This window comes from Cydia strobilella, chromosome 7, assembly GCF_947568885.1.
Source record: "Cydia strobilella chromosome 7, ilCydStro3.1, whole genome shotgun sequence".
NCBI lineage: Eukaryota > Metazoa > Arthropoda > Insecta > Lepidoptera > Tortricidae > Cydia > Cydia strobilella.
The window spans coordinates 8,766,640-8,910,818 of record NC_086047.1 but is presented as its reverse complement, the minus strand read 5'-3'; the positions used below and the strand labels follow the sequence as shown (position 1 = coordinate 8,910,818).

Below are 144,179 nucleotides of genomic sequence, written 5' to 3'. Positions count from 1 at the left end.
TATACCTATCTTATTTTTATTCGGTAACTACCGAATCACTAATCCTAATAAAAGATCATACAGTAGGCTTAACCCGTGCTCACCTGGCCTCGCGCCTCGCCCCGCACTCTCCCACAGATAAAAACTCTTATAAAGAGATAAATTATTGCATTATGGCTTTTTGAAAGAGTCCACTGCTGCTGAGAAATGACAATATTATTAAAAAGTACGCGTCTTTGTCACACTATCTTTTTGTGTTCGATATATTGTCACCATAATAAATGCTGCCCCTTTATGGGTCGAGCATTGTGCTCCATACCTTTGTGGACATTATTAAATATATTTTAAAGAGTTTTATTAATGGTGGGCGTCCTAAGAATAATGTTTGATTTATTTTTTCGACGCGTGTGCCATAGTCCGTGTGATATCCTTCAATCAAATATATTAAAGCATTTGTGAAATTAACCATGTAGGCACATATAGGTAAGGAACAACGCAGTCTGCGTTTGCTGATACCAACATTAACGGTATAAATACGCTATTTGATACAGAATATCACCATTGGAATAGGTATTAGGTAGTATGTTTCAAACGTTTAAATGCAGTTTTGTTTTTAATGTTTACAAAATTTGTTTATTTTTATTCGAGAACACCTTTTAAAGTCCCATAGCCGTCAATGACATAAAACGTGCGAAAAAATTGTGATATCGAATTCGTTGTTTTGAAATCGGAAACGTTTACCTCCTTCGATACCTTCACACCTTCTCGAGCTTTTATAAAATCAGTTTTATTATGATCATATTCACAATTTATCTTTTTCTAAAGACGCGATCTTATTTCTTCAAACAGGTTTTTGATGTAGCCACAATCCAGGGCGTTTTTTGCTCTACTCTAACAAATAGACATTTTATCTAACACCTGTGGTTTTCGGACTAGCATTCATGCTTTAAAGCTATTTCATATGCAAATCGATGTGAACTATAATGTCATACTCCTATTCATGAATAGGTAACCTACGTAGTACCTACTTACACTTTATACATATTATGAGGCGATAGCTTAGATAGCTAACTCGCGACTACGTCTGTGGCTATGCTGTGGGGAATGATGATGATGATGGATACAAAAACTACCCTATGTCCTTCCCCAGGCCTCAAACTAACCAAACCAAAAGTCATCTTAATCGGTTTAGCGGCTTATCTAAGCGCGAAGAGGCTACAGACAGACACACAGTTAATTACCATCCCATTTATAATATTATTAGTAGGAATTAAAAGTATTATGTCGTTATTACCTACGTGTTTGCCTTCTGTAGCATTCATAAAAAAAATTATTGCCATTTCGGGTTTTAATATTTGTGCCTATATATAATTAATTAGTTACAAACTGTTAGCCAATCAATTAATTTATTTATAGGTAGTGCATCCGTTAAGCCAGCGTCTTTGACAAGATCCGGTAGATTAATCCGGTAGCCGACAGTATGAAACCTTACCTGATAAAAAAAATAGAATACCTACTCTGTAGGGGTAGCTGACTTTTAGTAGCTTCAACTGCTCTTGGTCGAACTCTCAACCAAATTTATAAAAAAATAATATATTTTTCGATGAGGTAAATTGTAGCTGTCACGTGGTACCTACCACACATTCGATCGAACTCAGGAACCTGCCAACACAGCATTTGGCCGACCACTTTTTTTTACTGTCCTCAAAGACAGCTATCTTAATACAAGTTTCATTCTATTTTTCGATGAGGTTTTTTTTATGCTTTTGCGCAAAATTTGCCAAGTTAAGCCGCGGCCTACCAAAAGCAGTTGAAGCTACTAAAAGTCAGCTACCACTACAGAGTAGGTATTTTCTATTTCTTTATCAATTAGGGTTTCATGCAGTCGGCCACCGGACTATATTTACAAAGCTATCGAGTCTGTCTAACTAAGCTAACTTTGCACCGACTTGAATAGAACCAAAATAAGGGACTGTCATTATATACGACATAGGTATATAGTATTTGACATTAATGATGACCTTGCCACACTGTCCTTGCAAACTCCATGCCATGCAGAGTAAGCTTGGTCCGACTCTAACTTAGACATACTCTATCTACTTATAGAAACGCTGCACAAACTACCATCGGAAACCTCCAGAATTCCAGTCGGATTCGTGGTACTAAAAGAGTTCCCCGCGTTGGCACGTGTACGATACGAAATCCTAAATAATTACAATTAAGTATTAGAAAACTATTGATTTAGTTTCCATTCAAGTTTTACATTTAGAGCATGTGGTTAAAAAGAAGTTCCGGTACCTAATGATTGATTATAATTTTGACTAAATATTGGCGCCTGGTACCGGCGGTGCCCTACTCCTAATTTAACTAAAACCTACTTACTGTTAAAATGTATAATTGCGAATTAATTATTGGACAAAATCTCACACTATCTACCGTTTTAACAGAGGATATCCTTTTCATTTTAATTACATCCAGCTCGCACCTATAGAAAATACCTCGAATTTTTCTTGCAAGTCCCTGTTCTGTGCTTATTATCAGGCATAACTGCTAAGACCATTAGGCATTGGCTTATTGCAGATATTCTCCTCTGAGCTCGATGGAACATTTAGAGTTAAATATCGCTGTAGATATCTGCTATAAAGGGTTCGGAAACATTATAATGGCGGTTTTGTAGAAGAACGGGTTCGTTTACAATTTCGAAATTAAGGTTACATTCGGATTTAGAGTGCTGCAGCGTTGCTGTAGTAGCAATACTGCCTCAGTGTTAACAGTGTTGACACTGGCGGTATCAATCGCCTTGATAAAATTTGTGACAGATTGAGCTTAATCATGACAGCAATGCGGCAACGTTATTTATAACAAAAATTGAGGCACTTTGAGTAGTTGCTAACTTCTCCGCGAAACAGGTATATACCTATAATAGATAATCTACTTATATACCGGCTTACCGGACACCCTTTTGTGCATGCCACTTTCTAATTATTCTCAATAAATTTTTTCTTATTCTTTATTCTTATTTACCCCAAATTTTGAGATATTACAGAGGAGACAACTGGGTAGAAGCAAATGAGTGCATGAACTTCTAAGACTTAAATTTATATTTTTAAAGTAAAATGATACTGATAAATGTTAATAAAAATCATTATGAAATATAATATTAATAAGTGACAAGAATGTGGTAGGTATAGGTGATCGATTGCCACAATTCTTCTATTTATTGAGTGTTGTGCCCGTTCTCGGAAGCTGTAGAGGTTCGGTATAAATGACAAAATAATACTCCGTGGCGCTTACAAATCGCTGCTCCGTGCTTTGCCACCGGCGCGCCGGACTCGGGCCAAAGAGCAAATATTTACGGTAGACACGTAATACTACGAAATAGTGTATTACTAAATTATTTAAAAACGACATGGCTCAAAGAAAATGATTAGAAAGTTCAAAATGTAATAGACTAAAAATAGAAAATCGAATAATTGAAGTTTTACTTATAAAAAATATGTGCCATTTTCAACTAAAAGGGTACTTATAGTCGCTTGTAAGGCGCTATTTCCATATAGCTTCAATTAGAAATCAACCTTATCGACAAGCGACAATGTGGTACCTTTTGATTGAAAACGTCACATATATTGCCTGCGCTAACATAAAATAGTGTAATACTATTTTAATTGTTTAACTTTAATTTTAAGTGTTTTGTTTTTAGTTAAGTATTCCTTTTGGCATTGTAACTTTTAAATTGTATGTTGATATGGGTGTACAACTGTACGTGTTGCCTGAAATAAAACTTTATTTATTTTATTTTTATAAATACTTAACATAATTTTGAACATGCATTATATTTCTTAACATTTCACATTCATGATTTTACGCAGCAAACATAAAGAAAGTATGAAAATTGCAAGTTGATGCTTTTTAGGGTATCTCATGAACCGTTGAAATTTTTACAGATGATGTAGGTATTTCTGTTGCCGCTATAACAACAAATACTTACTAAAAAGTACAAAACCCTCGGTGGGCGAGTCCGACTCTCACTTGTCCGCTATTTTATTACCTCTATTCAACAAATAACCTCATTCAACAAATTACTTATCTTACATTTTATTGGAATGAAATAGACATTCGGACTTGTAGTAAGGCTAGGACTAGCTTCATAACCTAGACTTATTTGATTTTCTTGAGAATTCTTATCAGATTTTTGATAACTTAGACTTAGCTTGCAATTAACCAGCTAGGTATCAATTAACAAGATGTTTAACGCATACAAGCAGACACTATTGTCTGAGCACTATTACTTAGGTACATATGTATATTGTTTTACATGGGGGCAAAGTTATTGTGCTAATGATACCCGAGCAAGCGAGATTCTAAAATTGAACCACGAGCATAGTAAGTAGTTCGAAAATAGGAATTTTGAGCGTTTCGAGGGTTTCAAGGCGCAATGACTTTACATTTACAAATTTTGCTACCGAGTGAAACACAATTTTTTTATTAAAAGTAAATAGAACTGAAAATTTGCATAAAAGTACTTTGACACTCTTGTGGATAAAATGCAACTTTCTCATCAGTTTCTGAAGAATAAAAAGAACGTTCACGAGCTGGTGAGTGAAATAGTTATTTATGCAACAAGAGAGGAAAGTTGGTTTTTCTTGCGAGTGTTGATTTTGAGTCCCGAGAAAACGAAAGATTCTATAATTGAACCACGAGCGAAGCGATCGTAGCGAGGGACTCAAAAACACGAGATGTAAAATAACTTTGCTCTCGTGTTGCACACATAATTTTTCACCTCAGTAATGAGAACATATTAAAGGGTAACATGTATTTCGAATTTGTAATAGACCCCGAAGTATGAAGTGGCAGTTCATGGCCTTCACTAAATTAAAAAGCTATTTTGTTTCACTTCCTGGAGTGAGAAAAGTCTCACTTTCGTCACTCCAGGGAGTGAGCTGCTGAGGTGAATAATACATTACTAGACAATCACAGAAGCCGGATGAATGTAACTGTTATTAAATATATGGAAAAAACGGAACCCTTATAGTATAGGATCACTTTATTGTCCGTCCGTCCATCCGTCTGTCTGTCTGTCTGTCAAGACCCTTTATCTCGGAAACGCGTGGAGGTGTCGAGATGAAATTAAAACCATATACCCTGAGTATACAGTCCCTTGACACTGTGAAAAAAATCAAACCTAAGTTAACTTAAAAAAAGATACGGCAGTTTATGCCGCAAAAAAAACATATTTCGACACTTATAGTGTACTTACTCCCCGTTGACTTAGAACTATGAAATTTGGCAAGTAATATGACGATATTACTTGCCAAATTTCATAGTTCTAAGTCACATTACAAGTACAGAAAAAAATCTAAAAAACTATAAATTTGTAAAAAAAATAAGTTAAATTTGTACGGAACGAGTCCGACTCGCTCTTGTCAGTTTTTTTATTCCAGGATTTTGGCAATAGCCATTCAAAAGTGATCTCACATTAGCTAAATATCTATAATACGATTAATATATATGCCCCTCTCTTTTAACGTGAGACTACTCTCCGGCCCCCCGCAAGCGCCCAGCTGGCTCGTCCGGCCCGCTCAATGCGCTCATCAATATCTCCTACGTGTCTTATGTTCTAGTAGCCGTGATAAAACTACTTTGGATCATATAAAAATCATACTGTTTTTAAAGTAGCGAAAAAAAACTAAAATAGGTTTTCGTAAATTGGGCAGAAGGGTAACTTTTAGAAATTATAAGTAACAGAAAAAGAAAATCCACTGTTTTCTTTTTTTTGTAATATGTGCACATATTCGGATAACTATAGTAACTACTCAACTTTTTATCTGGTTAACACCTCACTTAATTAACAATATGAATCATCCGAAAATAAGTATTTACCCTTCCAATTTTTTATTTCTAATAAGCAGATAGGAATTGTGTTCATCTTATAAGATAATATCAAGAGCCAATGATCCTATTGGTTATTTTATTCATCTTAACTCACGTCACAAACTACTTTAAAAATAAGCAACCCTTGAGCAACATCGTATCGTTAAAAAATACGCTCGTCGAAACAATCCCCAGCTCAGCAATAAGATTTTAGAGACTATTTAGGTTATCTTTAGTGTTACTGTGAGCCGGCGGCAACGTTTAACAACGAAAGATGCAACGACGCCTGTCTATACCATGTCTTTTAAGGGTAACTGGCGACTCTATTGCTCATGAATCTCATGATAAATCTAAATGGTTGAAAACACTACTTTGAACTCAGCGAAAGCGGAATCAAAATTAGATTTCAAAATTATAGTTAGGTTAATTATAGTCCCGCCACCGAGCGTCCGGGGTTAAGAGAAAGAATATTCATATAAAATTTGGGCAGCATAGGATTTTTTCTCTTTCACTGTTATAAATTTCGGTATTTCGCCATCGCCTCCTACCTATGATGCCACCAGGTCGGTGATAAGGACAAAGCATGGCACTATTTTCTCTTTCCTCTTATAGGAATCGCAATAAGACTATAGACTATCTTTCCCTGTTAAAGAGTGTCAGGCCCTTGACATAAACAAAGCTCTGGTTTACTAAGAAAGCGGTGCCGTCATATAGCGGCCGTAATACAGCGGTGAATGACGTCACTAGAATGTTGTCTATGCACAGGGCATCAAAACGACAAACCTTAATAATAATCCATAGTAAAATGACAGTGTCGTTTCGAGTTGTTTTTAAGGTTCCGTACCCAGAGGGTAAAACTCTATTACCAAGACTCCGCTGTCCGTCCGTCCGTCTGTCTGTCCGTCTGTCACCAGGCTGTATCTCATGAACCGTGATATTAACTAGAAATTTTTACAGATGACGTATTTCTGTTGCCGCTATAACAACAAATACTATAAAGTACGGAACCCTCGGTGCGCGAGTCCGACTCGCACTTTGCCAGTTTTTTATTATAAATCCATCCATACTAATATCCATACTAATATTATAAATGCGAAAGTCTGTCTGTCTGTCTGTCTGTCTGTATGTCTGTCTGTGTGTTCCCTCTTCACGCTTAAACCGCTGAATCGATTTAGATGAAATTTGGCATAGAGATAGGTTGAGTCCCTGAGAAGGACATAGGATAGATTTTATCCCAAAAATCATCCCTTAAGAAAGTAAAAGGCGGGGTGGAATTGAGATAATTAATGAAGTGTCTGCTAATTTGTGTGCATAATATGCTCAAATTGAATAATTGCTATAAGATTTTCTCCAGGCGCTATTCTTACTCTATCTGGGGTTACTAAGTCCACGCAGACGAAGTCGCGGGCAAAAGCTGGTAAATAAATAAATAAACAAATATTATAGGGACATTCTTACACAAATTGACTAAGTCCCACGGTAAGCTCAAGAAGGCTTATGTTGTGGGTTCTCATAGACAACGATATATATATATATAATACTTATACAAATACTTAAATACATAGAAAACACCATTAAACAAAACCATTACGCAAAAAAACGGCTAAAAATCGCGTTTGTTGTAAAAACGGGACTCTATTACCAACTATTACTAAGATTACTGTTCGTCCGTCTTTCTATCTGTCCGTCTGTCACCAGGCTGTATATCATGAACCGTGATAGCTAGACAGTTGAAATGTTCACAGATGATGTAAGTAAGTATTTCTGTTGCCGCTATAACAACAAATACTAAAAAACCGGCCAAGTGCGAGTCGGACTCGCGCACCAAGGGTTCCGTACTTTTTAGTATTTGTTGTTATAGCGGCAACAGAAATACATCATCTGTGAAAATTACAACTGTCTAACTATCACGGTTCATGATATACAGCCTGTACTGGTGACAGACAGACAGACGGAAAGCGGAGTCTTAGTAATAGGGTCCAGTTTTTACCCTTTGGGTACGGAATCCTAAAAACAGAATAAAATAAATATTTAAGTGAGGCTCACATACAACAAACGCTTTTTTTTGCCGTTTTTTTGCGTAATGATTTTCTCGTACCGTGGGACTTAGTCAATTTGTGTAAGAATCTCCCTATAATATTTGTTTATTTATTTATTTATTTATAATAAAAAACTGGCAAAGTGCGAGTCGGACTCGCGCACCAAGGGTTCCGTACTTTTCAGTATTTGTTGTTATAGCTGCAACAGTAATACATCATCTGTAAAAATTTCAACTGTCTAGCTAATATCACGGTTCATGAGATACAGCCTGGTGACAGACAGACAGATGGACAGACGGACAGCGGAGTCTTATTAGTAATAGGGTCCCGTTTTTACCCTTTGGGTACGGAACCCTAAAAAATAAAAATAAAATAATATTGGCCCTTCGTGCGCGAGTCCGACTCGCACTTGGCCGGTTTTTAGTCTACTTCATTAACCAATTTCATTTTACTATTTTTATTATCTAATAAGATATTATTTTTATTCTTATCCTATTCTTGCTCATTAATACAACAAAATAGGAACAATAAAAGTCTCGGTGGTCCACCCACCGCGACTACACGTGCCGTAGTTAAATCACTTCACGCACCCTTCGACAATGTATCCGGGCCGGAGCCGCCGGAGCACCCACTAGACAGGAGCACAGTGAGTAAACAATGTGGTAGTAACAATTAATAGATTAGATGATAAGCGGTTGCCGTAGGACCATCCCAGGTTTAATATTTTTGACTTCGACTCTGTGCTTTCATAGAAAAGATACCAAATTCCCAGTCTTTCAGTGCCTGGGTGAAGTGTGATACGTATTGTATATGTGAACTAATAGTTTTGAATGAAATTGAGAAAAGTTACGCTGGTAGAAAATCATACGGACCGTAGCAACGGGTCTACGAGTTTGAAAGCGGCCACCATTCCGCATTCATTACGAGGTTAGTAAGTCATAAATATAAGACGTTTTTATCTGTATCTTTCTGATACTACTAACTACTTTCAACATCCATTGTTGCATTCGTCACTGCTTCTCAACTAAAAACAACTGAAAACTGAAGAGCTGCCGTGTACGACCAGTTGCGATTCCTAACTTAACCTAACTCCAAAAATTGAAAGTATCAAAATCACGGTGGGCAGACCACCGGGCGCAGCGCGTGCCTCCATTTACCCACTCCAGCGCACTCCAGGATCAGTTCCGAAGAGCACTTCCGGACATCGCAACGGAGCAGCTGCGCATAGCACGCTTCAAGTACTCGCATTGTTTTATTGCGCACATTGTGGTGGTCTGGCCCTGTATTCTGTAAAATTGAGCGTTGACGAGTCTTAGATTAGCAAACCAGTAAAGTGAGATCTGGAGTTCAATAACAATTATGCATCGGAGATACTGGTCTCTCTAGTTTCATGGTCAATATTCAATGGGAATTGAAGCCTAGGGTTGACATCTCGATCGCCTCTTATTACCTACCTAATTGTAAACATTACGCGGTAATGTTGGGGGCTTGTTAGGGTTTTGTTTTTATTATTTGGTTTTGTTTTATAACGTTGTGAAGCCAGCGTACCCATGTGAAGAGATCTCATTGAAGCAATACCTAATGATTAATGGCGTTATTCATAAAAGCGCTACAAGCCCCAATTAGCGTATTAGTGGTTTGTCTTAATCTGTCATTTTGACTTATAGGCCAGGAAATAAATGCTCAAAAAAAGCTATAGAGGGAAATGCTTTGAACACAATTTTTGACTTCGTAGCTTTGTTTGGACTAGTTAGGAGGTGAACATATCAAAAGTCCCCGCCGGTAACCCTGGTGCCGGGGGGAGAGGAGGGTTTGAAGGTTCCATTTTTCGGTTTTTCGATTATATCTCGTAAACTATGCGTCCGAGCGACATGGCCACTTATACAAAATGAAAAGTGATTTAATTTGGGTGTTATTTAATCGATCTGCAAAATGTTCCTATTTTGATGAACAAAAATATATATTTGGTCAGCCAAAATGTGTATTTGATCAGCAACTTAAGGTTAGCAAGAATTTCAAAATCAGTTCGCAATTAATGTCATAATGAGCTGCTCTAAATTGATTTGGGTGGCGCAAATTAATTATTTGATCGGCAGTAAGCGATCCACCATTAATCAAATTTTGTTAATTTACTGAATTAAGCAGTCAGTGGGTAAGCGGATTATTTCATTTTGGATAACAATTTAACTGATCATCAAAAATTAGTTCTAACCTAACCTAACCCACTTTTCTAGTAGCAGTTGGTTTCTGTAAAGGTCGCAGTTCTAACCTAACCTAATCCACTTTTCTAGTAGCAGTTTGTTTCTGTGAATGTCGCAGTTCTAACCTAACCTAACCCACTTTTCTAGTAGCAGTTGTTTTCTGTTAAGGTCGCAGTTCTAACCTAACCTAACCCACTTTTATAGTAGCTAATATCTTCCATTTTACACTTGTAATACTCTCAAAGTACCAAAACGGATAAATATCACCAACAAATACGTTAGAACACCTCAATGTGACTGATAATAATCATCGAATGAAATGCACGCGCACAATTCCGCTCCGCCCTGCAACCCTGCCGATTTTTCAAATCAAACGCAACCCATCTTATTATATCAGATTACCATTTGTTTAATATGCATACGTCTCAATTAAACTGGCAACCAATTTTTAAATCTTGCTCACCAAATAATAATTTTGCAGCTCAACTATTTATTAAGCAGATGGATATTGGTTATACCTAATGTAGACCGTTTGTGAATTATTTGCTGAACAAGAGTTGCAGCTCGATTTTTATTTTTTGCCGGCAACATATTTGTATGCTGCCCAAATGATTTAATGGCTATTTTTTTTTGCAGATCGGTTTAAAAAATGGCTGATCATTTAATTACTTTCCATTTAATTTTGTTACAAGTTTTATTCAGTCAAATTTTTCGATATCTTGTATAGTTTTTGAGATATCCGCTCTTGAGGGTTTATTTAGGGCTCTCATTTTTATCTTGATTATCTACATCAGTGAAGCTGCTAGGTTGGGTTTGGTATCGTTTTCGTATAAATCTGGGGTGCTGAATTTATTTATGGTATCAACATTGACACCATTCCTAAGTAAAAATAAAATTTAAAAAAATGCTTTTTCTTTTAACTCCTCTTCACGCTTAAACCGCTTAACGGATTTCGTTGAAATTTGGTATAGAGATAGTTTGAGTCCAGGGACAGTACATAGGATAGTTTTTATAACCAAAATCAGCTTTTGAGGGTGTGAAAAGTGGGGTGGAAGTTTGTATGGGGAATCAATAACCGTTGAACCGATTTAAATAATATTTGGGACGGTCTACATGTTTTATTTAGTTAAAAGTAAACATGACTTCAAACCTAAACTTAAAGAGTATTAACCTCAGGAATTCAACTTTGGCGCAGAAGCTGAATTCCCTTCACACCAAATTTCAGATCTTCAAAGTATGATTTTTGAGATAAAAACTATCTTATGTCCTGTCTCGGGACTTAAAACATCTCTATACCAAATTTCAATTAAATCGGTTCAGCGGTTTAAGTGTGAAGAGGAGTTGAAAAAAAAGGTATTTGTTTAAAGTTTATATGTTTTTACTTCGGAATGGTGTCAATGTGATACCATAAATGAATTTGGCACTCCCGATTTATACGAAAACGATACCAAACATGGCCTAGTAGCTTCATTGATGTAGATATCAAGATAAAATTTAGAGCCCCAAATAAACTTTTAATAGAGAATATCTCGAAAACTATTCAGCATATCGAAAAAATTGACTGAATTAAACTTGTAGAAAATTTAATCAGCTTTCGTTTTGTTTATGTTGTCATGTCGCTAAGACGCAGTTTCCAAGATATAAGTGAAAAACCGAAAAATTTTACCTTCAAACCCCCCTCTCCCCCCCCCCCCCCCCGGCACCAGGGTTACGGCCGGGGACTTTTGATATGTTCATCTCCTAACTAGTCCAAACAAAGTTACGTAGTCAAAAATTGTGTTCCTAGCATTTCCCTCTATACTTTCTTATTATGTATTTGTAGGAAAGGGATAAAGCATAAATTAACTAATTGAGGCTTGTAAAGCTTTATGAATAGTGGGGTGCCTAAATCAACTCTGCGCATTTTATGACCTTTTAAGCCTTAGTTAAAATCATTCTGGCTTAGCTCAAGTCAACATTTGTAGACGTAACCACACTCACATACCTATGATGGCTATGATACTTAGATAGGTACTTCCAGGCAAAATCCTTATCTACTCGCACTTTCCTATTTTTCCAGAAGTACCTAACGAAAACACGCATAGACCATCAACTCCCCAAAGAGAGAATTTATGCCGGTTAGAGTTAGAACGTAGTTTCCTAATTATCTTGATGTTACTGGCGCAATCCAGAAGTTTGCAACACAAACAGTGGCAGTAAATTAGCAAGTACTTCAAAAAGCGCAATAAATATCCTGTGAGCGTACCGCCACGCCACGCCAAGACAATAGTAGGCGATGACAAAAGATGCGAGTGGCGCAAGAAGGGAGAGGAGGCAACTGCTGAAACGTAACCCGATAGAAAGACATACATTAGAATTTAAAACAAAAATGGTCCCTCCTGTGGACCATATTTTTTTAACAGCTTGTGTAGAAGATAATAGAAAAGGAGTATCCCTTTATAGGGATGCTGGATCAATCAGAAAATTAGGCTTAACATCCTTCAAGTTGTGGTACTTATGTTATTCATAGTTGGAAGTGCTGTGTATGACCCTTGACTCTTGAATGACAATTTCATAAAATCTATGTTAATGATTTGATTTGACATGTAATGATTTGTTTGCCCTTTCTAGAGTAAAATTCAAGAAAATAAAAAAAATACAAGCTGGCTAGGCAGATGACTTAAGTAAAAGACCCTCAGTTAGTTGGTGTATATACTCGTAAGATTGAGGTCCATACCTCTATTATACTATTAACGCATACTAATTAGGATTTCGTGGTAAATGGTTAGATATAATACCTAAATCCATTCGAAGCACATCCTTCTTACGCCCCCTTGCGGTAACGGCTGTCCGAATTTACTGCGTCTCTCGCCACCAGACTTGTGGTCTACCTACTGGAATCTGCTAGGTATCAAACGGTTTTAAATCACATTTCAAGGAGCTAGTTTTATTTTCAGACTCGTTTATAGGAACTAGGTACGTCCGTACGACCATAAGGTATGAAAAGTGGTGGCAGGGTACTTCTTTATTATATTTAATATATACGTACATCTGCTTGGTTTTGAATAGTTAGGTATCTGATAAATTTTAAGCATATAATAACAGTATAATAAACATTTCATATTAATATCTGGTATTTCTGTGGAAACCTGCTGCCTTTTAAATATTTTTTTTAAAGCGATACCTATACAAATTGTACTTATATTTTATTATTATTACTATGTCATAATAATGACAAGTATTAAAATGTTTTCTGAACCACTGAAAACTATACAACATTTCTCAGTTTCCTCTTTGAAATTTTCACCGTAGCAAATACAACTACATACTTACCTAAAGGTTTGTAGCGAAAGTCCTCCGTAGAGAAGGCGTTACATAATTTATGCTATTTATCACTGTACTATACAAATTTTTCAGTATATGTCTATATGTATGTGTACATGTCTGTGTCTCACGGAAGTTTTGTTATTAAAATTTTTCAGTAATAATCCGTTTATTTCGGTACCTACAAAGGATTTTTCTGTAGAAGTTTAGTATCTACTGAACGGGATAGCAAAGGTTTAGTTAGAGGCAAACTTTGCTTTAAAATTCGATACCAATATTCTGCACAAAACCCTGAAACCACTTTGTCCATTAAGAACAAACGCGATCCGGCGAGCATAACCTTCCATTACTTACAAGCTTCTTTGTAAAACGAAATAAGTAAAAACCGTCTCCGTAAACAGAGGGAGGGGGGGTCGTTTGAAGTCCGCAGCCCCGGGTGGGTCACAGGGGGTAGATCCAGATGCTATCTCGTGTCCAACTGCCTCAGACAGATAGCGTGTGTGAGGGATGAATTTTAATATAGAATTAGTTGAGGTTTACGGTCAGTGGACGCGGTAAATTGAAAGGTTAAAGTTATGCGCACGTTCCCTGGTTATGACCATGGCGGTTAATTGCGGGCTTATTGCGTAGTTTAATTTGGTGAATTTATTCAATTATTTTCTTCCTGGAGGTATTTAATGTTATCACAAATAGGTAGGTTTCGTCAACTCAGTTCCTATTTATATTAAACAGGCATGATGGTTTCCTTTAAGTAAAATGAGCTAATTTAAGTTTTAAGGTACTTTCCCTCCAGGGCCTATTAATTTTTTCCACACTGTATATTACCTTGGATTAGCGATCATAAATACATTACAAAAATAATCATAACTCATTTTATACAAAAACTCTCACATGGTTACAATTTAAGATGAATTATTTAGATAATAGTGAAAATACCGGGGCGCCAGTTTTACTTTTTCATTTTTTCTGTTTACGACAGACAACATGGCAATGATAGTTGCATTCAGCCAAATAATTTGAAAAGTTTTTAGTAAAACATCGTATAGCATTTTATTTATATAATAACAAATAAATATTTACTCTATATCGTGTAATAATATTTTTTGTACTTAATAAATGTTTAAGATAAATATTTTTGAACTTCCACTCTTTGGTGAGGACGGAGGTGGATTACGGTCAATAAGGTTGTCTATGCTGCGGTGTCATTTTTATCACCTGTCACTATGCCTGTCACTTTCGCACTTACATACTTGCTAGAACGTGACAGGCATGGTGACAGGCGATAAAAATGCTATCGTACTAACGCTCTCAAAGAAATATGTCATGGAGTAACTACTTGTAATATACTATGTCTATGTCATGGAGTGATAAGTGTGATGACGTCACAGTTTGGCTCGCTTCTGATTGGTGTTTCAGTCAAAATGACCGATTAGAGAATTTTGCACTTTTATTTGATTGAAAATATTAATAATCCTAATGTTTATACTGATATTGGGCCATTTTATAGAATCATAAGACATTTGGCTCTTTGGAACCATTATTTCTTGGTTGCATACTTACTTAACAATGCTATCTATAGGATTTAGACGCAAGTTTATAGCACCTAGGTAACTTAGGTGCTTCCTGCAGGAAAGGTGGTCTGAAAACTTATCAACTTGCCAAATACTTAGCTTTTACCAAAATAATTTGGTAGATACATATGGAACGTGGAAATTGTTTAGAGGAGAAGGAAGTATGGCTTCAAAAATAATATGGTATCGACAAATCAACAGTGCTGAAAGTTAACGTTGTGTAAAGGAAAATATCATATTTTCCAGCTCACAAACAAACGTTCCACACCCCTTGAATATACCTCCAAACCGACGATCCAACCTTAACTTCAGGCTTTCCCGAACAAAGCCTGCTGTCGTCAACAAAAATTAAGCGGGAATTATCAAGTTTACCCTGAAAAATGTGCAGGCAGGCTGGGTCGATACTGTCCCCTCCGCGCCCCGCAGGTGCGACGAGATAATCCAAGATGGCCGCCGAGATAGGACGTGACGTCACAGCGCAGCGCCCCCGCCCCGCGCCCCCGGCGCATCCTCGAGGCCTCTCGCCACCCTCCTTAGATCCTTTCAGAAATCCGCCGAGTACCGTCAGCAGGCACAAATCTTGCGAGCAAAGTTTTGCAATGAAAAGTGGCACTATGTGGTAGCGTAATAGAAATTTTGCTCTTCTAATCTTATAATATAAGGAAGGCTTCGAAACAAATTACGAAACCATCAGCATCACTTCGAGTCGCTGTAATACCAGTTTTACTAATTGACAGCTAGTGTCAGTACGCAGTGCCAATGTACCTTTAGTCTGTCAAGCCATTTCCGTCAGAAGAAAAAAGCGAGAAATTTAAAAAATATAGGCGCGAAGGGTAATCGTCCCATAGAAAATTTGAATTACGCGCCCTTTGCTACTGACAAACTTGTTTGACCGGCTATACTAGCAATAGCAGTGTCTAACAATTTTAATGATTCTCTCCTTGTTTGAAGTGATCTCCACATTTGGGTACGTTTTTACCCCCTTTATTCGTAAAACTTAACAACCGTGCTTACAAATTACAAATCTCTCTTAAATTTTGTCTCTTTCAAGCGCTACTTGCACCATCCAGGGTTAGCCCGCTAACCTTGGGTTAACCGGTTAAACCTGGAGTTACCATGGTTACCAGTACTATTTGACACTGGATTAACGGTTATCCCCGGGTTAGTGGCTAATCCTGGATAGTGCAAGTGGCGCTAAGAAACAGGAATGTCAAAATAACGAATAGGGACAAACAATTATCAACGATTTGATAGATTTGTCAAACGTTTATGAATACAACTGCAAAGAAAAAAAAACTTTTTTGTGCCAAGAACGAATTATGTCTCAACTGATACCTATATCTTGATCCAAAATATATTTACCTCAAACTAAGATATTCTAACTAGAATCTTAAATTCTCAAAATTGACAAGAAATTTATTACTAGCTATAGTGTATAAAATGTCCTTATATCCTTAATTGTGTTGTTCAAGGCAGCACAGGCCGCGGGAGATGGTTGGCGTCGACGTGGAACCCTCCCGGGCCACCCTTGTACTTGGTGACGTACATCTGGCCATCGTCGCCGATGTACTGGTACTGCCCCTCGATCTCCACCACCCAGCCGCCGTTGTCGGTCGGCACCAGCCGTCCGCGCTCTGATACTACCGTGTCTGGACATAGGAGTAATGTTAAAACTAAACGAATAAATACTAAATAAACTATATTAAATTTTACGAGTAATCAAACAAACCCGCCCCTTTGTAAACGGTAGCCATTATACTTTCCGCGTTACCGTTACCACGTTGGATGGCGATGGCTAAACTTTGACCTACGAACCCGCTCGAGCAACGGAGGTCCTCTCCCTAATTCTGTGCTCCACCTACCTTATAAACGAAATGGCTTCAGACCCCCAGCACCATGTTGTATTGAATAAAAAATACCCATCAAACTCAAAAATTCCAATTTCATGTAAGTCACCAATAATACGAGTAATTACACTAATGGTCCCACTGGAACTACTAATCGCAGTTAATTAATTAACGAAACCTATCTATGTTTCAACCTTTTTCTTAATATTTAAGGCAATTTTTTTATAATCGTTTCGCCTATAGACCGGTGGTCACCATCTGCTACCACCACAATATGTATACTCACTGTCAGCAGTGATATACCGAAGGGCATATTGTCCGTACTCGTCGTGCACCTCCTCATGGCGAAGTGCGGGCAACTCGCGGACCGAGCTGGGTTCCGTGGGCGCGCACCAGGCCGCTGCCAATACGCAGCTCATGAACACCACCTTGAGAAAAAACAACGAGATTAAATATTTTGTCTCCATATAAATAACGAAATGTCTTAAAAACAAGATTAATTTAGAGCCTTCTCTTTTAATACAATTATGCAAATCACAAAGCAGTTGTAGTCGATGTAGTACTGCGATGGGACCGCCGTTTACCTATAAACCAATTTGAAAAGCAATAACATAGGTGACTATTTCAGTAGAACCAATTAACCACAGATTCGTATTTCCCACGAATTGCTTATTGCAAAAAAACTATAATTTACTTACAATTTTCATTTACTCACTATGGTGCGGCTGCGCACTGTCAAACAATCCAAAATCTAATGATGATACGTCTTATTGCATTTTGCTTAAATATCAGTCCGTTGAGGAATCTACAAGCATTCGGTACAACTGTTAAATGCAAATTAGACATGTACATACCTCATAGAAACCAGAATTAAGTTGCAATTATTACTTACGGTGCTTGTTCTAGTAACAAAGCTATAAACCGCATGTTATCGTCATTTCAGTTAGCTATTACCTAAATGAATACCAAACTAATGATAACATTTATAAATTAATACTTATTACCAGACAAATTATCACCTGACATTATTTTTTACCGTATCTAAATTAAATTCATTATAATTAGATAAGTATTATTAATAGCAAAACGCACTAGGTCTTGAGTAAACGATTTATTTTAACTCGATACACAACAATGCTTGACCGACGCTTCCGTAGATCCGGCGCCAAGCCCTCTTGACAGCTCGCGCTCATGACAACCGGCCTGTCAGTTCGGGGCGCGTTCCGAACTCCGCTAACAGTCGGCCATCTGACCAAATAACCTTCGCCCTCGAAGGTGTCTTCCACCCGTGCCGCGCTGAACTTCACCACCACACTTCACAGCTCAGCTCAGCAGCGGTCGTTAGCTCACTAGCTCTGTGAACCAATCAAACAATCAGAATGCGTAGCCCGTACAAACCGTTTTTGTTTCAAAAGCCTTTCCACTAACTTTCTACATCAACTATTAAAGTCTCTAATAAGTAATAACCTATAATATTATCTCTTTTATCACGATAAAACCAGACTTCTATAATTTACTTTTACAGTTTACATACTTTTAGAAACTTCCCTTAGTCAACTTCAAGACTTTGAATAATAAATGTCAGGTATTAGGTTCAGGTACTAAATCAAATTTATCATATCATTATTAAATTTAGATCCTTCTAAAATGATGCACGACTTGCGTGATCAACTGATCGCAAAACAGAATAGGTATGCACCACACTGCTTTATTAACGAGAAAAAGGAACGGGCTCACATCTGACGTCAGTGTTGTAGATGCGTGCTCCACGCAGGACCAGCACAAGACGGTGCTCGCTCGGCTCGCTAGGCCTCGGCCGAACAACAAGCGCACAGCTCAACGTCCATGGCCGCCTCCAATACAGCACATGATAAAAACCTGGCATCACAGCCTCTCCAACTCTGTAATACATATTAATGCTTAAAACGTTCCGTTATACAACAAGGAACACTATGCCTTCAAAACAAACTGTGTCTTTCGTAGTCCAACCTACAAGGTAAAACATTAGGTATTACAATTTCGACATTTGCACCTTCTAAACAGGCTGCATAACATTTAAACATTTCATATATCATAAAAAGACCACAGTGATCTGATTTCTAATAATATCAATGTTGTATTCATCAAAACTCAAATTAAGTCATTAAGCCTTGCTAATTATTACTCAAACATGATTATGGGTCATCTAACCTTGCTTGTACTTTATATTATATTTTGCCTTACCAGCATCAACTTTGTTACCATTCCTCGATGTTCATCTCAAGCCTAGCCATAGGCGTGAGGGAGTTCGCAGACATCATCACCGCACCATGGCAGCATGGTCACTTCGTCAACCAGTGCGGAAAGCACCGTTGTCCACGTCTCTCAAGTCTTGCACGCAGAGTAGACACTGAACATTTCCGCCCGAAAGCGCAGTAGCGTCGTGAGAACAGGCATCACCGCATAAAGCGTCGTGAAAACAGGCATCACCGCATAAAGCGTCGTGAAAACAGGCATCACCGCATAAAGCGTCGTGAAAACAGGCATCACCGCATGTAGCGTCGTGAAAACAAACATCACCGCCACAGGCGTCGTGAAAACAAGCATTATCGCACACAGGCGTCACCGCAAGAGGCGTCGTGACTACAGGCATCACCGCACACAGGCGTCGTGAAAACAAACATCACCGCACACAGGCGTCGTGAAAACAAGCATTATCGCACACAGGCGTCACCGCAAGAGGCGTCGTGACTACAGGCATCACCGCACACAGGCGTCGTGAAAACAAGCATCATCGCACACAGGCGTCATTGAACCAGGCGTCACCGCAAGATGCGTCGTGACTACAGGCATCACCGCACACAGGCGTCGTGAAAACAAACATCACCGCACACAGGCGTCGTGAAAACAAGCATTATCGCACACAGGCGTCACCGCAAGAGGCGTCGTGACTACAGGCATCACCGCACACAGGCGTCGTGAAAACAAGCATTATCGCACACAGGCGTCACCGCAAGAGGCGTCGTGACTACAGGCATCACCGCACACAGGCGTCGTGAAAACAAACATCACCGCACACAGGCGTCGTGAAAACAGACATCATTGCACATGGGTATCGTGAAAACGAACATTACCGCACATAGGCGTCATTGAACCAGGCGTCACCGCAAGAAGCGTCGTGACTACAGGCATCACCGCACACAGGCGTCGTGATAACAAGCATCATCGCACATAGACATGTGAAAACATACGTCACCGCAAGAAGCGTCGTGACAACAGGCGTCACCGCCCAACGTCGTGTGAAAACATACGTCACCGCATGGAGCGTCGTGACAACAGGCGTCACCGCCCAGCGTCGTGTGAAAACATACGTCACCGCATGGAGCGTCGTGACCACAGGCATCACCGCCCAACGGCGTGTGAAAACATACGTCACCGCAAGGAGCGTCGTGACAACAGGCATCACCGCCCAGAGGCGTGTGAAAACAGGCTTACCCTCTTGCGAGTCTGAAGCTGACGGCTTACTGTTCAACTCATCTCATTGCCAACCGCAATCATGTCTTCGAGCTCAGGCCACCGAGTAGCCTCATTTCACATTATGCCGCATCAGCCGTGTCAGCATTTCTCGCTAGCAGCAATACGCCGAACACATGACACTCTTGCATATGTCCCTCTGAAAACATATTAAGGGCAGTAAATTGGTTCATGCAACCACGTAACACCGATGGCTTTATGCAGCTTTATGTTGTTGCATACCACTCAATCATGTTCCATTATATAATTATTACTCATCTTTCCAAATAAACATATTTTAAGAAACTCCCAAAGTACAAAAACATTTATTCATACTTCAATTTAATTATTTTACTGCACTAACATGTCAATCCTAAACTCAGTTACTCTAGCCACATAATCTCAGGGCTAGAACACTTAGTAAACACACTCTTATTTTTATATTTTCTGAAGAAATTTACGAATCGCAGATATTTTTTTTTTTTTTTTGTTGGTGGTGTATACTACCCATGATGTAAAACATTGCAGTTTTATTACCATCATTCATTACTCCCAAACATTATTAACATTAACCTCCCTTACTCATAATTCAGGTAAAGGTTGTACTTCAGTGAGAGTAATAGACATCACCATGATTTGTAAATTGTTTGTCAAAATCAGACTAACGAACACTCACCTGATTCAATTGCTCAGGACTTAAAACCCTTAGGTATACATCTCACCATTATTATCTATTAGTCAAACATATTTGACATGTTACAAACTTCTAACAAGTAGTGGTCAACTTTGCCCTTAGTTTATCTTGTGTGAACTTTAAACAATAACCCACCAGCCAACACCATGCTTGTGTTGCATAAGCCAATACTATAATAAAACCCTTATGCATATCATCATTTCTCGCTGCTAGTAAAAGTCATTTGAGATGTGTTTACAACACCCGACCCGGTAGTGGTCAATTTTGTCCTTTTACTTCCTCTCGTGTAAACCAACCAACTATAGGATATATTAGCATCACACTTGTATTAGTTGTGCAGGTCAATATTCCATCACATTTACTATCTGTGAACATAATGTTCAGTTCATCTCCACAATTTTACATACCCCGTTGCAATTATTGTACATGAATAAAATCTTATGTGGTATCTCATTATTCTTTTCAGCTTGTAAATTTCATTTGAAACCTAATCTGTCTTTACTTTTTCTTTGTGAACCAACCAGCTATTACCATCATATTTGTATTAGTTGCACAAGCCAATGTTACATCATAATAAGTATCTGTGAACATAATGTAAACACACACAGACACACAACTCAAAAACCATATAAAGAGTAAGTATATTTAAGACCACTTAACACACTTTACCATCAGGTGGGTACACTAATCCCGTCATACCAGTCATTTAAATAAATGACAATTTAATAAAATGACTAATTTAGTCACTAAGAAATACCGATCAAGAGATCAATTGAAACTCAGATGAGATCATGACAATATTACAGTTAACCATTCAATCTAGGGTAAAGACACCAGCAAAATCACTGTGCTACAGAAGCTACCAGACTCTGCTTAAAAAGTACTTAATAATAATTCATCTCTCATTTCTTACCATAAAGAGAATGTACTAAATATCATTTGAAATTAATTTAAATATTATTCCAATACTTTTTCCCATTGAAGCTGAATGATCTTATATGACCCCAGTGAACATTAGCAATATTACACCTTATATTACCTAAATGGTAACTAAAAATTCACTCAATACAAATGATTGCTTGTCTCAATCATGATTAATATTGAATTCAGCATTTTTTCAAGACACCAAGTACATTTATTGTACACTATATTTAAGAATTTTAAGATTGAAGATGCCAAGACTAGTTTCATGACTTGAAATAAAAGTCATGTGTCATGTCCCATGGGTCCAAGCATATCATGTCCTATTTTGATTGCTTATATACTTTCTCAATGGCACAAACTAGACTATGTGCATAATCCAATACCACACTTTGAAGGTTCAGGTAACTATTCACTACAACATATTCAAATATACTTACACCTTTCAATTTAAGTATCTCACAGTATTTATTACCTGCTTAGCTATCATAAGCAAACCACTTTGTTGTATTGTAACTTTGTTTCATATGGGCCATGTTCGGCCGTACAATATACAATCTATAAATTTGTCTAGCCCGACGGTAACTTCAGATTAGTTGTACCATCAAATGCAATTCTCGGAGTTGAAGTGATCATTTCTGCCCTGGAAATTAAACACAAGCACACCACAGCCACACTAAGCCTAGTGTGGTATTACAATAACAATGCATGTTGTGGATACAGTTATCCAATAATAAAGTATAAGTTCCATACAAATAACACACCAAAGCAGTCAATACCATACCAAATGATATATAATGCACATTCATGTTATGTATTTGTTTATAGGACATAATGTCCATACATTAAAGATCAAATTCCAATATCATTTTACGTGTAGGTTATAAGTGGTATTACGCACTTTTACTCACACAAAACGTTCAGTCGGTTTAGCAATTCGACATACCTGCATTCAGGATTGGCAGAAACCATTTCCAAATAGTTTTTAAATACTAATAATGTTTCATTTACCACTGGCAATCGTGATCGAGTTGTTGACTCGCCTCGAGCGCATAACTTACCGGCAGGCGGTAATATTACTTACGTACTTTTTCGAAATCGTATGATTTCTAACATTTTACTTCTTTGTTAAATAGGCATTTGTACAATACATATTTCAAACACTTTGCGACCCAAAACTTAGTGCATTTTACCAAAATACGTACGCGTCCATTTAGTGCGTACTTTGATGTTACTTCCAATATTACGATTTCGTACGCGAATCAATTTATTTGATGGAAATATTTTGTGAGCATGCATGTTTCATATCCCACTTCTGAATTATTAATAGCAAAACGCACTAGGTCTTGAGTAAACGATTTATTTTAACTCGATACACAACAATGCTTGACCGACGCTTCCGTAGATCCGGCGCCAAGCCCTCTTGACAGCTCGCGCTCATGACAACCGGCCTGTCAGTTCGGGGCGCGTTCCGAACTCCGCTAACAGTATATAGTTCGTTTTTTTTAAAACACAAACCCCGTTCGTTAAAAGTTAGTCTGCTGTCGGTACGGTACGTTTGGCAAGCGAGGGTGTAGGCGCTATGTGCTCTGAGCTATGTAAGAGGTTATCTCCTCCCGCTCTATCTGAATCTGTATTATCGCAACACGACGAATAATTATTATTAGCTAACACCTTCTATCTACCCGAAGTAACTCGGGCCAAGTAACAGCGATGTTGACACAGATATAATGTGGATGTTGATGTATTGACTGTCTTTGGCTCGATTTACTTTAATTATAAGAACGTGAAGTTTTAGCTTATCTATTTTCATCTATGTAAGTATTTATCTTATATCTCTTCCATAGAAAGTTTCTGCCAGTTAACTGTGCCTATACTTATACCTCTGAAGCCTTTAAGATCATATATATCCTCAGTACTTTTACGAGTGAACAGCGAGCATCACTCAATTAGCACTCAGGCACTAAAATCACACATAAAAGCTTAATCCGTGGTTAACAAAGGGCTTCTCGAGGCTGGCTCAATGGATGGACTGCCTTATCTGCCATCAGAGACTGCTAAAGGATACTTCGGCCCGCATTATATTTTCAAGTAATCGACAGTTCCGTTTTGAAAAAAAGACTATTAAGGGCAAGCAGAGAAGCATCCTTTGGGCAGTGCAAACCTTCCTACTTTGCAATTTTGGTGCTCGACATGGTTTTGTCGAGTTTCTAGCCACCGCGACTACTTGAAATCCTTTAATTCCTATTATGTTGGACCTCTCTGATTGTATATGTCGCAGCCATCTGGTTTAGTTAGCCAGCGAATTAGTCGCCTAGGCCGATAGAAAATAACTCAACGTTTAACAAATTGGCGTATTGAAAGTCAGCTCTTTGAAAACGACTGGTTCACTCAGCCGAGGGATTTAAATGTAACCTAAAAAAGTTAAAGAAATTAAATTAAATTAAATTTCATAAAATAAATAAATAATAAATAAATTACCAATAAAATACTAACCTAACCGAACATCAAATTCATCAATATCCAAATTAACTAAATGACTACACGACGTTCAGCCATCTGGTTAAACGTTGCGATCAATGACTTGGCTGGTGGTTCGGCCAACTAATTAGCTGGCTAATTTAACCAGTTGGCTGCTACATTTATTCACTGTTCGGGGAAAATATTGTGTGGAAATTGGGCTTACCCAATTAGGTGTAGTTTTAATGTTTGTATCGGGCCTATTTGCCAATAGTCCGAGACTGAAATGGTGCCTTTCTACTAAACACTACTTTCCACGAAATAAACAGTGTGACAACTTGCAAAAACACAAATTAAAATATTTTCATAGGAAAGTAATTTAATTTGTTCTTAGACTCTACTTTTCATTTCAAATATGAGGAAAGTATTAAAATACATGTGCATATAAAAAACACGACTAAGTATAAACTTCAATAGTATTTCTTGAGGGTACTTTCAATTAATAATTTATGCAAAAGTATCTTTATTTATGGAATGGGGAGTTAATTTTCAGAATGGAAATTGTACAACAAATCCATGAAAAACCAAATTTTAATTGCTTATCGTAAAAAATAAGAAAAAAGCGTACTTGGAAAGTAAAATGCTCTAGTGCATAAACGTATAATTTTCTGCACACTTCTTAGAACAACAACGACCCACTTTCAGAGCATGAGAAATGAAGACAATATTGTTCGTCATACTGATTTTGATACCATAGAGCTTAATCAGATCGTTTATTATTAAGGTGCATGATTTGCTTGTATTAAATAGAGTAGGTACCTACAGAAACAAAGTCATTGTTGGTATTAGGTATTATTGTTCTAACTAAAGCAACCCTCAAACTTGTGTCTAGCGGCCTTAAATAGTAAATTAAATTAAAACACGTGCTGAGCTGTCAATTAAATACACTCGTACCCATATTGTCAATAAACCAAACTATCGAGTAGGTAAAGGCATCAGCACACGAGTCGTCTCGCGGCGGAAATGGCGTCTAACCGGATATTGTATCGCGCCTTCATCTCCGGCGGGCTTCCGGTTCCGGCACCCCCTCCCACCGGCCGTGCGTCGCCTAATTACTTTCTCATGTGTATAACAACATGTACGACTGAAATTCAGGATTATATTTAAACGAGCTATAACTTGGAATTTAAAACTAAAACATTTTAAATTAAATCCGAAAAATATAACGTCCTTGAAGAAATTCAAATGTATTTATTTTTATTCTCTTGTCGGTATAGTATGACTGTATGACGGTTCATAAAAATATGATGTCTATCGGTGAGATTTTGTTAAAACCCTTTTCCATTCATGCCAATCCGCTCGATTTTTTTTTATTCTGGTACAGTCAGCATCAAGTAGATAGTGAAGCCAAAGTGGCCAAATATATCGCAACACACCTTTGTTACCATGGATGATTTCCGATATATTTGGCCATGTTGGCCGTCACTATCTATTTTATGATTTTTATGCGAACTGTGGTAACTGTGCTACGCCGTAGCGCTAAGCGTGCTTTTAATGTAAAATCTGTCGTAGCACCAAAGGGGGCGTTCAAATATTATGTAACGCAATTTTCGAAGATTTCAGTGTAACACGCCGTAACGTTTTCGTGTATCAAATTTTTGTTCTAACTGACTGGCCGATATCGTCCGGCGGACTGATAGTCAGTGGGCTCCTTAACTCTAAGTATAGTTTATGAATTTAGTGACCATGAATAATATGATATTTATGTCTGTTACACAATAAATATTCTAAGTGATACTTTAGTTTGAGTCTATGTAGGATTCTATGGGGTAGGATTTGGAATACAAATAATAAGTACCATAAATATTACATGGCATTATTATAAGTCAGTTCAGTATTATAGGGCAGTTTCTCTGTAAGTATTCACAAAACAGACAATAGTAAACAAACAAAAATGTCAATAAAACATCCATATTGCGGCAACACCAATTGCGGGTGCGAACAAGCCGCGACATGGTCCCCAACTGTCTTGCGCAATAAACAACCCCATTCAACTAACCCCCCAAATCCGAATAATAGACACCGGGTGTATTCTTAAACACGTCATACATATGCTAGTACAATTAAATGCCTGGGGCCTGGGGAGTATAGACGTGAAACACATTTAACAAAGTTTGGCCAACAATCAAATCCATTACTAAACTTTTTCAGCTTTTTGTCAGTCTTGCCAGTGAAACAAATATACAAGTAGGTAATAGCAAAGATAGATATAACTCCGTAATAGATGGATACAGTCTAAGGAAAAAACGTGTCTCGAAAATCAAGAAAATTTGATTCTCGTTCAGAGGGCGCTACTAGCTTTGGCCTACTGTCGTATAGATGGCATTTTAACGCATATCAGTGAAAGAACATGGGTCAAAATCATAAAAATAATTAATGCAAATAAAAAAAATCATTTATCCATATTCAAATACATTTTATCGTATTTTTATAAATCTTCATTTTTAACCGACTTCAAGATTTCAAAAGGAGGAGGACAATTCGGTTGTATGGTTTTTTTTTTGTTTTTTTTTTAATGTTTGTTACTCCATAACTCCGTCATTACTGGACCGATATAAAAAAATCTTTTTTTGATTGTAAGTGAAGTGACTTCTGATGATGGGATCTATGAGGAATCGAGGTAACTCCTCAAATGTCAAAGGCATACATATAGTGATTTTTATCTTTTCATCAACAAATCCAGCATTTCCATTTAAAAATGTGACATTTGATGAAGTGGAACTGCTGATGATGATCAGAACGAAACTCTTCAATGACGCATAGTTCACGTTTGGCGATTTGTCCTCTTCGTTATGTTTGTTAAGCAACTTAAGTTTTCAAGACACATTTTTGTCAAGCTCGAGTTCTGATGATGGGATCCATGAGGAATCGAGGGAACTCCTCAAATGTGAAAGGCATACATATAGTGATTTTTGTATTTTCATCAACAAATCCAGCATTTCCATTTAGAAAAGTGACATTTGATGAAGTGGAACTGCTGATGACGATCAGAACAAAACTCTTCAATGACGCATAGTTCACGTTTGGCGACTTGTCCTCTTCGTTATGTTTGTTAAGCAACTTAAGTTTTCAAGACACATTTTTGTCAAGCTCGAGTTCTGATGATGGGATCCATGAGGAACTGAGGGAACCCCTCAAATGTGAAAGGCATACATATAGTGATTTTTGTATTTTCATCAACAAATCCAGCATTAACATTTAAAAAAGTGATATTTGATGAAGTGGAAACTGCTGATGATGATCAGAATGGAACTCTTCAGTGACACATAGTTCACGTTTGGCGATTTGTTCTCTTCGTTATCAACCCAGACCCGACCCAGACTCGGACCCGGACTTGAAACCGGACCCCGACTCGGACACGGACACAGACCGAACTTGGGCCCAAACTTGGACCCGGACAGCCGGACATGGACATTCAACCGCGATTCTCACAAAACAAAACTATCAGAAAAGTAGGTTAGGTTAGGTTAGAACTGTGACCCTTACAGAAACGAAATGCTATCAGAAAAGTGGGTTAGGTTAGGTTAGAACTGCGACCCTAGAACCGAAATGCTACTAGAAAAGTGGGTGGTTATACCTCCTTTTCTACATAATTAGGCAAAAGATGCTGTCTTTTTCATTTCATCGTCTGGAATCTAAGAGTGCACCATCAATAATAAGTAATCTTTCAACGGCATCCCCCATTGAAGTCGGTTTTTTTTTCTTAAAAATTATTAGTTTTAAAGTGTGTCGACAGATGGCAGTGAATTTACTGGGGTTACAAAATTTACTATGACAGTACCGCTCTAGTATAAGTTACTCTATGGTAATAGGTACGACTAACTTTGACATGGGGAATACACCACCACAAATAATAATAGGGTATTTGACTACTAGTCAAATCAGTTTATTTTTTCGAACTGTTAAAACGATTTGCTACTATGGAATTTGTATGAAACCCTAGCATGTGACGTCACGATCAAATTACCTACACACTATAGTTTTATACGGGTTTTAAAATAGAAATTGTGTCTAAAAATAACTGCTGTCTACGTTTCTCTATTAATCTTCTGGTGCTTTATTTCTTGCGTGGTGTAAAATAATTTATTTTAAATACAGTCAAATACCCTATTAAAGCTATGGTACGATTCGATTTTATATGGACTAGGTACTATACTAATCATGTGAGTTTCCCAATTATACAATTAGGGCCACTCGCACCATTCGCTAACCCGGGGTTAACAATTTGACACTGGGTTAACGGTTTAACCGGTTAACGCCGGGTTAGTGGGATGGTGCAAGTGGCGCTTAGAGTTTTACAGGTTAATACAAAAACCGTCGCAATGACGCGGCTTTTTAGATAAATAAACAAATTATACATCAATTACAATTGCGTAAATATGTAAGTAATTTTATAACATTGTTGCTTTGCACAAAAGATAGTATAACCCCTCGTGCCGCAAGATGCCTCGAAATGGATAACAATTTTGCGGTGATGGGATGCGTCACCTTTAAATGAGCACGTAGCCACCATTAAAATTCAAATGCTCTCTAAAAACATTTTGTGATCCAATCTGAAAACTCTCAGACATATTGCGTGCGCTATCTACGCATGCAAGTCATGCAACACTCGATACTTACAGTATACTCGTGTACATAGCCTTTATACTTTGGTGGTAGGAAGTTGGAATTAGTCTGGATTGACGCGCAGGCGCCCGGCGCGTGCTCTATTGTCTATGTCAAGTTTTACGCGGGAACGAGCACTTCCCCTAAAATGTCGAAAGTGACATATGAAATGAGATGGTTAATATTATCTTTTGGTGTACCTACCTATCGTGGTGGAAATTAATAATATAATAAAGGTTAGCAAAATAATTAAATCAATATTAATTAAAACGGAGTGACTAAAATTTATGCTTACCCGAGATACTTACGTAATTTATTCAATTATTTACATGACATTTTTTTTTATTAGTACCTATACAAAAACTTTCAGGGTTGGTTAATAGGTAAAATTTATGTTGTGAATCATACATGACGGGTAGCAATGTAATCTTCTTGAGTCGGATTCTAAAGGCAGTGGATTAGTTATATTTAGGAATCGGAAGCTTTTATCATACTACAATAAAAACGTGGGACGTTAAATCAAGTAAGCATTGCTTCGGCAGTATCAGGATTTGAGGATCAAAGGTTGAAAATATTATAAAATGTCATTGTCATGGGTAGAGATGGGTAGTGAGTAAATACTCAAGAGTAAATACCGAGTAAGTACTCAGTATTTACTCAATTTACCCGTATTTACTCGTTTATACCCAATTTGGTGGGTATAAACTATTTAGAGTGCTGACACTGCTGACAGGGTATAGAAATCTGAAATAAAGGTGTATTTTGTACTGGATTTAGTAGTCCAATTAGTAAAAAATATATTTTAAGAGGGGCTTTCCATACATGTAACTAAGTGTCACAATAAAAAAATCTGAAACCACCAACGTGTGGCACATCATTAAATTGGTCTTTAAAAATAACTTCAATGTTATTATGCACTTTTTTCGATAAATTTAATGCTTTTGGGAAAAAACCGTTTCCAAAGGCCAAAATAATGTTCATCCCTCTATAACTTTTGGAACAAAGTTTTATAAAATATGAAAAAATATCGGGAAAATAGACCCTAGAAAACACTTTGAGAAAAAAATACTTTAAACACGATCGGTCGGGTCATTTTTGAGTTTTCATTAAAAAACTCTTCATAAAAGGACGTAAGTGCCGCGTAAACACGTAATTTGGCGTGTACGGGGATTCAGGATTCCAAAAGGCGGACCTGTGGATTCTATTCCAGTCCTCAGTCACTTATTTTAATGGGAGAGTTGAACCCAGCGTGAAACGACGCTTTCTAAGCAGTAGTTGACCGCAATTAGATGGGTAGTTAGTAAAAACCCACCAAATATTTACCTAAAATACCTGTATTTGCCGTATACCGTAACTATGTATTTAGTGTGGTTAAAATATGATTTTATTATAGTCGTTAGTTTCCAGTCTGGCCCTTTGGTTAACTCTTTGTCTATTGTAAGTTAAACCGCACGTGCTACTACCTGCAAAAAAAAGAATCGCTAACTTTGACCGCGTATACTATACGGCTATACTATGTATAGTCGTTAATTTTCAAGCTGGCCCTTGCAGCTAACTCATTGTCTATTGTAAGTAAAACCGCACGTGCTACCTACTCAATAAAAAACGGTTCGGTCAATTTAACCGGTTATAGAATTACAATTTCTATGGAACTTGCAATAAGATTTAAAATGAACTACGGAAAAATTGCGAGGCTGTGTGGGGTCCCTCTACGGGTACTGAGTTTCGGCGAGTCGAACGCTACAGAACCAGTCTAAAATATGTCAACGAGATGCATAACAAAGGCGCGTTATCCGATATCATCATCATCATCATTAACTTAAGAGTTATTCTCTTGTCGGTGGAGTATCTTCCAGCTTTCCCTATCCCGCGCCAGCTCTTTGACTTTTTGATAAGACACGACCCCTACTTTTTCTTTTTACTTTTTTTTTTCTTTTTTTTTATAATATCGGTATATATATCGGAGAGCGCACTTACACTGGTTTTTGAGCGTTGGCCTAGCTAGGGGGTAATCCATAAATTACATCACACGAATTTAGTGATTTCACATTTGGCAATCCCGTTCCCCCTCGTGTGACTTCACATATTTGACAATTTTGTTTTCAACGAAATTAACAAATTGAATGAATTATAGTTATGTTAATAAAAATATTTTAAATAATAAGAATATTAGAAATTTTATGGCACGAAACCGATACGATATATCGTTTCAAAAACTAGCTTATTTAGTTGTATCGCGAATCAAACAATCAAAACAATTTTCGACTACAAGTGAAGTTAAAGTGACGTCACAAAGTTTGTAACCCTCCCCCCGTTTGTAACTCCCCGTGTCACAACACGTCACATTTTCTAGACCCCCTCCCTCCCCCTAAACGTGGGATGTAATTAATAGTTTTCCATTGTAATTGGCACGTATTTAACCGGTCATCTAATTAATCGAATTTGGGTAGTTTAAAAAAATAGAAATGGGTATTTTTTTTATTAGCCTACATTGGTGTCCCACTGCTGGGTAAAGGTCTCCCCTCGTTTTTTCCATTCGACCCTGTCATTGGCATTTTCCTACCATTTGGGGTAGAATGCGTCCAAGTCGTCCCGCCATCTCCTTTCGGTCTGCCTGAACCCCGGCCTGCACCGTCTATGGTGTTCCGTGGGTCCCACCCAGTAACCATTTTGGCTATGGGTACTTAATAAATTGGCAACAAAAACGGAGCCTTAAATTAATCAATATGAGTTGTATTTTTATGAATTTTGGCCACATTGCCAGGAATGACAGTGATAACCTGGAAAAGCTGGTAATCACTGGTAAAATCGAAGGCGATAAGCCGAGACGAAGGAGCCCAATGCGGTGGACAGACCAAATTCGCTCAGCCCTTGATGTAACGCTCCACGGTGCCCTACACTCGGCGACAGACAGAAAGAAGTGGCGGCAAATTGTCCAAGAGAAGCTAGAAGTTACCTAGAAGTGACCACGACCCTCAGTGATGAGGAAACCGATGCAAGGAGGAGGAGGAGACCACATTTTAAAAAGAAAACGGCTATACATTTGAGGCTCATATAAATAATTGGCGCTAAAATATTAATACACAGCCAAATTATATTATTATATGCCCAATGAAAGTTCGTATTTAATATTTTAGATTCCCGAATATTGATAAGCCAAGCGTATTTGACTGTATTTAAAATTAATTATTTTACACCATGCATGAAATAAAGCACCAGAAGATCAATAGAGAAACGTAAACAGCAGTTATTTTTAGACACAATTTCTATTTTAAAGCCCGTATAAAACTATAAAGAGTAGGTAATTTGATTGTGACGTCACATGTTAGTGTTTCATATAAATTCCATAGTAGCAAAATCGTTTTGACAGTTCGAAAAAAGAAACTGATTTGACTAGTAGTCAAATACCCTATTAGAATTATATGCCAATGACCGAACCTTTATGCAGGTAGTAGCACGTGCGGTTTTACTTACAATAGACAAAGAGTTAGCCGTAAGAACTACTATACATACTATGTAACAATCGCCGCGCTATCTGGTAAGAGCTATAATATTGTAAAGTATTTTCTTCGCAGTTTTATTTTAATAAACAACTGGTTAAAAACTGTATAATATGTGAATCAGCTTGCAACATGCACTTATCTAGAACGCAAGTAATTAAGTAACTTTGAAAGTAATTACCAATTAAGAACCTTCTTATTTAAAACAAAATAGTTAACTATACTTTATCACGTCTATATCTGCTAAATCCCAAATGACCTCTCACTGATAATCACCTTTTTGCCAAAAACTAAGCGTAATAAGCTTCTTATAACATAAATATCATTAATACACGTTAACACAATTAAATAAAAACCAATTTAGTACTTAACTCTCACCAAAATATTGAAATTTTGTTAATAATCGTTTTTACTCACCAAAATGAGTAAATACGAGTATTTACTGTATGCTTTGAGTAAATACCGAGTAAATACTCAGTATTTACTCACCCCTACCCATCTCTAGTCATGGGCACTTAAAACGTATGCCAAATTTTATCGAAATCTATCAGTAGGAAAGTAAAATATGCAAACTTTTTCCTTTAATTTAAAAAATATACAAACAAATATACGCAGTGAAGCTAAATAAAACCTTTTAAAAATGACAATATTGACCAACCTTCTCACAAACTTTCTCTCAAACTTTGTTGATTAAAATATCAGTAGGTAGGTATCATGGGCTTTTGAAGAGCATAATTAGTAAAATACCTATCTAATGAAAATATTTATCATTTAGACTATTTTAAAATATATTTCGATTATGGTTGCACCTCCATTAAAATAATGAATTGTATGAATATGAAACCGTACCGCCTCGTACTCCTAATTAATCATGCTGCTTAATGAATTGTATTATTAATAGCAAAATAGTTTATTTCCATATGTTATACCTTACCCACCTCAAAGGGTGTCCTTAAATAATTACATACCTGCAATTAATTATTTCTAAATTAAGGCCAAGATTGTGCTTTATTATTTTACGACACAATTCAATAAAAAGAAAGTACCTTTATATTTTATTATGATTTATGATTTTCAAAGCAGCTATTTACCTGCTTACTATAAAGGTACAATTTACCGAAATGGCCTAAGTTGGTACCTAGGGTACGTGTACGTAGTACGTACATACATCTAAGTTTTAGCATATTTAGGCACGATAAAAGTATACCGTAAAGGTACCGTACCGTAGACACTACTACAGACATTACAAAACTAATAAAGTAAACGTCCCAGTGCATTACTTGCATGCTAATGTCCAATCGTTGACACCAGTGTGGCTGCCACCAGTTTGGCACTGACATAAACGCTATCGAGAACGTAACTCATTTTCTATGCATCTCACTCGTACTCGCGTATTAGTGCGAGCGAGATGAGAAAGTAAATTACGTAGACGTTAGTGTATATCTCAGTTTTGACACTGTCAGTGCCTAATGGTACCGGTACTTGTTGTCACCTCTATTGCTAATGACATTAGTTTAAAGATAGGTACTTAATGACGAGCAGCGGCGGTATCATGGTCGCATCTTTATCACTTGTCATGTCATGCGTCACTTTCGCACTTACATACTTGTTAGAACGTGACAGGCATGATGACAGATGATAAAAAACCGACCATCTTAGCCCTACAGATGTCCTTATGTCCTTACTTGGATTAAATAACATAAACATTATTTCTTAATGTCGTAGTATATACCGAGGGTTTTTTCTGTTCAATGATCTACCACAGACTGTAATAAATAACGGAAGTATTCGCGTGAATAACCCCACAACTAAACGCTACCGACCCCCCGGAGTGTAACTCGACGCTGATATGACACTGATACTTTAATTATAACTCAACCCCACTTTAATCGTTTCAGACTTAGAAATTGTGTCGATTATTTTGATAGCGTAAGAAAACTATTTTCGTCAGATTTCTGAATGAAAAAATATGTAATGTAACATAAACTAACGAGACGCGATATTTTATTGTGATTATTGTAATTTTCATGACTCTACGTATGGATTTGTACGGGTACGAAGACCTAGGGATGAATAAGAACTCAAATAGTTATCATCATCATTCGCTTGCCCGTTTTCCATCACTTGGGGTAGGCGCAGGGCCGGATCTAGGGTAGAGCGAGTGGAGCGACCGCTCTAGGCGCCGGATAGCAAGGAGGGCGCCAAAATGGCAAATAAGAAAAAAAATAGTTTTAAAAGACGCGACTGTGACGCGGGCCCAAAATACGGTTCGTTTTGCTTTTGGGTAAAAAGCTTCAACGAAGGGCGCCAAAACCCGATTTCGCTCTACCCTGGTCAAGGACTCTGGCCAGCACTGGATAGGCGCGGCATGTCTTTCTCCTCCATGCCTCTCTGTCATTCGTCGTCTCATCACTCATCTGCTTTCTTTTCATATCATCTCTCACACAGTCCATCCACCTTTTCCTTGGTTTTCCTTTCCTCTAGATGTCCAGTTACATATTTGGAAAGAAACCTGAATCGCACAAAATTTTTTCTACTCGTCGTCTGTAATGGGTGAAATAAGATTTCGTATACCACACTTTAATTTGGTACTTTTTATGTATGGACTCCCAACTCAACTATAATATTCATTTCGAAACGGTTTAGTCAACTATCATGAATTTCAATCTCGTACCTTCATTCAAACATGGTACTCGACTGAAAAGCTTACTATTATATCACGATTGTATAAAATACTATTTCATTCTACAGCCCAGTTACCGTATTGCCAAATTAAACTAGCAAATCCTAAATACATATATCGATATGAAAAAAAAGGAAAATAATCGTAAGTATTTTTATTGTTAGTCAGATAATCGTGTCACTGAAATTTCCTTACTGTTTCATTATTAATATGTTCCTTTAGATACGAATTAATAGTTACAGGCAATTCGATATAAATATACCCAGCTATTAAAAGAGCAGTTTGTTAATTACGTCGACATTTTTTCCAGTCGGTCGAGTTTAGTCATCCGAACACAATTACATCTGTTATTTGAAGCTAAACTATCCCCAGCTTCCCCACCGCGATTTGCGACACAAGATACAAGTTACAGTAGGCTGGGGGAGAACTGACAATGCAGTTAACGACGAATGAGAATTTATCATGGTATTTGATGGTATAATAATATACTCCGCCAGGTACTCTCTTCCGAGCCTCGCGAACCACGTGACTGACACAAGCCTACGTCATCGTGCTGTTAAAAGGTTCACGATGACGTAGGCTTGTGTCAGTCACGTGGTTCTCGAGTCTCGGAAGAGAGTACCAGGCGGAGTATATTATTATACCATGGAATTCATATTATTAATAGTGTTCCACATTTTAATAAAGTGAAATTAGAAAATTAAGGATAAGAAAGTGAAATCGTGACTTACATATTATTAAAACTAAGATTGCTTTTAATATACGGCTAGTTATAAAAAAATATTAATGTACTTATTTTGATCAGGTATGAAATAAAGTCAATCAGAGCCTGCAATGTAAATAGGTATATACCTATTCACAGGTACTCATATATATGAGTACCTATGAATCTTATAGATATTTCAATTTAAAGGATACAGTAAACACCAACACAAAACTTATAAAACTATAGTAGGTAAATACCTAATTTATGGAATGTATACTAAAACGATCTAAGAAGACATTTATAAAAGTGAAGAGTAATTTTTATTAATTAACAACAGCCGTAAATATAAATAAGACATATGAATGCTTACATAAAATAAGGCCAGTAACCAATAATTTACAGGAAATTCAAGATATAAAAACTTGAATGACCGATGTTATCGATGTAAATAGTTCAACACTTGCTTCTTATTCCGCAAACGGCTGGATCTGTGTCCGCAATATCAACCCCTGTGATACTCCTGGTTTCATTTAACCCCTCTGTCATAAAAGCCGAACAATGACTGGTCGGCGGGACGGCGGGTCGCCGCGGAGGAATCGTTGCCGCCGTCAAAACGGCAGGCGCTTGACATTTTTATTTACTTCTTCAGCATATTCATTACTTGTTTGATACGTTTGGATTGCATGTAACGTGACAGTTGTGCACTTTTAAATGTTCTGCAACGGTCTGGTGACTCGTTCATAGGCAGTAGTATCCGCTTACCATCGTATTATAAAAAAATCTGGTAATATCGCTTAGAAACAGATTGTGGACGATGATTTGGAAGAACACGAAGTTTTATGTTGGGCCCTATTTGCGATTAATGGAGAGTGTATTGTAGAGAAACCTAAAGACAGGTTAGGGTAGGTACTTTTACTTGCACATTAATTTAATCTTGAATCCGGCAACTTAGGTGATCCTCTAATCGCCCCGGTAGACAGTGAAGTAATCCATAAATCAATCAAAGTTTCAAACATAGATCATAACTCCAACAAAAACGAGTCTCCTGGAAAACTTAAATTACTCTTTTTTCCGCATTACGAGTGCAAATAATCTTCTTGACGGGCTGCGAAATTGATGGCGCCGAAAAAAACGCCTCAAAATCTGAGGAACTTTTTACGTCAGCCGAGTTTCACTTAGAGAAGTTTTGCACATCCATTTGGAAGTTGGCTCTGTGCGACAAGCTGACAAATTTTAATGAACCCGAGAGGGCTGCTAATGTCTGCGAGCTCCGTAATGGGAAAACTTTGATGCCTCCCGCTTACGAGGCCGCGTTGCCAAACGCGCCAACGATTTTTGCTCACGGTACCTACTGCTTAGTGTAAGTATATATAGGTATTCTGAACCACACTGATATGTATGCGGGATATTATTTTTAACAGAAATATGTAGATTAATTTTAGAATAACTAAATTAAACGAAAAAATTTAAGTACTCTTAGTAACCGACCAACATAATCTCGAATCACAGTAATGAAGCAAGGTGGATCTGCTTCATGAATATGCAGGACAATTTATAGGTACTTAATCTAGGTGATCTTTCCTTCAAATTGTAATATATATATATCCTTATCTACAACATTATCACGATTACGATCTTGATTAGCCTTCCAATTACATAATGGCGTTCTTAAAACATTGTCTTTTTATGACGTAGGTATCTCTTATCCACTATTCCTCCTATCAACCTGGCTTTCATTCCCTGATAGGATAATAATATCATCTAAATAGGACCATGCAATTAAACTCACACGACATAAACAATAACCTAAATAAAATTCCCAGTAGGCAATCATTTGTAGGAGTAACACAACACCTCGCTATAAAAAGCGCAATCAATCTGTCGTGTGCCATTTCAATTGTAAACTCTTTCGGGTATCCATTACATTATAAATTTGACCTATTTCAACGTAACTGTTCAGTGACCAGCGAAAAAATATATTAGGGGTGGTGATTGTGATTTAAACGGGTGGCGGAGCGAGGGCGGGCGGCGCGTCATCCATCATACGCTTTACATATGTTTGAATAAAGCTCGTGGGAAAAGGATTTCCTCTCAGAAGTCAAGCTACATTCTGCGACAGCATAGGGTGACCGTGAGTGAGCAGTTCGGGACAAGTCCTAATTGAACGCGGAGAAATTTCTGTAGACTCATGTCGTATTAAACTGTAACTATATCTACTCGACAGTTTTAGACAATTTTAAGCTTTTTGCTGGGTTTCTGACATCTTAAATAGGTTATACCTACTGCGCTTAGCATATCCAATCCATTAACCACGTAGGTAGACTAGAGTAGGCACATCAGGCACCTCGCATATTTGCATACTAAGTATGTGTTACTGCTGTGTGTACCTATTATATACCTAGGGCTTAGGTTTTTTTTTTATATATGTACTTACTACATTCGAGCGCAAATAAAACAGGTCTCTTTGTATATTAAAGTGACCCGCATTCATTGATATTGATTGTAGATACTAATTTGTAAAATGCATTCTCTACTAAACTGATTTATAATTAAATCCCAATAATCTAACCTCACTAACTAAAACTAAACAAAGCTAAAAGGATACATCTATATTTATTTTAAATGCTAGAGTTTGCAAAAGGGAAATTTGAGTTTACTTCTTTACATATTTTCCATTATTACGAAAGAAAAAGGATCTAAGTGAGGTTAGTTTTTTGGAATTTAATTACAAATCAGAGTATATATAGGTTTTGTTTTCTGCATACACTCATATTATTTAGGCTGGTAGGTAGGTACATGATATTAATATTATCGTGGTCTGTGGAGCAGAGCAACCGGTAAAACAATACCTATTTAATTAAATGTGCTTTTGCAAATTACGTTCCCCGTCCTGTGTCCTACAACCCGATCGCTGCATGGTGCTCCCATACTACAAATAGCGGATTAGGGCAGTTTGGCAAACAAGGCGTCGCCCGCGCCCTTACGGCTAATGCCGTATTAATGTCTATTAGGAGCCGGCATTGTTCGACGCGATTTATTCAGATTAAACTAATGCGACACGAACGCGCGACTTTCGCACGATTATGCGACGACAAGTCGAGTGCATTAATTGCCTTTTTGACGCACGGTTATTGTATACGGAGTGTTTGTTTTTACTTAGGTAGCTTATTTGCTAGTGATACGTTGATGCAATATTAGCGCCACTTGCACCATCCCACTAGCCAGGGGTTAACCGGTTAAACCTGGAGTTACCATGGTTACCAGTACAATTTGACACTGGGTTAATGGTTTAACCGCTTAACCCAGGGTTAGTGGGATGGTGCAAGATAGACATTACATATTACAAAGGTACGTTTACAAGTTGAAACGGTGAAACTTTAAATGAAACCGAAGTTAAAGTTACGATCAGCATAAAATTTAAACGAACCTTGCTGAAACTACTCAGTTTCGGCAAGGTTCTAAACTGTAAACGAGTTTTGCCGAAAATTATCCTTAGGCAATGCCTACCGTTCTCTTAGCTTGCGGGAACCCGCTCGGCGGGTTCTCTGTTCGTACTCGCCGCTTTCCTCTACAAAGCGGGAAAACGCTGGGATTGGCTACGAACGTAGCGCTTTGGCAATGAATGTGTTAAGGAGGATAGACAGTTACAACACTAATTCGGTATTTATATAGGGGAAAGTGGTCAAGATATAAAATTCAGATGTTACATAAGAAAGGAAATTGTATAACAATAACAACAATGCAAACCACAAGATAAGGGCACCGTGAAAAAATGTTAACATCACATGAAAAATACAATACCGGAGAGGAAATTTAGATTAGCTGAAGCGATCCATTTCCCTTTATGCTTTTGAAACAATGGCTGACATGTAGAAACCTACGTATGCAGAGCCCGCGCCTATGTTTCAAACGGCAAAATTGTAAAATCTCATTTTGTTTAGCTGCGTAACAAATCCATTGAATGTTCCTGGCGTATTCACGTATGCGTGAAAAGATAAAGCGGTGAAACAAAAGCCAAATTAGCTAAATATGGTATGCTCCGCTACTGGTACGAGTATTACTTTACCTACCTTCCTTTATCTACGGTATTACGAACCTTTTTTCAATTCTGGTTGGTTAAATAATGTGTTACATTTTGACCTGAAAACCATATTTTTTGTATTTTTCTTATAATGAGTGACATGATAAACAAAACAAGGGACACTAGGTGATGATAACATGCATACTTATTTGTATGTAACATTTCTATGGGTGTCACTTGCCTGTCAATAAACGAATTTATTTATTTATTATTTATTATAATGGCTAGACTAGGCTAGACTCTGAACACGCTAACTTTGCACAAACTTGCTAGTAAGAATGCATATCTACATATCCCTATAAGCTCCATACTTGACTTGTAGCACTTGGCATGAAAACATAACGTGGTCTGACTAAGAACAGAAATTATCTAATTCTAATCTCATTTCAATCTAAAACGTTTGTGGTAAAACGTTCAAGTTAATAAACACAAGACCAAGTGCGGGTAGTTCTCTCGCGCGCCTAGAAGATGTTGATGTCAACTTTAGCCAGTTTTCTCCGAGACCACGGGGACAACGCCGTCCTCGAAACGTTGGACTGAAAACTTATTTTACGCGATTAATTCCTGTCGTTGTGAATAATAATGAGTAAAAATCGTGAGTTTAAATCAGTGAATTTCAATCTATTTTGTCAACCACCCTGACGTAAAATATTTATTTTTCTTCCCTTATCGCCAAAATCAGTTCAAATTGAGACGTATAAATTGACCGAGACATAAGAAGCTCCAACCTTGCCCTGAAGGGCTGCACAAGGCCACTGCCATAGATGTTATCTGGTAGAAACTCGATAAAATAGGGTAAGCTTATCATCACACCAGCACGCGCCGCCACCCCGGCTGTATACTTTATTATGGTTAGACGAGGGACCCATACGATTGCTAGTCTGAATTTCTGTATGTCTGAATGTCCTGCCTCCACACAACATCCACAAAGTAAGCGTGTTTTAAGAAAATTCGCTTATAGTTGCAAGCATGTTACATGGGTAGTCCATAATAGAAAAACCTATTTAAAATATTTATTCTAGGCTTACCACACGTTGCATGATGTTAACATAACAAAATACATACAAGTAGGTAGTATGGCAATGTATTTTTCGTTGTGCATTGATTATGCTATTTCCTTTTCTTTTACACTTGATTCATTATTGTATATTGAGTTCTATTCGTAGTGATAAGGTTCACAGAAATTTCGCAGAAGCGGCAAAAGCCCTATGTCGATGGTGGTGTGAAAGTTCTGCTTTTGCCCTCAGGTCAAGGTGTATACCTATGCTGAATTTCTGATACTCTCAGCTCGTGTCTCAACTTTTAAAGGCTCCATCATGCCTCCCGAAGGTTTTTAACTCGGCTTTCAACGGCGATACAACACTTGGATGTTTGTCTTTCAAAGTAAAGAAGGACACAGCATAATAACAACTGTAAAAGCGGGCACCCTTCCCATAATATTTGGCCAACACAGTCAACAGTTCACAATCAACGTATGTAATGTAAATAAATATTACCTATGCGAATATCATTGATAGCAGCCTATTAGACGTAGGCAGTGCTAACCATACGAGTACAACCATGCCCGGAAGGACCCCAAGGGTTTTAACCCAGTATACCTACCACACAAAGTTATTGTTGGAATCATTTTGTATACCAGTTCTTGATGGTTAGGTTAAGAGACTTAACCCCTTAAGTCTCTTGACCATCGTAGTACTACGGAACTGTGAAAGATTTTTTTCTTGAGAATTGCATTATGTCCGAGACTTAGACGAATCAAGAAATTTTTATAGGACGTTTTAGTCTCGAAATATGATCAGGAATACACTGTTAAAACCCTTAAGGTTACTCCCGGCTACGATATGTACACTGTAGGTACATGTCGCTGTCGCACCAACGCAGTTAGGTATTGATTCCGCTAGTTCTCTCGCGTCATCCCACAAAGCGATCTTATTACCGCCGTTTCACTTTACACTTCCTGCTCATTCGTGTGCAATCTGTAGTGCAAATCCGTTAATCTTATTTGGCGGTAGTAGCTGCACGCGGCGCCACGTGCCGCCAAATCGAACTAATCTAAAAGCCGTACGCGTCGCGGGGCAGAGCGCGTGCGCCGACGCGATAACGCCAAGAAACGCCATTCATTCCCGCTCTTTTGTCGCGAACAATCACTTATTTATTTATGATATTTGCTGCTATTCAACCTGCCACCCTCGTGAGCTAATGCCCACTTAGCTCAGGAGCTTTCTAAGTTTTTACCTACTATGTTTTATATAGTTGCCTGTAACAACCCTTTAGGATGCTGTCTTCAGGCAGCCTACTAGAGTTAGACCAAGAAAAGTCTGCAAAGATTTTCATAGCGCACACAGTGCAAGTGTTATTTATACGTCGTAAGTTCATAGAAGTTTGACGTTTAAAATAACACTTGCACTGCGTGTGCTATCAAAATCGCTGCAGACTTTTCTTGGTTTAACTCTACCTACTTTTTGTCATTCATTACGTCCTGCAAGATCATTAATAGGTACAGCTAGGGTGTAACAGGCAAAATTAGAATAAAACATTTCAAATTTCGAGCCCCTGTGAAAAACAAAGAAATTTGATTTGACCTGTAGACATCAGTCGAGATGACGTTTTATTCGAAATGAAATGTCAATTGCATACAATTTTTGACAAATCTCGCTTGTTAGTTGGTATATATCGAACGATATGGCAATCGACCCCCACTCTAGTTTGTTTCTAAATTAAAAAAAAAATTGTTGTTTTTAAAGTAACTAGCAAAAGTTTCGTGTATAATGTGCGATAAAGATATTTCGGAAACGCCACCTCATATCCGCGAATTCCGCCAGAGAGCATCTATGCCCCAATGTCGGATGGTGGTCGGATGTAATATGAGGTTAGTGAATATATCATAGAAAGTTTATAATATGTGTGTAGATAAAGCAGTGTATGTACCTAACTGTACATAATTATTAATTAGGCATTAAAACACTCGTGTGAAACCCACACTCGAGTTTTAATGCCTTTCATTATGTAGCAATCACATAAACTACTATTTTGACGCGAAAAAATAGTACATTTCGATGCTAGTGCGGAAAGTATGTCATTACTTCATGAGTACCGAGCCTACGGCTCGTGGCAAAACTCGGGACGAGTGAAGAATGACATATCCGCACGTGTATCGAACGACGTTTTTTAATACAGTTGCGAAAAAATAAGAAAAGCAACAAGTAAGGAATGGAATTCGAAACTTTTATAATATTAATTCTGTGACATTGACATTATGAAGAGGTGTTTTTCTAGCTTTTATTCGACTAGAATAGATTTTGTTATTATTATTGAACCCACTTCAATGAATGTTTTTTTTTTCAAATGCATGTTCTTTAAGACAGAAACAATTGTAAATATTAAAACATTATTATAAACATATTATTACCTAAATATCGTTATTTACCATTATTTGTGTATCGTATATTTATAAAAACAATATCGAATGTTGCCTTTGGAAACTTAAAACATTCTTGCAGTAAGAAAATACGCCTCTTCTTTGGCAGGCGTTCCGTTCCATTCAGACAACTTATTAAGAACGGTTTTTCAACATTAAAAAATAAACGTGTTATAATACTTATAATGATGAAGAGGTAAGTAATAAAATATGAAATATGCATATTTTTCGTATTCTTACATTAACAGTAGGTTTTTATGTTGATTACGACGTTTAAAGGGAACTAGTATTAACACTCGTCAATAAGTAGTCATGAATTGGAACAAGTAAAAATTAAAAAAAATTGGAAAAGTAAAAAGCATTAGTTCGCGAAAACCAACTTTCCGCACGCTAAACAGCCACGAAAAGTAGCACTTTTTGAGCAACTGTATTAAAAAAATTGTTTTAATATACAGTTGCTCAAAAACTACGCTAAAGTACTCTACGTAGCTGTTTAGCGTTCGCAAAGTTGGTTTTTGCAGGTTTTTGCGAACTACTGCTTTTTACTTTTCCAGCTTTTTACGGTTCCGTACTCAAAGGGTAAACACGGGACGGGACCCTATTACTAAGACTCCGCTGTCCGTCTGTCTGTCGGTCCGTCCGTCTGTCACCAGGCTGTATCTCATGAACCGTGATAGCTAGACAGTTGAAATTTTCACAGATGATGTGTTCTGTTGCCGCTACAACAAAAAATACTGAAAACAGAATAAAATAAATATTTAAGTGGGGCTCCCTTCGTGCGCGAGTCCGACTCGCACTTGGCCTATTTTTAAATTTAATTCTGACCGTAATCGATACGTTAGTTTATATATTCGTTTTATTATTGTGATTTTTTCGCAAATTTATTAAAAAACGTCGTGCAATGTACGTGTAAAAGTGTTATTATTTACATGTCCCTTGTCTTTCCACGCTTGCATTGAAATGTACTATTTTCTATGGGCAGGTCGTCCAAGTCGGCCAACTTCATACAAAGGCCAAATTTTTTTCGCGCCAAAAAATGTTTTCTTCTCCTTTTTGTTAATCAGAAGTATCAGAACATGATACCGCCAGTGTAGACGTGCCTCGGCCGAGGCGGCGCGCGCGAGGCACATCTACACTGGCCGTTTTGTGCGCGAGGAAATTGCCTCGCGCCTTACGCTCGCTCTGTGTAGGCCCGCTATTAGAGTTAAAGTTAAAAATCCTGATTGTTTGATTTCTTAAGCCCCCTAGGTATTTGAATACAAGGTGTAACAAGAATAGTGGGATCCTTTTAAGGGTATATTGGGTATCGTGTTCTGATTAGGAAAAAGTAGAAAAAAAAAATTACGTGAAGATTTTTTGACCTTTGTATGGAGGGATGGCTACGGGAACCCTACAGTCCCTACACTGAGCATGGCCCGATATGCTCTTGGCCAGTTTTTTGTGTTTACGTACTTGCCGTTGAATCATATTTGATATGGGATAATATTAACGAGTAGGTAGTCTGGCTTATGAAAGTTGAACCTGAAAAAACGCGGCAATTTCAAACAATCTGCAGCAGGCGGCTCTTTGATTACAAGGATTGCATAATTTTTATACTTTTTATGATTTCTAGAATATAAAAATTATAAAAAATATATAAGTTATGCATAATATTGTCTTCGGTTACCGCGATAGTTACTCATGAAATAAAACTATGAAAACGGATTATATCGCGTATATTGAATTTATAATACATCCCGACGTTTCGAACCCTTTACAGCGTTCGTGGTCAACGGGTGACACCGAACCGGGAGTCACATGACTACTAATTAGTAGTAACTAATCTCCTCTACTGGTAGTATATGTAGTAGTAGTGATTTTCAAATTACTAATACATTCGAATGATTTTTAAATTAGTCGAATGATTCGAATGATTATAATAATCGACTCATCGAATTAGTATCATTCAGTCGCGCATCACTAAGTTCGCTGTTCAGCGAAATCGACTACACACTAGCGTTCGCGGCTTCGCGCCGCGTAGTCTGGAGCGAGCTTTATAATCAAAGAGCCGCTTGTGACAGATTTTTTGAAATTGCCGCGTTTTCTCAGGTTCAACTTTCACTAGCCAGAAAAGCTTACTCCCTAAACACAACCATAGCCAAAACCACAGACTAAAGACGTATGTCAGTGTCATGACAATTGACAGCTGCGTAAATAGTAAATACGATACGTCAGTACGTCAGAGCCATTTCGTTGTAAAATTTGTGAATGTTGTATTGTGATTTGTAACGAAATTTTTGCTGATTATTTAAACCAATATTTTCGGTACTTCTCATATTGTTAAATAAGTATTGAAATCGTACCCTATACATAATAACCATGGGCGAAGAAGACGAGTATGCCTGTGTCAACAAATCTAAACTTAAAATCAAGACTGACTCTGGAATAAAAAAGAAAAAAAAGAAGAAGGCTAAAAAAGATAATGACAAAATCATCGAAGAAGAAGTAAAAGAACAGATGAAGCAGCAGGCAAACACAGACAAACGGACTAAAGCCGAAATCGCCTTCCAGAAGATGCAGGACAAAATGGTATGCATACCAGCCAGTTCAAGCATTTTTCAAATTACCAACATTACGTTAAAATGTCAGGGAATTTCATGCTATTTAACGAGTTCGTCTTAATGATGTTCCACTTTAGATACATTTAAATTGTCAAATGTTTTTTGAATTACAGAATTATACTCATTTATTTGGGTGAATCAAGTATTTTTCATTCATTCACTGGGTCACTCACAAAACCATGCTTTGTATTATCCAAACATGCATATTTATGGTACTTGGCGGACACAAGAACTTAGTGAATCTAGAATATTAACAGTACCTATCTTTGTTTCTCTGAAACAGCAATGATAAATATATTGTTGAGTGCAAATGGGGGATTACTGTTATGTCATGTTAGTTGAACATGGTATAGTCACCATCAGATATATCTAATGGGTGGCTGACGGATGCAAAATATGTAAAAATAGTGTCGCACGATATACGTAATATGGATATGTTGAAGTAAATAATTATATTTTTCTATATTACATATTTTCAGTCCATTTCTTTTATAATTCACTATTGTCCACTTGGGAAAATGACATCTAGAGATTCGTAAAGTGATATTTCAACATTATGTGTTTAGAACTTTATCACCATGCATTAGGTATATATTTTTAATGAAAAAAAAATACATAAATATTTATTATTATTATTATTTTTAGCTTTATCCCACATTAGTGGTCCCCAAGGGTATAAGCCTCCTCCATCTGTCTCCACCTCTCTTTGTCGGTGGCAACATCCATCCATTTTTTTTTTCAAGGTATTATGGAGAAAGAGAAAGACATAAGTATTACTTGAAATTTATATAAAGTCTTATCCATCTTCTGCTTATGTCACCATATTGCATCAATCGGCCGCCCTTTAGATATATCGGAGCGGTCAGGGTGCTCAAAAATATCTGAAGGTGCACTCTAACGCCTTGACAATAGGAGATGTGTTCTGATATTTGTGAGCATCTTGGCCGCTCCGATAAATATGATGGTGACTGTTCAACTTTTCTTACAAATTGTCCCCCAGCTGACCAGCCAGGATAACAACGAGAAATATTGATCTACCTATTTCTAAATGTGCTAGTGTCTGTTTATAATTAAGTCATACTAGTTAATATTAACACATTTTGATCAATACTCCAGAAACCGGTTGTCTATAGCTGCATATAAAACAACCCGCCCTTTTAAGCTTTGCATACAATGTTAAAATAAACATGAAAGGTTTTGCCATATGAATTTCATATGTAAACTCAAATTTTTCCCAGTATTGACTAACCCATAGCTGGTTTTGATTATGATAACATAATAAACATAAACATTAATTAACAGTGTCAACATTTTTCATTTCAGAAAAAGCAGAGAATACTACAGAAGGCAGAGATGACTCACAAGCAAAGAGTAGAAAAGTTCAATCAACATCTGGATAGTCTTACAGAGCACTTTGATATACCTAAAGTATCTTGGACAAAGTAAAAATATTATGGAGATTTTCAACATGATTGTGCCCATTATATTCCAAAATACAAATCACACTGGATTATAATGAAAACAACTGTACATATTTGTGGTTCAATTTATTTACCAATTGCTGCTGATATCTTTAAGATCTGTTTCTTGGTTAGGTTAAACATAAGTTATGCAGCCTGCTTGTTTCTCATTAATCAGAACCTGTGAGTTTGCCTACGGACAAAATTACTGAATTTTGTTTCTTTTTTTTTGTAATAACCTGTTGAGATAATTAATAAATGTAATATAAAGAAGACTATTATTATCAATCTTAATCAACCTTTTGTGGTATGTACTAACCTGAGGCTAACCAAACTATCTAACTAAATACCACCATAGTTAAAGTCCACCTTAAAGATCAGTGGTTCTTAACCAGTGGTCCCTATGAGTACACTAGGAGCTTAGTGTTAACAAAGAGGATATAATAAGATAGAGCGGTACTGTCATAGTAAATTTTGTAACCACCATAGAGTAACTTATACTAGAGCGGTACTGTCATAGTAAATTTTGTAACCCCAGTAAATTCACTGCCATCTGTCGACACACTTTAAAACTTAAAATGAAGATTTATAAAATTACGATAAAATGTATTTAAATATGGATAAATGATGTTTTTATTCGCATTAATTATTTTTATATGATTCTGACCCATGTTCTTTCACTGTTATGCGTTAAAATTATAAATAACAAATGAAACCGTCAACGCCCTCTATACGAGATTAGGCCAAAACTAGTGGCGCCATCTGATCGAGAATCAAATTTTCGTGGTTTTTGAGGCACGTTTTTTCCTTAGACTGTATCCATCTATTACGGAGTTATATCTATCTTTGGTGTTAATAAATAAAATAACCCTTTCTTGAGTTAAATTGACAATCAAAATAGGTAATATTGTCTTCGGTTACCGCGATAGTTACTCATGAAATAAAACTATGAAAACGGATTATATCGCGTATATTGAATTTATAATACATCCCGACGTTTCGAACTCTTTACAGCGTTCGTGGTCAACGGGTGACTGAGGAAAAATTACAAAATGCAAAAATACCCACATACTAAAATAATGAACAATCATAGACTACAAACTTTAAGGCTGGTTGTACATGCAAAATCGGTTCATAAGGCTAGTTATACACTATAATTATTTTTCAAGTAAAGATATATATATATACGCGATAAAAATAAACTATGCCGGCTCCAACCCTACACCACGGACCCGAGAAGATTTAATTCCCTCCTAAATTGTAGGATATACGCGATATAATCCGTTTTCATAGTTTTATTTAATCAAAATAGGGATTTAGTAACTTCCAAACAATTGGTGCCTGGCAAAAAATATATTTCTGAGTGGTCCCTTGGCACTGAAAGAACCATTGTTACACTGCTGTACAGTCTGTGGCACTTGAAAAATTGGAAAATGTAAAAAAACACTGTTTCCTTTTATAATTTTTATTGTGTAAGTTTGACCAAAATAAAATCAGGCTTTTTACAATATAGTTTCTCTTTGTAGATGTCAGAAAACCTGTAAACTTAAGAGTACTAGTTACTTTAAAAAAAGATTTATAAAATTTGTATACATATATAAATTATTAATTATCATATATTTTGGACGGATAAAAATGGAATGGTAATGCATCTACCACAGACAGATTAAAAACACAAGGCACATAATCATATATTTGGACGGATGATTATCTAGTCAATATAACTAAATCTTTAATATAGGTATTTAAAACATAAAATGACTAAGTATATGAGGCGTATGTGCGTAAGGACCCTTTAGACATGAGACACCACATATGTTCTTATATTAACTACCATTGTGTTACTTCCTAATTAAGGCACATACCTAACATATGTGACGTTTTCAACCAAAAGGTACCACATTGTCGCTTGTCGATAAGGTTGATTTCCAATTGAAGCTATATGGAAATAGCGCCTTATTAACAACCGACAATAAGTACCCGTTTGGTTGCAAATGGCACATATATGTATATAAGTATTTTCTACTTAGTATATTTTGCTGGTAAAAGTGAGACAAAATTGTATACTTAAAATGAAAATGAGATTCACTTTAGCTTATATCTACATTCAAAGCACAACACAGCTGCACAGTTAAAATTAAGCTTAAAGAAAATTTAACCTAAGTCCTGCGGTACCAAATTTTGTACATAATAAAAGTCACCCTTCAGTCCCAGCATTAAGTAAATTACTATAGGAATAAACACCGATAGTAGTAGTACATATTTCGGTACAAAATGTTTAGATGCCCCCCGCTTTCAAATTTGAATATTCGCGGGAGTATTCTGACAGTCCATAGAGTTGGTAAATAGTCTGTTCAGGACTGACAGCAAATATTTATTCTGTGCAAAAAAATGAACAAGAGGCCTCTAGGACTATGACGTTTAAAAAAAGCTGGGACTTAGGAGGTAACAGTAAATGTGTAAAATGTAAGTTAAGTATCCTCATATGTAGTTCTAAACTAGTTTATAGCCCAATGCGGACTTCATACCATCATATTACAGAATAGTTCATTCAGAGATAAACTTCAATAAGTTGTCTTGTCTAAGTGCCAATTATAAAACTTACATTAGGTATTTGATGTCATGTGGTCTATCACAACACTAACCACAATTTTGATATTGGACTAAATATTATAACAGCTGAATAAGAACAGCCAGTATAAATGTTTTAAAGCTTAAAGCTAGAAATGTTGCGTCGTTACTCCTCCAAAACGAGTAACTGAATTTAAATATTTTGATATAATTCTCTTTGGTGGTCCACGGGTCGCTGCCATCGTCAAAGTGCATCGGGCACTGGTCGCGCTCTCTCTCGTACTCCTCCATCTCGACGGCGACTGCGGCGCCCTCTGTGTAGTTCCATGACGTCACATCCTGCTTGAGATCGCAAAAAGGCCCTATAGCCTGAGACATCAATATTCTGAAAAAAAAATATTATGAAATGTTTCACATTTTCAGTTTATAATAGTTTAGACAAGAATATATCCACAAACTTCTATACAAAATAAAACTATGAGGAATATTACTTAAAGATAAACATGAGATGGTTATTGTAGTAGGCCTAGGCAGGCCAGGAACGTAACGGTACCTATAGTTCGCAAAAGATTGACAAGACAGACCATTCATGAAATAGGAAAAAGAGAGGGAAGGTTTTTGCCCAGGAATTGAACATACCAAGCAGCTAGCAAAAAAAATACCTATTAAGATCGGCCCTTTGATACACCCAACATCTGTACTTGGAGAAAGGATCCAACTCGTCATAAGTAATAAGATAAGACTTCAAATTTTCTTTCCAGTAGCCAATGCACTTCATTTTATAATCAGGATCACTGTAAATATCCACCGGTCGGCCGAGGTAGTCCACTGAGAGGCAGTAATTTTCTTTGATTTGTACAGTCTTTTGGTCAGTATCACAGACAGAGAAGTCACTTATATTCAGTTTACAGTACAAGTTTGGACGAGGGCTCAATGTAACACCGCCAAGGATTCTAGTCTCGAATCTGACATCGCCTCTTTGAGTAAAGTTGAACTTTCCAGCAACAGGGCAGCGGATGGGCGACGGATCCTTCTTAAGGAAAAGGTCGTAGCGCCATTGTTTCTTATTAGGGAACTGCACCCATGAGCACACAGTATGGAAATTACTCTGGATCATAGCAAGACCTTTGCGGTATCTGAAAAAGTGCAGTCAGGTGTTATTCATCTTGAAAATAATCAATATTTGTTTGACTTCTACATCTACACCTCTCACAATATTATGTCATTTCATTACCTTATTATATTGTGATGTTGTGGTACAAAATCGAAGCAAACATAATCTTTTTGACAGCCATCCACTGTAAGGCGAGCCATCATCACTTTGCTGTCGCGTTGTTCCCTGTAAAATACAATAATCGAAATATTTGTTAACAAAAGAAAGGTACGTTGTTCATTATTTAAAATCCGTGTGGTCTCGTTCAAGTGAGCAAGCAACTGATCTGTTATAAATTTATAAGTGACTAAAATGCTGTTTTCAAAGACCCACAAGATTGTCAAGTAGTTCTCTGAATGCTACAAATATTACCGGCAGACATAGATAGTTCTTCTGTATCTGTCCTCATCGGGGTAGTATGTCTCTATTATATGCGTTTCATTTATAAACACATCTGCATCAATGTTTGCTGTGTTGATCCAGTCTCCAGAGAAGTTTTGAGGTAACCGACAACCAGGTTCAACAACTTCAGACTGTAAATAAAATTAATAGAATGATCAGTCTTATTAAGACAGGTTTCTTCAATAGATTTTTGCCTATATAAATAACCAGTTTGTCACTTTTTCCTGAACCAGTTTGCTATTCATTTTACACCCACAAACCACCTCCACCCAGACAAAATGTGTAGCTTCTTTAACCTAACTTACCTTAACAGGGGTGACCTTGTACCTTTCTGGGGACTTTTCAACAGTCTTAAGTGCATTACATTCGGGAGTAATTGACGCGCCGAGGTACAAGTCATCATCTCTGTTCTTAAGGAAGCAGCGATATTTTTCGTCTTTTCGAGATTCCTTGGTGTTGGCCACAGCAAAGAAATGGTTTTTACCAACAAACCAATGCCCTAAAGAAAATATGAATTTTATAAAATTGGAATATGATAAGATATTTGTGGTGTAAACATCAAAATTTGAGTAATATTAGGTTATCATTATCAACTATGCAGATAGCACACTCAATTTGGTGCTGTAAAAGTAACATGAACACACAATCTTTGACCTGTAAGGTCAATATATTTATTTATTTATTTATTTATTTAATCTTTATTGCACAAAAGAAAATACAATCGTACAAAAGGCGGACTTAATGCTATGAGGCATTCTCTACCAGTCAACCTTCGAGCAAAGCAGATAATTTGTAGGCGGTGCAACATAGTGATTACATATATACAAGTATAGTTAAATAATGGATAGGCATAGACATACATACATATATCTGTATATATAATATTCATATAAATACATACAATATACATACATACAAATACATAAGATATCAGATGAAACTTTCAAAACAGAAACACTAAGAATTCATCGTTATACAGTTGCTCATAAATATGTGTACACTTTTTCACCTTATTTCAATGGATTAAGGTGATTTTTTTTACATATTTATGAACTCAACTGTAACTGTACAATACTTTACCTAAACAACTGTACTCTACAACTCCATCAAACGTTCCAGACATTCCAGGGCATTTTCGGTAAGTGATGTTGAATTTCTGGTTTGTGATCAAGAACTGTGTGCCTGCTGTCTGACAGGACCTGATCTGCGCATCCGGGTGGCTGCACTCTCCTGTGAACCTGAACCGGTTCTGGTATCCAAATGTCCACACGCCTTCTAATGATGAACGGCAATTCACCTGATATTAAAGTAATAATTAAAAAGCAGATTACACAGAAGCAAATTCGTACAGGCCAATAAGTCTGTCATCATTTTTCCTCAAAACATTGGAGAAACTGGTAGACAGACATATAAGGGATGGTCCTCTTAAGAGACATCCACTGCACCAATTGCAATGTGCGTACCAGCCGGGTAAATCGACTGAAACGGCACTACACCTGGTGACAACCAGAGCAGAGCAGGCGATAGAGAACAAGGAACTATGCCTAGCCACTTTTCTAGACGTGGAGGGGGCATTTGACTGCACCACGTATCAGGCAATCAGCATTGCAGCATCTAAACATGGCATAGAACCGACTCTCTGGAGCCTGGTAGTGAACTCACTGCTGGAAGACCTAAACAAAGGCCCAATATACACGGTAGGGTGATTTAGTGATTCTTGCAAACGGGAAATTCCCGGGAACGGTATCGGAAATCATGAATACAGCACTGAAGCAAGTGGAGAGGTGGTGTAACCATCATCAACTCTCCATCAATCCTGGCAAAACAGTAGTAGTACCGTTTACCAGGAAAAAGACCCTTAACGGCATGAAGCAGCTAAAGCTTTATGGAAGGGTACTGGAAATGTCCGATGAAGTGAAATATCTAGGTTTAACACTAGATAAAGAACTGAACTGGAGAAAGCATGTACTAAATTACCAAGGCACTGAGGGTGTTTGGAATGTGTAGAACGGCATATGGCAAAACGTGGGGTTTAAACCCAAAGGTACTGAGATGGATCTATACCATGATGGTAAGACCGATCATTCTGTACGGATGCCTGGCATGGTGGCCAAGGACACTAAAGAGCACATGCAGGGATGCCCTTACGAAAATACAAAGAACGGCGTGCATGGCTATTACTGGCGCGTTTAGAACGACGCCAACAGCGGCGATGGAGGTACTACTAGACCTCCCGCCGCTACACCTAGTGATACAATCTGAGGCGCGGAAATCGTTACAGGCTGGCTTTGACAGGCCTCTAACTAACACACAAACATGGAATGTGACAATTTCATGAAATGGATTACGAATATGGGCTGCGATAAGATGCAACCCAAGTTTGTGCTCCGTAAGAATTTTAATGTTAAAGTTCCAACAAGGGCTGAATGGACCGAAGGTCTTGAAGCACCAATGTCTGATGAAAATGACATCATATGGTACACAGACGGGTCCAAGACAGATTCTGGTACTGGGGCAGGCATTTATGCAAATGACTTTACTAGTAGCATAAGCATGGGCAATTACGCCACTGTCTTCCAAGCCGAGACATACGCTATAATTGCCTGTGTACATTAGAATATAGTTAGGCAAACCCAAGGGAAGAATATCTTTATACTCAGCGACAGTTAAGCTGCACTCAAAGCGCTTAAGGCGCCCAGAGTGGACTCTAGACTGGTATACAAAACTCTAGACTGGTATTGGAAGGCAAAACAAAGTGCAACTGGTATGGATCCCAGGGCACGAGAGATTCATAGGCAATGAAAATGCAGATGAACTTTCCAGAGCCGGATCTGCAAACAACCTTATAGGTCCGGAACCATTTGTGGGGCTCTCACAGGAAACCATCACAACGGCTATCAAAGAGCTTACTAAGACCAAACACCAGGAAGAATGGGACAGTCTGACAGGTCTAAAGCACTCAAAGCTCTTTTATACAAGGGGTAGACTCTGGTTGGAGCAAAAACCTTTAGAAACTTAGCAAACGGCAACTCCAAATAATAACGGGGGTGTTTACTGGCCATTACGGGGTCAAGGGAATCCTGGCCAAGATGGGACACGCTGACAACACCGATTGTCGTATGTGTGGCGAAGAGGAAGAGACAATAGAACACCTTATGTGTGAATGTCACGCCCTCGCCAGACAAAGAATGAAGGACTTTGGAACAGGCTATCTGGAACCAAAGGAATTCAAAACGCTACCCATAAGGTCCATCATCCGGCATATGGAGATGGTGGGGAAAGCTCTTGAGTAGCGGACGGATCTTTCCTAAGGGGTAACTGCACAAAAGATCCCTATGGGTCCAAGTGTATCCGTAAGGGCCCCCAAAATTATAAGATAATAATAATAATAATAAGCCCGCAGGGCAGCTTGTGGCGAGCTGTTGGGGAGTGACGACCCCACGGACCCGAGTGCTCCAGAGAGTCGGTCAGGGTCTCCGTCTCCGGCGTGTCTTTGTCGGTCGGAGTGGACCCCAAGGGGACCCACAGGACTCTCAGCTCTGGCTTGCCTTCATTGGCCGTCCAGAGGGGAGTCGTAAGAGCTATATCCTCCAGGGGTGGAAGTGAAAGATGCATAAGACGCGAGTTGGCACAGTGGCTGCTAACATCAGTCACTGGGTAGAAAGCGGCGCACACCTCTCGACACCCCTGAGCCGCTCACACCGGTGTTGCTCCTGGTCTTCTTCACGATGGCAGTTTCAGGGGCCCATCTAGTCAGCGGCAAGTCACCACCTGCCTCGATAACGTGTGTTAGCATTGTTATGGCAGGTGTCGGACTTCTTTACAATAGCCCAGTCTCATTGTCCACCCAAACTTCAATCCATAGACCGTATACTGTTCACTTTTTCTACAATAGTCCCAATGCCTGCTGGTTCATGGGTGTCTATTGTTGCACCTGTGAACGGGTTCCAGCAAGCGTTCTATGACATTAAAGCTCTCCAAGGGGCCTCTACGTGTTGGATCTATATCCCCACGCAAGCCTATCAAAAGACCGGGATTTATAGGCCCGTGAAATCCGAGGAGATACAAATAATAATAAAAGACGTTTATTCAAGAGGTTGTAACATAAGATAAGATAAAGTAATAATTAAAAAAATATTCGAAAATGGCAAATAGTCCGGGTAATTGATTAATTGTACAGTTGGTGCCCTAACACATGGGTTCCCAAACTGTGCGCCGCAGCGCCCTGGGGTGCCGTAGACAGTAGAGAGGGGCGCCGTGGAGCAATCCACCTCACCATGTTACCTATCTATTTCAAATAGCCTAGCTAGGTTAGGGTGCCACAGCCAAAATTTTTAACTTGCAAGTACGCCGTGGACTGAAAAAGATTGGGAACTGAAAGTAATGTGTTAAAAAAAATCCCTTAAGAAACTTACTGGGATATAGTTCTCAGAAAACAGTGTTGTTAGTTGCTGGTCATGTCTCAAACCCCTGCAAACTCTTTCAACCGTTGGTTCTTCATCTAACGCCAGATCGACACAGGGCGTCTCTAACTTCTCTATAACATTGATTGTCCTCACAATCAACTTCACACAGTAGTAACAATTTGTATATTTGAAAACCATTGTGTAGTTTACGTGAAAATCGGCTTTCATGTTTACGCAGACTCCCCTAGAAATAAATAAAAAATTAACTAAATAAATAAGACTACATGTGCCGACTAACAGAAGACAAAGTAGAATAAAATATACCTTCCAGTCATATCGCTTGCGTTGATGTCGGTAATAGTTTGCTTTCCATTTTCAAAAGAAAACCAAGTATTTCGTAAAACAATTGGAATCGTACACTCTGAACATACCGAAGCAACTGAAACACATTAAAAACCTTACATAGGGCGTCGCCTTTATAGCATAGAAGCAAAACAAATAATTACAACACGCAATTACTTACCTCCGAATATTAATATTGGTATAACCACTTTCAGACACACATTTGCACCCATTTTAAGTAATTTAAATTTAAGAATCCATACATAAAAGGCATAAAATATTAGTTAATGATTCCCCAAACTCGTTTCGTTCGTTTAGCTGCTTTTGGGCTTTTTAGCAGTTCGTTTCGATTTCATTCACGGTTTTATTTGTTTGATTGACTGACGGTCGAGAAACGAAGTAACTAGTTAATAATCTGTGGTCGAGAACATGGTCGAATAAAGGACTCCACTCACCTTACAACAAGTCGCATGCGGTTTCTGATACATTGCGGCATTTTGATTGAACGATTCAATTTATTGCCCCTACTTATAGCGAAACACACTACCGCACCGCACTAAGGTCTTAGGTCACAGTGCGCCGCACGCATAATAATAATAAATGTGAGAGCGAGAAAGAGGTCTATTTCTCGCTCTCACTTATGGGTGCGGTGCGGTAGTGTGTTACGATTTTTAACCAACAACGTATCATAAATCGCATGCGATTTTTTGCAAGGTCTGTGGACCATGAAAAATTGCACAGAAATAACAAATGATTTGTCTGAGACCACTTATAAAACGTCCTTCCTCCATCCGAACTGTGAATCTAATCTGCCGCACCACTATTCTGTCATATCAGTCAAACAAGTGAAGTGACGTTTCAATAAGTAATTTGTAAGTAATAATAAAATGTGTCTTGGTTACATGAAATAAATGTATTGAAATTGAAATAAAATTCTTCATTTGAACAGCATTTCTATTCTCTTTCGTCTTGTTCTACTTGAAATATAAGATAGCTTACATTCCTACAGCCAATTGTGAGACCGTCTAAGGAGAAATCTTGGAATTTGCAAGAGGAACCTCAACCCCTAGAGCAAAATATGAGACTTGATTAAAATCATCTAAAACAATCTCATTCAACAGTTCCCGATCTATAACAGCAAAAGCTAGCAAAGGCAAAGCTCCGAGTGAGTACAACAAAAAATAATTGCTTATTTAATGTCTAAAACACTTTAATTTCGTAACTCTTACCAGCAAATAATTAAACTATTTTTTTGCAGTATGGGTCGCCGCAAGTCAAAAAGGAAGCCGCCGGCGAAGAGGAAAGCCATAGAGCCGCTTGATCAACAATTTAACTGCCCATTTTGTAATCACGAAAAATCCTGTGAAGTTAAAATGTGTGTAATTTTAAACTACATTGTCCAAATGATACCTATTTGTTCATTGTATATTTTTTACCAGCTGGAATTATTGATTGTGATTTCGTTATTTTCAGGGATCGAGCGAGAAATACAGCTCGAATACAATGCCGAGTGTGTTTAGAAGACTTTCAAACCACCACCAATGTACTGTCTGAGCCCATCGATGTTTATAATGACTGGGTAGATGCTTGTGAAAGCGCAAATTAGCTTTTAGGTTATAATACCCTAAACGCAGGGACCCAGCCGCCCGTTCCCAGAAAAAGCCATCAAATAGCCCCAACGGTTCATTTGACTTAGCTAGCCCTTTTAGAGATACTGCTAAACTAAAATGAAAGGGTATCCCCTTCCTAAATAAAAAAAATTATGACATCTGTGCTGTCAACACGCTAGACACCCAGTCCTTCACTTTAAACATAAATAAGCAATATTTGATTCAATTTTTATGAAGAGAAAGTTGAAAATGGAATAAGCGGTATGATTTATAATCAATACCCCTTCAAGAGGTTAGTGCTTAAGGAACAGGTATCGAACGGCTATCAGTTTACCTGTATTTTGAAGCGCTTTAAAAGCCAAATGAAAGGGTTTTAGTTAGCAATGGCTTTGTTAAGCAAAGCCTTGCAAAATATCCCTTCCAAAACCCTCGAAGGTCGGGTGGGTCCCTGCCTAAATGTGTGTTATGGGAGTCTCTAAAAATATTATAGATAATATGTATTTTAAGAAATGTACTTTTGTATCTTTTTCCAGTTTTTAACAGTCTTAATTATTTAAAAATATGCATCTCACTGAGTTTTAAAAGGTCAATGAACTATAAACTTATTAAAAGCTTGTTTCTGTAAGAAATGATCTCAGGCTAAATGTATGACATATTATTGTCTTGTAACTTACACTGTACCTAGACCAGACCATTCATACAGATTCTTGACTATTTTTTAACACATTTGAGCACCTTGCCGCTCTTGAAAGTGTAAGCTACATTACTGTTGTTTGATTTGACCCATTGTGGTTGCCATTTTTTGATACCAATTTCCTGTTGCAATGCATTTATGGAAGCCAAATTCAAAGCAATTTACCATGGTATTTTTGTATACAGTAAGCCAAAGTTGCCCCATAATGCATCTTGTATTTTGCCATGTTGCAGCAATTTGCTATCAATATCAAATAGATATCAAAATGAATCTTCGTTTTTTTATTAGCTTCGAGGATAAAACCATAGTTTATAAACTTAAGATCAACTAATTCTATTAGATAATGATGGTTAAATTATAAGGGAACTTATAAGTCAATAAAAACATGAAAAAACAGTATATAGTTTATCTATCACTTTATATTTCCCAACAGTCATTTGGTAATTCCCATAATCAATTTTACATTTCATTACAATGTAATAATACACTCAAGCACTACTGAGTTATACTCTAAAAGCATGATTGAAAGTCAACACAGTATACATTAATAATTGAATTCCTTTAATAAGTACATTTGACTACAATATTAAAATGAGATTATTACATAAATGAATGTGAGCATGGAATGTAATAATTAAATCACCACATCACATCTACCAATAACACATTAGAAAAAAATATAAAAAACAATACAATTTCGTTAATAAAAGCGTAATATCACTTACTCAAAAATCTATTTAAGAACTCAATTTTAACACCAAATTATTTCATATATAGTAAAATTGATCTGTAATATTTTATAAATACTTTTTATTTTTTGCCTTGTACTGCCAATGTGCATAGGCAGTTAATCAAGACCCTTAAGTGCATCCTTTAACATATTTGTTTAATTGTACTCATTTCTAGTTGATGAGTCGATCAACTTTTTATCGTTTTTATTATATCTTTGACTCAGAAAATAACAGTGAAGTAGTTTTTGTAATAATTGCTTCTTTATCATTTTGGAATTCCCCAAACACCGAAGAAACTTATTTTTAATTTCAAATTAAAATTGTACATACCCCACATGGTGTCTGGGTTTTATCTGGACGCTCCCCAGATGGATTGCTAGCTATGATACATCCAAGGAAATTCGGACGGATGCTAGAACTAGCACTCAAATGTCCATCAGCAACAGAAAAAAAGTTGATTGACCCCAGTAATTATTAATTATGTCAATAGAAGCTTTGTTAAGGTGCTACCTCTACTTCATAACAACAATATGCTTTAATACTATTAATATACTTTATCAAATTGACAACATCTTCATCTTATAGCTATTCGTCAAGTTATACACTGATCAAAACATTTCTAATATAAACATAAAGGGACAGCCATAGCTGAATCACATATCAACAGTAAATTGAAATAAATAATATTGCTCTTTCAACCAATATAATACATTTGAAATTGAGCTATTGCCTAGCATAAATATTAAGCTATAACACAACTAACAACCCTGGGATATCTGTAACCATGTCACGATGCTCTTACATTATATCTACAGATATGGTGTTCAGTAACATCTACTTTACGGAAAGCTTAGTGTTATTTACACAGAACTAGTAACAAGAGTAATAAATAAGTTTGTAAATTACAAAGGAAAATGACATGGTTACTAGAGCTGCATACCACCATGCCCCCTCCGTGCAGAAGCCGTGTAGGTTCGGGTGCCAGAATAGCTCACAACAACTAACTTGCCCGGATACAAAAACAGGATTGAGTGTAATGGAATAGAGGCCCGCTTCCACACTATCTACAACATAATCTTCACACTTCGCAAACGCAACATCCTCTTTTTTTATAAACTATTATACTCTCAAGATAACGTAACATGTATACAATCATATGTTACATAAATATTAAACAGCGACATGTCTATTATACAAGTAAACATGTGCGGAAGCTTTACAACATCATATGTAAATAGTAAGAGTAAAAGGGTAAATGTAAAAATTTAGAACTTGCCCAAATCTACAAAGGAGTCATACTGCAGGTCGGAGCTGTCGCACGCCGTCGTGTCGTCGTCGGCGGGCGCGGAGTGCAACGGCTGCAGGCGCGCGTCGCCGTCGCACACCGTCGTGTCGTCGTCGGCGGGCGCGGAATGCAGCGGCTGCAGGCGCGCGTCGCCGTCGCACACCGTCGTGTCGTCGTCGGCGGGCGCGGAATGCAGCGGCTGCAGGCGCGCGTCGCCGTCGCACACCGTCGTGTCGTCGTCGGCGGGCGCGGAGTGCAGCGGCTGCAGGCGCGCGTCGCCGTCGCACACCGTCGTGTCGTCGTCGGCGGGCGCGGAGTGCAGCGGCTGCAGGCGCGCGTCGCCGTCGCACACCGTCGTGTCGTCGTCGGCGGGCGCGGAGTGCAGCGGCTGCAGGCGCGCGTCGCCGTCGCACACCGCCGTGCTGTCCGAGCTCGAGCTCGAGCTATCAATGTACTCGAACAGTTTGCCGCGCGAGTCGTCTATGATACTCGAAATGTCTGATATCTCTAATGTACTCGGTATGGTGGATGTGTCTACGTTGATAACGTCTAATGACTGAGAAAGCAGGGCGTCGTCGCACGAGGACGCCGGGATCGTTTCTTGCGAAGCCGGGTAGTGGGATGAGTTGGGGTCCTCCGTGAAACGACCGGAGTCGCCCATTTCGGACACCAGGAGACACAAACTGACATCTTCGGTGGGGAACGTTACGCTTTCGCTTAGCGCCTGAGTGTCCTGATCTTGGACGTTGGACTGGGGACTGTCAGCTTTGGGAATGTCGGGGCTGACAGGTTTCAATGAAACCGAGTTGTCTTCAGAGAAGTCTCCTTCTGCGTTAAGCGTGACGGAGTCGTTGCCCTCCCTCTCTAGCAAATGTTCCAAATCGTCGACGCATTTAGTGGAGTCGTCGCTGCTATCGGACACGATCAGTTCAATACTTCTATCCAGTAGGCCGGTATCTGTACAAGCGGACATTTCGTCTTCGAAGACGATCTCGACACTCCTTATCCTCATTAGGGGCATTTTGGCGGGGGAGAGTTCGTTGCCTTTGGGCGAGCGGCCCTTCTTCCTGGACTCTGCTATCTCGGAACATTCGCTTATTTCGTCGTAGTCTATCTCGTAGCTTCTAAGGTCGGATGTACATGGCGTGCACTCGGTGGACTTGGAGTTCGGCCTGGAGTGCGTGAGGTCGGGTGAGGTGCGCGTGGTATGCGAGTGCAGTCCCTAAGGTTGCGATGATCCTTATTGTATAGTCGTGCCCAGGTCGAGTCCGCCTTCCTCTTGCATCTTTGTGAGGAACTTGAACACTCTGTTCTCCTCTTCCGTCTGTTTCACCATGTCTATTAGCGCTAGCAGCTTCTTGATTCCGATGAAGATCCTGTGGAAAGTATAAAATATTACTTTTGTGGCTATATACGAATAGCTTCATTGACAAGCAAGTATTTTACATACTTGGAGTCCTCTCGGTCTTTAGGTTTCGTCAACTTCTTTTTATACGTCATTGACGGCTGTAGCCGTTGATACCACCTTTAACAATGAAATCTTATGTCCTGTATATTTCAATGTCAAAGAACCATTAAAATATAATTTGTTTACTTACCTAAATTACCAGCTTGTTGTCATAGAATTCATGAAGCATTTTGAATAAAGCATATTTTTTTACGTGCAAGTGTATTATGTTCGGTTACTAATAATATAGCCTACCTTGCGCGACCTAGAGAAGCACATACGACAGAGACTGCAATCCAATGGAGCGTACGGATACTGAAAATGCAATTTTTCAAGCCTTTCTTTTCGTTGTATGGCGAATGATAGGAAATACAGCAACATACTTGGCCCCGCGCAGGTCGTGCTGAATCTTCTGCAGGTCGCGCTTGGAGAAGACGTAGCTCTCCTCGAGCACGGACATGACGTGCTCGGGCTGCGACAGGTTGGGCACGTGCAGCACGCCCGTGAACGTTTGGTAATGTAACATACTTGGCCCCGCGCAGGTCGTGCTGAATCTTCTGCAGGTTGCGCTTGGAGAAGACGTCGCTCTCCTCGAGCACAGACATGACGTGCTCGGGCTGCGACAGGTTGGGCACGTGCAGCACGCCCGTGAACGTTTGGTAATGTAACATACTTGGCCCCGCGCAGGTCGTGCTGAATCTTCTGCAGGTTGCGCTTGGAGAAGACGTCGCTCTCCTCGAGCACGGACATGACGTGCTCGGGCTGCGACAGGTTGGGCACGTGCAGCACGCCCGTGAACGTTTGGTAATGTAACATACTTGGCCCCGCGCAGGTCGTGCTGAATCTTCTGCAGGTCGCGCTTGGAGAAGACGTCGCTCTCCTCGAGCACGGACATGACGTGCTCGGGCTGCGACAGGTTGGGCACGTGCAGCACGCCCGTGAACGTTTGGTAATGTAACATACTTGGCCCCGCGCAGGTCGTGCTGAATCTTCTGCAGGTCGCGCTTGGAGAAGACGTCGCTCTCCTCGAGCACGGACATGACGTGCTCGGGCTGCGACAGGTTGGGCACGTGCAGCACGCCCGTGAACGTTTGGTAATGTAACATACTTGGCCCCGCGCAGGTCGTTCTGAATCTTCTGCAGGTCGCGCTTGGAGAAGACGTCGCTCTCCTCGAGCACGGACATGACGTGCTCGGGCTGCGACAAGTTGGGCACGTGCAGCACGCCCGTGAACGTTTGGTAATGTAACATACTTGGCCCCGCGCAGGTCGTGCTGAATCTTCTGCAGGTCGCGCTTGGAGAAGACGTCGCTCTCCTCGAGCACGGACATGACGTGCTCGGGCTGCGACAGGTTGGGCACGTGCAGCACGCCCGTGAACGTTTGGTAATGTAACATACTTGGCCCCGCGCAGGTCGTTCTGAATCTTCTGCAGGTCGCGCTTGGAGAAGACGTCGCTCTCCTCGAGCACGGACATGACGTGCTCGGGCTGCGACAGGTTGGGCACGTGCAGCACGCCCGTGAACGTTTGGTAATGTAACATACTTGGCCCCGCGCAGGTCGTGCTGAATCTTCTGCAGGTCGCGCTTGGAGAAGACGTCGCTCTCCTCGAGCACGGACATGACGTGCTCGGGCTGCGACAGGTTGGGCACGTGCAGCACGCCCGTGAACGTTTGGTAATGTAACATACTTGGCCCCGCGCAGGTCGTGCTGAATCTTCTGCAGGTTGCGCTTGGAGAAGACGTCGCTCTCCTCGAGCACGGACATGACGTGCTCGGGCTGCGACAGGTTGGGCACGTGCAGCACGCCCGTGAACGTTTGGTAATGTAACATACTTGGCCCCGCGCAGGTCGTTCTGTATCTTCTGCAGGTCGCGCTTGGAGAAGACGTCGCTCTCCTCGAGCACAGACATGACGTGCTCGGGCTGCGACAGGTTGGGCACGTGCAGCACGCCCGTGAACGTTTGGTAATGTAACATACTTGGCCCCGCGCAGGTCGTGCTGAATCTTCTGCAGGTTGCGCTTGGAGAAGACGTCGCTCTCCTCGAGCACAGACATGACGTGCTCGGGCTGCGACAGGTTGGGCACGTGCAGCACGCCCGTGAACGTTTGGTAATGTAACATACTTGGCCCCGCGCAGGTCGTGCTGAATCTTCTGCAGGTCGCGCTTGGAGAAGACGTCGCTCTCCTCGAGCACGGACATGACGTGCTCGGGCTGCGACAGGTTGGGCACGTGCAGCACGCCCGTGAACGCGGACGTCACCTCCATGTCCTCTAGGACTTGTCTAAAAACAAGTGTTCATAATGAAACAAAATACATATGTGTATATTCGAGTCCTAATAGTAGCCCTTATGCAATTGTGTCAATTTTACTTATGCAATTGTATTATCAATATAAAACAAGCATTTATTTTCACGTCACAATAAATAAAACAGTAAATAACATCCATGCATAAATCGTGATCGGCAACGCAGGCTTCGTCAAGTGGACACAAAAGCAAATCAGCAACAGGCTTCGTCATCGACTTACAAATGATGTAATCCGCAACAGGCTTTGTCTAGCTTAACCACTAAATTAAACTATTTAGGCTATGGTGCCACCCCGGACCGTAGCCGGCCCAATCGTCCCCATGACACTGGCAGCGTTGCCCCGTTGAATTGCCAAGGAGATCTGTTGGACCAGGTACGATCCGGAGCGAGGATCGCAACCCCTATCTCTCAGTCGCCGACCCAATTCCCACACAAACTCCTTAGCCTCCGCACCCCAAGGTCCTGCAGTCTCCACCGCAACTGGTATAAAATCATACATTGGTTCCAAGGCAGAGTACTTCGTATGCTTCTGTTTAGCCGCATACTCCGCAGCTGAACCAGCAGCACCGATGGTGTGACTCAGATGGGACAGGGCAAAGGTGCTAACACACGTTGCGTCCCATAAGAGGCACCGACCCTTCTGCCAAGGAACCAATGTAAGACCATCTGGCCTTTGGCCATTATCAATATTATATTTACCAAGCGACGTTGCCGGACTTCGCTCGACATGTAAGGCGCGCAATGTCGCCCTACACGTCGAGCGAAGTCCGGCAACGTCGCGGCCCCTCGCCCGACGTCGCTGGCGACACGTGTCGTGGCCGTCGTGAGACAATTGTCCCTAGTCTTAGCGTGGCTTTATTGTGAGATTCCAGTTAATTAAAGTTTTTAATCGTTCAACATAGGAATCGAAAAGAGTTTCCGTTTAGCTGCTTGTGTGACGTAAGAGGAAGAGAGAGAGACATTCCTGCTTTCCCCCAGGAATTAATGGTACTTTCATAAGGAGACCCAGCTAAAAATGTCCTATTCCAATATAGTGGAATAAAATTTCATACTATCGTAGATAACGGGCAATATACGTCTAGAATAAAGATAAGTGTTTAGAGGGTTCAAAAACCATTAGCTCCACCGAAACTAAACCTGAATGATCAATAATTTGTAAAAAAAATTGAGTTAGCGCTCGATGTTGTCTACCAGGATACGTCGTCTCACCTGCGGCTGCTGGTGCAAAGGATGAGCAGCTTCCTGCCCTTGGGCGGCTGCTTCTTCAGCAGCACGAGCAACGCCTGAAGGGTCAGGTTGGAGTAGCGCGGCCCGATGGGGCCGTAGTCCAGCAGACGCTCGATGTTGTCCACCAGGATGCACGATAGAGTGGAACGGTAGGCGTCGTCGAAGTACTTGGGAAAGGAACAATTTGTTAGTCCCTTACCCTACTAATATCGCAAGTGAAGGTATTTCTATTTCGAACGTTTGTCTTTTTTGGTACACTTAGGCGCTTGTAGTCGGACCAGCCGACCCCAACTAGTGTGCATTTAGGTCGTGTTAACACAAGAAGCATCGAACGTCGCTGTATATTTCATTATTTCGGTGGGACGTAGATTTGAACCTTAATACTGTCACGATACAGTTGTTTTTTAAAGGACATTGTTGCTTTGCCACGTGGCTAACACGGGAGCTGACCGCTCGCATAAAAGAAACAATGGCTTTTGTTTAACTGATTAGGGTCTGAGCTTTAAAAATCATTTGAGAAAATTCATACAATACTTAGCTGTCGGCACATTAAAATAAGCACGCCAGGATTTTGTATGACTTTTCTTGTGCTCTTTCCGTCTAAACTGAACAAGCTTTTGGTATATCTTACCTTCCTGATCTGCAGACACTTGGCGGTCTCCGTGAAGCCGACCATGTCCTCGGGCGAGCACACCTTCACGAACGGGAAGTCGGACATCTTGGCCAGTTGCGCCGCCAGCGCGGTCTTACCGCTGTTGGGCGGGCCTTCTAGCAGTACTGATACTAGACCTGAAATTAGTCCATAGTTTAGACATACAGAGTACCTGTTGGGGTCATCATAATTTAATAGGGCGTTCTCACTTAACTGTGTACCATTAACGACCGGTTAGGTCACAAAACTGACCGTAAGTGAGGGCCGATACAGACGGACTGCCTGCAATGTCGGCGTCCAGTTACAAGTTGCTTTCGGGTTGCAGACTTCCAGTCCGTCTGTACCGACCCTAAGTCGCACTTTAACCCTTTTGTAGGAATAGTACGATTTATCGACCACATACGCGCCAAAAGATTTTCAACCCTAGCAATCGGATTGGACTTTCGGGCAATGTGGCCTGTTTTTAAATGAATCATTGAATGAATGAAGCTCAATTAATTGTAATATATATGCATTTTTGGGAAAACCCTGTAGATTGGTGCAGCCTGGAAAAGGGTTAAGGTACAAGTTAAAGTGAAAATGCCCTGCCTATTTCCGGTGCGTGATATTTACAAAGGCAGTATTACCACCACAGAATAAATAATAAAATATCTATTTACAGAATTTTCACTGTCTAACAAAACCGATGCTTAAGAGTGGAAGATAACGAACCATATTGTGCCTCCCTTACGCATGACACATTCTCTTTCTTGCTCGCTATACTGTCTCTAACTCTTTGAACGCCGTAACGCGCCATCGTTAACGTTAAGGGTCCCCGGCAAGCTCGGTTCTCCATACAAACGTAGTTACGCTCTCATTTTAAAACGCGTTGCTAGTTTGCTCTGAAACTTTGAACTTACAATAGGATAAGGTCTTTGAACTTACAATAGGATGTAATTAGTCTTCAGATACAATAGTTAAAAAAATACAGCGAAATTAAGTTTTTCATACAAAACTTGTTTTTGCTCTATTTCGTTTGTTTTATCAACTGGAGCTATATAAACTAATTACAGACCAAGATATTCCTTATGTTATTGTATGTGCAAAGTTTCATTACAATTCCACACGTAGTTTTAAAATGAGAACGAAACTCCGTTTGTATGGGAAGGTGAAATTCGGCCGAACTTGCTGCGGACTCTTAATGGAACCGCGCGCGTCTGTGCCCGTGTTTGGCGGTCGAAGAATTAATGACCATTCGGATCATTCTGGAACCGAGTGCGCCTGAACAATAAGGTTGTTGACACATGTTGAATATTGTAACTAAATCTAGTTAAATAGATAGAAAATGAGCAATTTATCACAAAAAAATATGGGAATAAAAAAGAAATGACCTCAAAGATTCAAAATTTTAGTTTTTTTTTTATCCAAAAAGGAAAAAAATAATGGTACCATTTGATTTCTTACATTTTATTAAAAATAATACTATAAGCAACAATATACAATAAAACGCAACATTTCACCGACAAAATCGCAATTTCCTTGTATTCCATACATCGAAACGGCTTCTAAGCAATAGCGACGTCACGATGTATTGCCATTTTGTTAGGAGCGTTTCGTCAGTAAAGTGCGGGTGCCAGACTCTGACCATCATTTGTGACTTTTGTATTGTTTAAGGCAACGGGTCCCATACAGACATTTGATCCTCAAAACAAACCTGATCGACTGATACCAGTTGACGATGTAAACTCACCGCTGGCTTCAGTGGCGCGCGCCTGCTGTATGTAGAGCTGGCCGTCCTCGAACAGCGCCGAGATGGGAGCGCCCCAGTTGATGATGTAAACTCACCGCTAGCTTCAGTGGCGCGCGCCTGCTGTATGTAGAACTGGCCGTCCTCGAACAGCGCCCATATGGGAGCGCCCCAGTTGATGATGTAAACTCACCGCTGGCTTCAGTGGCGCGCGCCTGCTGTATGTAGAGCTGGCCGTCCTCGAACAGCGCCCATATGGGAGCGCCCCAGTTGATGATGTAAACTCACCGCTGGCTTCAGTGGCGCGCGCCTGCTGTATGTAGAGCTGGCCGTCCTCGAACAGCGCCGAGATGGGAGCGCCCCAGTTGATGATGTAAACTCACCGCTGGCTTCAGTGGCGCGCGCCTGCTGTATGTAGAGCTGGCCGTCCTCGAACAGCGCCGAGATGGGAGCGCCCCAGTTGATGATGTAAACTCACCGCTGGCTTCAGTGGCGCGCGCCTGCTGTATGTAGAGCTGGCCGTCCTCGAACAGCGCCGAGATGGGAGCGCCCCAGTTGATGATGTAAACTCACCGCTGGCTTCAGTGGCGCGCGCCTGCTGTATGTAGAGCTGGCCGTCCTCGAACAGCGCCGAGATGGGAGCGCCCCAGTTGATGATGTAAATTCACCGCTAGCTTCAGTGGCGCGCGCCTGCTGTATGTAGAGCTGGCCGTCCTCGAACAGCGCCGAGATGGGAGCGCCCCAGTTGATGATGTAAACTCACCGCTAGCTTCAGTGGCGCGCGCCTGCTGTATGTAGAGCTGGCCGTCCTCGAACAGCGCCGAGATGGGAGCGCCCCAGTTGATGATGTAAACTCACCGCTGGCTTCAGTGGCGCGCGCCTGCTGTATGTAGAGCTGGCCGTCCTCGAACAGCGCCGAGATGGGAGCGCCCCAGTTGATGATGTAAACTCACCGCTGGCTTCAGTGGCGCGCGCCTGCTGTATGTAGAGCTGGCCGTCCTCGAACAGCGCCGAGATGGGAGCGCCCCAGTTGATGATGTAAACTCACCGCTGGCTTCAGTGGCGCGCGCCTGCTGTATGTAGAGCTGGCCGTCCTCGAACAGCGCCGAGATGGGAGCGCCCCAGTTGATGATGTAAACTCACCGCTGGCTTCAGTGGCGCGCGCCTGCTGTATGTAGAGCTGGCCGTCCTCGAACAGCGCCGAGATGGGAGCGCCCCAGTTGATGATGCCGCGCGCCAGGAAGTGCTCTAAGGCTTCTGCCGCCGTACCAAAGGCCTGCCGTAACACAGTTTTTGAGTGATGCTTTGATGATAATTCAATAGTGTGCAGCGAGCTGGTATGATATGAAGGTAGCACAGCAAGAACTTTGTAATAAAATAACGCAACTTTTTATTATTTGGGGTCGTTAGAGTAGTCTCGGTGATTGCCTAAAGAAAAGTAATTCGACAATAAAAGCTTGAACCAATTTTTTTTACAAACGCACTAAAATAAATTGTATGTGTGCTGTATTATATTTTATCTTTATTTATGTTCATGTGTAACTTTGATTAAGATTAATTATAGTTTTAAAATTTTGCTACACCCTAGGAGGGTCCATGTCTGTACTGACTAAGTATAAGAACATCTTGTAATACCATGGTTACAACGAATAAATGATTATGAAAAAAAAAATAACAATTAAATTTGCATAAAAGAAAGTACCGGTTTGATATCATTCTCCAAGGCGTGCATAAAGTCGGCCCTTTCCACCCTCAGCTTCTCCATGGCCTCCGGGTCCACCTCCACCTTGCTGGAGGCCTTGATGAGCCGGTTCATGGCCGTGGACTGCGCGGCGCGCACCAGGCCCTCCAGCTCGGCTCCGGAGAAGTTCTTCGTGAGCGCTGCCAACTCCTGTTCAATACACGGAAATATGAGCACAGAATTAGATGAGCTACAAGTGATGGAGCCTCTCGTTCGGGTTATTTTCTTGCCATTGGTTCAATAAAATACGCGAAATTGATTTATTTTCCCGTCGTTGTGAATAATAATGAGTAAAAATCGTGAAAGTTAAATCAGTGTTGAACCCCATCACTTTGAAATAAAGTTTATAATCATTGTGTATTCCCTCTGCTTTTACAAAGGCTTTTAAAATGTTAGGGGTGAAAAACTTTCTACTTCTGTGTAGCGCTGAATAAATCTACGATATCTGACGTTTGTGGATAAGGCATGTTTTTTGTATCTGGATCTTTGATTCCGGTTTTAATAGTTAATATTTTTTCCACAGATTATGAGATGAAGTTCAATTTTGCATAATTTTTGACACCCTTATGCCTTATAAAGGGTTAAAGATCTGGACGGCTCGTCTCGTCCGGCAGACCGATTTCCATCTGGACCTCGAGACGACGGCCACTTCACAGACAGGAATAGTGTCTACAAACCTTCGAATCCAAGTCCTCTGCCAACTTCTTATATTCTCTCATACGCTTAGTGTGAATATTAAGGATCTGCGGGCTAAGCACGGTCGCATTTTTATTGCCTGTCACTATGCCTGTCACCTTCTAACAAGTATGTAACTGCGAAAGTGACAGGCATAGTGACAGGCGATAAAAATCCGACCGTGCTTAGTCCGCTGGACCCTGCCCTTCTCGTCCGGCAGACAGATTTCCATCTGAGTCTTGAGACAGTGGCCACATCACAGATAGGAATAGCGTCTACAAACCTTCGAATCAAAGTCCTCCGCCAACTTCTTATATTCTTTCATACGCTTAGTGTGAATATTAAGGATTTGGACTCGGCCCTTCTCGTCCGGCAGACCGATTTCCATCTGGACCTCTAGACGGCCCGGTCGCATCAGCGCCTCGTCGATCATGTCGCGACGATTCGTCATGCCGATGACGAGGATGTTGTTGAGTTGGTCCACGCCTGCGAATTGGGGCTTTATGATATTGGGAATTGAGTTTAGTGTGATTTGGCATATTATGCTAATAGTGTTTTAAGGAGCTAACCAAGCTGAATGTTTGTACTTTAATAACTTGATTTTAGGTAGAAAATGAAATGGCAATAAAATCTTAGATTTTTACTCAAACATCTCTTTCTTCCTACTTAGGGTTGATGGCACGAAACTTTGTAATAGTAATTACGTTCGCCATTTTTTATTTTATGAGAAGTAGTCTTAGTTCTTTGTTGAGTTACGTTGGTTCATACTATGGCTCTGAGTGAGACTCATGGCTATGAGTATGAAATACAAGCGACGCCAACGCACGACGTGGTGAAAATATGAACTTTCGTGGGACGACATCGTCATAATATTCTACGACTACCAACTGTCATATAAACAATAGGTATGTCCCACATCTACTAGGGCGGCGCGACAGTTATGCACGGAGCCAATAGAAAGTGGAACGTATATTTTGGTAGAATTACATTTTTTTACTCTTTAGCTCCTAAAACTTGTGATCTTCTTGTAAAGTAGTCCTCACCATCGATCTTTGACAGCAGCTGGTTGACGACAGTGTCGTGGACGCCCGTGTTGCCCCCGACGGAGCCTCGCGCCTTGCAGATGGCGTCGATCTCGTCGAATATGATGATGTGCAGACCGCTGTTAGGACCAGCCTGAAAATAACACGATTATTGTATACATTCCAGTTCATGATTATGTACTCTTTTTTTCACCTATTGTGCAATAGGTGAAGAAATGTTTACATATTTATGAACTCGACTGTACAACAAAAATCTTAAGGGGTCCACTGACTATCAGTCCGCCGGACGATATCGGCCTGTCAGTTAGAACAAAAATTTGACAGTTCCGAACAACTGATAGACCGATATCGTCCGGCGGACTGATAGTCAGTGGGCCCCTTAACATTGGATCAAGTCAAAGGGAATGGGACAAGAGTTAAAAATACCAAAGATTTTTTCGGTAACTGGTAAACCTTTCTTATTTTACAATAACCTTTATTGACATTTTGCTGGGACGTCAATCTTCCGTGACCACAGCTAGTGCAACCTAGCTGAAACGTCGGAAAAAAGGTAAAATAATGAAATTTAATCGCGTTAAACCCGTTAATTTCAATTCAATTTCATTGATTTAAGGACCAACTGAGATCATAGACAATAATTATGACATTAATTATGTGCACATAAAAAGGAAATATGTTATGCCATATTTTTATTACTTACTGCAACCTTACATTTCTAAATAAATTAATGTGCTAAACTTCCAAAAAGGTCTACAAACATTTTACGTGACAGCTACTCCATATAAAAATGAACTGTCATAGGGACCAACATTCGACGATAATTCGACGCGCGAGGTGTTTTAAACACACTTGTAATATTACAAGCGGAACTCCTTTTCTAATAAGTTAAATTAGAAAAGGAGTTCCGCTTGTAATATTAGTTGTAGTTTATTATGCAATCCAAGTCTTGGAGACCCTTTACATCTCTGGATAATTTGATGATCTTTTTTATTATTATATACATTTTATCTCTGACACCTAGAGACTTTTACATCTCTAAACAATTTTAGTACTTCTGTTTATAGTTTTTATTAGTTTTTTTTTTCTTGCGTAATTTAACATTTATATTTATGAAATTGTTTTCTTGTAATTTTGGATTAATTTTATTGTTTGTAAAAATTGACATGTAAAAGTGCCCCTGTGGCCTATTTGCTGAATAAATGTTTGATGTTTGATGCAACACGGCCCTGCAAATAAAAGTTGTCTTCGTTTAGTACAACTATTTGCGAGAGCGTGCACGGTAATAAAATAAAGTTAATCCGATGTTCTAGATTCATTAGTGTTACTCATAGTTTACCGATTTGATCACTGTGAGCTTCCTAACCTGGTGAATCAACTTTCTCTTCTCACTCATTGCCATGGTTACGTTCTCCTGAGTCACTTTTTATGGTATTTAAAATCTCCAAATGTGGCGTTCCAAGCCTAAAGGCATTAAAAACGCATTAGGGATGTAACACCACAAATATGTTTTATTATGATAGTAACAAGTCCTTTTATATTGGGCCAGTTACAATACTACTATACTATTGATACTATATTAGTTTCCTGGCTAACGGGACAGTTATGTTTCATATCCAATTAGGACCTCCACCTTACAGAAAACCGCAGCCAAATAACACTAGACCCTACTCATAGTGTTGTGTTCCTGCCGGTCAGTGAGGTTGCCAGAGCTCAACGAGGGAGAGGAGTGTTAGGGTCGGCAACGCGCATGTAACTCCTCTGGAGTTGCAGGCACACATAGGCTACGGACACTGCTTAACATCAGGCGGGCCGTATGCTTGTTTGCCACCGACGTAGTATAAAAAAAATAGGACCATTCCATCAGAAATTGTGATAAAAAGGTCCTTATTGCACATGAAGCTTAAGGACCCTTCTCTGATGGAAAGCCACATATGTTCGTATCAATCTTACCCTCTTTTCTTCTTCTTCGGCATCAGCGAACAACCGTCGAATGTTGGCTTCGCTCTCACCCACGTACTTGTCCAAGATCTGAGGGCCGTTGACGATCTTCGGTTCGCGCGCGTTCAGCATCTGGCCGATCTGACGCGCCATCAGAGTTTTACCGGTTCCGGGCGGCCCGTACAGCAGGATACCCTTCACGTGTTTGCAGCCTGTGTACAGAAAGGAATGGCTAATCTAACGTAAGTATCATGTACCTATGTGTCAAAAAACACACTACTCCCCTGCACTGCAATTGCTTAAGCCCCTCTACTCTTTTGACCAGATTGATTAACATGGGACCCGGGTATGTCGTTAAACTACGTCCAAAAGAGAGGTATGAACCTTGAATGTCATCTCGCTTTGTGTGGTAGGGCACAGCACAGCGGATGTCATATTCCAGATCTAGAGCAGAGCCCAACTGGAGAAGTACCTCCACCTTACAGAAAACCGCAGTCAAATAACACTAGACCCGACTCATACTATTGTGTTCCGGCCGGTGAGTAAGGTTGTCAGAGCTTAACGAGGGTGCGGTGTTAGGGTCGGTCCCGCGCATGTTACTCCTCTGGAGTTGCAGGCGTACATAGGCTACGGAGACTGCTTAACATCCGTGTGTGATGTGCAGACACGTTGAAGCTATCTCACCTAACTGCTCGACGAGCTCGGGAGGGAAGACGCGAGAAGCGAACGCTCGCCGGAAGATGGCGTTGAACTCGTTGTCCAGACCGCCGATGCCCATCTTGCCGAAGTCCCAGTCCGGGTTGATAATAGACTGTCGTGGTTGTTTTCTGCAGAGATATACGAACTTAATGTTTTTACGGTTTAACAGTGCATGTCATACGCAGGACGAAATACATGTTTGTAGACATCGGTAACTCGCCGTACGTTTTAGTTACTAACGGAGATAAATGTACAGCGAGCTGCAAAAGTGCATACGTACCTTTTGAATAAATTTCATTCATAAAGTGTATGTACCTGTGTAATTTGAACTTGTAGTTACCATATTAAAAAGGAATGACCTAAATATTACTTTTTAGTAATATTTCCTTTTTCTTAGATTGTATGACCATGTCTTACTTTTATTTAAATGCTGTGGCTCTTGTGAAACGGCACAATTAGGTTCCACACAACTTGTATGATGCTAATAATTACATTTTTCACTAGTCGTATTAAACTTGGTTTGAATGAATGGTTTCCGCACGGAATGACATGTGCAAGCGAGACAGCACTATGCTGAGTGTTCACCTTTTTCAGTATAATTATATACAGTGTACAAGTTGGTTATAAGTCTTTTTTTCTCTTTCTTTCTCTGTATGTATTGTATAACTGTGTACTTATACTGAAATAAATGATATTCTATTCTATTCTACTATGAATGTGTGTAGCGACGTCCCGTTCACACATATTTTTCCGTACGGAAACCGAATAAAAATTCCGTATGTATACGGCCGCTGTAAAAGCTCACCCCTTGGCCTTCCCGACGAGGTTGAGCGAGGAGTTCTCGGCCTTGTCGAACTGTATGCAGGCGTCGGGCAGCAGCCGGCCCAGGCGCACGCGCCGCGGCACCACCTTAGAGCCCTGCGCCATGGCTTGCGCGTCAACAGCTAAAATATTATCAATTATTCACTTTCTGTAGTATATTGTTGCCGAGGGATGGAAAGAAAGGCATTTTCTGACAAGGTACCTAGATGCAAAAGGTTTGTCTGAAACAGTCAAACTATAAAGAATATTACCTTCCAAGTTTTTGACAGTCAGCGACAGCACCTTCTTATCCTGGAAGGAGAAAGCGAGCTGCTGGCCGACGGTGAACATCTGGTTGCCGAACTGAATCAAGAAGTCGCGCGCCATCTGCTCCGAGTCGTACGGCTCCGTTGATACGCTGAAATATATACCATAATCAAACCCCATTATGAATGTTGCAATTCATTGAGAGTTGGCAAAACTATCTACCATAGGAAAACTAACTTCACCGATGGTGTATAACATCGCCCAAATAAAATATTAAAATAATAAAGTTTAAATACAGCTGTGTAAGTTATAAATAAATAAAAAAGCCTAAAATAACCTAACTTCGCCACCCGTCCCCAACTTCGCCTAATATATTATTTTCATGAAAGAAAACTATGGAAACGGATTATATCGCGTATATTGAATTTATAATACATCCCGACGTTTCATCGTTTTATTTCGGTAACCGAAGACAATATTAAGGGTTTCGGTTAAGGGTTCATCCATTAATTACGTCACACGAATTTCGAGGTTTTTTTACCCCCCCCCCCCTTTTCACACTTGGTCACATTTGGCAAACCCCTCCCCCCCCCGGGTATAACGTTACATATTTTCAAGGAAATCGACAAATCGAATTAAGTATTATTAATATTTGTGACGTTTTCAACTAAACGTACCACATTGTCGATAAGGTTGATATCAAATTGAAGCTTTATGGAAATAGCGCCTTATTAACAACCGACAATAAGTACCCGTTTGGTTGAAAATGGCACATTTTATCAAAATATTTCTGACAAAAAAAGAAGTATTAGTAATTTTATAACTCAAAACAGATTAGGAAAGAAAATTAAACGATTAAAACCGAGTATCGATCCAAAAACTTGTTAACCGTACAGCGAATAAAATTATTTAAATAAGTTAAAGTGACGTCACAAAGTTTGTGACTCCCCCCTCCCCCTTGTCACAACATGTCACATTTTCTTGACCCCCTCCCCCCCCTAAACGTGTGATGTAATTAATGGATGACCCCTATTACGATTGTTTTTATTTTTGGATATTTTTCAATGAAATAAATTTTATCTTATCTTATCTTAATTATGAAAATTTATTCCAAATCCTAAATGTCTAACTAACACTCACAATACATTTTTTAGTGGATTGATAACGGGGAACAGGAATATTGATATGGGGTGTGTGTGTGTGTGTGTGGAGTTGTTGATACTGTAAGGTCAGCAGAAGGCCAGGTGTGCATAATAATCAAAACCACCACACACTTTTATTGTTGAGGGGAAATAGCGATAATTGATCATTTTGACCATTTTGCCTTAGTAAATTCAAAACATGACACATTATTATTATAGGTATAGCAATAATTCACTTTTTACTCTCCTCTACAATCTACATAGAGATTGCATGCATCCTTATTTAACTCCTTACTCCCTTATTCATAAAACTTTACGGGCCTGATTTAGTTAAATTATGTTTTATCCCTTATATTATATTTTACATATTTAAATCAAAATGGCATATAAAGACAAACTGTTCATAGCTAATTCAGGCCAGTAACGCATTTGTGAATAACGCCATTAGTGAACAGCCGGCAGTATATGCTAAAAAAATTAAATTAATAGTAATCAAAAATCAATAAATTTAATAGAAATTTCAATCCAAAGTACTTCAAAAGAATGCACTTTTACATTATAAGCCATACTTACGTTTTCTTAGACATAAAGTCAGCTTCTAAAGTAACACTGCATAGGCAATCTGCACTTTGGGGCTTGAATGGCTTGACATCGATCGGCTGTAAAAAGATACATCAAAATTAAAACCAATCTTAATATCCAAAAATTTTGTTCCTGATAAAATAGTAGGTTAAGTAATACTATAGTTTGTTTTTTTTAGTTAAAAAACTTTATTGTACGAAACAAGGATCAAGGAAGGAGTTTGAAATTAGATTACATAGTTTGCAGGAGGTCCTGGCCTCCCGGGTTCTATTCCTGGTAAGGGCATTTATTTGTGTGTTTATCACAAATATTCGTCCCTGAGTTATGGATGTTTTCTATATATTTAAGTATTTATAAATAACTAAGTATATATTATATGTGCCATTTTCAACCAAAAGGGTACTTAATATTGTCTTCGGTTACCGCGATAGTTACTCATGAAATAAAACTATGAAAACGGATTATATCGCGTATATTGAATTTATAATACATCCCGACGTTTCGAACCCTTTACAGCGTTCGTGGTCAACGGGTGACTGAGGAAAAATTACAAAGTGCAAAAATACCCACATACTAAAATAATGAACAATCATAGACTACAAACTTTAAGGCTGGTTGTACATGCAAAAACGGTTCATAAGGCTAGTTACACACTACAATTATTTTCAAGTAAAGATATATACTTATACGCGATAAAAACTACGCCGGCTCCAACCCTACACCACGGACCCGAGAAGATTTAATTCCCTCCTAAATTGTAGGAGGGTATCCCAATATGGGACCGGCAACAAACTCGGCGGGACACATCTTTTCAAAACATATTATACTAAGAATGTCCAGCATCATCCAACACTAAGGTCTCACAGTCTATGTCTCGCTTGCTCCTTTATCAGATGGACTACAGGATCCCAAGCTGGTGGTAGAGAAAAGCCATCTTCCCTATTAAAGTTTGGATATTTCTTAATCTCAATGACCTCGCGCAGCATTCTGGGTATGTAACGCTTCTCCTTGGCAAGAACCAGACAGTTTTTTTTTTTATCGCGTATAAATATATATCTTTACTTGAAAATAATTGTAGTGTATAACTAGCCTTATGAACCGTTTTTGCATGTACAACCAGCCTTAAAGTTTGTAGTCTATGATTGTTCATTATTTTAGTATGTGGGTATTTTTGCACTTTGTAATTTTTCCTCAGTCACCCGTTGACCACGAACGCTGTAAAGGGTCCGAAACGTCGGGATGTATTATAAATTCAATATACGCGATATAATCCGTTTTCATAGTTTTATTTCAAAAGGGTACTTATTGTCGGTTGTCAATAAGGTGCTATTTCCATATATGTAGCTTCAATTCGAAATCAACCTTATCGACAAGCGACAATCTGGTACCTTTTAGTTGAAAACGTCACATATATGTAGATAATGAATCTAGTACCCACAACACAAGCCTTATTGAGCTTACTGTGAGAGTAGGTCATCTGTGTAAAATATTCCTATAATATTTATTTATTTATTTGTGAGGAAACCTGCATGAATCTGCATAAATTCAAATGTGTGTGGGTGAAGTCACCAAATGTTGCACTCCTCTGCATTAGGCTTATCTGGGTTCTAGAGCCCAGAACCTCTTGTGAAAGGAGACCTCTGCCCAGTGGTGGGACGTTATAAGCAAGGGTTGGTAAACTTTAGAGAAGACCCAGTTGGAGTTTAATAATATTTTAGTGGACTAAAGATACAAAGTGTGATTTTTAGGGTTCCGTACCCAAAGGGTAAAAACGGGACCCTATGACTAAGACTCCTCGGTTCGTCTGTCTGTCTGTCACCAGGCTGTATCTCATAAACCATGATAGCTAGACAGTTGAAATTTTCACAGATGATGCATTTCTGTTACCGCTATAAGAACAAATACTACCCTCAGTGGGCGAGTCCGACTCGCACTTGAAGAGCCGCAATCATACCTCCAAGGGCAAGGAGCCGTATATGGCTCGCGTGCCGCGTTCTGCTGACCTCTAGACTAGAATATTGGAAAAGTGCATTATAAAGAAATGTCATACTTGGCCAATGGAGAGTGTTGCCCATTTTCTCTGAGGGGCTGAGAATCCCACTGTGCCACTCTCAACCCCACTGTAAAAGCGGGTGCTGAAGACGAAACTCTGTGAAGGCCCTGTAGTTACTTCAATGTGTCTGAAAATTTACAATATATTTGCATGTGGTTAAAAATTAAGTGATTTTAAGATTTTTGCTTTCATGTCCCGTCAGCCAGTTATTTTACAATACATGCTTTCCTAATTTGGTCTGGCTGATCAAATCAATAGTTACTATAGTTATCCTATTTATTTTGGGGTGATAAATTGATAAACTAGTATAAAAAAGACAGTGTGTATGTCGCTGATTGTGCCCCAGTGTGTCACAACTTAGATTTAAGTACCTAAGCTTCATGAGATGACTAGCTGGCTCTTGTATGGCTTTAGAGATACAATTGATTGACCAGATTATAAACAGTTATAATTTTATATTTTACGTAACTGTTTTTTTTTGTTGGATCACATTATCTTCACCAAGCCTGCTTAAGCACTATCTTTGTCAGTCCCTGTCTCCTTGTACAAGTATAAATTCAGATGTGGTTTTGACCTTTAGTACACAATACGGAAGAATCCTATTTTAAAATAAATAAATCATTCTGGGTTTTACAGTTATTTTTAATTTCTTTTTATTGCATCAGTTATTGTTCAGTCCAGTTATCAGTTTCCTCTTAAGTTTCAAAAACCAATGATATCAGAATTTACACCTATATTTATTGTAACTGATAGGTAGAGTACTTAGCTTAGACTACAACAACTCACTTGACATCACTGGGAAAATCTTCTTTGTTGATGAGGGCACAGTTGGTAATGGCCAACTCGTCCGAAGGACATTTTGCGGCCTTCATACGCTGTGTAAAACATATGTGTATATGAATAGAAGTAGACACAGTAGTAAATAAATAATGTTGACTACAGGAATTTTGTAATAGCACATAATGAAAGCTTATTAGACTGGTAATTAAATTTATAATAAGTGTAAATTATATGAAGATTTGTTATGGATAAAAGGGATTTTTATTTATTTTCTAAATAAGCAAGAAAACCTAAAATATGGGCCTGAAAGATGATACAAGCCACATAATTTTTAATGCGTATCTACAAGAGCCATATCTATTAAGGGTATAACATAATAACGTCGAATTTATTATACTTACCAATGAGGAATACATTTTGTAAATTTGTTATTTGCCCAATATCTAATAATTTGACAATGATTCACGTCAAGTGATATTTGGAAGATTTGACGGAACCTACTCCGCCCGTCAGCGAATGACTGCAATGGACCTTTATTTTGGTCGCGAATCATTGGTCGGTGCGATCAATACGGGTTCGCTAGTGTTGTTAGTGTACGAAAAATCGAAAATAATTTAGCAATGAACGCCAGAAAGATGAAAATATTATAAAATAAATAATATATTAGATTTACTTAAATATAATGGAAATTAATCGAATATCCCAAAATCTAGTCAAATCAGCGAAGAGATGATTTATAATTATAATTTAAAAAAATAGACAGGATTAGGGAGAGGACCTCTGATGCTCGCGCGGGCTCTTACCTGGTGCAAAGGTTGGCCATCGCTATCCAACGTGATAACGCGGCAAGTGTGATGGGCACCTTTGCACCCGGTACAGCTCGCGGTCTTTTTGAATAAAATATTTTAGTTAGTTTTGTAGTTTATTGTTTAATTTAGATAAGTTTAAGTTATTTTTTATGATTGTATATATACCATTAACTGTACGTTTTTAAAATAAATTATTATTTTATATAATAAAAAAAACCATTTTATTTAAAAAATGTTTTGTAACGCTGTTTTAATGATTACTTGAATAGCTTAAAATGTTACGAGTGAATGAACTGAATGATTTGAGCGATAAAAAATTGAATGAATGAATGAAAATTATATTTAATTAGAACATGGCTGACATTGCGGTACGTCGAACGTTCGTAGTTTTTTCTTGAATATTTCATTATTTTTAGAGACGTATCCGCGTAAATGAACTTGTGTAAATAACCACTGTAGTTTGAATGAAAGGACATATGAAGTGAAGTTCACTGTGCTCATTATTGTGTTAAAATGACTGTGGGAATGTTAGGACGCCGCGACCTCCATATCTTCTGAGCCCCTAACCTCAATATAACGTAGCTACAATGGAACTACCGCAGCCACCTCAAGGTTTGTACAAAAACCTCCCTTTAATATGTTTGTACACTTTCTTGTGTCAGTATTAATGCACGTCGTCATGTTTTTAGATCAAGATCTGCGCAACATAATAGACAAACTGGCGCAGTTTGTCGCAAGAAATGGACCCGAATTCGAGAAGATGACAAAAAACAAACAGAAAAACAACCCAAAGTTCAGTTTCCTGTACGGCGGCGAATACTTCAACTACTATCAATACAAAGTGACGACCGAGCAAGCAAGTAAGCATAACCAAGTGTGGATGGAAGAATTTAAATATGCGCTATCGCGCGGTATCGCTGCTTGGTATAACCGACTCAAGTGCCTCCCCGCTGTTTATAGTTCTAAAGCAATCTGCCGGGGGCCAGACGGCCGCTCCCGCCGGGGCCTTTATGGCTCAGAACAGGCAATATGTACTGCCCCAACAGGGCGGTGCCACGGCCGCGCAGCTGGGTCTCGCGGCATCCATGGCGGCGGCGCCGGCGCTGCAGCAGTGGCTGGCGGCCAACGCCGCGACCGCACCCGCGCACCCCGCGCCGCGCCCCGACACCGACGCTCTTGTGCAGCAGATCAACATGCTCAAAGAGCAGATCACTCAGTCTGAGAGTAATCTCAATGCCCAGCATAAGGTGGGATGTCATACTATTTTTTTACCCTTACCTGTATCTTATGTCTAATTTGTTTTCTGTACCTACAATTGAGGATGTTTTTTGTATAGCACTGACAAGGGTTTTTGTTATCAGTCTTCTGTATTATTATATGAGAATTGTGTTATTTTTCTCTGTTATCAATTCAGATTCTAGACCAGAGAGTCTAAAAAACTCAAATCACATGCATAAGAAATTTAGGGAATTGGCTATGCCAGAATGCTTGTCTTTACTGATACATCTATTAGATGTTGTCAAAGAAAATTTAACAATATGATTTTTAGACTAAGATATAGTAAAAGTTACTGTTTACTTTTCTTTATAAAACATAATTGTTTTCCATACTGCTACCCCCCTTTCCTACATAGCCATGCTTAAATATGATTTTACACTGTACTTAAAATGGAATATTATTTTTACAGGCATCAATTTGAGGCTTTGTCCTCATAAAAGGATGTAGGCACATTGCTACAATAAGTTAATTTAAAATGTAAATTCATACTTTTCAATAAGTTAAAACGGATTAAAATTTTCAGGTGTTGATTCAGCAGCAACAAGCTAAAATAAATGAGCTGGTTAGCAAGGCTCAGGTGGAGACGATTCAGTCTCTAGCCAGTGAACACAACATTAGTCTGACAGAGCTAGACAGCATTCTGCAGCCAATTATTGATACTTGTACTAAAGATAGCATATCTGCTGGTGAGTTCACTTTTCTGAGATGTGATCAAATAGATAGTGATGGCCAAAGTGGCCAAATATATTGGAACTCATCCTTATTTGTATGGTAACAAAGGTGTGTTCCAATATACATATTTGACTATGTTGACTGTCACTATCTAATTGATGCTGACTGTACCTATACTTCAGTCCAAATTGAGATCTTACTTATGAGATATACAGTAATATTGAAAGTCAAAATGTACAGCATTGCATGTCAAAATGTCCTATCAACGTGTCCTATAAATAAAACTTTACTGTTTGTTTTGCCACTGTTTACTTAGGTTGTTTACCTTTTTTTTTGTTACATGTTTGTAAAACTGTATTATTGCCCTTGGGGCTTTAAAAAGGGTCAAAACCTATTCCTTAATTAAACTAGAACTAGTCGAATTAATGGGTTCCTGGTGGGAAACTGTTCAAATTAATGGGTTGAACAAAGCCTTAAGAGCGAACCTAGCCGCCACCATACAATCAAAATTACGCTCTCATTTTAAAACAACATTTTGAAATAACATGAAATTTGACATGAACATTCAAGTAGCTATGTCTTATTAGGGTTCCCTACCCAAAGGGTAAAAACGGGACCCTATTCCTATCGTGGCCCAAAATGGTCTCGCCGGAAGATCAGTGCTGACTTTCGGGTCAGTATTATGCTGAGGCGAGACCATTTTCGTGGTAAACTTTAACTCCTACCTATTTTATAAATGCTTATAGTTTTAGTTATACTTCTGTATGTAATTTTAGTTTTAAGTTTGTCACAAATAAAACATTTGATTCTTTATTGATTCTATTACTAAGACTCTGCTGTCTGTCTTTCTGTCCGTCTGTCTGTCACCAGGCTGTATCTCATGGACCGTGATTTTTCGAAATTGGAAACCGTGGAAATTTTCACAGGTGATGTATTACAAATACTAAAAAGTACGGAACCCTTGGTGGGCGATCAGCTCAGTTTTTTGTACTATAGTTTTCGTTGGTAGAAATTGTAATACAATGAAATCAGAGCAAGTAAAAGTCTTACGTACAAAGTCTACTTGCTTCTATGGATTTTTTCATGTTTGCTCCTTTGTTTGTAGGCAAGGGCTGGATATTGCAACATGCCACATCTCATGATGCGGGGAAAGTCATATCGCAGCACCTGTTGCGAAAAGTGACTCAGCCGGGGGCTGCGTTCACGCAGAAGCTCCACATCATTTACCTTGTCAATGATGTGCTGCACCATTGGTTAGTATACACTCTACTTCATATCTCTTACTGGGTATTTGTTCTCATTCTCATTTTGTCACTAATATTTCTGTCATCGTTTAACATCCTTAAACATTTCTGTTTGTTAATATTTTTAATTACATAAAAAGATTATTTTAAATACTTGTTTAGTTTTAATAAACCATTAGTGACTAGCTATTATGACACCAAAAATGTCCAGAGCATGTCTTTTGTCCCCGAATTATTAAAAATATGAAGTTATTCCTGATAATTTGAATTTGTTCTTAAATACTGCAAAAGTTTATATTACTTGTTAATCTCCTTATTGGTCACATGATTGATTAAACAAAAATAAACTTTTTTTTTAATGATATTTAATAATTCCTAAATTTGACAAGATTATCTTACCTAGAACTTCTATAACTGGTAGTCAATATGTGGTAGTGTCTTCATTTTAATTTTTTTGGGTCAGTTATAATTTATATTGGAAGCCATGACCGTTTCTGTTATTCCCCCTGTTGTCATTATAAATTCGGTGTCTATGATACTTTATTCCTAATTACAGTGCACGCAAAAACGCAGAAGATCTCAAGAAAAATTTGGAAAATGTGGTGGTACCAATGTTTTGCAATGCCAGTATAGGTAACATATTTATAATAATGCCCTCGAGATATAGGTCTCTTTTTGTTCGATTGTGTATTCTCATCTTGTATAAACGCATCTTTAGAGCATCACATGTGGTTTACGTCAGTCAAGGTAACTTGCTTAGAAACGCTGGCCCATAAGACATCGGTTTAATCATTTGCTGTTTCAGCGGTGACGGAGGAGCAGGAGGCTAAGTTAAATAAGTTGCTCCGGCTGTGGGAGTCCAAGTCTAACTATTTCGAGACAGCGGTCATTGAGAAGATGAAGAGCCCGACCAGCAGCTACCAGGAATACCAGAACAATCTGGTGGCGCAACACTCGGGCGCCATCGCCCATCTCTCGCAGCAAACCAAATCCACATTCGAAAAGTATGTACTCGTATTTTATTATAGTAAGCCTCTTGAAGCAATAGTTATTGACTAACCCCTTATGTTTCCAGTTACCAAACCCAACACCAAGCATTCGTGGCGCATTCATTGCAACAGATACAGCAACTTGAAATGCAAAAACACGCATTGGAATTACAACAGCAAAACAACCATGAACAAAACAATGATAACCAACAGAATAACATACAGAATAATTTCCAAAACAGTTTCAATGATCAAAGCTTCAACTCTTCGAATTATGATAAAAATTTCAACACGACAACTCGGCAGTTATATGGTAGTGAGAGTGGTGATAATTATGCTTCCAATAATAGCTTAAGTGGGAACGAGAACAGCTATGACAGTCAGATATTTGATCAGATGAAAAATCAGAATAATTCTGAAGCTGAGGATGTTGACTTATCAAATCTGCCAAATGTAAACTTCTCGCAGCCGCCTCCGGGCTTCCAGCCCGAGCCCCCGCTCGCATTCCAGAACGGTCTTCCAGATCTCACCAAGCCCCCGCCTGGCTTCCCGCCGTTCCCTGAAGTCAACAACGAAGAGTTGATGCCGTCTGTACCCTATTTTGAATTACCGGCCGGCTTAATGGTCCCACTCATTATGGTAAGTTATGATATAAAGATAGTAGGTATTTTGCGAAATTGTTATTAGAGCAAAATTATTAGAGAAAGACTTCTAAAAAGCTGAGAACCATCACGGCCTAATTTTAAGATCGTAAAATATGTGTAAGTTGACTTTTAAGTACTTATAGGTAGATGATCATTCGTCAATGAACAAAATTTTCTAGCTTATTTTAGCTTAGGAATTTAGAAATAATTTCTATTCCTTAGAAATAATTTCTTGTTAGAGTACTAATTTTGCTTTTAAAAATGTAAAGTTAATCCTTTTCTTACATTGCTTATTTATTAGGGTGGTCCTTATTTCTCGATTTCTGAAAAGTGAATGGGGCACCTCTTTAAATTGTTATTTAGCATGAGTTATTTCCACACAATTTTTTTTAATTTTTTTTATTTAGTTTTAGAGGTCGCTACCGAAGGTCAAAGTTTTAAAAAATGTAAAAAAATATAACAATTTTATGAATCGAGCCAACTATTTATTCGTGCGTTTTTGTTATAAAATTTTGACTTGTTAAATGAAATCAAGTGCCGTTGCCTACTAGCGATGCACTGACGCGTCCTCCACCCCCCTCTCACACCCCCGCGATGCGACCGCGTGGGACGATCTTCAGTCCATTTTCGTTATTGTGAGAGTCTGCACGTAATCCTCAAGCGTATCGTTGTGAAGTATTGTAATGGCGTCTACAAGCAGTGGAATACGCGTCTCAACGCGAAATACAACTAACATCTGGCTTATAGGCCAGTTAACACCAAGTTTGAAGCAAACAAAATTGCCGTCAATACGTGAAGTGCTAAGTTTGTTTTTTCACTTTAAAACCGATGAAAAAAAAACTATAAGAGAGTCTGCGACGGCGACCGCCCATTCCGTCTTGACCATATGGGAAAAAGCTGCAATACCAACAAGATTAAAGAAACATGTAATAGCCAAAATTGAATACCACTTTAAAGAGTGGCAGAAACTTAAAAAAAATAAAGAAAATGCTTCAAAACGCTCCGCTGTAACAGAAAAAAAAGAACAAGAATGGCTAAACCAAATAGAACAATTATTCGACATTGCGCACGCGAAAGCCTTAGATATGATGACTATCGAAGAAGATAAACAATTCTTACTGCAACAACGCGTTAATCGGGCAGGCATTATGACTACAGTGGACAAAAAAAGTTTACAGAAAGAGGCTCAAAATTTAAAGAAAGAAGCAAACCTACAAAAACGCCGCAAACGCGAAGAACAAAAAATTCATGCTCTGCGAGGAATACATAACTTTTCATCTACATCTAGCAGTGAAAATCCCACGCCAACACCTGACATGAACGACGAAGCAGGGCCCTCAACACTTCCAACACCGCCACCACAAAAGCGAGGAAGAAAGCTTTTGATTGATCCCCACGTAGCGGCGAGTCTTGATGCCGCTAAATTAACTGACAGGAAAGCCACTATCGTCTTAGCATCTGTTTTAAAAAAAACTTGTACAGAACCTCAAAAGTTCAACATTAATCGTTCTTCGATTCGCCGGCAGCGGATAAAGCATCGTAAAGTCATAGCAGAGTGTCTAAAAAAAGAATTTAAGCCCGATTTGCCCTTAACAATACACTGGGATGGTAAACTTATTGAAGATATAACAGGACATGAAACGGTGGATCGCTTACCAATATTAGTGTCTGGGCATGGAGTAGATCAGCTGTTGGCAGTTCCTAAACTTGAACGCGGAACCGGTGAAGCATGTGCCTCTGCTGTTCATGAAACAGTACAGACATGGGGATTAAGTGACAAAGTTAAATGCTTATGCTTTGACACAACGGCAGTTAACACTGGACTGCGAAACGGATGCTGCGTTATTTTAGAACAAAAAATGGAGAAAGATATGCTTTGGCTCGCCTGTCGCCATCACATAATGGAAATTATGTTAGAAGCCATCGCAAATCAAGCCCTTGGTCCATCTAGTGGCCCAGAAGTTTTGTTATTTAAAAGGTTCAAAAAGAATTGGACCCATATTAATCCTAAGGATTACAAGAATGTTATTTCTGATCCCGAGTCTGCCAAATATGTTGAAAATATCTCTTCAGGAATGATTTCTTTCGCACAGGATCAATTGCGTGAATACCAACCGCGTGATGATTACAGAGAGCTATTAAATCTCACAATCATTTATTTGGGAGGTATTCCCGACAGTGGAGTCGCATTCAGAATGCCTGCAGGCCTTCACCGTGCTCGTTGGATGGCAAAAGCGATGTACTGCTTCAAATTATTTATGTTTCGGCATCAATTTAAAATGACCAAAAGAGAAGAAAAAGCAGTAAAAGATATTTGTACTTTTACTGCCGTCATATACGTGAAGTATTGGTTCGAAGCACCTGCTGGGCAATGTGCACCACGAAATGATTTGAACCTGCTGAAAGACCTCATAACATTTAAAAATATTAATCTGGCGATGGCCAACGTTGCTTTGAAAAAGGTTTTAGGTCATTTATGGTACCTAAGTGAAGAACTTGTTTCATTTGCATTTTTCGACGACAAGCTTCCGATTGAAGTAAAGAAAAAAATGGTGATGGCACTAAAAAATGAAGGGCTGGAGTATTGTCCCAAAAGAATAAGCCTAGACGCCAAACATATCATGGAAAAAGATATTGAAGACTTTGTGACAAGTAACTCTTTAAGGTTCTTCCAAATACTTGGCATTTCATCACGGTTTTTTAACAAAGATGTTGAAAATTGGGAAGGTGACGAAGACTTTAAAGCGGCAAAAAAAATAGTACAATCCATGCGGGTGGTAAATGACATCGCAGAACGCGGAGTGGCATTGATGGAGGAATACAATAAGCTATTAACAACTAATGAAGACCAAAAACAGTATTTGCTTTTAGTAGTAAAACAATTCCGAAAAAAGTACCCCAACGCCCAGAAATACACCCTTTTATCGTAATTTGTTATTTATGTTGTTGTTGTGTTATGGATACCTGATTGTGTAGTTGATTCAGATGTCCATTTTAGAGATTATAACTGCAATCTTTAACACTTCAGAGTTTTTTTTACAATAAATCTGATTTTGCATGTAATACGTTTGTTTAATTTTATTTCACAAAGTTCAAGCTGCGGTAGCGACCTCTAATTATTGTCCAAAAATTATGAAAAAAATACTCTTACCTATTTTAATGTTAAATAATCAAAAGAAATGGTGCCCCGTTAAAAAATCGAAAAAAAATTTTTTTTTGCCATATAAGGACCATCCTATTATTTATGGAATCAAATTTTTGAAACAGACAAGAAAAGAATTAGAATCTATACTGTAGAAAACCATAGTGCTGGTATGCTGTAGATATCGTTCCTGCAAGATACTTAATAAAATAACAAAATTATCTTTGTGAAACTTATAGCTATTTATTTGAAATTATTTTCCGTCTTGTTTCACGAACCCACTTTTAATCATAATATTCATAATTTAAACTGAAAAGGGGGTTAATCGCGTGCAGTACTGCTGTCGCTGCTTAGGGCCACCCCACACTAGCGTCTTTTGAGCGTCGGCGTCTATTAGTCAGCGCTATGAAAAAAGGCGTCGCTGCTCAGGTGCTCCAACGTTGCGTCGAGCAGTAGCCATAGAGTTGACTAGACGCCGACGCTCGGGAGACGCTAGTGTGGGATCTCTCCTCATTTTGCGCACGCCAAATAATTAAAGTAAGTGCACGCGATTTAGTTCCGTTTCTATCACTATACACCTTATAAAACAAAGTCCCCGCCGCGTCTTTACTTTCGCGATGAACTCAAAAACGACTGAACAGAATTTCATGCTGTTTTCACCTATCAATAGGGTGATTCTTGAGGAAGGTTTAGGTTAGGTGTATAATTTGTTAACCAGTGTGAAGCCGGGTGGGTCTCTAGTTTAAATTATGAGTGAAAATCGTGTTAATTTAAATCAGTATAGACTTTAATCTTCGTGAACATCCTACTACCTACAGCTAGAGGAAGACCAGTACCGGCCGCTGGACCCCGCCACCATCCGCCTGCCGCCACCCGCGCCGCCCAACGACCGCCTGCTGGCCGCCGTCGACGCCTTCTACGCCTCGCCCAACCACGAGCGGCCCCGAGACAAGTCAGTCTTACCACCACATGATACGATTAGTTTCCGAGATAGATAGAATGTTAGATAAAATGTGGTTTTCCATCAGAGTATAAGGTCCCTTTTATAAAAAGCCACATTTCAGAAGCTTACGATACCATTGGAGGTCAAAATTAGTCCAAATCGCCCACCGCGAACATCTAATTTCAAGTCTGCCTCTATCGCTCCAATATATATGCTACTTAGGTTTCACTTCCCTATGCCGCTCAACAATGTGTTTTTATTACTCCTTATCAAATATTGTATCAGTTTACATTATTTCCGCTAGTTATATTCATTTTGCTATAATCAGGTCATTATCACGTATAACACGTATACTTATAAACTTTTTGTTTTTTTAGTGAGGGCTGGGAGAAGCTAGGTCTTTATGAATATTACAAAGCGAAGAACGCAGCAAGAAAAAAGAAAGAGGAAGACATTGCTCAGGGTAACCGACAGAAGTCAAGAACTCCATCACCCATACCAAAGGATCTGCAAAAACAACCCTCACCGCCCGGTAGAAGATACAGGTACATATAACAAGGCTGTTTAAACTATGAACCGGTCCAGGCCGGTCTTTGGGCACATAAGAATTTGAGGCCCTTTTGGAAAGTAAAGAAAGCTAATTAAACTAACATTTTTCTACTATGGTCTTCTATTTTTTTATGCGTAATCAAATATAATGTTACTGTGTGTCCTTCGGGGCCCCCTGAGGATGGGCCCCGTGTGCCCTTATGGTAAAGACGGTAACATATGTGACATTTTCAAACAAAAGGTACCACATTGTCGCTTGTCAATAAATATAGTTGATTTCAAATTGAAGCTGTATGGAAATTGCGCCTTATTGACAACCGACAATAAGTACTCTATTGATTGAAAAGGGCACATATTATGCTGTAGCAAATTAATAATTGATTTCCCGTGGAGGCGTTATCGCGTCAGCATTAAGGTTACCTCTAAGCACGTTCGGCGGGGCGTGCAGCGTGGCGTCGGGCTCACAAGTGATGGGAGCAGCGGGCACTAAGGCCGATCTTATATGTTTGCATGCACGGCGCACGCTGCACGCCCAACTCGATCATCCACTCAGTTTACACCCTAAGTGACACGGACGCAATAGCGCACACGCAATTTCAAATGTGTGAAAAGTCAAAAATCCCTGGGAGGTTTTTAAGTTGTCCATTTTTTGGACTCTAGGAGTTAAATCTACTGGCTCCTGGCCGCGATTCCCTCCGCGTTATGGCTCCTCTACACGATGGCCCAGCGCTGGGCCAGCGAGATGGCCATGCGATGGTTGAAACGCAACTACACGATGGCGACATTCAGTTGTGATTTATTCGTTTTCCAAGATGGACGTGGAAGTATAAGCCGCTGCAGCAATCTGTGGCATTTTCTATAAAAAGGGACCTTATTGTCGATGGCGCTAACGCCATTTATATACGATGCTCCGATATAAATACAATGCCGCGCGACTTTTCATAGAAAATGCCCCATTTATGTATACGCCACGTACCAACATTTTCTTAATGTGCACAATAATAAACTAATTAAAAAGAAATGGCGTAGAAGATGGTGGATGGTATCTAGTCATCGCAATATTCGCAATAGAACTAAGTACCTAAGTCAATTTAAATTTGTGCAAAAACTCTTCAAAGCTTTAAAACCCTACTGAAAAATCATTACTTGTCTTGTATATATATTTAGATATGTATCTTATATTTATTTATGCTACTATTGGTATGTATTGTTATATTTATTTATTTAAATTGTGAATGTACTGTCTGCGTAATTTTCCTATTCCTCTACCTAATTAACTTCATTACTTCATGATGAGCACGAACGTCCACACTCAACCGCGTTCGAGCACGCAATGTGGAATGTGTAGAATCTACACTGTAGATGCTTACTGCCATCGTTGGCCCACACTACCTTTGATGTGGAGACGAAAAACCGACCCGCGGCCATCCCATCGCCATCCCGCCGTGTCATCCGACACCACTACCCTCTCTACACGCTGGCCCATCTTAGTGGGCCAGTATGATGGCCCATCGTGTAGAGGAGCCATTACATTATTTATTTCACCATGTCACCTCTTAAAACTATGTAATTAATTTTTTACTTCAACAGGTCAAAGAGTAGAACGCCAGAGAAACCATCGCCAATGAAGTCAAAATCGCGGTCACCTTCGCCGAGACGGCGCTCCACAGCGTGGAGAAGAGAACGAGACAGTAAATATCTTACACTTTTAACCTCTACTCCATTTCATAGTTTAATACCTGGGTATATCTAGTACATATCTACCAAACGTCCCTTCGGCGCTCCGTAATCCACGAGCCAGCGTCTCTAGTAGAATAGAATAGTTTTTATTCGTAAACACACAGACAATTAGTGAAAATAAAGTGTCACGAAATGGCCCCATCTCAGCATGCTGCTGGCGACTTCCAGCGCTGATCTTCCGATGAGACCATCAAGTTAGAATCACGGAAGGTAACAGACAAAAAGAAAGAAATATAAAATATGGCGAATTGGCGAAAAATAAATTACACAATCTCTCTAGTGGATCAGGGGTCTCCACGGAACGATGCAGTGCCCTCCTACGGACACAGGTCTGGTGACACGGACCATTTGGACAGCGTCCCAACCGCGCCCGGTTTAAGTGTACAGTATATCTAAATATATAGAGCATTTCCCCCATATATTCAATTCAAAACAGTTTTCTCCCTCACAGGTTACTCCCATACTTGGTTAAGGAAACTAAAACTTACTGTGTCAGGGGTTCAGATTTTATTCGTCTATGACATGACTCTATGTGATACTCTAATACCTATGTTGTTTGAATTTATAATGGCGTGTTTTGTTTAGGTCGTAGAAGGTCGCGGTCCCGTTCGCGATCCCGGTCGCGCAGTCGCTCGCGGTCGCGGTCGCGCTCGCGCTCGCGCTCGCGAGACCGCCGCGAGCACCGCGAGTCGCCGCGCACGCGCCGCGTCGAGCGGAGTCGGTCGCCGACGCCGCCTAGCTTCCTGTGAGTAACACACTTATACCCCGTCGATGAATAATAGTAGATGGTACACCAAGGGGATAAAGCACTGTTTTATGTCACGGGCGCGACATTGAATCCTGAACGTAACGAAGGACTCCCAGCTTTACTCCCGAGCGCAGCGAATTAAGACTGAGTCCTGAGTGCAGTGAGGGATTCAAGCACCCAAGACAAAAACAGTTTTATTCCCGAGGTATATACTCTACTTTTCTCACCTTAGGCGAGACAATAAAAAACAAGCTTACAGCAACTTGTTTCTACCGGCGTGGCCTACTTGATTTAACAAATGAAGATCGTGCGAATCTAGTAGGCCGCGGCTTCGGTGTTCGAAAATCGAGTTGGCCACGACCGCTAATTACCTGGCCGCTGTGCAACACATTTTGCTTAACGAAATTAGACTTTATCGTCATAGCAATAAGGATTATGAAAAGTTAAAATTACGTTATTGACCGGCGGGTTATAATGAAATTCCATACCACATTATAACCCGGCTAAGGCCAAGGGATATAATGTCTTGCTTTCGGGGAGGTTTATATGATATTTGATATATAATCCGGCTTTGTCGAGCATGTGGTGTGAAAAATTATTAAAATGCTCCTCCTGCTAGCCAATGCGCTCGACACTGGCAGTGTTTTTCTTTTCTGGCCATTGGCTAATTAATGCCTTCATTAATTAGCGTCGAAAACGGAATAATAGACTTGACGAGCAGAGAGTCAAAATATAGGTGGAAGGTAAAACCACTGAGACGAAAGTGTGTTTACGCGCGACAAGCACTCATTCACAACTCTAGGGCGAGCGACTAATGGCACAAACTTGGTAAGATCTATTATCACATACCTATAGTCGTGCGAAACAGACTTGTTATCAAGTCACAGTTTTGTCTTACGCGAGCCTACCTCTGAACTATATGGTAAGTATGGAAACAGAAATTCACGGCTTCATAGTAGTTGCCCCGGTATTGGTATTTGAGTAAAACTCGCGTAGTTCATTCTCTAGCGATGATGTAAACCAATCGGTGTATGTGGCGGCGGACGATCGTAAAGTTCCTGTGTAACGTTTTGACGGTAGTAAATTTTCGAGCAACACCGGCTTCCGACACGTCGGAAGGGAGGAACCCAAGCGATATCTTACCGTACAAATCATTCAGCCATCTTTTGCGGGGAGAAACGTGCACACAGATATAGACTATACATAGGAGGTTCGTTAGGTTGCTTCAGATGCTCGAAGGGCAAAGTCCAGTCCAGAAATGGGAGCCAAGGATTTTCACGATTTGCTTGGGAATTTCATGATCCGCCTGATTTTCCGATCTGCCGCCGACATATGTTACATTAAGTATGTTTGTTGTACGCTCTGCAGGGGATCCGGTGCAACGTTCGTCGCATCATCGAGCGGGCTGGACGCGAGCAACAAGGGCCACCAGCTGCTGCAGAAGATGGGCTGGAGCGCGGGCGGGCTCGGCGCCGCCGGGCAGGGCATCGCGGAGCCCATCAGCGGCGGCCACGTGCGGGACAAGCAGGACCAGTACAAAGGTGGCCTGACTATTGTTATGGGATAAGGCCCAACAACGTAGCAACATGACATTGTTGACTGCCGAGATCTGGTCACTATCCCTACTAATATTACAAATTAAAAAAATATATTATCAGGCAACTAAGGCCCATAGATACATACCTTACAAACTAACATACATACATACTAATATAATAAATGCGAAGGTCTGTCTGTCGTGTGTGTTACCTCTTCACACTTAAACCGCTGAACCGATTTAGTTGAAATTTGGCATAGAGATAGTTTGAGTCCCCGAGAGGGACATAGGATAGGAGTTTTTATCCCGAAAATCATCCCTTAAGCCACCCCCTTAATTGAGAGATTTAATGAATTGCCTGATAACTGATGTCAAGCAATTAAGCTTATGCTCAAATTGAATAATTGCTATCACACTTCATTCAGGCGCTAAACTTACTCTAGCTGCTGTTACTGATTCCACGCAGACGAACTCGCGGGCTAAAGCTAGTACATAATAATAATAAAAGTAAAAAATAATAATAGCGAATGTAACTGTGTGTGTTACATCTTTACGCTTTTTTAGTTCGCCTTTGTACACATTTACTGCATTCTCTCTGTGTTATATACTTGTTTTGTGCAATAGTGTTTACTACTACTACTAAACTTCTGAACCGATTTAGATGAAATTTGTTATGGAGATGATTTGAGGCCCGGGGAAGAACATAAGGATAGATTTTATCGATCAACATCATCATTTCACGCAAACGAAGTCGCGTTTAATATAAACGCGAACACAAATAAGACGTTTGTATCTTTAAATGTTAAAATAAATAAGTTTTGTGTATAAGTTTCCTTTTATGAGTACTGATTTATATTTTCTTTTTCAGGTGTTGGTGTTAATTTAAATGATCCATATGAAAACTTCAGAAAGAACAAAGGTGCAGCATTTATCACAAGAATGAAAGAAAGAGCACTGGAGCGCTCTTCATGATCAGTGTAGGCTCGAGTAGATGTATATTATGTGAACAATGAAATTGTGTGGTTGGGATATGATTTATTTTATCTAAATCATCTTTAAAATAAATTTTATGAATTTTATTTTGTTGTCTGATTATTTAAAAGGCGTATTAATCTTTGGTAAGGGAAGGGAGTCTCACTCTCTCATTAACCTTTTGGACGTCAATGACGGATATATCGGTAGCGCAGGTCCAACGACAGCAACACCATTGATCCGTCATAGACCATAGAGACACATAGAGCTACGTGCATTCGCATAAAGTTCAATTTCAATTTTGACACTTCGGTGGCGTGGCATCCGAGTTTTCGTTTGACTCGGCGTCGAGAAGGTTAGGCAAAATGTGAGACGCAATACACATGACCAAGATATTGGGCCGGTGGAATACCATCCTAAGGAAAACAAATTACAATTAAATGTACATATATTTTAAAGCAACTCCCTTCCCTTAACAAAGATTAACAGTATGAGAAGTTTTAAGACAAATTCCTCCTTTAATTGGTCAGCTAAATTAGATGGCGTCGCAGCACACGGGAGTAACTGGTTCATGTAACTTGAGTATGTTTGCGCATTTAGCTGGCGCCATGGGCATGTGACAAAATGACCCAACACAGTAGTTGTGTGCCTTGTTATAATATAGGTATAACTGCCATTTGGGAGTATCAACTCTAAATGCCAAGGACTAGAGGGTTTCTGGTAGTGAAAATATTAAGTTCTGAACTTTCAAACGTTCATAGGCTATATATATATATATATAGGTGTCTGCTCCCTAACGGCATTATTACGTCAGCGACGTCATTATGAAGCCATAATTACGTCATTATGACGTCGCTGACGTCACTTTGCTACCTGGGCTGTACCTAGTCGGCTCATAAGTTCTGTCACTGGCCTTTAAAATTTAAATTTGGAACTCCTAAAACAAAAACCGTTCTGCATTTGAATTTCGAATCTTTATTAAATATTTGAGTAGTATAATTTTGCAATTTCCTGTTTTCTTCAACATGGAGTGGACGCTTAAAGATAGCCGTACCGCAATAATTGCACTATATCGTTGTGGTCACTCGCCGACTAAAATTTTTAAGCTACTTGAAAATTTAATATTCTCTCTAAGATTTGTGTATCGTACCATAGAAAGATACAGTGAGGTCTCTAGTTTAAATGACAAGAAAAGAAGCGGTCGTCCGCGTACAGCTAGGACTCCAGCGGTTGTACAAGCAATTAGGGCACGCATTGCCAGAAATCCCGCTAGGAAACAAAAAGTTAGGGCCCTCCAGATGGGTTTGAGCAAAAACACGGTGAAAAGAGTGCTTAATCAAGACCTGAGACTTCGTGCTTATAAATGAAAAACTGGCCATCTTCTCAATGGTCGGCTTAAAGCTTTAAGGCTTAAAAGATCTAAAGCTTTATTGAAGAAGTACGCTAAAAATAAGCACCGTTGTATACTGTTTTCGGACGAGAAAATTTTTGACATAGAAGAAAACTGTAATAAACAAAATGATAGAGTGTACGCTCGCAATAGTAAAGAAGCGTCTAATAGCATTCCCCGTATTCAAAGAGGTCATCACCCTTCATCTGTGATGGTTTGGCTGGGAGTTTCTTATGCGGGCGTCACTAGTATGCATTTTTGTGAGAAAGGAGTAAAAACTAGTGCCAAAGTGTACCAAGACACGGTGTTGACTAATATTGTGAAACCACTATCCCATACGATGTTTCTAAACCAGCATTGGGTTTTCCAGCAGGACTCTGCTCCAGCCCATAAGGCAAAGTCTACACAAGCCTGGCTCGCCTCCAATAAAATCGACTTTATACGGCATGAAGATTGGCCCTCCTCTAGCCCAGATCTTAATCCTTTAGACTATAAAATATGGCAGTATTTAGAGGAAAAGGTGTGCTCAAAACCTCATGCAAATCTAGACTCGCTGAAAAAATCTCTTGCTACGGCAGTGGCCAATATCGACATGAAAGTGGTGCGTGAATCCATTGACGACTGGCCACGAAGACTTCAAGCCTGTGTAGATAATTATGGCGGTCATTTTGAATAAATGTTATACATTTAGATTCTCTAGTTTATAAGCTTTCAAACGCTGTACAAATTATACGGAATAAACTTAAACTTTTGATTTTATTTGATACTATGTATATGACAGAACTTATGAGCCGACTAGGTAGTATAAAAAATAAAATAAAACTTAGTGAATTAGTTTATTAACAAGACTTACATTACTTCAATTAAAGTTCAAAATTATCTTCATAGTTATCTTTAAATTCAGCAAGCCTATCCAAGGTCTCCTGATACTCAGAGGCTTCCAAGCCTTCCTCTCCAAACTTGTGTAATTTTGCGAATTTTACCCTGCTCACCTCTCTGTGTAGCTTTTCAAGCATATCTGTTAGGAAGTTGCCATTGTGGTATCCCGCTATCACCGGACAACTTTGGATCCTGTCTTCACTAACTCCATTTGTGACCAAACCATTTTTGTTTAAATTCTTTGAAAAAATCCTTGGATAAGGACTTTTCAGCTCTAAAGGATTATCACATACTGTAACATTAGTAGCGGATAGGAAGTTGTTCGCTTGGAAGTATAACTCCATCATTTCTTGGACATCCCTACACCTGTAAGCTGGTAAATTCATCTGCTCTTTAGCATTCTGTAAAGGAGCTTTTAGATAAGTCTCTGGTATACCTCTCACTGTAATGAGTTGGAACATCTTATCTGTTGCAATCTTACAACTGGGCGTTATAGGTGTGTAGATAGGTTCTGTTGTCCTATTCAAATAGTCAATAAGATACTCTGACTCATTCATTGTAAATGGTATGCCCATAGATGCTGCGGCCATTTTTCTTCCATAGCCAGTCATATCTGCACACATATCTGACAAGGTGTAAACATTGCTTTTGTTTCTGTATTTTTGGCTCAGTGTGTCCAAGGCGGAGGCCAGCAATGCTGATGAGTGGTAGTAATTTTTTGGATTGTAAGTAGTATGTTCAAAAAGCCTAGGACTACCTGGCTTTCTCCAGCCTTTCTCTCCTGTACACAGTGGAACAAATAAACTTGAATGCTGAGATAATCCCTCAATGGCAAAAAGTATATTGACAATTCTTATTGAATCTTTTAGGTTTGAAACATCCCTTTCTTCTTGAGTCTGTGGAGAGTTGTCTGGATAATGAGAAGCTATAATAGGGTGGCAGAGTATGGGTTTGGTATAATCATCCACCATATCTTCAATGCATGCTAAAGCGAGGCCTGAGAACCCATCAGTGCAGTCAAAGTTTATTTGGAAACCCTGTATACTATCACATTCTTCAACATATTTTCTGATATTATCACTGAAGTCTTCGCCAAATTTGGATTTCCACACTGGTCGTCCAAGATGAAACAAATCAAATGGTGCCTGGAATTATAAAAATAGTTAGACCAAGAAAAGTCTGCAACGATTATAATAGCATATGCAGTGGAAGTGTTATTTATATGTCATCATTTCATAGAAGTATGATGTTTAAAATAACACTTGCACAACATGTGCTATCTTAATTGTTGCAGACTTATCTTTGTCTAACTTTAGCCTACTGGAACTAGAATTTTGTAAAACTTTTCAGACAGGATGTGTTTCTAAAATAAGACACAAAATCAGTACAAAATTAAATGACATGCTCAATTAACACACTTTGTGGTTTACTGCGATGCACAACTGCATCACTTTTTTTTTAAATATTGGAAAAAAAAGGCTAATAGTGTTACTCATAACAAACCATGAAGCAGCTATAATAATGGATCTACTCAACTTTTTTATATATATAGGAGGCAAAAAAGTACACAAATCACCTGATGGTAACCAATTACCGTTGCTCATGAACACCCACAACAACAGAGGGATTGTAAGCGCGTTGCCGGCCTTTAAGATAAGAGTACTCTTTTCTTAAAGGTTAGAAAGAACTTTTTGGATATTGTATAGTAAAATGAGAAATTGGTAAATACCTAATTTCAAATATATAGCTGGAACAAGAAAATGGCAGAAACAAACAAAAACTTACCTTATCATCTCCATGGCTGTATTCTTTGACAATGTTAACAGTGCGAGGATGGAATCGTGGATACAAAAAGTCAGTCCAAGTGTTTACACTCTCTTCCAATCTGTATTGTTTTGATCCGGCAACAGAGGGCCCGGCAGAATCAATGTCCTCTAAGAATTCATTCTTTGGCGCGACCGGTTCCTCAATTTTTTCAATACTTTCCCAAGTAATATCCTCAACATTTTCAAATTCATCAGGCAATCCACCACTTGCAGGCAATGTTTTTAAAGAGCCCTTTAAATCGCATAAAAGTAACCTAGGAGTGTATGTGATCTCTCCCGTAGCGGTTTGTCCCTCTCGATACAAAATATCATGATTGCATTCGGTTTTGCTAGCACCGCTGTAGTCGAAACCAAGTTCTTGTATGTTCCAAAAATGAGATCCAATGTAATTTGAATAGTGCCCAAATTGTATCGTAAGTATTTCACGTTTTGACATGACGATGACAATGAATACAAGTTTTTAAATTAATACATTTGAATTAAAAGGCAAAGCAAGCGAACTACGACGCACCGAGGAATGCCCCGAGATTGCCGAGGAATAGGAATAGGATCAACAAAACGTGAGTTTGACGTTGACGTTTGATTTGACATTCATTTTTTTTAAAGGGGCCCACTGATTAGTCCGCCGGACGATATCAGCAAGATATCAGTGGTCGCGGCTAACTGACGTTCCAGCAAAACACACACAAATTGTTACCAAAATAAATTCGCGATAGACCCGTTTGTAAATGTGATTTAATATCTTTCTCTTTTACTCTCATTACGACGTAATGAGAGTGACAGAGAAAAATGCCCGCAATTAACGAACTTCGATTTTCGCGGTTATAGCTCTGACACTCTTTGATAGAGAAAGATAGTCTTATTGCGATTCCTATAAGAGGAAATAAAATAGTGCCATGCTTTGTCCTTATCACCGACCGGGTGGCATCATAGGTAGGAGGCGATGGCGAAATACCGAAATTTATAAGAGTGAAAGAGAAAGAAATCCTATGCTGCCCAAATTTTATATGAATATTCTTTCTCTTACCCCCGGTCGCTCGGTAGCGCGTCTATAACTACTTGTGTATACTATGTCTATAGTCTATACACATGTTTCCATTTGTGTCATTCAAACGCTCGCTCGTGTGTAAGGTCACTAAGGCCCCATTAGCACGAGATTTTTCAACGCGCGTTAAACTATTTATCCTAAAATTATAAAAAAAATATATATTTGAGATTCTCACAATGAGCTCTTTCATTTGATATGTAACACATAGTAGTTTGAAAAACTTTATTTTTTAATTTTCTCATTTACCTACTCCCCAAAAGTTGCGACCATGTTTAAAATTATAGTACATTACTACAGAGGCCGGGAAGGAAGGGGTTGCCGGCCGAACGTAGTGAGGCCGACAACTCCTTTTCACGCCGAAGTATGTATAGTGCTTTTCTCAAACGTTAAATGAATCATCTTCAATCATACTATCTTTGTCTTACACTAGTACTAACACCCAAAAGAAAAGGATGAGTATAGTTTTCTTTTGTTCTTATTTACTGACAAGACTTGCTTGACCAAATATATATATAAATCAAATATCGTTTATTGTTTTTTTTAATAGGCGTATTGGCAGAATGTCATAAACGAACCAAAAAGCAAATATTGCTTATAGTTTTTTTTTATGGCTGAATGCCATGATGCTGTCACAATTATATGTGAATAGAAATTAAAAAAGAGCCACTTCCCGGCCTAGGCCTGCAACTTTGTATGAAATTGCATTACAGGCCTCTCGTCTAGCCGCGCCGGAGACGTGATACTTCCGAGCCTATTATAAAGAACGTAATATCAATATTACATAGCATGTTTGAGAAAATTTGTTTACGTTACATGTCCGTCTTTGGGTCACAAACTTACATATGCATACCAAATTTCAACTTAACCCTTAAATGCATAATGATGTATATATGCATCGTATATTTGATGGTTTTTTGAAATACTATGATTTTTTTCTTTATTTTTCCCTCAATCTATACAACATGACACATCTATTTCAATTTATTAAAAAGTTATACAAAAAATCATGCATTTAAGGGTTAATTGGTTCAGTAGTTTCGGAGAAAATAGGCTGTTAGAGACGGACAGACAGACGCACGAGTGATCCTGAGGGTTCCGTTTTATCGTTTTGAGGTACGGAACCCTAAAAAAAAAGCTTTTTGCCGGCCAAGGCCTGCAATTTTGTATAAAATTTCATTAAATACCTCTCGTCTAGCTGCGCACGAAATGTAATACTTCCCAGCCTATATGTAGAACGTAATATCAATATTTTAATGCATGTTTGAGAAATTGTCATTGTCGGCTATAGTCGACTGTGGCGGTTAAAAGGTTTATGGTTGTATAAGGATTTGGGGCATGGTTATGAAATAAAACAGAACATTATTGAAATTCATTTTTATTACAAAAATGTTATTAAAAAATCATATTCGACTCGGCATCCTTACATTATTTAGTAATAAACCTACATTTAAATTGCTACTGCTGTCTTACAAACTATTTTATTTAATCATATTTTACATGGATGTTGAAATACTGGCAGTGGAAAAATACAAATTCTATTTTATATTACAAAATTGGTTAGAGATACGTTACATTGCTTCATTATTTATTACTTTACGGAAGTCCAATATTAAAAGTTCAGATTCTTGGCATTGCTTTTTGAGGCAGTTCCACTAGATACATCCAATCCAATACGCCATTAGCAACAATTTCGCCCTACCTTGCATTTTTAGAGCTCCGTACAAAACTTTGTTCTCGGAGCTCTTAGAGAGCCTACACGAGCACTTTTTCAACGCGCGTTTTAAAAAAGCGCTTGGAGCTGCCCGCACACTAAATTAGATTTAACGGCCAACGCTTAAAGTCGAAAATCAAACAACGCTTGCTAAAAAGCGCCACCGCCATCGTGTGAATAAATACACATGTATCCATTTGTCATTTAAACGCTTTTTTAACGCGCGTTGAAAAAGCGCTCGTGAGGATGAGGCCTTATGGGCACTTCGGTCTTGGAAAATGGGTTAAATGCAATTCTCTTGGAGACAGTTTGACGTGGATACCTATTTATATATCACGACAAGTGGGGTTTACCTTCAAGCAATACAAAATTATCGTTTTTCAGCAAATGTTTTGCTTACACATAATTCATAAACACGTAAGTGTAGTTAAAATAGTATTTATGTATTAATTTATTATCAATAAAAATTCACAAACATACGCAGTGTTATTAATTATTATAAGCAAATTATTTCCCGCTAAATCTATTTACACATTGCACGCTATTGAAATTTTATTAATAATGTCAATAATAATAGTAGTATGCACCTAATAATGTCTTGTTGCGTTCCGACTTCAGAACGCTGGTGATTTCAATATAGTACAAGTTACATTTCCCTCGCGTGTCGCGCGAGTGACTAAAACAAGTGAGTCTAAACCGTAAAATGATTTAATGTTAATTACATTTCCCTTCATTCAGATTAACCAACATCCATAAACTTGGGCGGTTTTGCACTGCGCGACGAACGTTTTCACACACGAACTTTTGGTCCTAGATGCTTCATAACATAAACAGTGCGCCTTAAAACGAATCGCCTCGTGCGCAACCGCCGCTACCATTCAAGACAGATTTGTTACTTGGGCCATGATCTAATTAGCTACTTACATAATATACCGTAAAAGAGTAATGGGCATATGGAGTGATGCGTAATGTAATGTAGCAAAACGCATCATTGATAACAGGTGGATTCTTCTAAGCAAGAAACATCGACAAAAATATAAACGATTGCAGTCCTGATGCTCAACAGATTGATCTTTGTTCATTTAGAGAATTCATTTTGTTCTAAAACTGATTAAAAATAACTAAAGTGCGCGCATGGTGTAAATGGAGCAATGATACAAAATTAAGGACATACCTACTTAGACAACAAAAGAATTATGTGCTTCTCGGGAAAAAAATGATATAGGTACAAATTGATTACAGTTCATTACTCGCGTGAAGCGATGTTTGCGGAGAAGAATGCCACAATAAAGATATACCTACGTACTAACATAGAAAACTTCAATAAACCTAAGTTGCGAGTTATACTGAACGTTTAGCCAGATATAAACGACCATGTTTATAAATTTTAGGCTTTGTTGTCAGTCCATTACGCCATTACTCTTTTTAACACAATCTTTTTGTTAACACAATTTCACTAACACATTCACATCCAATAAATCACAAGTCCCTTTTGCACGTTACTTTTCCTAACATCGTATCACATGAAATTTCATCAATCCGATGTGTCCATATCATAAGTTAAAATTTTTGCACTGCAAGTGTGTCGTCACGGTACCTACCTACGGTCGCCATAACAAACATCGGTGATCAGTAATATTTGAACTCTTGTACAAATAGCGCTTGTAACACACTTGTACTGCAAATAGTCTTGAACTTCTGACAGGTCACTCGTCCTCACCGCGTAACGTGTTTAAAGTTTAAATGCATTGGACTAGGGGTGTGCTTTTTCGTAACAAACCATGATCTTGAAGACATGAGATCTACCGTTATCAACACAACCTTAATATAATTTTGCACCTCATTTCAATCACTTAAAATACTACTGGAAAAGTCTATAGCAAACTTTTAATCAGTTATTCTGTAAAAGCACTTTCATGAAAGTATTTTTCTATTGCCTGGAAGACTAACTACTCGAAACTAGTCGCTGTTATTTATTACGATTATAGAGATTAGATATATGAATATCCTGAAGCTGAATGAAAATACCAACACAATAGAGTTGGGGATAATGTATGGTTATTCTTCCATAAGTACGTCATAAATAACAGAACCTAGGCACAACAGCAGGGCTAGCCGACAAACGCATCCGTCTCTCTCTATTTAGAACGTATGCTGCCGACTAGAAGATTTAACTGAGCACACCCTACCTATTTCATAAGATATCGCCTGGAATGACCTATATATAGCTTATTGACATGATTAGCCAGCGTATTTATTGACAAACTTATTGTTTTGCTCGTACGAGAAACACTTAACAAAGAACAAACACAATAACGTCACATACTTAATAGTCTTAATTAATCATTGAGAGGTATTGTATAAAAATGAGTCATTTCTGAACCCAGCTAAGTTAGGAGTTGGGACAGGTACGATCCCGGGCTATAGGCTCAGAGAAGAGTCATTTGTTTTGGTAAAAATCTTCCATCATCGCTCGTCTTTTATTAGCCTTTACAACAAAACATTAATGCTGTGCCTAAAAATAGTCAATACAAGTCAAATATCCTGCAATATACGACTTGTTTTACTGTTTGCATATACCATTTACCAATTGGTATAGAAGTTCATTGCTCTATATGTCCGATTACTGACTCAAGACAAATACTGAGTCATATATGTTAATACAAGACGTAGTTAGTGAAACATTTTGCATTTTCCGTGACACGACCTTAGCATCTAATTGCATGTTGTTGTCAAGGCCGTAGAGTTGCGTGATAGGAGGTTACAAGTAAAACGGTATAGTTGCCACATAGTTCCAGTACTCGTATACAGATAAACATAACACAACTTAGTTATTGTTTACCGCGTGGAACAGTATTTGGCACTATAATGCTTAACAGACTAGAGCCGCCAGTGTCCACTGTCTTCTGTAAAGTAGAACATTAAATGTTATAGCGGTGGGAACTTACTCAATACCCGCTATGGTGCGCTACTGTACCGAGACTTTAGTCGATAACTCAACCGATTTCCATAGTCCCTATCAATGATGCTCAATAGATTACGAGAAAATTGGTAAACAACTAGAAGTTGTTGCCGATGGAATGAATTATTCACTAACACTATCAATTTGTTTATTTACTACATTTGGTGTTATTTCATTTAGTAAATTCTGATGCTAAAGCAGTAAACTGTTTACGGGATAACTACCAATTCCCTTTTTAGCAAAATATAGTTATAAATGCTAAGTAACGCAATATTTCACTAAACGTATAAAAGTGTCAGTACAGTAGCAGAAATGTTTTTGTACTCATAATGCGGCCGCAACACAGCCCCTTACAAACTATTACGGGAACATTTCATACTCGTATCGCCTACGTTTGAACACTATTATTTATTTCATAGTACCATTATTAAAAGTTTCACGGACCTCACTATCTAACGCCGAAGCGGTCACGCGTGAGCTTCGATTTCCCCATAAACTAACCTAATATACAGTGTAAGATATGTAACAAGTGTCCGCTCGCGAAACAGCCTCACACTACGGGCATACTTTTTACGTGCCAAAAAGGGGCACCACACGCTCGACTTAACTATTACAATTCGAATTTGACATTATTTAATTTTTAATGGAACAGAACGATCACTGGTTCGCCTACGCTAAACTACCTACCACCTCGACCCCTGTAGATCACATGTGTGTGTGTGTGTGTGGTCTAGATGAGTGCGACCCGGTTGACGAGCGGCGTTTTCCGTCGGCTTGTGTGCGCCTGCGTCGTCACCGGCTGGTAGATGAAGCTCGTCTTCGCCCTCTTCGCGGAATGAACTGGTAACAATGAGATGAGATTACATTGTCATAATTGCTGCTAATTATTGTGCTGCTATTTGGAGACACGAATTCGTCTATAGCATCAAATCCGGCTGGCGGAGTGTATTGTACCTAGTCGGCTCATAAGTTCTGTCATATACATAGTATCAAATAAAATCAAAAGTTTAAATTTATTCCGTATAATTTGTACAGCGTTTGAAAGCTTATAAACTAGAGAATCTAAATGTATAACATTTATTCAAAATGACCGCCATAATTATCTACACAGGCTTGAAGTCTTCGTGGCCAGTCGTCAATGGATTCACGCACCACTTTCATGTCGATATTGGCCACTGCCGTAGCAAGAGATTTTTTCAGCGAGTCTAGATTTGCATGAGGTTTTGAGCACACCTTTTCCTCTAAATACTGCCATATTTTATAGTCTAAAGGATTAAGATCTGGGCTAGAGGAGGGCCAATCTTCATGCCGTATAAAGTCGATTTTATTGGAGGCGAGCCAGGCTTGTGTAGACTTTGCCTTATGGGCTGGAGCAGAGTCCTGCTGGAAAACCCAATGCTGGTTTAGAAACATCGTATGGGATAGTGGTTTCACAATATTAGTCAACACCGTGTCTTGGTACACTTTGGCACTAGTTTTTACTCCTTTCTCACAAAAATGCATACTAGTGACGCCCGCATAAGAAACTCCCAGCCAAACCATCACAGATGAAGGGTGATGACCTCTTTGAATACGGGGAATGCTATTAGACGCTTCTTTACTATTGCGAGCGTACACTCTATCATTTTGTTTATTACAGTTTTCTTCTATGTCAAAAATTTTCTCGTCCGAAAACAGTATACAACGGTGCTTATTTTTAGCGTACTTCTTCCATAAAGCTTTAGATCTTTTAAGCCTTAAAGCTTTAAGCCGACCATTGAGAAGATGGCCAGTTTTTCGTTTATAAGCACGAAGTCTCAGGTCTTGATTAAGCACTCTTTCCACCGTGTTTTTGCTCAGACCCATCTGGAGGGCCATAACTTTTTGTTTCCTAGCGGGATTTCTGGCAATGCGTGCCCTAATTGCTTGTACAACCGCTGGAGTCCTAGCTGTACGCGGACGACCGCTTCTTTTCTTGTCATTTAAACTAGAGACCTCACTGTATCTTTCTATGGTACGATACACAAATCTTAGAGAGAATTTTAAATTTTCAAGTAGCTTAAAAATTTTAGTCGGCGAGTGACCACAACGATATAGTGCAATTATTGCGGTACGGCTATCTTTAAGCGTCCACTCCATGTTGAAGAAAACAGAAAATTGCAAAATTATACTACTCAAATATTTAATAAAGATTCGAAATTCAAATGCAGAACGGTTTTTGTTTTAGGAGTTCCAAATTTAAATTTTAAAGGCCAGTGACAGAACTTATGAGCCGACTAGGTATATTGTGTTTTTGAAGTTCTTTTAATTCACAATCCACTATATCATAAAATAATCAATTCTTTGTTACTGAATACTTACTTGTATAATTTTCTGTGACTGATAGGTCCAACTTCATGGGTTTTGTTACGTCGATATCGATTTCTTCATACGATTGATCTAACACCTGGAACCAAATGAAAGAAGTCCTTAATATTTGTTAATATATATAAATACGATGTAATACTATTAACTATAATAGTCCGGTTCGTTGGTTTGCAACTGTCCGCGTGTTGCGTTTTTTCAAGTAGAACTAGATTTATAACCATTTCAACATAACACAATCAAAAAATTTGTTATTTTCGACATGATTTACTACAAAATTCCGAAATCAATATTTTCAAACTGATTATTGACATTTTGTAGTAATGACATGTTATAGAGTACCTAGTTGCATTAAATTGGTGACCGATTGACAATAGGGCGGATTCTTTAGGCGGGTGTTGTGTGTACTGCTTTGCCTTGCGACCGAAGTTCAAGAGTTTGTTAGTAAGACTACAAAGTTGTGAATTAGGTATATGCAACTGACTATTTCTGCAGCATGTTACGTGGATGCAAAAGTGCCATGTGTCGTATCGGCAGTTCAGGAAACTTAGCCAAGATGAAAATAAATTGTTTATCGACAAACGCCAATCGCAAAGTAAATATGTTTCGGGACGACAGATGCGACAAAAAGTCACGTCATCATTTCCATTTTTGACTGGCGCTCGCTATAAACAACTGTCTCCCCCGCGGCCAGCAGGCGGTACGTGCCGCCCACCATGCCCGTGTGCCTGACACCTCCTCTACCACCTGTCTGACACCTGCAGCACGGTGTACACGTACAGGCAAGGGTGGACTCACCTCGATGTCGCTCTCGTCGTCGTCAGGCTCGAGGTACTCGTGCAGCGCGCCGGACGCGGCCAGCAGGCGGTACGTGCCGCCCACCATGCCCGTGTGCCTGACACCTCCTCTACCACCTGTCTGACACCTGCAGCACGGTGTACACGTACAGGCAAGGGTGGACTCACCTCGATGTCGCTCTCGTCGTCGTCAGGCTCGAGGTACTCGTGCAGCGCGCCGGACGCGGCCAGCAGGCGGTACGTGCCGCCCACCATGCCCGTGTGCCTGACACCTCCTCTACCACCTGTCTGACACCTGCAGCACGGTGTACACGTACAGGCAAGGGTGGACTCACCTCGATGTCGCTCTCGTCGTCGTCAGGCTCGAGGTACTCGTGCAGCGCGCCGGACGCGGCCAGCAGGCGGTACGTGCCGCCCACCATGCCCGTGTGCCTGACACCTCCTCTACCACCTGTCTGACACCTGCAGCACGGTGTACACGTACAGGCAAGGGTGGACTCACCTCGATGTCGCTCTCGTCGTCGTCAGGCTCGAGGTACTCGTGCAGCGCGCCGGACGCGGCCAGCAGGCGGTACGTGCCGCCCACCATGCCCGTGTGCCTGACACCTCCTCTACCACCTGTCTGACACCTGCAGCACGGTGTACACGTACAGGCAAGGGTGGACTCACCTCGATGTCGCTCTCGTCGTCGTCAGGCTCGAGGTACTCGTGCAGCGCGCCGGACGCGGCCAGCAGGCGGTACGTGCCGCCCACCATGCCCGTGTGCCTGACACCTCCTCTACCACCTGTCTGACACCTGCAGCACGGTGTACACGTACAGGCAAGGGTGGACTCACCTCGATGTCGCTCTCGTCGTCGTCAGGCTCGAGGTACTCGTGCAGCGCGCCGGACGCGGCCAGCAGGCGGTACGTGCCGCCCACCATGCCCGTGTGCCTGACACCTCCTCTACCACCTGTCTGACACCTGCAGCACGGTGTACACGTACAGGCAAGGGTGGACTCACCTCGATGTCGCTCTCGTCGTCGTCAGGCTCGAGGTACTCGTGCAGCGCGCCGGACGCGGCCAGCAGGCGGTACGTGCCGCCCACCATGCCCGTGTGCCTGACACCTCCTCTACCACCTGTCTGACACCTGCAGCACGGTGTACACGTACAGGCAAGGGTGGACTCACCTCGATGTCGCTCTCGTCGTCGTCAGGCTCGAGGTACTCGTGCAGCGCGCCGGACGCGGCCAGCAGGCGGTACGTGCCGCCCACCATGCCCGTGCCCGACACCTCCTCCACCTCCAGCTCCTGGTCCGACACCTCCTGCAATCATATATAGAGCTTTAATAAAGAGAAAACACAAGCACAAACCATAGTCGCTACACATTCAATCCGTCCCGCATTTTTTCAAGGAAATTGACAGATATAGCGCCCGCATCGAGGCCGCAGCGGTAATGTCGCACCAGTAATCCAGCTGCAGTTGTCATCCGAATATCACCTTAAGATTATAGTTAATATCGGTGCAATAAATAGTTGCTTCATCCTCCTCCCATTTCTATAAACAGGATGAGACATTGCTGACAAATTACGCAAATATCAAGCTGCTCCATAATATTTCCTGTGAGTTTAAAGTCATCCGGACACATCGCACCTGCTCTACTTCTGATGTGTTTACAATTCTTCAAGGTCATGCGAAGACTACAGTACACACTTACCTAGTCAAATAAGAATTTTCACTCTACATTTTTTACCAAGATGTTAAACATGTACAGAAATCTGGATATTCGCGAAAAACCGATGTTCGTCACTCTTGACTTTGACCAACTTCTGACGCGGACGCGAGATTTTCCGTGACTTTTAAGACAACTTTTAAAACGCCATAATAAAGGTGTATACGAGTTTCCAGCTTCCTTTCACTCATTCCGTGGTTGATCTGTTAGTCTTAAGATAACCGAGTTACAACACAAACACACCTGCTCGATGATCTCCTCCTCGTCGACCTCGGTCTTGATCTCGGGGTCGATCTCGACGTCCGCGTCCAGCTCGGCGTCGGGGTCTCCGTCTGCGTCGTCGTCTTCTGCGTCTCCCGCCGCTCCACTGTACTTCATCTCGCCCCGTTCTAGCGCTTCTAGGCTTTCTGGAATGTTAAATACACATCAGCAATAGAGTTGGGGTTCCTAATGCAATATCAGAAATAATTTGGCAACAACTCCTGGTACCAGTAAGGTACTCTTTCGGTAGATCCATATTTTCGTCGCAATAAAATCATTTTCGAGACGCACGCAGGTAATTCGAATTGGCAAGTGAACGATTCAATGAATTTATGGTAACAGTTGGAAAAACTTGACATTATAACAAAATAAACTTGTACGAACCTGGATAAACCATCGCCTTTTTAATAGCCTGAGGATCTTTCCGTGACCACTTTTGAACTTCCTCATCCATTTTCCCCACTTTCGAAGGATTCATCGCCCATAAGCAACCTTTTCTTTGACTGCCATTCGTCGACGGCTTTTCAATTTTCTCAAAACATTTATTTAAACTAAGATTGTGACGTACTGAATTTTTCCAGCCATTTGGCGCCGTTTTGAAATAAGGGAAATGTTGACTGAAAGAAACAAAAGCGATTAATATACGCTGCATTTACGCTAGTTTTAGCAAAATATTCAACTGTAGTTCCTGAACTTACCACATGAAGTTGTAAATCTCTGACACGGGTAAACTACCGGTCCTCGAGTTTTTGAGCGCCATCGCGATCAGACAAGAGTAAGAATACGCGGGTTTAGGGAACTCTCCCGCCCCGGCAGTAAGCTTGGTTGTCGTGTTTACAAACTTCGCTTGGCTCGCGTCCACTGTGAACGCTCCGTTAACCGAAGTCTTAATTATTTGCCTATTATTGTTCAACGACGAGTTGTCAATTAGTATTGTCGCTTGACTCTTGTTACTATTTGCTAAAATTGTCCTAGATTGCTGTGCGTCTAATATATGAATATTGCCGGAAATAATGGTTTTAGTTCCTAATTGTTGCGTTACTTTTTGGCTCGTGTTTAGAATTGAACAGTTCTTATTATTGACTTTGATTAGTTCCTGGGTTGCCTTTATCCTGACGGTTTGAGTTGGCGTGGGCGTGGCGGTGGTCTTCAGTTTGCTGGTGTCCAAGTCCTTCAGTAAATCCTTCACTACATGCTTGTCCTGTTTTCGCACATAGATGACCATTTGTGTGGCTTCTTCTAGGGGTTTCTTGACAAGGGGCTCTTCTGGTTCCACCTTAGGTACCTTAATCGTGTTCGGTGAGAAGGTAAGATGGCTCTTCTCTTCTTTAGGGCTGGGTGCCGACGTACTGCTATTTGAATCACTGCTGGCTGCTGACGTTAGTAATAAATTTGACGCCTCTTCCTTAACAATACTCTTTACCGGAGTTTCAGCGAATGTGGACGGCATTACAGAGTTAGGATTCACCATTACGGCGTTTGCTTCGGAACCATACAGGTCTAAATTGTGAACAAAACTAGACGAGTTGTTGAGCCATATAGCAGAATTGTCTGTATCCATATCTAATAGGGGAGGGAGTTCGGAAAAATTTAGTCCCAGGGAATCCTGAAAAACACAAATATTATTTATTATTTCCGGATATAGATAAATTCCGGAAAGAAATGTATGATGTAGGTATGAGTATTTTCTAACCGGAAAGTCCGTTATACTGCTTAGATCTGTGGCCATCTCGTTCTTGATGTCCATGTCCAGCATATCCTGGAGTGAGTCGGTGATGTATAAGTCCATTTCTGAGCACCCCTGAAACAAGAATTTACAAATGAAAATTAACATCCATTATGAATAAAATGCCTCTTTTAGATATGGAATGTAAACCATTCCCAAATCTCTCAATTTAAATTTAAAAGTAAACTATTTTTAGTTATGTTTTTGTGAAATAACGAAATGTTTACAAAAAATAATGGCCAAAAAAAAAACAGTTTTTTTTTAATTAACAGACTGGTAAACAACAACAATCATCGTATTATACCTACAATACCATTATCTCCGACTATTGATTTCGGCAGGACTATTTAAAAGAAAAAAAAATGGGAACGTTTTCAAAGTTCGTTTAGAGAGAACATTCATTGAAAGCACATTTTCGCGAATTTCGCGCCATTTTGTGTAGCGCAGATGGCGGGCGGGCGCATGCAGCGAAACGGGACGGGAAGGACAGCACAATGAAACCACTACGCAAGTAGTAGTGGAAACCTGTTCTGCCTTGTGGTATGCGCTATGCGCTACCATAACCATAGTGTGGCGAAAATTAAAACCGTAATTCGCATAAACTTTGTTATGATGGCAGTTAACGGCATCTTGTTAGTTTTATTAAATGTTCAATGTTCTAAATTGAGCGATATTTTAGTCACTTCATTTAACACTAACACGGTATAACATGGTACATATATGAAATGGGGTATATTAACAGCGCAATGACTACTTGCAAGGAAACGAGAACGCTGGCAAACATTTTAGAACTTTTATCTATTATTCAAAAAACATTCCGTGCGCTTGTTTTTTTTTATAGACCTATACCAACCCATGCCTCGTTGTCGGCGAGGGACCGGACTGGATCGGCCGAGCGGGCGGCATGCATAAAAAACGTTTTGAAGGCTTCCAACATTTGGGACGATGCTTTTTGTAAAACTTTTACTCGCCGTACACGGGCCGTGGACTATAAATAAACTCGTTCGGCGTACCGCGGCCCATTACGTTATTATTAATCAACTTCCATCTTCCGGTAACATTAGGTAACAGAACTAACAGATAATAAAGCAAGTCGACTAGCTAAAATTTTAATAATTGGACGAAACATAAATAGATCCATCAGATATCGGGGCGGCCGAGGTATTCACAAATATCTGAACACGCTCTCTAACACCTTGACAATAGGGGAGTGTTCAGATATTTGTGAACACCTTGGCCGCTTCGATTTATCTGATGGCGACTGTACCTGATTTATTCATCTTCAAAAATGTTTTGACGTTATTATTAACTCTACCGTACGTTATCAGCGTCGGACCGTAATTTCAAGATATGAAAAAATCATAGCACCGAAGCAAAAAGAGTGCATTGACAGATAAGAACACGTAACGATTTCTTACAAGTTTTGGATGTTTACCAACAAAATAGGAATAGACATAGGTATTGGATTGTAGGTGTTTAGGATTTTACTACCTTCAGTGTAAACAATTACCACACCTACAAGCATAAAATCCGTTATAAATGATTAGCGCAAACATTTTTCCGCCGCTTGATAAATTGGTTTAAAAACTCGCGAGAAAGAGAAGGCTCTAAGTAGGGTGGACGAAAGAGAAGACAACAGCGGGTTGGACGAGGGTGAACCGACCCCTTATTAATGAGAGCAGCAGAGCAGCCGGCGAGTAGCGCTCAGTGAAGTTCACGCAGATCCCACAGATTACACAGTCAGTAACAATTAAAAATGTAAATTTAAGCAAAAACTACCTTACGTGTGTATTCTTTAAAAGCATCTCTAATATACTAAACAACTAAATTATTATTCATAGTGACATGTCTAGCCTGCGACATGTCTTTTTGTTCTAATCGTCTGTGACTGTGATTATTCAGTTGTAATATTTCACAAGTCGAACAAAAGTCTGTTTTTTCGTAACGGAGTCGTGGCTCAGAGGGCCATGAACTCTGTCTTTATTACCTCTAGAGTTCATCTTGCTCACGTGAGATTACCTATTTCAAGCCTTATAACCGAATCAGGAAGTTTCTTTTATATCCTTCTTGTATTCATGAAATGTACTTGAAGTAGGTACCTAGGTTCATAAATATTAAATAATGAAGGCAATGTGAAGCCATTGCCGCCCAGTCCCTCATTCAAAAAGCATCCGTCGTCCCTATTTTATCCAGCTAAAATTAATAACATAAGTTATCGATTTCCCGATATTTCGACGCAATTACATGCATCTTGTTCACGGGTAACTGAAGATTGCGAAATAACATAAGGTACTAACCGTGAATCATTCAAAACTGTTAACATAAGTTAAGTTCTTAGTACCTAATCAGAAGTCAGGCTCATTCCGGTTCCCCTACGTTCGTTTAGTGTTGTCAATGCGCACTATTCCCAACTTAAACCAAAATTACGGTCAGAGAGTAGACACAGAAACAGTATATAACATCCTTTGTAGTAAATGGAAGATGGCCAAGTTTTCAGAATTATGTTGTACCCTGTAGTACCCTCGTGGAGGCGCCGCGAGGGGCCCGCGCCGGCGTTGCCGTGTCCTCGAACCTGACCGCGCGCGGTCGCCTTGAACTCGGAGCGGTCGTCTCACAGAGCACTCGGAAAAATCGACGCCCGAGAAAAATATCATCCGAACTTTTACACGTTTAGAATTTAGAGTGTATTAACTAAGTCATTGTAGGTCCTGCTGTTAATTGTGTTTAATACATGATTCTAGTACTAATAATTATTAATAGTAATTAATAATTTTGAAGCCTCCTAGCAGTTAATACATTCCTTTTCGTGGAGGTATTCCTTATAATTAATAAATCTTTTTTATGATTATTTTTTTATTAATTAGACAATTTTGAAAATTTTGTAGTATTGGTAGCAGAGGAAAATGTATGCGATCCTTGCATATCTGAGGGACTACAAATTTCCATACAACCCGCCCTATGCGCGCGCAATATCAGGGGTTCCGTATTGATTTCATGCGCGGCGCCATCCCCTCGGTCTTCAATTTCCCTTTTCGAAACGAAGGGAGGAAAGTAAAATATAAGTATCCGATTTTGAATCCTATACTATTTTCGGAATATCGAAAAAGTTAAAACGTAAGTTAATAGGTACCTATCTACCTGGCCATGTAGGTACGGTTACGGTTTTCGTATTTTATTTAATACAAGAAACATTGAACGTTCGCGGATTCGCGGCGCTCCAGCGATTATGACGACGATCGGGTCAACAGCCTCTCTGTAAATTAGTAACTCGGCGGTCTACTACTTATTGTTGCACGTAGTTCTGACTGAACTCATAACACGTATATATACTACGTAAATGTTACTGAATAAACCCATAGCGTTAAATAATCTGTCTTCCAGAAATGGAAAAACCATCCCTTATTAGAATTTTCTTTCATGAATAAATTGAACTATCCACCTATGTTGGACTAAACTAACTTTTAGCTGATTGTATTACAAGATAGCGGAAGCCGCTCGACCCCAATTTCAAAGGAATACCGCAAATCGATGTACAGGTTAGCCGTTTGGCACACACATACTAGAGGTCGAAACAACATTTTTGACCCGCAGTTCCTAAAAAAATTTCGCTGGGGGGGGTGGTAGTTTTTTTTGTATGAAAAAAATAATTCCAAAACCTATCGAGTGTGGTATCATACGAAAGGGCTTTTTGAGGCGATTCTAAAAATATATCACATCATTACATTTCGGGCATTTTTTTTAAAATTAAAACAAAAAGAATTTTCGAAACATACCAAGTTTGGGCTCCTCCAGACACGATATGGCTGATTTTTTTTTGTACAATATACCACAAATGATACGTGATATCCTCATGTCTAACCCCAAGAAAGCAATTTTGAAAATAATATCATTAACATTTTTTTTTTAATTTTTAAATTTTACAAAGTGACACAGACGACACAGTTCAACTTCAATACCTATTTCACGAGACTTATGGAACTATACTGCAGATACGATACATATTAATCATAAAATGATACGTAATATCCATATATCGAACGGGAAATACCTCTTTAACCATTTAACTGCGCCTTTCTAATTCTTAACAATCTGCCATCTCGTGTCTGGAGGAGCCCAAACTTGGTATGTTTCGAAAATTCTTTTTGTTTTAATTTAAAAAAAATGCCCGAAATGCAATGATGTGATATATTTTTAGAATCGCCTCATAAAGCCCTTTCGTATGATACCACATAAGATAGGTTTAGGAAAAAAAAATATGTTTTACCACCCCCTCCCCCCAGTTCATTATCATGTCGAAAAGATAAAAAAGATTGGCCAACAGTTAGGTACTTCCTAATAATAACTGTTCCTGCTAATAACTTTTCAAGTTTTCCAAAAAATCTTAAAGTAAATCGTTCATTAGTCAACAAAAATAAAATGCGATACGTCACGGAAGTCAGATCAAGTCGACACCAAAAACCGTTTAAACAGCGTTTATCCCGGTTGCATGAGGATGCAAACTTGAGAAATCCAGGAAATCCTCACATATTGCTTTGGATTATGCTTTCGCTGGAACTAACTCTAATAACTAATGTAGTAGAAATGTCTGCATAGGTAGACCGACATTCGGCTAACTAAAGAGCCTAGTCGTAACTGGAGTATGTATCTCTGCTGTCCTACGATGTGCTATTGTTAAATTTATTCAGGTCAGGGGATAATTAACATTGGAGGTCGTAGAAAAATAAGGATATTCGTCTGAATACTCTAAATTGTTGGATGCAGTCGGTACTAGTGTACTTGGCTTAGGGTGGTATTCCACCAGTCAAATTTCTTTGTTCAAATGTGTATTTGCGTCTCACATTTTGCTTGGTGAGAGAGTGAGACGCAATGCACATTAGACCAATATATTGTACAGGTGGAATACCAACCTTATGTGCTTAAAACTGAAGTGACATGGATTAGGTATTATTTTGTGCCGGCCGGCGGAATCAACAGTTTGGTGCAAGCGGTTATGTTTGAGATTCATAAACCCTCTCCACACTCGTGCGCGAAACGCGAGTGTGGAGTCTAGTTCGCTAATCAGCGAAATCGACCACCCTTGCGTTCGCGGCTTCGCGCCGCGTAGTCTGGAGCGGGCTAAAGACATAAAAACCATTGAGCTATTATTACTATAGAGGACATACCAAACAATGAAATTGTTGCAATTACAAATTACAACCTGTACCACGCGACCAAAAATTCATGGCGCTTACGCGTTTTGGCCGCGAGATTCACGCTCCGCTCCTATGGTTTGATGCCAAAACGGCAGCAACTCATGGCCGCAAAATACTGGTTCTCTGTGCCGGTTCTATACGTTAGTCGTCAATGATAAAAACAGACAATATATTTTCCTTCGGACTAAAGACGGAAGCGATTTTTGAAGAAATGTCACTTTTGACAATGACAGATCAGTATCATACAGATTCATGAGACGTGAGCAGGACTAATCCTGCACACTCAGTAACTGTTGATTGATCGATCACCGTCGTATTTAATTGAAACATACCACACTTTTTGAGATTTTTTAACTTTTTGTTGAGGACAAATTTAATTCTCTACAATCATGGTTACCCTACAACACCTAAGTTTAGATGCTGGGGTGGAAAGACAGTCAGCTGTTCGCATAAACATGTAAAAAATACGTGCCGTACCTCATTATGATAGTGGTATCAAAATCATGAAACTTTGCATATAGCGTTCCATTTTTCGTTTCGTTTCAATAAACGCCTGCGTTTCCTCGCATACTTTGCGGACATAAAATGGAAAGGTGAATAATTCCACCGCTATACAACCGGCTAACGGTTTTTTTTATATTCATAAAATAGCTTCTTATCTATCACCTGACAAAGTATGAATCGGGAGGCGACTGAAAAAAAATTTTTTTTACATGTTCAAGTGACCAGCTCACGGACTTTTCACCACGATACAACCGGCTGACTATTTTTTTAATTCATAATATCATCTAAACATTCTAAACTGTCATGTGACGAAGTATCAACCGGGAGTATCAAATTTTAGCCGAACCCGCGGTCTATTACTTCCCCTTTCCCTTCTGTAAAGGTCTTTATATAATTGACATCTTTCCTCTTCTCTTCTATTTTCATTATTGGCTTAGTATTTAAAGGTAACTCTTCAGAAATGTTATCACTTGTTATTCTGATAATTGGACAGGTAGGTTTGCAGGGACCTAAAAGTTATTATAAAATTTTTACTTAGGACCGTGACTAAATTAGTGGGTAAACGTTACAATTATTCGGAACTGCCAACATTTTCATAGATAACCCGGGCGCTTCAAAGATAGATGTACAGATTGTATGTACCTACCTGTTCGCTAGTATTAAATTCATTTCAAACTTCTTTGTAGGACGGGGTCAGATTACCTATTCGCTGCTGTTTGTGTGTATTGTGCGACTGTTTCATATTACCTATTCATATGACGTTCTAAATAGAAGATAAAATCAATAAAATCTATCAAAAAAATTATCGTCTAACTATACAAACGAAACGGTTTCAAAAATACAGAGGACCATAACTATATAATATTAAGAAACTTTGTATCGTAGACCGTAGACATGCCGTCATGGTGCATAGCTTGCTATCTAATTCACAATACAATTCTTGTCATAAGTGTGCCAATGTGTCTTGATCCCCAGAATGGTTACAGCTATTTTTTACTGAAGCTCAGATTTATACTGGTTCATGGGGCACCAGTGCATTTGGTAGGAGTTGAGAATAACACGCCCTGCCCCGTCGTCCCTGCAGTCTCGCCGAGTGCAGTCAAGTCAATAGCCCTATACCGACGTAGTATAAATGTGTTTGTGAGCACACACTGACAGGCAGGCGGAACACTGCAACCCTCGTGCACCTTCACTACTACATGCGCGTGATCGTTCATTGTTCAACGTTTTGAAATTCTCGAAATCGGCCGTGGGAACAACTGCTGCGTAGGTACAAACTGAATGCAACCGGTAGATAGTAATAAGGGTTGTTACCTAACACATTGCTACAATACGCTGATTTAGTACCTACACAAGGATCAACATATATTTTTAGCAAAGGTATAGGGGAAAAAGACTACACAGTACTTCCATTTTTTTTTACTATTAAATTTGCCAGTATTTTTTTATAAGTAATAGAGGCGCGATCGCAAGTTTTCATTTACGATAATTTGATGTATTAAAAAAACCCCAATAAACACATTTTGTTGGCATAGGCGTGGTGACCTGATGACACTATAATTATGCCCGAATCGAAGCAATCCAAATGTTCCAATTAAATTGATTAATAAATACATTGATAGATACAAGTCATACAAGCAGAGGCAGTCTCACAGGACAGAGATTGTACCTAATATTTATTTGATTAAGAAATCTTACTTAATAAAATTTGTCTGTTTTGCTAAAACGGTTTTTTAAACTAGTTCCCTAATCTACCAATTTTGTAGGTTTCTTTAATCTTATTAAATATAATATTTATAGTACACCCTGTACACCTCATGGTATAAAACAGTTATATTGAGTCTAGCAAGAAAATTCAAAACACCGTCACTTCTTTTACACATTCAAATGTTTACTGTCTGCAATAATTGTATACTCTTTGATCCACCACATTTTGCCTCCTTTTCCTAAGTATACCTTTCTACTTCACTCCACCGACACCATGCACTATACAAATGAACATACCGACAGGTTGTATCTATACAACTACTCATTGACGGCAAATTGGCGCCTTTTAGATTGATAATTACAGAAAAATACGCATCCTTTCATTGAAAAGTAAGGTTAGAAATAAGCAAGTTTGCCGTATGCCGAATTGAAAACAACGTATTGTTGATAAAAACATGAATATTTAAAAATAATAAATCGATTGACAAAGACAAAAATACTACACCACGTGCACGGTAGAGAGAGACGAAAAAGAATGAAACAAATTCCAAATAGTCGTTACTATTACTACACATACACATTCTGTATAATATACGAAGCTTAGTTATAATACAATAATCAATTATAATAATAGCACTTACTATTAATAGGCATTAGATTTCACCAAAAACTTCAAGGAATATTCACGAAATACATCGGTACAGTGGGATGGAAGAGAACATTTCCCGCCACTTTCGGCGAGTGAAATGTTAATGAAGCAAAAGAGCCGCTATACGATTTTCGGAAATGTGTGGATGTTCTGTATAAAACCATAACTATTCTTGTAATTAGATCGTTACAAAATCTACAATAATAAATGACACTAAAAAGAGCGGGACATGCATGTTAACTATTTTGCAGTGGACTTGCCCATTATCTGTACGTCTTGTTTTTACAATAACAACAGTAAATACTACTGAATAATCGAAAAACTTTACTCACCGAATATTTCTTTATATAAATATCCTTATGCTCAATAGCAAAATCCTGAATTTCACACATTTACGTATTTAAACACATAAGATTGACAGATATAACACCACTCACTCCATAAAACCACAATCTGTTTTATTGCTATGTGAAAAGGTACACAAAGAATGGCTCATTTTCCTATTGGAGGGTTGAGCCCACGTGACTAACCGTCGGAGAACCTCATTGGCCAATCTTGTAATACAGATTGACGTCATCGGTCGACAGACTTACTTGTAAGATATTATAGTAAGTAGTAAATCTTTAAATTATTAGTTTTATTTAGTAATTATTTATTATTATTTACGTATTTTATCACGTCATTATTTTCAATAATATTTTTGTTTTCAGAATACTTACGTACACTTACCAGTTTTGAGGGTCGTCCATTTTGTACAACATGGCGGTTTGTTTACACCGGCATGATAAGGCGGGAAGTACTTTAGCTACGTGTGTAAAGCTATACATAATTATAACCATGTATAAATAATTATTAAATGCCAAAGAACAATTTTATTCAAAGATACAATACAACAATTAAAACTTAAAATATACAAGTCTAAGAGTAAGAGCACATGGGCAATACCATTTTAGTTGCTCTCTCACGCCACCTGCCGAGCACCATAGTTAACTTTATCCTGATGGCGGGAGATTTAAAGTGGTATTGTCATTAATTTTGCATTACGATGGCATACGTCATAAAATATAAATCAATAATCAAAAATTCAAATATTAAATAACATAAAAAGTCAAATAACAAAATGAACAATCTTCAAACTTATAACAGATACTGATAATTAATTAAGTCGGAACAAGTGAACAACGGTTAGAGAAAATGATAATTATTCTTATAAAATAAATAGGTATAAATTTCATTCACTTCAGTTTACAAAAGAATTGGAATGTTGGTACTTATGACACATGATACAATGACAAAAATAAGAATAAATTTGTTGTCAACAATGGATACGAATGGATAATGAGCAGGCATCGTAAACTGCGAGCGAAATCCATTGAAATGACGTATGACAACCAGTTACAACCCTAGTACTTCAATGGATTTCGCTCGCAGTTTACGATGCCTGATAATGAGATATGGGCCAGAATGCTATTGACTGACATAATTTCTTAAAATCAATTATTTTGTTTCTTAGATAGGTATATTAAATAATAACATGCGACTTTTGCAGATACCGCGACGCCAGCGTTCGCTGCATGTCTGCCATGAGACATGACCATTGCTGCATCGTGTGTTGGCACTTTGTCATTAAAATTTAGACATTTTATGATGCATTTGCTTTTTGTACCGGTCATAAGTTCCTAATCTTTTAATATTATTCTTTTGCAAATAGGTTTCTTTGGAAAAAACGAGCGGTTCTGCTTCAAATCTCGTAGTTTGTGACAGCTTGTTAATCTTGAAATTTGTTGTATATCCACTGTCTGATATTGAAGCAGTGGGTATAAATGGTAACACTTTGGGTTTGTTGATGCGTTGTTTTTGTTTTTTAGTTACTGGGGACTTTTCATCAAGGTAAATGCTCTCTTCCAAGTAGTTTGAAGGTTTGACTCTCCTTTGCCTGGCATTTTCAACAATGAAATTTGATGTGGCTATAACTTTTGGCGGCTCGATCTTTCTGGGCTTGTCATCTAGTTGCTGAAGAATGTTATCCGGAAGACGCGGTACGTGCACTTCTTGGAACGAACTGTCCTTTTTAACCTGAAAAAGTTATATATGCTAGAATCAATATTTTCGTTTATGAAACAGTGTAATAAGTAATATTCTTCTGATTAAAACATAGTTCTACCTTCGTCTGCTTGTTATCGCCGTCGTCATCTCTATGTTTTCGCTTTTTGTTTTTCTTAACTTGTGTTTCGGTCGTTTCTGTAAAGGAACAATATTTTTGATAATATATATACATATTGATGCTGAAAATCATGGCCAAATGATACCAAGATGCAAATCGACAAGCGAATACCACTTTAGCCGTCTAATGGCAGTTACAATATATTGCACTACTTTATGCGTGTTATAACTTTTAAAATTGTGCTAAAGAGCGCGGTTGTTTTATGCGATAAACGCAGCGCTGAATGCATGGGTTAACGGAATGCATGAAGAATTACAATGCGCTTATGCGCAATGGGTTTACCGCGTAAACGCAGCGGTAAGCGCGTTGATCGCATAAAACAACTGCGCGCTTAAAAATTAATTAATCTTGGAACAAGTAATCCGTTTTTTAATAAGTTAGAAATCAAAGCCAAGCTTCATATAAATTTTACTACCCTGGAATATACAGTTTCACGAAATTGAAATACCTTTTTTCCATATAAAATAACATTACAATGACAGTTGACAAACCAACAACTACATATGCTTTTGTAGTCGAAACAATAAATAGTCAAATTACCTGATGTAGATGCAGTGTCTATAAAATCAACATCACGATTTTTCTTTTTCTTTTTCTTTGCATTTTTAGATTCACTGAAGCCTAAAACACAAAAATAATAGTGGTGGTAAATCTAAAGCGAGGTTTAGACTAGCAAGAACTTGTATGCAATTTACGTTACATTGCTGACTACTATAAGGTAAACTGCATTCAACATGTTTATCAGATACCGCAATGTAATGAAAATTGCATGCAAGTTCTTGCTAGTCTAAACCTCGCTTAATTTTAAATAAAAGTTCATGTACTCGTATCAAAACTGCAGATCCACTCTCTGGGAGCGGAATAAATATGTTCATACTGAATCCCACCATGCAGACAGAGCTGCCGGGCACTATTAGTTAAATAAATAACAAAAACCGGACAAGTGCGAGTCGGACTCGCCCACCGAGGGCTCCGTACTTTTTAGTATTTGTTGTTATAGCGGCAACAAAAATACATCATCTGTGAAAATTTCAAATGTCTATCACGGTTGATGAGATACAGCAAACACCCTGTTGACAGACACGGACAGACAGACGGACAGAGGAGTCTTAGTAATAGGTTCCCGTTTTTACCCTTAGGGTATGGATCCCTAAAAACGTACGACTAGTGAGAATAAACCTTCCTTCTACTCATAATAAAATAAAATAAACTACTAGTGATAATGCTATGTTATGTTATGTGTTAAGTGCCTAGTGAAAGAACTATAAGCAATGATTACGCTTAACATGATAAAAATGATTTTTTTATGTACATATTAATTTCAATCTAAAAGTCCAATAAGTACCTAATGGGTCCTCCTATAACCCCCTAAACCACCTAGCGGACACCACTTTCACACATACGGCCAATATCTCGTGAGTGATAAGACGTTTATTACCTGATGTGTTGTTATCTTCTCTATGCGAGATTTTACGTTTTTTATTACTGCCGACCAATTCATTATGCTTTCCACTTTCCACGCTCTCTTGGACATCTGCAAAGGAAAAGTCATGTATGATTCGCGATATTTACGATTATGTGTCTGCCGTTGTAGTATTAGTAAAATAGTTTTATAGTTTAACACTTTATTGCACAGAACAAGTACATAACCACACATAACACAGAGATAATACAATAAATGTGTACAAAGGCGAACTTTTCCCTTTAAGAGATTTCTTCCGGCGTTGTATGTTAGGTATTTTTTTTTGTCTTATATCGATACTAAGTACAAAACCAAAGCAATTTCATAGCATTTTTAGTTACCAATGGTTTATGCCAGGGGTCACCAATTAGTTTCTTCAGGGGTCCGGTTCTTAGAATAAAATGACCATCCGCGGTCCGTTTCTCATTGAGGTTATTAAATAAGCAAAAAAATAAAAAACGTCGGCGGCGGTCCGGATGCGGACCGCGGTCCACCATTTGGTGACCCCTGGTTTATGCCATTAACTAAACTCCTATTCTAAATGTTAAAAGACAAAACGTGACGTACTCAATCAAAAGTTACCACTTTGTTGCTGACCATAAAGACGAAATTTGCTAGTATCATATACGAATAACCAACCTGTCAGAGCGTCCTTATTGGCAAGCGACAACGTGGTACCTTTTGATTGACATTGAGAACGTCACAAATGATTTAGTTTTGGTTAGACTAGCTTCTGGAGACCATTTCTAATACGATAATTGGCCGAGCGAGCGCGGAACAAAAAAAAAGTTGTTGGGCAAAAAAGCTTTCGTATGTCCCGGTAGTTTCCTACAAGTTGCATTTTTCAACAGATTGCCGTAAAAAGGTGTGAGCAGGTTCAATAATTATACATATTATGTAATTTTTGTAATTTTTCGGAAGTGTTTTAAATCGACATGAGTTGATGTTGATGCGTTTTACCTCTTCGCACGTGTATCGTACAACGTTTTACAGTACATATGGTTCTTTAGATTTTCCACATAGGCACGTAAAGTGCTAATTACCGCACTAGTGGGATAAAGTAGCACCATACATATATGGACTGTAAAAATATTTTCCAAGTTGTACTTTACCTCCAGATTCTTGAGAGTTTTCCGTATTAGAAGACTTCCTCTTACGTTTCTTAGAGTTAGAAGCAATAATGTTCTCAGCATCAATGTTTTCACCTAAAATCAGAGATAACAGTATAGAACGTATAAGAGATTGTTTTCTTTACAACAGTTTATTCATGAACTGGCCCAATTCATTACGTGATTAACTAAATATGTGCCATTTTCAACCAAAAGGGGTTTTTATTGTCGGTTGTCAATAAGGCGCTATTTCAATAAATCTTTAAATTGAAATCAACCTTATCCACAACCGACAATGTGGTACCTTTTTAGTCAAAAACGTTACATATGTTAATTATGTAGTGGCATTCTGAGTAAAGCCGCTTCCTCACTTGTTGACGTGGTCTGTACGATATTTCTGTTTTCTGGCATTGACGCAATGGTTGTACTTGAGCTAATAGTGTAGAAATATTGTACCAAATAGTCTAAATACGCACCGTCAAGTTGGGAGTGGCTTACAGTAGCCGGACCACGCTAAGTTTTCATGCCAAGTGCTACGTCGAGTATGGAGCTTTTAGGGATATGTATGCATTTTTACTGCCAATTATGTGATCATAGCGTGGTCAGAGTCTAATACCCTTTAAAATTGTGGGTTTTAACTTGGATTAATAGTTAATACACAAAAGTTATTTGAAACAAAGTAAAAATATTAAAATACCCGAATAATTAGAAGCAGCCGATGATTTCTTCTTCTTCTTTTTATGTTTTTTCTTGGAACCTTCTGCTGATTCACAAACACTTTCTGTAAAAAATAAGGTTTTAAGTAGTTGTGTATACCACATAATCTCTCTCGAGTAAGTATTTATTGTCGTAGGTAAAGGAGTTGTTTAACATCAAACTCTGGTAAATCCATATGTCAGATTATGCTATTTTTGTATTCAGAAAAGGTAATAGGGTAGATTTTTTTTACGTAATTACAACAACAATATTTAAGTAATTACAACAACAATATCTAATTAATTTACAAAGTATCGTTAAACCCGTAGGGTTTGTCTCGATACTAAGATATTTGCTGAGAGGCTTGAATGGATTTACCCGAGTTTGAAGTTAAGCGACACATATTCTAATACGAAAATATTGATCATGATCACATTTGCAAATTTTTATTAAAAATTAAGGTATTCTTGGTAGGGTTTTTATACCTTTTTTGGACTTAGATGTCAGGTAACATTGCAACAGCTTCATCTTAAGCGAGGTTTAGACTAGCAAGAACTTGGACGCAATTTACGTTACATTGCCGACTACTGAGGTAAACTGCATTAAAAATGTTTATCAGATACCGCAATGTAATGAAAATTGCATGCAAGTTCTTGCTAGTCTAAACCTCGCATTACTCTATAACTCTCAATATAGGTGCCAGTACTGACAATTCAGTCAGGCCAAGGGGCCTATTGTGAACGAAAACGCCTAATGTAATGTACTAGTAGATAGATTAGTTACCTATATTTTGCAAATCCATTTCGGACGCTTTTTCACTTCGATATGGGGCTTCGTCCGGGGCTCCATCTGAATCGTCGTCACGAACTGTAATGTAATTGAAGAAATTAAATTATTAAAATGATTAACCCTTTAGAATCCATTTATATATCCTTGTATATCGTATTTATATGTAATAACTAATGGCTTATTATTTTCGCGGCGACAGAAAAATTAAAGAGCAGCAAACTATTTGCAACTAAAATAATAACTTGTCAGCGATTAAATATTTTGGCAATCATTTATATTAAATGAGCTTTAAACTAAGGATATTTTAAAATTCAAATAATGGCAGCTACTTTAAGGTAGCAGAAATAATAAACAAGATTACTGAAATCATAGGCGAGGTACTATAAATAAAAATGAACAATCCTAATTGGGCCAGAGTGGAATTGTTTGGTAAATAAGTTTTGTAACTGGCTACAAAATGGGAATCCAAAATTACATTAAATCAATAGGTAGGTAGGTTAGGTTCGTTAGGTAGCTTCAAATGCCCGAAGGGCAAACCGCCCAGAAATAGGAGCCCCGCGAAGCGGTGCTCCGTCTAGTTACGTTGTGAAGTAATTTTTTTTTAAATAAATAGTCCGACGAACTTCAGCTAACTGCGGGGCTCCTATTTCTGGGCGGTTTGCTCTTCGGGCATTTAAAGCTACCTAACCTTGATTTATTTTATATGCAATCTCTATTGAACAATTAGAGTAGGTTATTTTCAACTTTTTTTCCGCTGTCATGTTTCCGCTTAATTAGTTAATTCAGTCTAGTCTATAACTAATGAGTCCCATAACCCCCAAGCGGACACCACTTTCACGCATACAGCCAATATCTCGACGTTTATTACCTGATGTGTTGTTATCTTTTGTTATTATGATTTATTATTAGACGTATATTTGTATATACTTATAAATATTTTTTTAGACATATGGTGTTTAAATCTTTATAGGTATTTACCTAAAGCTTCTAATTTTTGTTTCTTTTTCTTCTTTTCGCTCTTTGGTGGTAGACTTGATTCTGCAATTGTATTTTCTGTGAAAGTAAAGAAAACAGGTTATCAGGGGTGATGCGTCGCACATATCGGTTAAATAAACCAGACCCATTTTAGCATGCATTAAAGAAAAACTTAAAAACTTGTAAAATAAGGTGCTGAATGGTCTGAAGGCAAGCCGGTGGGAATTGAATTGTACTGTCCGCGCGCCAATTCCGTGCACGGATGAGGAATGTTAGAAATATAATAATAATATGTTATGAGTAAGCTATTGATATGCTCAGAATTATAAATTATGAATGTTGGGCGTCATGACAGAGTGATGTCAGTCATTTTGACGTACGGGCGCGGCGCACCCCCCCCCCCCCCCTCTCCCCCACCTCCTCGACCTCCGAATGCGGGGAATTGGCGCGCGGACAGTATAGACATACCTACATAGATACTCTATAGATATTCATTCAAATTTGCACTACCTACGCTTGGATTTTGGAGTGACAAATTGTATTCTATTCTACTTATTACAAAAAAAATATATATAACAAAACCTATATAAATTACTAAAGAAAAAAATAATGCTACTGAAATATGGGATCAAAATACTTTCACTACCATTTTGTTCAGTTTCATATCGATCTATATTTAACTTGTTTTTTTTTCTTTTTCTTTTTAGTTTTGTACACAACATTTAATGGCGGATCGTCAAGCACGGCACATTCATCTATAATCAAATTAACCGGTTTAAAAATGTGTTTAATTTAAATTTAACATGAAATTAACTATCAAAAGCACCCACCTTTATTATCCAGCAAGGTCCCAGTCGTATCTATGAAAAAGAGGTCACCTGAAAAAGAAATAGTAATAAGTATGAATAGCGTAAGTGTATACAATATGGGTATTAACATGAACTAAACGATTTTGAATTTGATCATCAGTCACATGCCGGTTTAGCTTGCTACAATATGTAGTTTCATATGTAAAATTTTCGAGAGAAACATTTGTTGCTGATGCTTTAATATCTTGCGCGTTGAAGCGCTCAAAATTATAAGGGTGGTATTTCTTTTTGCATACTATTATGCTAAGGAGTTTACCCTTTGACCGCCAAAGACGTGAACTGACGCGCACGGTTACAGTGTAATATAATAGACCTTTATGCATACCAATAAGGTTTACGATAGCGCGTTATATTTAATAGCCGTGGCATTAAGGGTTAAGGAAGTCACTACTGAGAAAGATAAAATATAAGATTAAGAGTTAATACACTTACTTTCAGGTTCTGCAGCTAAGAAACACTTGCGTTTCTTCTTCTTCTTTGTTTTTTCATTAGGTTCTGTGTCTACAGCATCAGGAACTTCTAGAAAAGAAAATATACAACTTATATTATAGTCTGTACTCTGTAAGTGTTTCAAAATGACAGGGTTTGGCAAAAATTGTTTTCGACACTCAAATAGGTCATAATTGTCATAAAAGACGTGCATTAATAATTTTATCACAAACTTTTCCATCACACTTGTGATGAAATTAATTGGTATACACATTTTAATGCCAAAATAAATGTTAATTAGAATAGAGCCGAGTTGACCTCCTAAAATATTTAATTTATAAAATATTATCGGTTTGCAAAGTGAATTCAATCATATAGACTTTAATAATTGTACCATTGTAATGAATGATTATCATACTAAGACAAAATAATTTAATATGAGTTCTATATTTACCTTCATTTTCCTCTACAGCTGGCTCTGATATATAATGTTTCTTTTTCTTCTTTCCACTCTTATTTTTAGAGATGTTGAAAGTATCTAAAAAGCAAAATTATTAAAATTAATATTTAGAGAGACGAGGCAACCAAGCGTGCTAGAGCAACTACCTATATACAAACAATCAATGAGACATACTTTAATCGACTTTGAGTGTAGTAGGCTTATTCATAGAAATGTTAAATTTTTTAGAAACGTTCATAGTATCTGGAAATAAAAAACCGGACAAGTGCGAGTCGGACTCACCCACTGAGGGTTCCGTACTTTTTTTTGTATTTGTTGTTATAGCGGCAATACATTATCTGTGAAAATTTCAACTGTAGCTATCACGGTTCATGAGATACAGCGTGCTGACAGACAGACGGACAGTGGAGTCTTAGTAATAGGGTCCCGTTTTTACCCTTTGGGTACGGAACCCTAAAAAAGTACAATTCTTAACAATAATTAAGTTAACATATTTGTAGACGGACAAGGCTCTAATAGACTTGGTACACTTGGTACCAACTACAGAAACATACAAATATATATGTTCTCATTGATTTTTAGTTTACTCTAGGAAAGTTGACTTTATAATAACTACCTCGAGTGTCCTCTTCATCAGGCTCTGACACAGAATGTTTCTTTTTCTTCTTCTTTCCACTTTCATTCATAGAATTGTTAACAGTTTTAGAGATGTTCAACGTATCTAAAAAAAAAAAAAAATCCTAACAATGATGAACCAACATTAGGATCTTTTCTCTTAAAAGTGAAAATATTTGGGGGATCAATGACAGAAATTTCCAAACAAAAATACTATAGTTAGACCAAGATAAGTCTGCAACGATTTTTACAGCACAGACTGTGCAAATGTTGTTTATACGTAATAATTACATAGAAGTTTGACGTCACTACATAGTATAAAACAAAGTCGCTTTCCACTGTCTGTCTGTCCCTATGTACGCTTAGATCTTTAAAACTACGGAACGGATTTTGATGCGGTTTTCACTTATCAATAGTGTAATTCTTGAGGAAGGTTTTAGTGTATAATTTGTAAAGGTTTTGTGTAACCCGTGCGAAGCCTGGCGGGTCGCTAGTTTAAAATAACACTTGCAGTCCGGACTGCCAAATTCGCTGCAGACTTATCTTGGTCTAACTCTAGTCGACTTTATAATAATATACCTTGAGTTTCCTCTTCAGCGGGCTCTGACACAGAATGTTTCTTTTTCTTCTTTATTCCACTTTCATTCAAAGAAATGTTTACATTTTTAGAGATGTTCAAAGTATCTGAAACAAAAAAAAACCTAACAATAATGAACCAACATGACATTGCCATGTAGAAATAGAGAGAAAATACTCTTTTAAAGAGAATTGTGATGACGGAAATTTCCATACAAAGATACTATGAGTCGCTTAACTTCAAACTCAGGTAAATCCACGTGTCAGATTATGCGGTTTAAGTATTAAGAAAAGGTAATACGGTAGATATTTGATTAAGAGGGTTGAATGGATTTACCCGAGATATTGATTGAAGTCGACTTTATAACACTTACCATGAGTTTCCTCTTCAGCGGGCTCTGACACAGAATGTTTCTTTTTCTTCTTTTTTCCACTCTCATTTATAGAAATGGTAACATTTTTAGAGATATTCAAAGTATCTGAAAAATAATAACAATGATAATTGTATAAAGTTTATAGAGAACAACTACATAAACATACAAATACACCTGAATTCATTGTTTTTAGGTAACTTTAAATGTTTGTTTTAAATGTTTTATTCGTGATAAACTTAAAACTAAAACTACATACAAAAGTAAGACTAAAACTATAGGAATTTATAAAATAGGTAGGAGTTGAAGTTTACCACGAAAATGGTCTCGCCTCAGCATAATGCTGACCCAAAAGTCAGCGCTGATCTTCCGACTTTACAATATCAATAAATTAAAAGTACCTTTAGGCTCCTCTTCAGCGGGCTCTGATATAGAATGTTTCTTTTTCTTCTTTATTCCGATTTCATTCATAGAAACATTAACATCTTTAGAGATATTCAAAGTATCTGAAAAATAAAAACAATGATGATTTTATAAAGTTGTATACTACTTTTCACTTCGATTGTGAGTAAAATATACAAAAATATCCAATATTGTAGGTTATTTTACGGAATTTATTCAAGACTAAAGAAAATTGTACTCGGTTATGTCGGGGGCGCGCCGGCAGGGCTGGCAGTTTGTATGGCACATTTTAGAGTTTATTGCTAAGTCAATAAGGGTCGTAATAGATACATTATACTTTATGCTCTAGAACATAATAAACAACTTTTTCTACTCGTCGAGTATAATCTGTGTATTACAACTTCATATGCAACACTACAACCTTACTCTTTTCAACGTTGGATAGTCTATGGAAATCCGACTCAAGCATAAGAATTTTATCGATACGGTTTATTCAAGTATAAAAATTTTGAAAATAGAACTTCATACATTTCGATAAAATATTTCTTGGAGACTCGATTCAATGCAAATTAGCCTACTTAAACACGCTGCGTCGCATCTGTTTTGTGATTGGTTGGCCAACAAAAACATTTTATTTTATGTTGGAGTAGAAACAATTGCTTCATAAGTCAGAAACGCGCATGTGACACCCTTCATATATCAACATTCATACCCTACGAAAACCGCTTAGCGTTGCTTGTTAGTCTCCATAGGCTACGGTGGCCAAAATCGAGAAAAAAACTGTCTTAAAATTGAATTTAGCAAGGAGCAGGTACCAGGGCCTCATGAGTTACGAGGAGGCATCGTTGACCAACCCGCCCGGGGCGCGTACGAGTATGAAGGTATCGCGGGCTGCGGCAGCGCGCGCATAGCTGTATACTTTTGGTTTGTTTCTACTAGTTAAAAGTATAATTTTTTTTTCTCGTAGAAAAAGTATTGTATACAATAGTGATATAATCAAGCTTTTCAATTTCGTACCTTAACTTAAGCAACTCAGCAAGCTTCGTTGCTTAAACACGGTAATCGACTGAAAAGCTCTTTATTATATCACGATTGTATAAAATGTCGTCTACGCACAACTTAAAGTCGAACTTTACGAGCATGAGAATTGAAACCATACAAAGACACCTGTTTTCATTGTTTTGAGGTAACAGGTAAGGAATATTTATAATATTCATAAATTAAAAGTACCTTTAGGCTCTGATATAGAATGTTTCTTTTTCTTCTTTTTGCCACTTTCGTTCATAGATATGTTAACATTTTTGGAAACATTGAATATATCTGTAAAATAAAGCAAAGTACATTATAGCTTAGAGCTATATAATTTAACAACAACACTAAAAATCCATTATGTTGGACTAAATAAAGCGAAAATGATTAAGGTGCATTGGGGTAACTTCAATGAAATGAAATGAAAATGGCAAATAAAATGGTTTCAAAACTACTCCGCTTTGGAAGTTACCTATGCACTGGCACCTTAGAATGGTATTACATCTATCCAATTTCTTTGTTCAATGTGTATTGCGTCTCACATTTTGCTTAATGAGAGAGTGAAACGCAATGCACATTGGACCAAAAAATTGGTCAGGTGGAATAGCAACCTAAAAAACACAACTGTGAATAATAAATCCTTTATAAAAAACCGGCCAGTTGCGAGTCGGACTCGCGCACCAAGGGTTCCGTACCATTACGCAAAAAAAACCACGTTTATTGTATGGGAGCCCCAATTAATATTAATTTTATTCTGCTTTTAGTATTGGTCGTTATAGTGGCAACAGAAATACATCATTTGTGAAAATTTCAACTGTCTAGCTATCACGGTTCATGAGATACAGCCTGGTGACAGACGGACAGACAGACAGAAGGACGGACAGTAGAGTCTTAGTAATAGGGTCGCGTTTTTACCCTTTGGGTACGGAACCCTAAAAAACGAAACTAAATAAACGGAACTAAATAAATAAATGTTCTGTTGCCAGAGCACCTATCGTAATCGTAAACCATAGAGTAACTTATACATACTGTGTCTTAAACTGTTTTTTGACAAGTTTTCAGAGATAATTAAATATGATATTGATGCATCAAGGCGGCTTGATTACAAAGGGCCTACCGGGAAATGCGAAATTTAGTTATCTGCCTCTTTATCGCTCGAATATGCAAGAGTGATAGAGGTTAGTTAGACAACAGCCGGGTCCACACAGAGCGAGCATACGCGCGAGGAAATTTCCTCGCGCACAAAATGGCCAGTATAGACGTGCCTCAGCCGAAGCGGCGAGCGCGAGGGCGCAACATGGGTGCCTCGGCCAAGGCACGTCGACACTGGCCGTTTTGTGCGCGAGGAACTTGCCTCGCGCGTATGCTCGCTCTGTGTGGACCCCCGGCTAACGAAATTTCGATTTTATTTTGGAGTTTATTTACGCAGAGTTTCGCGTAATATTATTCCATATATACCTCTTCGAAATAACTCGCAATAAGAAGACTCAGTACTCGCTGTGCTCGAGCATCCACTAAGATCTTTTTAGCATATCGATAAAAGCAACCACGAATAATACAAACCTTGCTCTTCAACTGCTTCTGCTAGTCCCACCGAACATTTTCTATTCTTGTTATTTTCACTACTTTCGTTTAGAGTAGTAACTTGCTGGGATGCGTTCATTTCTGCAAAAAAAAGGCATGAACATATATTCTAACAAAATAGCAATATTGTGCATCATATTAAATAATCTTTTAGAATAAATAATGTTTATCTATTTCATGGAACGCTCGTAACATTTTACATTAACATCTAGATTATCCAGAAACATAAAAAGGAATTTATTACGAATCTTGTTTGATAAAAGGTAAATTCGGGTTCCTGTGTAATAAAACAAGCTTGCAGGAGTTTCAAAAAAGTCGCAAGTTAAAAATGTCATTTAAAAATTTATTAAAAACCGTTATGGGTATTACAAACTAATAACAAACTATTTACTCGGAAAAAATGCCAAACTTACCAATACTTTCCCGAATATTTGTTTTTCCTGGCGATTTTTTAAGTGAGACAAACATACTGTCGTCATCTGCTTTGTTTTGTTGCGACTTCTGATCTTCGTCACTGCCACAATTATCTTCAGAAAATAGTAACTGTAGGTCAATTGAATCAGAAGAGTCTTCATTATCTGATTCCTGTTTTTCTTTTGAAACTTTAACTATTTTTGAATCTGAGACATCTCCCTTGGTACCCTTGTCTTTTATTGATTTTTTAGTATGGGTTAAGTTTAATTGATCGATTATTGGCTCAACTTGATTTCTTTTAGTTGTATTGCCACTGTTCAAAGAAACATTGTTTTTGTTGAATTTTGTTTTGTTGTCTTTGTTTAGTTCATTGAGTACAGAGTCATAATTCTGCAAGATCTCTTCATTTTCACTACTATCCGAAGTATCTTCACTCGCCATCGTAGCTTGTAAGGGGTCTGTACCAGTTTGGTTCATAATAGAATTGCCTTCTGTTATTTGTACATTTTCGATTTCTTCCCGGTCAGTAAACTGAACAACAGAGATGTTCATATCTTTTTGTGGTGTCTTAGGCTCTTGTTTAACAAGCGCTTGCAAAGGATCCGCATTGTCTATGGTGCTGTCATTGCAGACTGTTATTTCCCTTTCATCAGTAGCAGAGTCATGCATAGACTGGTTCTTTTTGAGCGATATATTGGTAGCAACTTTACTTTCATTGCTATTAAGGGCAGAGTCTTGCTTAGACTTATTCTTATTGCTTTTGGTCAAAGACACATTGGTATCTTCCAGTTTGGCACTTTCGTTGAGAGTAGAATCCAAACGCATGCGATTGGATTTCTTAGGGTTAACAACTACTTCTTCATCAGATGTCAATAAAGACGAGTCTATTCTCATTCGATTTTTCTTGGTTTTAGGAGTCGGCGATTTTCGATCCGAAGAGTTTAGTTTGTGGCGTGATTCAAACATTTCTCTAGATGCATTCTTTTGTTCTTTTAATTTACGTTCATTAAACTTCTTCTTGCTTTTCTTGCTCATTGTCAGTTCTTTATCACTCATTGAAAGGTCATCTCCAGAGCCAGAAAGCAACTCATTATCATCTTCATCTGAACTTACTACAAACGAATCTTTCTCATAATTAGTGTCATTAGACATATCGTCATCGGAGGTTAGAGTTTCACCTCGTTGTACAATTTCATTCTCCTCTTCATATCTTCTGTCCTCTTCATCTTGACTGTCCCCTGATTCGTAGTCATCACATGCTTCTTCGGCTTCATCGTCAATATGTTTGTTCCTTTCAACTGAAAGTTCATAAGATTCATCATTTTCACTGTCCTCTTCTGACGAATCAGTTTCATTAATCGATTTGGAAAAGTTAGTTTTAATTTTCTTTGTGCCTTCTTGCTTTTGTTCTTCTGTTTTTGTTTTGATGCCGAGCTGGTGTGTAGTAATAGGAGTACTAGTCTGCATTGTCAGTTTTGGAATAGCGTTTTGCTTTGGTGTTCCTTTCACATCATTCAAAGAAAGATTACCTTTAGATATTTTTTTATTCTTATTACTGTTTTCATTAATGTCTGATTTCGATAACAATTCATTTGTTGATAGTTTAGGTGACTTGACGTTATCCGAGGTAGAAGATACGTCTTTTAATTGGGATAATATCAAAGTGCTTTTATTGTTAGTATTACTTTTAGATAAATCTGGAGTGTCTGCAGTACTGTTTGAAATTGATGACGTTCTTTTATCAATTTTGGTTTTATCTGGAGTATCAGTCTCGGAGCTTGAAATGGAAGATTTTCTCTTGTCAGTTTTAACTGGATGTGAAGAAGTGTCTGCAATAGACTCTGTAACTGAAGATTTTCTCCTATCATTTTTCGAGAGATCTGGAGTGTTTCCACCAGAACTGGATATTGATGTTTTTCTCTTGTTATCTTTCGGTACCTCTGGAGTGTTCACACCAGAGTTTGAAATTGATGATTTTCTCTTATCATTTTTCGACAAATCTGGAGTGTTTGTAGCAGAGTTTGAAATTGATGGTTTTCTTTTGGAGCTATTAGTTTCTTCTAAAATACTATGTTTTGATAAGTTGAACGATTTATTAGACGATTTCTGTAAAATTTCTTCATGAATAGTTTCATCAATATCCATTGGCTCACAACTGTCGTTAACATCATCACAAATTATTTTCGGGATACTTATCTCAGCGCTAGAAACATTTTCTATACCAACTTGATTTGATAGAATAATATTATCATTTCCATTAATTTCATTAGCTGTAGTTTTTTCTTGGAAATCGTGTTTTACTTCAGGGACACATTGATCTTCACTATCTATATGTTCAATTTTATTAGTAGGGGCGCCAGCGCTGTTTGAGTCTGAATCTTCGAAATATACTGTGGCCTGCACATTGCCCGGCTTGCTTTCAAATAGCTTTGCCATATCATCAATATTGTCAGATTTCTCACTGGCAATATCTTTAGTACTATGAATGTCTTCTTTCGGTGCCAGCACTTGCAACATGTTACTATCTTCAGAGGGTTTTGAGGTATCTTCAATGTTATTGTCACTATTCTTTTTCTTCCTTTTTGAAGATGTGTCTAAAAATGAGTGTGAAGTATTTTTATCAGTTATGGATGTATTGGATTTGTTAATCTTAGGGCTATCTGTTACATTAAATCCGGACGTATTACTACTTGATTTTCCTTTCCGTTTCTTAGAGAGTTCATTGTCACTGAAACTAATGTCTTTTTCAGAAATTGTGACTACTGGCCATGATTCTGTTCTAATCCTCTTACTCTTATCATTTGCAGCAGTATCTAAAGCTGAAGTGCTTTTGTTGTGATTTGATTTATTTATTTTTGATTCAGTCTCAATTTTTTTCAACAAGCTCATATTAGACTCAGAAAGGTCGTCATTTGATTCTTTGGATTTAACCGATTTATTTGACGGACTATCTTGGGATTCTAATTCAGCTTCCTTATTTCCAGTAGAAATGTTTAAGCTTTTATTTTCTACGGTACTTGAGTCCTGGTCCGTTTTGTATGATCCACTTCTTCTATTTCTTTTTTCTAAAAGTCGTTGACTTTTTCTTGCACTGTTGGGGGACAATTCCTCAGTATCAGCAGCAGAAGGGGGTGACTTATCTATTTTTTGGACTTCATTCTCTGGTTCCTCTTCAATTACCATTTCTGATACTGGCAGTGGTTTGATCAGGGTGCTGGTCTCTGAAAAGAAGAGTTACAATTTAAGAAGAGTTAAATCATCAGTACTAACATGAAGAAAGCAGCTTGACATTATTTAACATTTTAACAAATTCTGATGATTTTATTAGGTAATAAGAGACCGTAAGAGACTTGACTGACAGACTGACCAACGTAAATCCCTAGTAGCTAAGGTTATTAGCACTAGCACCTATCTTCATCTTTAGACATACTTTCTTTTTTTTCAATCTAGTTTTTAATTCACTAACTGGTCGCCCAAGATACAGGCTATGCCTAGTTTGGGGACCCCTGTTCATACTGTTTTAAATGTACCGCTGTATGCGCGCAACCTGGACCTCATGTATACTAAATCTGCAAATTCCCATTTTTGTGTGCAAAATAAATATATTTTTCATTTTCATTTTCATTTTTCAATTAAACAGTTTGTTTTAGTATTTTTGATCATTTTCAAGGCAGTTTATTGAAATGAAACACTAATCACTTTATAATCATTTATCAAACAGAAAATTGGTTGTGTTATGACACAGCCAATTTTGGCTGATCTGATGTTGATATTTGTATGGGAGTCAATTTTTTTTTCGGTATTAGTTCCATAGTAAAAGTTGTTCAGTATGACCTACATATTTAACCCGTAAATTATTGCAGGTGACTATAAAAACATCCTGTATTTATACTGTTTTTATTAGTATTGAACTCTAACGAAATTTTGGTGGTAACTACTGGAAAAAAATCCCACCTTTTACCAGTGGTAACTAATCATTCCCAGTAGTTACCACCAACTCGGTTTGGTGGTAACTACTAGGATTTTTTTCCCAGTATTTACCAGTGGAAAAGGTGGGAATAAGATTCCCAGTAGTTACCACTGGTAACGATTTGGTGGTAACTAGTGAGAATAACCCAAACTTTATCCATGTAAAAACATAAATAGTTTATTATCTGGTGTTGCAAGGGGCATGCCTTGACTCGCACCTTCATGGCTGCTGGTTTCCGCCGCCAACGGCAATATTACTTGATCTGGGCCCGCCACCCCGATGATGTCTGGCCAACACCGCGGTGACGGGACCGATATTGTACCTGTACAATCATTATCATAATCAGTACAAGTGATTGTCTCTGGAATCATATACTCGTATTATTCTTTCCCATATATAATTCGGACAGGATTCCGTACTTGACGACCATTTAGCGATTTTAGCGTGAGTGGGATAGGTTAGTCCAGCCAGCTCAATTCCTCAAGAAATTATATCAAATAGGCTCCTCGCACACTAAATGATTCCTTAATATACTATCCAAATATCAGTCTTGACTTTGTTTTTGTTCAAAATTGCATGGCGACAGAAAATGGAAAATTTTCCCGTAATTTTTCCAGCAGCCACCAGCACCAGTGTTATTCAACAAGGCCATGCCCTTCTCCCACCCCTATAGCCTACGATTTCACTTTGACTTATATTATCTTTACATATGACTAGCATGCTTGGATTATATGCAAATATAAACAAGCAAATATTGTTTTTTTTTGGCGTGAGCTTTTGAGGAGCTATCAACAAGAATTAGATTTTTTTAAAATATACTCACTATTTATGGGAACCTAAACAATTGCAGTGCCATCTGCATTGAGTTAACCCCATTATACAACACATAGTTTCATAAAAATGTAGCTGCATATTTTTCTTTGATTACATACTATATAAAAAATCAAATTCTCACCTAAAGCTTCAACACTGGAAGCGGAATCTTTTCTAATTCTCTTAGTCTGCCTGACGGGAGTTGCCGGGCCATCATTATCACTTCCTGAAGATTAATTTGATAATACGCAAATTAATACAGTAAAAAACTCAACACACACTCTGTTATGTAAAACTGACATATAATTGAGTACAAATTGATCTATCAACAATATAATAAAAGAAGTGAAGTGATGTAGAGTTACACATTATGGATTTTATCAATTTAGGCTTTTAGTGGCTTAGCATGGTGTTAAAAGCATAATGTGGAGTTAAAATGTGAGTTCTAACTGTCATTTGCATCTACATAAAAAAATGACAATGAAAGCAAAATGACAAGTTTAGTACAATAAAACATACCAGCTTGTGAGTTCCGCCGGGCGGCTCTTTTGGCTCTAGGAGAGTCTGTTGCTGTCACAGACAGTGTTTCTGACACAATGCTGCTGTTGGACTTGATTCTGGCGCTCCTCCTAGATGGTGTGATCGGCTTCTCTTCAGCCTCTGTGGCTAAGGACTTCCTTCTGGTCTTTCTGGGACTGCTCACTTGGGCTGAAATAATATGTGTCAGCTTTAAGCATAAAAAAATATTACTATATTTTAGTAAAACATTAATATTGCCTTCTAAATAACCTAATACAACAAACTGTTGACAGAATGACAATGATTAAAATTATTACTACTGTAAATGTTACTGTAAAATAAACATATCAAAATAAATCTAATTATCTATTACAATAGGGAATATTACGCGAAACTGCGTAGGGGGCGCCACTACCACAATCTGAGGGTCTATAGCGAAAGAAGAAAATCGAAATTTCGTTATCTAACATCTCTGTCACTCTTGCATATTCGAGCAATAAAGAGGCAGATAGCGAAGTTTCGGATTTGCGTTTCCCGGTAGGTCCTCTGTAAACAAACCGCCTTGCTTAAGGCATCAATGTCATATTTTATTATCTCTGAAAACTTGTCAAAAAACTGTTAAAGGCACAGTATGTATAAGTCACTCTATGGTTTACTAAAGGGGCTAGTGCTGCACTCTGGTGGCAGAACATTGCAGTAATACCCCCTATTATTTAAAAAAAATCAGGTAAACAGCAATTTTTCATTAGGTCATGTGTAATTAGACATTTTTTTTCTTGTCAGGTTTGGATTTAAGTAATTATTAATTCATCAAGATTGGAGCTTGGTGTCAATAACATTAAACCATTGATAATGTGTTATCAGCACTTCATTTGAATAAAACAAATTGCTTTATCTGCTGGGTTTCACAAATAATTTTTCTGTACAATAACAGCTTACTGTACAAGCTGCAGAGGTAACCGGCCACATCTGAAACCTTAAATTTGAATTTATGCAACTTTCACAATGGCACATAAATAATTATGTTTTATAAGGGCCTTGCCATTAGGCTTGGATAAGCCCTTATTCATATAATTCTTGCAAAGGATGTTCTTACAAATATTTCTACACCTTTACCTTTGTACCCTTAGACTCAACTGAACACTGAACCCTAATTCACACCATGACACAAGAAATAAGATGAAGAAAAAAAAACCAGTTAACAGCTAGTTAGTCTTCATACTTACAAGTTAACAAAGTCTATAACTTACCATTTTCTTCAATGAGTTCCAGTTGTGGTTTGGCTGCCAGCCTCCCCCCACGCTTCTTGGTTGGAGTTGAGGGTGCCGGGGACCCACCATCTTCAGATTGTTCCACAGACAGCCGCCGTCTCAGTCTTGTTACTTAAATAATTTTAATTGGTATTATATTGAAGTTTAAAGAAATCATTTAAGTATTTATATTATTTAGCAAATTTGAATCAAATCAACTAATTAAGTAGTTCTACAGTTATCCTTTCAAATCGGCAAAACTGTAAAGTTTTACTGTACAGAATTTTATTACTATTCATAGGGAATGATCAACTATTTTGTAACCATGAACAATTTTGACTATGCTTTTTGTTAGAGAACAGGCACTGACAAAGAGATGGTTAGTTATTCGAGTGTTTTCTATTCTAAACAGCTGGTGATCCTGCTAAGATGTTTATTAGTATATACTACGCAAAAGAAAAGCGTGCGTCGCCGAAATCTGTAAATGACGGATAAACCACGCATGTTCACGGTAAGTCTCAACCTGTAATGTTGCCTCATAAATCAAAAATACGTACCTTTAACGCCAACGTCTTCGTCCATGGTGTAAGTAAACACTAATTAGCTGATAAATGTAGTTAAATATCTTCTATTAAGTCGATCTCCAAACACGTGCAAACGAACCAACTGATTTCAAATCGGAATGGTGCATAGAAGAATGAAAAGAGGGGATGCAGGAAGGACGCTAAAATTATTCTAAAGCGTTATGCATTATAACCAATCAAAGAAGTGCGTGCCCATAAATGCTGCACAGTGATTGGCTAAAATGGTTTGATTATAGTTTTGACACGATAAGAGAAAACAGACAAGCTACGCGACGGCTGGCCCCAGCCACGCTCAGCTGTTTCCAGTTGTCAAATAATTGCCGAGGTTGGACCAAGATGTCGTTACTGTGCCGTATATACAAGTACACAAGTTTGTAGGTAAGCGTAGGTAGGATATTTCTACTACTAGTACACGTTTCGTTCGTATCAAAGATACAAAGATGCGTAAAATCCATAGACCTAGCATTACATAGACCAGCTATACGCGTGCGCCCGTAAGGGATAGACATAGATGACGTCATAAACGTGGGGATACCATATTGGTAAAAATTACCCCAATATTTGATATCACGTTGGGGCGATTACCCTGGAGGCAAAGTTAGCTTGTTTGACGGTATTAAAAAATTGTTAAATAAAATGTCAATGGGCCGTTCTTTTTAGGCGTATAAACAATGAAATACCTCCTATAATTCGCGCAGGTGGTACAAAACTAAACATGTTTAGTAAATAAAACGTAAAATAAAATTTATTATGGGTTTTAATTCAAAGAAATAACAAATCGCAATCACACCAATTAATGTACACCACATTTAATCTTCACAACATTTGTTTATTTATTTTTTGGAATTAGAAGTACGAAAAAACTTCGAGGTCAAAATTACCCATAAAATTATGATATTTTCATCTGGTATCCCTAACATTATTGTTATGCAGCTAAATTAAGAAGAAGTTTAAAAATGGCTGACCTCAGACTCCTACCTACCTACGTAATTTGGGCGGATAATTTTACAAATAATGTTTTGTTAATTTGCGTAAATAATTGTGATATTTTTATTGAAATCGTTTGATTCTACGTTGCTTTGAGTGTAACGTAATTTTACGATGTTATTCTCACATATTGCGTTAAGAGGAAGGTGTAAAATACCGTACTTACGTGTGAAAGGTTATGATCTCATATTTTTGCTCAGAGCGGCTATTACAGCCGATTACAGAACAATTCACCAGTATTTTATCAAAGTTCAAGCATACAAAACGCTAACCATCACTATATTTCATAAGAGAAAGCACAATTTCATACAAAACAACGATAATTAAACAAGCAACGAACAAACATGACATGTCACGTACTTATTTGTTTGCCACAACCTCGGTTGTGGCAGCGGTGGAAAAGTGAAACTATGACAAGGACAAACAATAACAGCGCTTTCTCTGCTACTCCTACTGAAAGATACATAAGACTATCCCGTTCGGTCATTTTCCCCCACTCCTCATGACCGATCCAGTTATACTAGATTCATGGTAAAATCTAAGTCATGAAGTTATTAAATCTATATCATTGCGGCTACCGAGTTTAATTTTGCCGCTAGGGGCGCTAGTGTAGATGGAGGTCTTTCAAAATGTCAAATGGATAGAAGAGTTTTGGGGGTTTCAAGCTTTTTTATCGGGAATTTTCACTCATTATCCATAATTGTGGCAAATCTTTGACTAATCATGGTAAACAATAGATAAAATATATGCATTTTAGTTGGCACTTTTTAGGGTTTCGTACCCAAAGGGTGAAAACGGGACCCTCTATTACTAAGACTCCGCTTTCCGTCTGTCCGTCTGTCCGTCTGTCACCAGGCTGTATCTTATGAACCGTGATAGCTAGACAGTTGAAATTTTCACAGATGATGTATTTCTGTTGCCGCTATAACAACAAATACTAAAAACAGAATAATATAAATATTTAAATGGGGCTCCCATACAACAAACGTGATTTTTTTGCTGTTTTTTTCCGTGATGGTACGGAACCCTTCGTGCGCGAGTCCGACTCGCACTTGGCCGGTTTTTTAAACCACTAACATTTATTGAGCTATATCTATTGTTTACCATGATTAAACAGGATGAGAAAATGGCACATTTAGACGTTAAAATATCTTTGTGTATATTAGAACGTATTGATTTTATAAAAATAAGCATAAGAATAATTTTGAGATCTGTTTTTCTGGACCTACATCTACAGTGGCGCCAACTGGTGAGCACAAAAACGGTAGCCCTCATTCAGTGGCGTAGTACAACATATATGGCGCAGTACAGCAACATCTGTTTTGGATGTCAAACTAAGAGGCACGTTTCTTTCTTAAGGCCCCAGGCAACCCCAGGCCAGTACACAGTGGCACAGAATAAGTAATAGTACAGTGGTCAAGGATGATCCATTACAAGCCATCACCATTGTGTACAGGGGCAATGGTATACAGTGGCGGACGGCTGGCCATCAGTTATCTACAGGGCCCTCCACAATCGTGCGCGAATCGCGAACGCGTAGTCTGGAGCAAGCTTATCGTTGTGCGTAATCCATAGACATAGATACAAGTAGTAATAGACGCGCCACCGAGCGACCGGGGGAAAGAATATTCATATAAAATTTGGGCAGCATAGGATTTTTTCTCTTTCACTCTTATACATTTCGGTATTTCGCCATCGCCTCCTACCTGCGATGCCACCCGGCCGGTGATAAGGACAAAGCACGACACTATTTTCTCTTTCCTCTTACTTCTTAGAAATCGCAACAAGACTATCTTTCTCTATCAAAGAGTGTCAGGTCCTTGCATTTAGTTGTCGATTTATTGGTTCGTATCTAATTCTCACAAGCGCTGGTGGCCTAGCGGTGAGAGCGTGCGACTTTCAATCCGGAGGTCGCGGGTTCAAACCCCGGCTCGTACCAATGAGTTTTTCGGAACTTATGTACGAAATATCATTTGATATTTACCAGTCGCTTTTCGGTGAAGGAAAACATCGTGAGGAAACCGGACTGATCCTAACAAGGCCTAGTTCACCCTCTGGGTTGGAAGGTCAGATGGCAGTCGCTTTCGTAAAAACTAGTGCCTACGTCAATTCTTAGGATTAGTTGTCAAGCGGACCCCAGGTTCCCAGGAGCCGTGGCAAAATGCCGGGATAACGCGAGGAAGAAGATCTAATTCTCACAAGAAAGAAAGTTATTTAGGTTCGAGGCTCATTTGACAGGCAGGCCTATCTAGGCTATATAGGCGAATGGTTAGAAAATTGGGCTAAAAGCTTTTAAAAAAAATAGTGGCAAAA

The 144,179-nt window shown here is 38.7% G+C and overlaps 10 protein-coding genes across 16 annotated transcripts; 3 read left to right on the top strand and 7 right to left on the bottom strand.

Moving 5' to 3' along the window:
- Nucleotides 1–16,403: 16,403 nt before the first annotated feature.
- On the bottom strand, nt 16,404–17,533 carry LOC134742732 (flexible cuticle protein 12-like). Its single transcript, XM_063675921.1, has 3 exons — nt 17,510–17,533; nt 17,098–17,239; nt 16,404–16,613 (listed from the first exon to the last, which is right to left on the bottom strand). Exons 1-3 carry the CDS (start codon nt 17,516–17,518, stop codon nt 16,432–16,434), a joined length of 333 nt encoding a protein of 110 aa, XP_063531991.1. The 5' UTR covers nt 17,519–17,533; the 3' UTR covers nt 16,404–16,431.
- A 28,134-nt stretch (nt 17,534–45,667) lies between these two features.
- On the top strand, nt 45,668–47,708 carry LOC134742731 (protein FAM32A). The gene is made up of 2 exons (XM_063675920.1): nt 45,668–45,999; nt 47,355–47,708. Exons 1-2 carry the CDS (start codon nt 45,790–45,792, stop codon nt 47,475–47,477), a joined length of 333 nt encoding a protein of 110 aa, XP_063531990.1. The 5' UTR covers nt 45,668–45,789; the 3' UTR covers nt 47,478–47,708.
- Nucleotides 47,709–48,940: 1,232 nt separating this feature from the next.
- On the bottom strand, nt 48,941–56,708 carry LOC134743087 (uncharacterized). 2 transcript variants are annotated; one of them, XR_010127989.1, is made up of 10 exons: nt 56,547–56,708; nt 56,348–56,462; nt 56,033–56,267; nt 52,698–52,914; nt 51,923–52,116; nt 51,588–51,748; nt 51,297–51,401; nt 50,725–51,198; nt 49,942–50,447; nt 48,941–49,650 (listed from the first exon to the last, which is right to left on the bottom strand). XR_010127989.1 is itself a non-coding variant. In XM_063676400.1 (9 exons), the coding sequence occupies exons 1-9, from the start codon at nt 56,596–56,598 to the stop codon at nt 50,162–50,164; spliced, it is 1,839 nt and encodes a 612-aa protein (XP_063532470.1). In that variant the 5' UTR covers nt 56,599–56,708; the 3' UTR covers nt 48,941–50,161. The 2 variants fall into 2 exon arrangements, 1 of the variants encoding a protein (XP_063532470.1); XM_063676400.1 differs by having other exon boundaries at nt 48,941–50,447.
- Nucleotides 56,709–57,378: 670 nt separating this feature from the next.
- Nucleotides 57,379–57,993, top strand: LOC134743146 (transcription elongation factor 1 homolog). Its single transcript, XM_063676490.1, has 3 exons — nt 57,379–57,530; nt 57,624–57,740; nt 57,839–57,993. The coding sequence occupies exons 2-3, from the start codon at nt 57,625–57,627 to the stop codon at nt 57,969–57,971; spliced, it is 249 nt and encodes an 82-aa protein (XP_063532560.1). The 5' UTR covers nt 57,379–57,530; nt 57,624; the 3' UTR covers nt 57,972–57,993.
- Nucleotides 57,994–60,665: 2,672 nt separating this feature from the next.
- On the bottom strand, nt 60,666–61,706 carry LOC134742830 (uncharacterized). Its single transcript, XM_063676016.1, has one exon. It carries the CDS (start codon nt 61,704–61,706, stop codon nt 60,666–60,668), a length of 1,041 nt encoding a protein of 346 aa, XP_063532086.1.
- A 5-nt stretch (nt 61,707–61,711) lies between these two features.
- On the bottom strand, nt 61,712–80,325 carry LOC134743152 (vesicle-fusing ATPase 1-like). Its single transcript, XM_063676495.1, has 16 exons — nt 80,167–80,325; nt 79,772–79,860; nt 78,983–79,112; nt 76,924–77,009; nt 75,214–75,359; nt 74,946–75,084; nt 74,126–74,268; nt 73,454–73,653; nt 71,504–71,636; nt 70,744–70,946; nt 69,747–69,935; nt 69,188–69,320; nt 66,298–66,455; nt 65,649–65,833; nt 64,256–64,414; nt 61,712–62,061 (listed from the first exon to the last, which is right to left on the bottom strand). Exons 1-16 carry the CDS (start codon nt 80,179–80,181, stop codon nt 61,926–61,928), a joined length of 2,244 nt encoding a protein of 747 aa, XP_063532565.1. The 5' UTR covers nt 80,182–80,325; the 3' UTR covers nt 61,712–61,925.
- A 585-nt stretch (nt 80,326–80,910) lies between these two features.
- LOC134743056 (calcium homeostasis endoplasmic reticulum protein) lies at nt 80,911–95,139 on the top strand. Its single transcript, XM_063676336.1, has 14 exons — nt 80,911–81,186; nt 81,264–81,434; nt 81,535–81,821; nt 82,376–82,538; nt 83,630–83,777; nt 84,325–84,401; nt 84,574–84,772; nt 84,844–85,396; nt 89,362–89,495; nt 89,864–90,031; nt 91,626–91,726; nt 92,361–92,520; nt 93,892–94,064; nt 94,929–95,139. The coding sequence occupies exons 1-14, from the start codon at nt 81,162–81,164 to the stop codon at nt 95,030–95,032; spliced, it is 2,463 nt and encodes an 820-aa protein (XP_063532406.1). The 5' UTR covers nt 80,911–81,161; the 3' UTR covers nt 95,033–95,139.
- A 2,112-nt stretch (nt 95,140–97,251) lies between these two features.
- Nucleotides 97,252–99,674, bottom strand: LOC134743055 (protein misato). The gene is made up of 2 exons (XM_063676334.1): nt 99,087–99,674; nt 97,252–98,446 (listed from the first exon to the last, which is right to left on the bottom strand). Exons 1-2 carry the CDS (start codon nt 99,561–99,563, stop codon nt 97,286–97,288), a joined length of 1,638 nt encoding a protein of 545 aa, XP_063532404.1. The 5' UTR covers nt 99,564–99,674; the 3' UTR covers nt 97,252–97,285.
- A 1,860-nt stretch (nt 99,675–101,534) lies between these two features.
- LOC134743054 (uncharacterized) lies at nt 101,535–120,221 on the bottom strand. 2 transcript variants are annotated; one of them, XR_010127988.1, is made up of 8 exons: nt 120,072–120,221; nt 111,655–111,762; nt 110,660–111,567; nt 110,346–110,578; nt 109,944–110,107; nt 107,990–109,293; nt 107,189–107,273; nt 101,535–105,688 (listed from the first exon to the last, which is right to left on the bottom strand). XR_010127988.1 is itself a non-coding variant. In XM_063676333.1 (8 exons), the coding sequence occupies exons 1-8, from the start codon at nt 120,129–120,131 to the stop codon at nt 105,579–105,581; spliced, it is 1,803 nt and encodes a 600-aa protein (XP_063532403.1). In that variant the 5' UTR covers nt 120,132–120,220; the 3' UTR covers nt 101,535–105,578. The 2 variants fall into 2 exon arrangements, 1 of the variants encoding a protein (XP_063532403.1); XM_063676333.1 differs by having other exon boundaries at nt 109,159–109,293; nt 120,072–120,220.
- A 364-nt stretch (nt 120,222–120,585) lies between these two features.
- On the bottom strand, nt 120,586–141,006 carry LOC134743076 (putative histone-lysine N-methyltransferase 1). 5 transcript variants are annotated; one of them, XM_063676369.1, is made up of 23 exons: nt 140,853–141,006; nt 140,296–140,427; nt 139,046–139,234; nt 138,669–138,752; nt 137,931–138,035; nt 133,743–136,964; nt 133,309–133,410; nt 131,947–132,036; nt 130,716–130,820; nt 130,318–130,422; nt 129,947–130,051; nt 129,366–129,473; nt 128,747–128,830; nt 128,293–128,382; nt 127,825–127,872; nt 126,998–127,072; nt 126,014–126,097; nt 125,232–125,315; nt 124,538–124,630; nt 123,402–123,497; nt 122,504–122,584; nt 121,904–121,980; nt 120,586–121,815 (listed from the first exon to the last, which is right to left on the bottom strand). In XM_063676369.1, exons 1-23 carry the CDS (start codon nt 140,875–140,877, stop codon nt 121,366–121,368), a joined length of 5,634 nt encoding a protein of 1,877 aa, XP_063532439.1. In that variant the 5' UTR covers nt 140,878–141,006; the 3' UTR covers nt 120,586–121,365. The 5 variants fall into 5 exon arrangements, with proteins under 5 accessions (XP_063532439.1, XP_063532440.1, XP_063532441.1 ...); XM_063676370.1 differs by having other exon boundaries at nt 128,296–128,382; XM_063676371.1 differs by having other exon boundaries at nt 129,369–129,473.
- Nucleotides 141,007–144,179: the final 3,173 nt, after the last annotated feature.

Excerpts from the sequence above, each read along its gene's own strand:
- LOC134743055 (XM_063676334.1), bottom strand. The coding sequence starts at position 99,563 with ATGTCAAAACGTGAAATACTTACGATACAATTTGGGCACTATTCAAAT. Across the intron at positions 98,447-99,086 it reads ACAGCCATGGAGATGATAAG|GCACCATTTGATTTGTTTCA; the intron begins GTAAGTTTTTGT and ends TTATAATTCCAG.
- LOC134742731 (XM_063675920.1), top strand. The coding sequence starts at position 45,790 with ATGGGCGAAGAAGACGAGTATGCCTGTGTCAACAAATCTAAACTTAAA. Across the intron at positions 46,000-47,354 it reads AGAAGATGCAGGACAAAATG|AAAAAGCAGAGAATACTACA; the intron begins GTATGCATACCA and ends TTTTCATTTCAG.
- LOC134743056 (XM_063676336.1), top strand. The coding sequence starts at position 81,162 with ATGGAACTACCGCAGCCACCTCAAG. Across the intron at positions 90,032-91,625 it reads CCGCCCGGTAGAAGATACAG|GTCAAAGAGTAGAACGCCAG; the intron begins GTACATATAACA and ends TTACTTCAACAG. Across the intron at positions 92,521-93,891 it reads CCGACGCCGCCTAGCTTCCT|GGGATCCGGTGCAACGTTCG; the intron begins GTGAGTAACACA and ends TACGCTCTGCAG.
- LOC134743076 (XM_063676369.1), bottom strand. The coding sequence starts at position 140,877 with ATGGACGAAGACGTTGGCGTTAAAG. Across the intron at positions 136,965-137,930 it reads GGAAACCAGCAGCCATGAAG|AGACCAGCACCCTGATCAAA; the intron begins GTGCGAGTCAAG and ends TCTTCTTTTCAG. Across the intron at positions 127,073-127,824 it reads GACCTTGCTGGATAATAAAG|AAAATACAATTGCAGAATCA; the intron begins GTGGGTGCTTTT and ends TTACTTTCACAG.
- LOC134742830 (XM_063676016.1), bottom strand. The coding sequence starts at position 61,706 with ATGCCCCTAATGAGGATAAGGAGTGTCGAGATCGTCTTCGAAGACGAA.
- LOC134742732 (XM_063675921.1), bottom strand. Across the intron at positions 16,614-17,097 it reads TCGGTATATCACTGCTGACA|ACACGGTAGTATCAGAGCGC; the intron begins GTGAGTATACAT and ends TCCTATGTCCAG.
- LOC134743152 (XM_063676495.1), bottom strand. Across the intron at positions 75,360-76,923 it reads GACTTTATGTCTAAGAAAAC|CGTATCAACGGAGCCGTACG; the intron begins GTAAGTATGGCT and ends TATATATTTCAG. Across the intron at positions 65,834-66,297 it reads AGTGTCTGCAGATCAGGAAG|TACTTCGACGACGCCTACCG; the intron begins GTAAGATATACC and ends TCCTTTCCCAAG.
- LOC134743054 (XM_063676333.1), bottom strand. The coding sequence starts at position 120,131 with ATGTGTGAAATTCAGGATTTTGCTATTGAGCATAAGGATATTTATATA. Across the intron at positions 111,763-120,071 it reads TTTATATAAAGAAATATTCG|GGGTGCTCAGAAATGGACTT; the intron begins GTGAGTAAAGTT and ends TTCTTGTTTCAG. Across the intron at positions 110,108-110,345 it reads AAAGGCGATGGTTTATCCAG|AAAGCCTAGAAGCGCTAGAA; the intron begins GTTCGTACAAGT and ends TTAACATTCCAG.
- LOC134743146 (XM_063676490.1), top strand. The coding sequence starts at position 57,625 with ATGGGTCGCCGCAAGTCAAAAAGGAAGCCGCCGGCGAAGAGGAAAGCC. Across the intron at positions 57,741-57,838 it reads AAATCCTGTGAAGTTAAAAT|GGATCGAGCGAGAAATACAG; the intron begins GTGTGTAATTTT and ends CGTTATTTTCAG.
- LOC134743087 (XM_063676400.1), bottom strand. The coding sequence starts at position 56,598 with ATGGGTGCAAATGTGTGTCTGAAAGTGGTTATACCAATATTAATATTC. Across the intron at positions 52,915-56,032 it reads TTTCTGAGAACTATATCCCA|GTGAATTGCCGTTCATCATT; the intron begins GTAAGTTTCTTA and ends CTTTAATATCAG. Across the intron at positions 51,749-51,922 it reads ACAAGGTCACCCCTGTTAAG|TCTGAAGTTGTTGAACCTGG; the intron begins GTAAGTTAGGTT and ends TTTTATTTACAG.